The sequence below is a fragment of the Equus asinus genome, chromosome 20 (assembly GCF_041296235.1).
Source record: "Equus asinus isolate D_3611 breed Donkey chromosome 20, EquAss-T2T_v2, whole genome shotgun sequence".
NCBI classification, from domain to species: Eukaryota; Metazoa; Chordata; class Mammalia; order Perissodactyla; family Equidae; genus Equus; species Equus asinus.
The window spans coordinates 23,606,073-23,745,254 of record NC_091809.1 but is presented as its reverse complement, the minus strand read 5'-3'; the positions used below and the strand labels follow the sequence as shown (position 1 = coordinate 23,745,254).

Below are 139,182 nucleotides of genomic sequence, written 5' to 3'. Positions count from 1 at the left end.
GCAAAATTTTCTCCTTTTTAGAAATAATTTGTGATGCTGCTCTTTCATATTTGTCCTGAGTTTTGGAAGTCTCTTCTCAGCCGGCTGAGTCCCTGGTTCTTTCCAGAAGACATACTCAGTGTGCAGTGTAGGGTGTATGTTTCCTAAATACACAAATCTACTCCTATTTGCCTTTCATCTCATGCTCCACTTTGTCGAGTGTCCTCTGATTTGATCTTATCACAATGTGCCAACCAAGATAGTTATTTGGAAAGTAAGTAAGAGGTTTGTTTTGATGGCTCACTGGGCCTCATATACAGGTGACATGTCTGTGCTAGGACCCTCCAGGTGTTCGGGGACATTAGGAAGCCTCTCTGAGTGACAGTCTCATTTTAGGAGCTGAGGGCGCAGTGTAGTGGACAGGCAGCAGCCAGAGGTCCCCCTGATTGTCTCCTGGCACCTCAGGAACTTCTTTTATTACAGCCGCCTCATGCGCTGGAACATGCGCAGTTGGCAGCCAAGTCTTGTCAGCTCACCACTCATAAGGTCTCGCCTCAGTTCCATGTGCAGGGACTGAGAAAATAGCGTCCCAACGTTTCCAACAGACCCACCCAGCGCTTGTTACCCCTCAGCAGCAGGTACTGGGGGTGGGGTTCCCGGTGTTGCATCCTGTTCTTCCTGGGCAGCCCTGTCAGTGGAGCTGAGTGACAAGGTGCCAGGTGTTCTCGGGGCGGTGGTCTGGGGGGGGAGTCTCCCCCAACATGATCTGGGGGAGCTGAGGGTGGATTGTTCTTGGTTCAAGTGCCAGACTCTCATGTTTCTTACAAAACTCCATAGATTTTCTTGAGTAAATGTTCTTCATTTGGAGTTTGCCTTTGGGACCATTTCCAGTGGCTTGAAATGCTTGTTATTAAGTAATTTTCACCAGTTTTATTGAGGAGTAGGACAGCAGAGCTTCTGTCATGGTCACGCCACCCTAATGCACTGAGGATGAAGCCCATTCCAGGAAATAATCACCAGTTTACAGTAGGAAGGAAGCAGAAGCTCTAACATCACTTGTGAACAAAATTGAGAGAGACATTTGTATGCTTAGCAAAAAGGCATCGAACACTTCATAAAAATTACTGTTTGGAGGATTATACAACAAGAAATGGCTTCCCACCTAAAATGAATCACTCATTTGGCATATATTTATGAAAAATAAAGTCCTGTGTTAGAGTTTCTCAGGGAAACAACCAATGTGATCGGTGATGTGCATGTGAGCTTCTGCATATATGTCTGTTTTCTTTTTATTTAAGAAAGTGACTCGGGGCAGCCCCAGGGCTGAGCAGTTAAGCTCTCATGCTCCGCTTCACCAGCCCAGGGTTTCGCTGCTTCAGATCCTGGACGTGGACATGGCACCACTCATCATGCCGTGCTGAGGTGGCATCCCCCATCAGTGGAGAACCCACAACTAAAATATACAAGTATGTACAGGGGGCTTTGGGGAGAAAAAGGAAAAATTAAATCTTTTTTTTTTAAATTTTTATTTTTTTTCCTTTTTCTCCCCAAAGCCTCCCAGTACATAGTTGCATATTTTTCATTGTGGGTCCTTCTAGTTGTGGCATGTGGGATGCCACCTCAGCATGGATCAACGAGCAGTGCCATGCCCGTGCCCAGGATTCGAACCAACGAAACACTGGGCCGCCTGCAGTGGAGCGCGCGAACCCAAACACTCGGCCACCGGGCCAGCCCCAGGAAAAATAAAATCTTAAAAAAAAAAAGAAAGTGACTCATGTGGTTATGGAGACAGGGTCAAGTTAAAAATCTGCAGTCTGGCTGAGCCGGCTGGAAACCCAGGGGAAGAACTGTAGTTCAAGTCCCAGGCCGTCGAGGGGCAGAGTTTCTACTTGTTCAGGGCAAGTCTGTCTTTTCTTTTAGTTATGCTTTTTGGTGAGGAAGATGGGCCCTGAGCTAACATCTCTTGCCAATCTTCCTGGTTTTTTCGTCCCCAAAGTCTCAGTACATAGTAGTATATCTAGTTGTAAGTCATTCTAGTTCTTCTGTGTGGGACGCTGCCACAGCATGGCCTGATGAGTGGTGTGTAGGTCCGTGCCCAGAATCCAAACCGATGAACCCTGGACTGCCAAAGCACAATGTGCGACCTTAACCTCTCAGCCATGGGGCCACCCACAAAGTCTGTCTTTGTTCTATAAAGAACTTCAATAGAGGGGCTGGCCCGGGGTCACAGCAGTTAAGTTCGCACGTTTGCTTCTTGGCGGCCCGGGGTTCGCAGGTTCGGATCCCGGGTGGGGACATGGCACCTCTTGGCACGTCATGCTGTGGTGGGCGTCCCGCGTATAAAGTAGAGGAAGATGGGCACAGATGTGAGCTCAGAGCCAGGCTTCCTCAGCAAAAAGAGGATTGGCAGCAGATGTTAGCTCAGGGTCAATCTTCCTCACAAAAACAAAGCAAAACAGGGAATTAGTTGGCTGGCAGGAGGCTTGCAGGGCTCAGAAGAAATATCACCCCATGACTTTAGAAAATAGTTCTGGGGCTGGCCCCGTGGCCGAGTGGTTAAGTTCCTGCACTTTGCTTTGGCGGCCCAGGGTTTCGCCACTTCGGATCCTGGGCAGGGACATGGCACCGCTCATCAGGCCACATTGAGGCGGCGTCCCAGATGCCACAACTAGAAGGACCCACAACTAAAATATACAACTGTGTACTTGGGGGATTTGGGGAGAAAAAGCAGAAAAACAAATAAAAAAGAAGATTGGCAACAGTTGTGAGCTCAGGTGACAATCTTTAGAAACAAAAAGAAGAAAATATTTCTGTAAAGGAGCCACACTTTTATTGAATTGATTCTTAGAGCAATTTAAGTGCCTCAGGACATTGGTGAAAACAAGAGAGAAATCAGCCCACAGTTAATGGAGTTTACCCACTGGCTGTGGTTCCTGAAGGAGAAAGAGGGCCCTCCCAATATCACTGGCCCAGGAGGGCAGGTTTTCCCCAAGCCATGTCCCCTTCTAGGAGCTGTGTCAGAAGTTCCCCTCTGTTGGGGACATAGACTGAAATCCAGCCAGTCACTGAACAAATAAATAAGCCAATTCCAGTAAAACCCCCCAGATGGAAGGGGACCAGTTTCTGGAGTTACTACAGTACATTACCTAAAATGTCTGATTTGCAACAAAATTACAAGACATGCAAACATACTGGGCAGAAAAACAGTAGTTGACAAAATCACGGATCTGTTACAAGGAAACCGCAGTCAAATTAACTGCTGACATCTCAGCAGGAAAAAAGGAGGTCAGAAGGCAGAGGAATAACGTTTTCAAAGTGCACAGGGAAAAAAACCTTTCAACCAGCATTCCTATATTTATCAGAAGTACCTTGTAAAAAGGAAGGTAAAATAAGGAAAATCCCAGATCAAAAAAACTGAGAGGTTATGTTGAGAGCCAACTTGCATGCAAGAATTACTGGAGGAGCTCTTCAGGCTGAAAGCAAGTGACCCCAGGAGGTAATTCAAATCATTATAAAAAACTAAAACACCAGTATAAGTGATTATGTAAGTATGAAAGACAGAATCAGTACCTTTTTCCTCCTTTCTTCGCTTAACTGATAACAAAGGACTTGTATAAAATGCTATGTATGTAAAGTGCTGTTGGGACTGTACTTCGTAGAAAGGTTCTCTATGTGTAATATGTTTGCCATTAAATGCAGAAATGACATGATGGGAGCAGAGCTGTATTGAGCTAAGAAATGACTACAGAGGGTAAAGAAATGTGTGACAATGTATTATTGAGATATATCATTAATGGATATAATCTGCATAAAAATACCACAAAAATGGCAAAAGAGGATAGAGCAATGTCTGAGTAATGTTTCCATGTATCACTGGAATCAAGGGAGCATAAAGCTGAAGCTCATTCTTATAAATTAAGAAGTATATGTTATGGGCCTGCCCGGTGGTGCAGCGGTTAAGTTCGCACATTCCACTTTGGTGGCCCCGGGGTCGCCGGTTCGGATCCCGGATGTGGGTATGGCAGTGCTTGGCAAGCCATGCTGTGGCAGGCGCCCCACATATAAAGGAGAGGCAGATGGGCACGGATGTTAGCTCAGAGCCAGTCTTCCTCAGCAAAAAAAAAAATTGAAAACACTCTTTGGAACCCTTGTGTGCTGTTGCTGGGAAGATAAAATCATATTCAGGTTCTGAAAAACAACATGGCATTTCCTCAAAAAAGTACAAATTGAGTTACCATCTGATCAACCAGTTCTGTTTCTGGGTAAGTACCCAAAAGACGTGAAAGTAGAGACTCAAACACATATATGTCCACTATGTCCCCTCATGTTCACATTAGCATTATCTACAATAGCCAAAAAGTAAAAGTGACCCAAGTGTCCTTCAACAGTTGAATGGATCAAAATTCTGCCAGTGGCTTTTAATAGCTCCACTGTCCAGATAGTGCCCATGATTTTCCCTAAAGACTAATGCCTAGGCATCATGGGGTCAACTTTGAAAATAAAAACAACTATTTTGAATTACTATCTGGGAATTTCAGAGTCTGACAGCCCTGCTCACAACCAGAATCTGGACGTTGAGTATGTAATGGCCAGTGCCCAAAGGTCAAGATATTGGTGACCATTTGGACAGGGGTGGTGACTTGTAAGCATTTATGCCGTTGATCCCACTTTAGAGGGTTTGAATTCCCCAGCCAGAATCCATACCTTGTGACATTTACATACTTGTATTAAAAATATATAAGCATCTGTTATAACCTAATAATAAAAAGTCAAATAACTCAATTTAAAAATGACAAAGTTGTGCATACATATTTTTCCAAGAGAGATAGACAAATGGCCAAGAGCATATGAAAAACTACTGGACATTATTAGTCATCAAGGAAATGCAAATCAAGACCTCAGTGAGATACCACTTCACAATCACTAGGATGGCTAGAATCAAAAAATCAGACAATATCAGATCTCGTCAATATGCACAGTGAAATTTCAACCCTCATAGATGGGTGGTTCAAATATGAAATGGTGCAGCCATTCTGGAAAACAGCCTGAGAGTTCCTTAAAAAATTAAACCTTAGAATCACCATACGATGCATCAATTCCTTTCCTAAGTATGTGCCCAAGGAAAATGAAAACACATGTTGGAACAAAACTTGTACATGAGTTTTATTGTAATGTTATTTCTAGTAGCCAAAAGATGGAAACAGTCCAAATATCCATGAATGGATCCGTGGATAAACAAGTTTTATCCATCCCCTGGAATATTATTTGGCCATGATAATGAATGACGTATTTATACAGGGTCCAACACGGATGTACCTTGAAAACCTTATGCTAAGTTACTGAAGCCAGTGCCAAAGTCACTGTCAGCACACACATTGAATTCTTCCATTCCTAGGAAATAGGGAGATCTATAGAGACAGAACGTAGACGAACGGTTGTCTAGGGCTGGGAATTGCGGAAGGAAAAGGAGAAGATTGGGAATGACTGCTAAAGGGCAGAAGAGTTTCTTTTGGAGGTGAGAAAAATATCAAAAATTGACTGTGGTGGGCCAGCCCTCATGGCCTAGTGCTTAAAGTTTGGCACAGTCTGTTTTGGTGACCTGAGTTCGGTTCCTGGGTGTGGAAGCGCACCCCTCGTCTGTCAGTAGTCGTGCTGTGGAGGATCATAAGAATCATATGGTGGGTCTATTTCAGTTTTTTGAGGAACCTCCATCCTGTTTTCCATAGTGGCTGCACCACTTTACATTCCACCACCAACAGTCCACAGGGTTCCCTTCACATCCACACTACCATTTATTATTTCACACTTGTAGAGCTTTATTATTTTCTACTGATGTTTTGCAGTTTTCAGAGAATTTGTTTACTACTTACTTTCTTAAACTTATTCCTATTTTATTCTTCTTGATGCTACTATACGTAGATTTCTTCTGTTAATTTCATTGTCAGATTGTTCATTGCAATGTATAAAATACAATTTATTTTTATGTACTGACCTTGTATCATACAAATTTGCTGTACTCCATTATCGGTTCTAATAGATTTTTTAGTGGGTTCCTTAGAGTTTTCTATTTACAAGATAAGACATGTGCAAGTGAAGATAGTTTTACATCTTCCTACTGAGGCTGGATGGTTTTTATTTCCGTTTCTTGCAAAACTGTTCTGGCTAAATTGCCAGTACATTGTCAACTAGAAGTGGAAGGGCAGACATTCTTGTTTTGTTCCCCATTTTTTGGTGAAAATAATCAGCCTTTGCCCTTTAAATATAACATTAGCTGTGGGTGTCCCATACTTGCTCATCATCAGGCTCAGGAAATTTCCTTCAAATTCTGGTTTCCCGAGTGTTGCTCTTGTGAAACGATGTCTAATATTGTCACATATTTCCTCTGAGTCTATTGAGATGATCAGGCCATTTCTGCTTTTCACTCTATTAATGTGACGTGTTACGTTAATGGATTTTGAGCGGTTAACCCGACCCTGCATCCCCAGAATGAATTCCACTTGTTCATGGTGTATAAACCTTTTAAGTTGTTGCTGGATTAGGTACTAGGATTAGTTGAGGTTTTTCTGGATCCATATTCACAAAGGAAATAGGTCTGTAGATTTTTGGGATCCTTTTGTCTGATTTTAGTATCATGATAACACTGGCCTCAAAATGAGTTGGAAGTGTTGTGTTGATTCTGTTTTGGGGGAGACTTTGTGAAGAGTCCCTGTTAAGCCTTGATTGGATGTTTTGGAGGATTCTGCTGTGAAAATCTCTGGGCCTGGGCTTTTCTTTATGGGTAGTTTTTTGCCTACTAATTCAACCACTTGTTCTAATTCTACTCAGATTTCCATTTTGGGTCACTTTGGGTAGCTTGTGTTTTTCTAGGAATTTGTGCATTTCATCTAAGTAATCTAATTTGCATGCAATTATTAATTCCTTTCTAATGCTTTTGATTTCTGTAATCCCAGTAGTGATATCCCCTCCTTCATTCTGCTTCTAGGGATCTGAGTCTGCTCTCCTTTTCCCTAGGTCAGTCCAGCTATCATCTGCTAGTTTTCTATTATTAATTCTGCTGGTCTTGTCATAAAACCCACATTGGTTTTCATTGATTTTCTTTATGGGTATTCTATTCTCTGTTTGCTTAATTTCTTTTTTTTTAAAGATTTTATTTTTTTTCCTTTTTCTCCCCAAAGCCCCCCAGTACATAGTTGTATATTCTTCATTGTGGGTCCTCCTAGTTGTGGCATGTGGGACGCCGCCTCAGCGTGGTTTGATGAGCAGTGCCATGTCCCCGCCCAGGATTCGAACCAACAAAACACTGGGCCCCCTGCAGTGGAGCATGTGAATTTAACCTCTCAGCCACAGGGCCAGCCCATTAATTTCTGTTCTATGTTTTATTTCCTTTTCTTAATACATTTGGTTTGCTTTCTCATCCTTTTGGATTTGAATTAGGTGAAAGGTTTGGTCATTAATTTGGGATGTTTCTTCTTTGTTAGTTTAGGCATTTGTGGGTATAATTTTTATCCAAGTAGTGTTTTCAACATAGCCCATAAAAATTTGTTATATTGTCTCCTTTTTTTCATTCATTAAAAATGTTTTCTAATTCCCTTCTTGACTTCTTTGACCCATTGGTTATTTAGGAGTGCCGTGTTTAATTGGCTCAAATTTGTTTTTTTCCCTAAATTTTCCCAAGATATTGATTTCTATTTTCATTCCATTGTTGTCAGACATCTTAGTTTGCATTTTAAAATTTAAATTTCCTAGCATTTAAAATTTATGAAGTTTTTTAATGGCTGGTACAATTACCAGCCCAAGCTCTTTAAATTCATGACAGTCTAAACTCACTCTCCAGAGTTTTGTAACAGCAAACATGCAAATTAAAGAAGAAGGGGGTAAAAAATGCCCCCATGTATCTCAGGTTTTTGAGGATAGACCTTATCTCTTCCATTCCTCCACAGATAAGGTGTTACTTCCGGGCTACTGTCTTTGTTGGGGAACAGACCAAGAAGCACGCAGTTGGCCTTTCTCACCAGAATATGCCTCACTAAAAGGGTTAGGAAATCCACATATGTATTTTGCACATAAATAAGTACAACTATTTGCATTTTATATCTTGGGCCTACTGAGCTAATCTATAACTTTATTAAGCATTTAATAATTTATAATTTTATAAGGTTTATGACTGGTCTTTGAACATCTTTATTGGAATATTTATATTTTGTTTTTGATTATTAAGACCTATTTCAACTGCTAATAATATGATCTTTCTCTCTATATTATTATTGAAAACATTTTCCCAGCTGGTGTTTCTACATATATATTTTTTAAAAATCTTTTTTTTTAACAAGTATTTTTTTAAAAGATCTCATTTTTCCTTTTTCTCCCCAAAGCACCCACTACTTAGTTGTGTATCTTTTAGTTGTGGGTCCTTCTAGTTGTGGCATGTGAGATGCCGCCTCAGCATAGCTTGATGAGAGGTGCCATGACTGAGCCCAGGATTCGAACTGGGGAAACCCTGGGCTGCCAAAGCAGAGGGCGCGAACTCGACCACTCGGCCACGGGGCCGGCCCCCCTCTATTGTCTTTTATTATTAGCAATGATATGTTTACATTTTTTAGTTTTTCAAATCTATTCAAATTTCATCTGCATTTTTCTTGGAATATCATGACTTCCACTGCTTAAGTATACAGAAATACTTTCTCATGTTTACTTTCAGTGTTTTCATTTTATATTTTTACTGTTTAACTCTTTACCCCATATAGAATTGTTCTGCGTGAAGGAGACAGGAGAGTTCTAGACTGCCGGGATTCACCGTCTCTTTTGTTCCATCCTTGTGTCTGTTGGTAGAGCATCAGGGGCTCATCTGCCCAGTCCACAGTTTCTCAACGTTGACACTACTTCGATGTTGACAAGAGAGTACTCTGTCGAGGGGACTGTTCTGTGAATCGCAGGGTCCCTAGATGTCTGGGGCAGTGTTCCCCAACTGCCACAGTCATAACAGCCCGAAATGCCTCCAGATGCAGCCAAATGTTCCCTGAGAGGCAAAATCACCCTTCTGACAACCAACTGGTCAGTTCTCATGGTGGCAACAGAACATTAAATTATGACAACTCATTAATTTGTGGAATTAGTGCATCTGGTGAAACTTGTTCTTCATCCTTCATTATTCACAGTAGATTCCTGGATACCCTTAGGACTTATTTTCAGAGATATACTTTAGGATTATTGTATTTTGAGACAGAAAAACAGATCCTAATGCAAATTTGAATGGAACTGTCTTTTAAAATATTGGTGGGGGTGTAGAGGGACCTGTATCTAGGACTTGAGGAGACCTCCATGCACCACAGTTGATTATGTTTCCATGGAGGGGATGCGTCTGTCACCTCACCAGGACATAGGCTTGTGTGCACATAGCTCTCATTTAGCATTGGCCCTAAACCTCCACATTTCATATATATGAAGCAGGACATGTGATTTTTATTAAATCCTCTGTGTTGTTATATATTATGTGTGTATTTACACAATGTTCAGCAAATTGATTCCATCATCAGTTGTAGTAATTTTATCTTGTCAAATAAACAGTGCTCTCATCTCCAATAACAGTATTTGCTTCTTCCATCTTATTCATCAGATGGATCACTGTGTTTTCTGATGTGAAGTTACAGAGGAAAGCGATCATAAGCACTAGGAGTGGGAAGAAACGTGTTTGGTTCTTGTTTGGATTGGCTCCTCCTTTCGATGGGCTGCCTCTCACACAGCAGTTCCTCTTCATGCTCTGCTCCCAAACATCTTCTATGAGCACTAGGCTGGCCTGGTTCTCATTGTGCCTGGGGGGTGACCACAGGATTTTAGCACGAAAAGGTCACTAGAAATACTGTGGCACCCTCTTCAGATTTCAACCAGGGGCAAGGACAGTCGGTTCCATAGTGGGGATTTGAATAAGGCCTGCGGGGAAGAACAGAGTTATTTGTGATTCACACAGAGGAATCAGTCCTAGTCAACGAACCATTTGTCCTAATTTCATAATAAGAGGTGAAGTGTGCTTGGTGGCAAAGCTTGGTCTGAGTCAGGCAGCCTGGTGATGAATCCGAGCCCCCTCCTGACTGCCTGTGTAAAGTCACAGCCGTCACTCAGCTCCCCTAACTCTCTGTTTCCTCTCTTATCAAACAGGATCATATTAATGCTTCCCTGTTAGAAGTCTGTGCAGATGAAAAGCAACGAGCCAGTCCCCCTAAGGTGCTGAGTGCCGTGCCTCACACTCAGTAAGCCTCCCCAACGTGCCCTATTATTAGTGTCAGCACTCCTGTTAGTATTCTCACTGTCATTGTCATCATCATCTTGATAACTACTTAGAAAGCAGAACTTCTCTCCATGGAATTAACATTTTACACTGCAGATGACCCACTGGTTCCTTGACATGTGAGGTTGCAACTGGCCTGTGAGACTATGGAGAACTGATGCATTTAGCAGAGTCCTGTGATGACTATTCTGATTTCCTCTATGGATAGTTACTATCCCATATTTTGAAATCTTCACTATATAAATGCTGTGACAATTAGTTTTTGGTAATTCATGTCTTCCTCACCACATAGAACAATTTGGTTACTCCTTCTTCCCACTGCTACCTCCAACACCATGCCAATATTTCAGCCAGACCATGAAGAAAAAAGTGTTTTCAAAGTGGAGACATCTGTCTTCAGGTCGTGCCGTTTAAAGGTACTTCATCATTCCCAGCACAAAGAGAATCAGTTGTGCTCTCATTGTCATTCAGGAACAAGATCGTGTTGGATGGCCACCTCGGGAGTTCTCCAGGTGACATCTGAAACTGGCTCCCATGCATGGGGGGCAAAGAGAGAGCAAAGAGAGAAGCAGCTCACTCCAGATTGGCAGATGGCCGTTTGAATAAGCAAGGGAACATATAGATGAGCTTGTGTTAGGCGAGGCAAAATGAGCAGATGTCTGCACCTGCCCACCAGAATCTTCAAAGTTTCTATAGAGGCTTTGACGGGGCTCAGTAATATCTAACGTCCAGATGATCTCAACAGCACATTCTTCTCTCCAGGCTGCGTCATTGAAATGTCTCAGGAACATTGGGAGGAGTGTAGATTCCAAGGACAGGGGAGTAAGAAGCCTCTGACTTACTGAGTCCATCTGGAGTGTCAACAAGTGGTCACATCCTCTCAGTGACCTCCTCCGACAGAGCAGCTTCTGGAATCTTGGGCAGTTCATTCCACTGGGGCCATTTTTCAAGGCCATGGGAAAAACATTTCTCCATACCTACAAAGAACTCCCTGTGCTGCTTCAGTGGAGCTCTTTGTTTGCTGAGAAGACCACCTTGTGGTCATGGGCTTCCCTCAGTGCAGCTGGATGCACCAGCGCTCTAAGTACATTTTGCCCTCATGTTTGCCATGATGGAGACTAACAGGAAGAACGTGCAATTACCAAACACAGCCTTCAGGTATCACATCTCTCGTGCTGAGCACAGTGAGTAAAGGACCTTTGAGAGCACCTTGAGGTGACCTCAAGACAGAGCCAGGCTGTCCTTAATTTTACCTGTGAGAAGCAGAACAGTTTATGGGTTCATGAGTGCGGGAAGCACATCCTAAGTTTCTGTGCAGATGGGGCCACTACTGGAGCTGTGCAATTCCCACACTGCGATGAAAGTATGGTGGGGAGGGCAGTGATGAAATGTAGTTTCCTCAGCACCATGTTTCTGACAGTCTGAGAGCGGAGCCAGACTCATGCATCTTCCCAGGTGAATGCCCATTCTTAGGATGGTGTGTCATTTGCTTGAGGTAGAGATGAGGAGTTGGGAGTTAAAACAAACAACAGAGGCATTCCTGAATTAAGAAATCAGAGTGGTTTCCTGGAAGCTTCCTTCTACATTATCATTTTCTAGATAGTTCATAAAGGGAAGATGAGTAACATAAGATGATGGAAATATCTTCTGCATCTCTCAGTGCTTGATGCTGAATATCCACAGAAGTTCTCTTCCTACATTGGATGGTGACTGATCGATGATGCTACTGCCCAGATATGCTCCCCTTTGTATGGTAAACACTGGAGGCAAACTGGGCCCTGCTTTTCTCTCTTCATTGAGATCACTGTGGTTCTTAGGCCCGGCCCCTCAGCATTCTTCCAGGAATGCTTCTCTGTCTCTGAGTGTGGTGGAGTTATGGTTACACTTTTGGTGGACTTGAGAGGGCTGTTTGTCTCAGATGACATCAAAGGTGAGCACTTCCTCAGGGAATTGGAAGAGGAAATGAGCAGAGATGGTATCTGTGCAGACTAAATGGAAAGTATGCCTGTCCACGTGTCCCCAACACTGCTGGAGTGAACGGCACTGTGTAGTATCATAATGGAATGATCATTTTGATGAAACCCAGTTTTCCGATGTCTCATTATATTTGGATTAAATGGTGTAACCACAAGGAACAGGTGGGTCATGGCCACAGAGAGTGATTTAACCATTGGTAAGAAAGAGTCTCTGCTTACATTTTTCATAAGATACAAATATTTTAATGTTAGAAACATTTTCTAAGTGTAACTATTCTGAACACCCAGAAGTGAGTTTTCTTCTAAAATGATGTTGTTTTTTTCTCCCACTGCGCTTATTCTGAATCTGACTGAAGCATTGGAAGGATGCCCACCTACTGCATCCTTGGTACTGTAACTGAACTCAATGGGTTCACCTCTTAGTCAGAGCAGAGCTGAAAACACAAGCAAAGCAGAAGTAAGTGAAGAAAGTTTTATTTCTTGCAGAAGCAATGGGGCACACCAGGGCTCTCTGCCAAAGCAGAGTCTCCCCCAACAAGGATTTGAGGGGTCCTTTTATTGTGAGATCATAGTACAGTTCATGGAAGAGGCAGGACATCACGTTCCTTTAAGTCTCATTGGTAGAAGGGACACATGCTACTACATACAAAGTATGATCCAGAAATGGCTCCCTGGTCCCTCCCAGAGGAGGAGAATTGAAAACATTAATGAGTTAATAATGGGGAAAGTTCACTTCAGAGCAGATCGAGGCGGATAGAAGTGGCTTCGGCCAGCTTGCTTGTGGGAACCCTCTGTGTTCAGGCTCTTCCTGTAACTTTCCATCTGCAGACACCCAACAGACAAAGTTAGTTTTTAACACATCCTCTGTACCCCTTTCTTGGCCTAGTTCTCTGCTGATCCCATCTGTGTGTTTACCTATTTGGCAAAACTATGTCAGACTCCAGTTGGCAACAAACAACAAAATGGAGAGAGACTAATCATTGCATATAGTGAGGGGACCTCCAGTTGTGTGTGTTTGTAAAGAAGGATCACAGTCCCACGAGTCCCCTCCCAGCACTACCTTTCAATGCAAATGTCCCCGCAGAGGACGAATTCTGTCTGGCATTCTGCTCAGACACCTCAACTCAAGGGCTGTCACTTGGACTCAAGAGGGCGAGTCTTTTGTACTGTCCAATCAGAGGCGGCACCGGGGCTGGTGGGTGGGGCAAAGCTCCCCGTCCGCCCGGAAGTTCCTGCTCCGGCCGCGTTGAGGATCCCGTCTCCCTCGGTTAAGGGCTCCTCGTGGCTCAGCCCCCTGTGTTGTCGAGTTGTGACCTGTAGCGAGTGCAGTGTCCTAGGAAGGTCTCGGGGGACCCGGCAGCCTTAGAAATGGTGAGAGTTCAGTCCCGGAGGTAGGACGCGGGAGGAGGGGCTGGTGGGAAGCGGCGGGGCGGGCCCGGCCTCCCGCGGTCCCCTCCAGGGTCTGCGGCTCCGAGTCCGCGGTGGCGCCGCTCGGCCCTCAGGCCCCTCCGGCCGCAGCGTTGGGGCGGGGCCGGCAGCCGGGCCCCGGGCGTCCTGTGGTCCCTGCGCGCGGCGACTTGGGCCGGAGCGTCTCTGGGCCGCTGTGCGCACGCAGCCCCGCGTGTCCCAGACGGTGCGGGGCCCGCGGGAGGGTCCCCAGGACAGTCGGGTCTCGGTCTCCGGGGTCCGTGTGCGGAGGGGCTGTGGGGTTCCGAGGGCCTGTTTTCTGCCCAGGGGTCAACCGTTTTCTTCTCAATTTTCCGTACGTTTGAGGAGCAGAGTGTCAAATCCCTGACCCTGTCCCGCGCGTCCAGGTCTTCCCAGGGCTGGGAACAAATGCCTGAATTTCCAGTGTCTCGCCGAATTCCCAAATGCCAACTTCCTGCCTTCGATTCACAGCATTATCATCAAGTATTTGTCCTTGTTGGAATTGAAACAGATTGAATGTTTTAATTGCTTATCGTTTTCTCACAGTTGGTGGATTCCTGTTTTAGAAAGATTTGTGTGTGTGGATATTTTCCGTGAGTGAAAAGCAGCCTCTCATCGCCTGAAACTACGTTGCATGAAATCCTCGTGCGTCTCCCCAGTATCTTCCTGGGCACAGACATCCTTTGTGAAGTCCTCTGGGGGCAGGTTCCTCTTCAGAAAATACCCTGGATGATCTGTCCTGTCAGCACTGTCCCCACCTGCGTTAGCCACCTTTGGAAAAGTTTATTCACTTTATTTTAGTCTCAGTTTTTCAATGAGTAAAAATTTATTTAATCAACACGAAACACAATGTACAGGATTTCCAGAGAGGCACAAAAGTGGTGAATTTCAGAAAAACTAAAGCATTCCAGTTTTATGTGGCCTGTGCTCAATTCTTGTTTTCCTTTTTTCCTCCCATCGTGGGTTGTAATCTTCTGAGATCTGTTCTTTTATTTTGGGTGAGTTCAAATGGATTTGCACAGCTTAGACTTGCAGACCTGAATTGTTCAGGTAGGATTCGTAGTTTATAATATTTCCTGTCTCGGAAATAATCTGATATTATCATTGTTTTTTCAGAATGCAGTATATTCTTGTGTGGTTTCTTGTTGATTTAGCAAATTGCTATACTATTTTCTTCCCTCGTTTCCACCTAAAGACTGGTTTGAGTGTGTTCGCTGGATGACACAAACACTGTGTTTGTGTATTTAATATATGAGTGATGGTCCAAAAAACTCCATTGGGGGCAGAGGCCTGAGGGCAGTGAGTCTAAGCTAAGGCCCCCCTGGGCCTGCAGAGGGAAGGCCTTGAAGGCCCAGTTGCTCTTCCTGGGGAGCCTCCCCCTGCAGGTGTCCTACTACTCACACCCCGATGGAAGGAGCCTTTATCCTGAGAGGAGCTGCAGAGCCTTGGAGAGCCGGGGGTGCACGTGCTCATGGGGTGGGGAGTGATGCCCTTCTGAGGTTGTAACTGTGTTTCCCTTGGGCCTGTTTCTATACATAATTGGAGTTTTGCATGCACAGTGTGGGTGCACGCAGGGAGTAATTTGTTTACACTGAGAAAGTCTGTGAGAGTCAGGAGCTCTGTGTCCTGGATTAGGACCCATTAATCTGGGGGTCCATTTGGGTCAGAACCTTAAACTGGATCCAGCTGAGTTTCCTCACTGTGAGAAAGGAGCCTGAGAGAGAGAGCATGTGCACTGTTCCCTGGGGAGAGGAGGGTGTGTGGGGCTCCCAGAGCTCTTCCTGTGGCTGCTCAGGTGCCCTCCCCTCCTTCTTCAGGGACTGACCCCCTCCAGGGCTCTGTCTCCACCAGGAGAGTCAGGAACGTGGGACCTCTGACTGGCTTTCCTTCTGTCCTGTGGGAAGCAGGCTGCTCATCTGAGCTGGTTCCAGCATTTGTGTTTCTTCCTTTTGGATTCCTTTATCGGTGGACTAGTGCAGCCCTTTGGCTCTCGTTTCCCTTGGAACTTTGGGCCCTGGGACTGTAAGTTGATTGAGGAATTTGATGTGAGGAAAGCAAGAAAATTTTTTCAACTTTAGGTTGGTTCTTTTCTATGTGCATGTCTCTAGAGAACATAGAAATTTAAAAGGCTAAAGCAATTGAAATTCTGTTTTATTCCATGTGAGGAAAACTTCTGAAATGTTATGTAAATCTTTGAAAATCTAAAACAGTTAAGGGTGTAAACTCAAACCATGATTGCCGTATAATAGGCCGTTATTCTTGAAAATAGGCGAGTGTGAGCTATAGAGGAAGCACAAACTGGGATGCCACAGGTCCTTTTACTTAGAGATTTCAAAATTTAATATTGTATGGTTTACACTTTCTCAAAGTTAGTCTTTAAAGGAATTAAATCTTAGCGTCCTATGTACACGAGTTAAAATTAAAGGATATAAATTTGTTTATTTAAAATATATCTGCAAGAGAGCAAAAATATAACCTATCCTGGTCCCCTCCAGCCCTGTTACTCTGGTCACCCCAGATACACAGTTTTTATCATTTTTGAGCCCCTGTTAGTGTTTGTTTATATAAAACAGTCGAGAATGCATATTTTTCTTACCCACTTTGTCCTTGTAGTGAGCAGTCAGACTCCACATTTTTGGGTGACTGCTCACAGCTTAAGCCCCACCCACCCTCCTCCGCTCATGCACTCACCTGGACAAGCTGAGGGAGAAGCCTGGGTGTTCTCTTCTCTGGAGCAGTCAGAAGATTCCCACCAAGCCAGCCCCTGCCTGTGTGCAGAGCTCTTGCCCCGGCCCCACCCCCAGGCCCAGTGAACCCCCAGGCCAGGCTCCACTCCTTGCTTTCTGAGCCCTGTGAGAGCTGCTGGAGAGGCTGGCCCTGCCCTCCCCTCAGACCTATGTGATGTGAGTCCTAAGCCTTGTCCTACCCTCTGTGTGTGTGCCACCCTGGCCTGAGTCTCACCAAGGGAACCAGCCCTCTGCAGGTGACCATAATAGTTGGCTCCCTGAGGCGCATGTGCAGACATGACCCCAGCTGTGGGTTTGTCTTCTCTTGCTCTGACTTTGCTGCCCTGCTCTGCTGCCTGGTGGCGACATGGGCTGTTGTCTCCTGCTTGCTGGGGACAGTCTTGTGCCACAAGAACAGCTTTATTTCCTGCTTCCTAATGTTTGTCCCTTTTATTTCCTTTTTGTGTCTAATTGCCTTAACTCAGAATTCCAGTACAGCTTGACTTGGAGTGTTGGGAGGGGACATCCTTGTCTTCTTGATCTTACCAGACAGCATCTAGTTCTTTGAGTGTGGTCCACTATGATTAAACGAGAGTCCAGTAGATGTGGAGGTCGGTGTGGGCAGAGGGGAAGCATTCCTAGTCTGATGTTTTGCTCTCATTCTCTAGTGAGCCTGTGTCCCTGGGCTTGACCTTCTGTGGTATTCTAAGGGCGATATTTGTTGTTTGTCCTCAGTTTCTAGTAAAAACCTCTTGATGCCCTTGGATTTCTTGAGTGAGAAGGTGATAGAGTGTCTTTTGTTTTAATGAGACAACTCTTGGCCAGCTCCTTGGTGGCTTCAGATTGGGGGTTGGACACCAGAAACACCAAGCCTTGATTAGATTCTTGGAACTTGCAGCCCCAGCTCCCAGCGTCTGTGGAGAGCAGAGGGGCTGGAGACTGAGCTAATCACCAATGGGCAATGATTGAATAAATTGTGCCTGTGTAATGAAACCTGCATCGGAAACCTTACAGACAGAATTCAGAGAGTTTCTGGCTGGTGACCACATCAGGTGCTGGGAGGGTGGAGTGTCCAGAGAGGATGTGGAACCTGGCCGTCCCCTCCACCTCCACTCCTCTCAGCCATGTTCACATTTCCAGGAGATGTTATGGACTCCGGGGTAAAATGTGGCAGCTTTTGTCCATCAAACAACAATGGAAATGCAAGCTTGTTCCCTGTTGTTTCTAGTAATTTGTGTTTTCTTAGCAGTGTAGGGATTATGTGATTTGATAATTATTAGTATCTCATTTGATTCCCTGCCCGCAGCCTCCCCTCATGATGCAAATGAAGGAAGTTTGGCCCGTGGTCTCACTCAAATTCAGATACCTCACAACAGTGGAATCTCTTCATTTGAAGGCATAGTGTTGCCCTTCTCCTGGGCAATGTCAAAATTTTCAAACTCACAGAATACCACAAATTTTGTATAGTTAATGCAATTTTACAAATATGGCATCAGTTTCCAAACAGGACTCATAATGCAAAATGGTATCCACTTGTGTGACGTTCTGGACGAGGGAAATGCATAGGAACCTGATACAGATAAATTTTTAAGGATGACAGGTTCAGTACAATGGGCAGCATGAGCCTGTTCCTCTGGGGTGAAGGAGCGTCCTCCATCCTGATGGTGGTGTAACTGTACATTCAGGAAAACTCACCACTGCTCTTTGTATGTGAATATACTGAAAACAATTAATAGAAAACAACAGAGATGTTCACATGCTAGGAGAACGTGAAACTCTCCTGAACTTTGCTACGTGTGCAACACTTCCTTCCACCACCTTGGGTTCCTTCTTTGGAAGGAGTGGAAGGACTGGGAAGAAGGACATGCGCCACTATGGACTGTTGCTGGTACCCAGTCTGAATTAGAAAACTCCCTCTAGGGCTACACCTGCCCTTGTGTCATTCACATAACTGATGAGAAAGTGATGGGGCTCCCGGCCTCCATCTTTCAGTTGACACCAGGTTTCCTGGGTCATAGCCTGGCAATGCGGTGGCGTGAAACGTAAAGCTGTGCCTGACAAATCTCCACGTGGGATCTGCCTGGGCGCATCCCGGTCCAACGGTTCGGCATCGACATGTCTTCCCAGAGCAGGTCTTGAGGCCCTTTCCACCTCTGAAGTTTCCCATTTGAAGCCCAATCGGTGCCTCCTTGCTGGGAAACGTGTTTCAATGCAACATGTGTCCCACTCTGGAAGTTTTCTGTTGTGTTGACCTTAAAGTTGAAGAAGTCAGTGGTTTTACCAGGGAAATGTGTTTATTTGGTACTAGCAGAGGAAATAGAATTCCGGACCTGCAAATTATGGTGAGCCATAGGCCGGGAGGGAGAAGAGAACAAAGGAGCTTGCTTTCATAGAGGACAGGAGGGAGCTGGGAGGGGCTGTTCCCAACAGAAGTCCCTTGAAGGAGGAGGAGAGATCAGGGTACTGACAGTGGCTGAGTGTGGTGGCTTCTCATTGGCTGGGCTGTTGCTGGGCAAGGAGAAATTCTTCCTCCCTCTTGCTGAGGTCTGTAAAGTAAGGGGTTTCCTGTTGGGGAATGGGGGGGACACTTCTTTGGGGTCTGCAATGCATGGCGAGTATTAATGGGTGTTAACCCTTCAGGTCTCCTGACTCCATTTTTTATTTATTTATTTTTTTTGAGGGAAATTAGCCCTGAGCTGACATCCACTGCAGTCTTCCTATTTTTGCTAAGGAAGGCTGGCCCTGAGCTAACATCCGTACCCATCTCCCTCTACTTTATATGTGGGATGTCTGCCACAGCATGGCTTGCCAAGCAGTGCATAGGTCTGCAGAAAGGATCTGAACCAGTGAACCCCGGGCCTCCAAAGTGGAGTGTGTGAACTTAACCGCTACACCACCAGGCTGGCTCCTTTCTGATTCCATTGTAAGTGGGATTTCCCATGTTTATTTTCACATTTGTAATTCTACGTTGACTGTGAGGTGAGGCAATGGCAGAACCCAGAGCCCATGTCCTGAGGCACAGGCCCCCGGAACACAGTACTCCCTGCTGTCACATACACATCACCTCTGCACCAACAAGCACAGTTTCACAATAGTCTTGTTGACACCAATATTGTTAACGATTTGTCTTTCCTTGTCCTAGCTCTGGGAGTTTCCCAGTTGCCCGGCTGTACCTAAAGCACTCTCCTGAGATCTCTGGCACATTCCACCCTGCGGTTTCAGTGGCTCATGTGCTGAGCCCACCAGCTCACCTCAGAACCCGCCTCCAGAGTGAGTTTGGAGCCCACCCACCAAGGGCAGTGCTTACTTTTTCTGGATCAGGACTCACCCTGCAGAATTGGAGACCTGAGGCCTGTGGGAAATGGCGATCTCAGCCAGACCTCCACAGTCGTGGGTCCCCTCTGTTCATGTTGGTCCCAGAATGCAACTGCCACCATGCCAACGGAAGAGGTGGGAAATTGTGGGGATTTCTGCTTTTCTGAATTGCAGAGGTGCAGGGGACATCCCCCCTTTGTCAGAGGCCACACCCACAGCTTCTTGAAGGGAAGAGGCAGAAAAGAGCCAAGCCACATACCCGCATGCTCTTGCAACAACTTGCAGTACTTTTCTGGGTCCTTCAGGTGATGTCTCTGTGGCTGGGTGACCTGGGTTCTGAGGTCCAGAGGTGTCCACCTGTCCCTCATGGAATGTTCCAGGGTGAGGCAGTCATAAAGGCCTTGGTGAGGATGGCTCATGCGATTGACCCACAAGAGGTCTGCACACATGTGAGACTTCAGGCACTGACAGATCCCAGATCACAGAGACTGAAGTGGAGGGCACGGACCTTTGTTGTCCACACTGAGCTTCCACTGGGAAAGCAAAGTGAGGAAGGGGCACATGGTGAGGGTCGTGTTTCTGGAAGTGATCACAGCAGCATGAGGGGCTGGGACACGGTGATCACTGCAGCCATCGTGGGCCCTGACTCTCCCTCTTCAGGGCCTGAGCTGTGGGTGTGTGGGCCATAATCTCTGAGGGTTGGTGACTTTGTGTGTCTCGTGTGGGTGTGTGCACATGTGTGTCCAGTGAGGAAGCCTTTGTTGACTTTATCTGTCTGTCTGCAGGGCTATGTCTTTGAAATATGTTGTGGTCTTTTAGTCATATCCTTGCCTAATTGTTCTGGTGGCACCTTTCTCACCACGTTGGGTAGAGCTGGTGAGAGCAGACGTCTCTGTCTTCTCTCTGATCTGAGAGAGAAAGCCTGCAGTCCTTCACCATCAAGAGTGATGTCAGCTGTGGGTTCTTGGCTGATGCTTCTTTTCAGGGTGAGGGAGTTGACTGAGGGAGGTTCTCCTAGTTTCCTGAGTGTTTTCCTTGAAGGGCTGTTGAACTTGGTCTCATGCTTGTTTTTATCTGTTGAGATGATCCTATAGTTTTTGACGTTGCTTCCATTAATGGTTTTTTTTTTAACGATTTATTTTTATTTTTATTTTTTTCCTTTTTCTCCCCAAAGCCCCCCAGTAGATAGTTGTATATTCTTCATTGTGGGTCCTTCTAGTTGTGGCATGTGGGACGCCGCCTCAGCATGGAAGATTAGCCCTGAGCTAACTGCTGCCAATCCTCCTCTTTTTGCTGAAGAAGGCTGGCCCTGAGCGAACATCCGTACCCATCTTCCTCTACTTTATACGTGGGACACCTACCACAGCATGGCTTGACAAGCGGTGACATGTCCGCACCTGGGATCCAAACTTGTGAAACCCGGGCCAACGAAGCACAAGGTGCACACTAACTGCTGCACCACCAGGCCGGCCCTGGAATAGTATAGACTCTTTTTTTTGGGAGTTCGTAACAGTTTACAGCAAGGTGAGATTTCAGTTGTACGTGATTTCTTTTTATTTATTTATTTTTTTCCTTTCTTTCCCCAAAACCCCCCAGTACATAGTTGTATATTCTTCGTTGTGGGTCCTTCTAGTTGTGGCATGTGGAACGCTGCCTCAGCGTGGTTTGATGAACAGTGCCATGTCGGCGCCCAGGATTTGAACCAATGAAACACTGGGCCGCCTGCAGCAGAGCGGGTGAACTTAACCACTCGGCCACGGGGCCAGCCCCTATTAATGGATTCTTATGTTAATTCATTTTCAGAGGCAAAACCATTTCTTTCCTGGGTTAAATTCCACATGGTCATGGTTTTAGGTCCTTTGAAATATTGCTGGAATCAGTGTAATAGTGTTTTGGTAGGCTTTTTTCATCTATATTAAAAGAAGTATCTGTATACTGTAGTATAATGTAGTATCGTATAAACTTTTCTAAGGCTGCATATAGTTTGTATCTGTGTGTGTATATGTGTATATATAGGGAGAATGTAGTGTGTATGTATTTCCACAAGTGGTATATTCAGTATGTTATCTGTATATAGTATAGGTGGCATATAGTATATTGTTATACATAATCAGTATTATATATAAGTAGAATATATTCCATATAACTGACATATATAGTAATTTCTGTCATGTATAGTATAGCAATATAATTTTTCAGAATACTATTACAGTCTTATCAGTCTGTAGCATAGTGGGTCTCAATACCATGTCTGTCCAGAGAATTATTCAAATAAGCCATCCTTATCCTCCCGTGGGAGCATGGGGGCACCTCATTGTGTTGAGGCTCCAAAGCCACCCCCCCGACCCCTGGTTGTTTTCTCTGCTTCTGATTTCAAGTGAGGTGTGAGTGTGTGTCTCAGAAATAACAACTAATTTCTCAGCCGGAGGGTTGAGGTGAGGCTCCATGGTTTGATGTTCAGTCTGTGCAGAGACCCGTGTGACCTTCTTTTGTATTTGTGGAACTATGGGAAAGATTATCACACAGTCTTTCTTCCAAAGGGTTGCCTCGAATAACGAGTTGATGTTGTTGTGACCAGGCAGCTCGACCATTGGCACTGAGCAAAAAGCCTGTAAAACTGTGAAGATGAGGCAGACTGTTGGCATCTTCTAGCCTGATTGCCTGGAGTTTGACCCTGCTGAGCACTGGGTCCCCTCTTTGATCAGGGATGGCCTGGTTAGGGACAGCAGCAGCAGCTCTGCAGTGTTCTCCATCACGTGTGCTGGTGGCACACCACATTGACATGACCTAGGTGCGGGATGTATTAGACATGAACAAGAAAGCAAAGCACATTTCACCATGTAAGCCACTTGACTTTTGCACATCAAAGGGGAGAGAAAATAGGTACTGTAATTGCTTCTTTTGCATAAATACTGAAAAGACTTAGAAGAAATGAATTCCATTATGTGTACATGGGCATGGGGAAATGAGATGCCAGTCCCAGAAGACATGCTGGACGTCAGCCTTCAGACACACTTTGAGATCTCAGGCTGAATTTTTGAAACTTGATACTCAAAAGAAACAATTCATGATAAACAGAGTGCATGAACCATTTTATTTTTCATACTCTTGAATAACAGAAATTGACAGTAAATTTTAAAGGTCTCATTGGCTTTATTGAGCCTTATGTGAGGTGAGCAGCATCCCATCCAGCAAGAGAGGAGCTCGAAATGGTAGAGAAAAGGGAAACCTTGTAAAGGCAGGAAAACGAAGTCGTAAACATCAAATAGGAATATTTTAGGCCAGGTTACCTGCTTTTGGGGATAGAAGGGTCTTACTAGATTCCTGGGAAAGGCTGAAGCTTCAGTTAGGTGAGGGATTTGGCCCTGGTTGGGTGATGTTGGGAGTAGCAAGATGACTCCATCGTGGGCTCGTGGTTTTCTTTTTTACAATTTCCCTTCGTTGCTCAGACTCGCAGCTTAACTGAGCTATGTGATCAAATTTAAGGCATTTGTGTCCCTCTCAGCTAGTGCTGTGACATTCTCCCAGGTTTTTCTCTTCCCTTGGGTCATAGCCAGAGGTCATGGTGTTTTTGCTTAACCCCTGTGACCCGCATGTTTACAGCCTTTACCCTGTGAAAGGCTGCAGGTTCACAATCTGTAGGGTGGTCATCTCTGGTCTTTTCTGAAGTTCCAGTGCAGGGAGAGCACCGCTCGGTGGTTAGCAGCTGCAAACACGCACTTGACACGTCTGAGAGAACACAGTGCACCGGGGAGTTAATGATGATTCCAGTAGGCAGGGGAGCTCTGAACATCGGCGATGAGCTTTGGGGCCATGGTCCCCAAGACCAAACCAATCACAATCAGTAAATCAAAGAAAGACCCCGTGGAAGGAGTCACCTTCTAATAAAGCTGTTTACTTGCTCAGTGATCCTGTGTCTTTGAGTTTCACCTTCCCCAGAAGTGTTCATTCAGGAGCAGCAGCTGGTACCAGGTGGCCACAGCACAGACACCTGCCTGCTCAGCTAAGAGAGAATCAAGGGCTGTCTTGGTGCCAAGGCCAACTGTGGCCAGAGAGTCTAAGGATCTTTGTTGGGCAGCTCTTGTCTTAGCAATGGGTTTGCAATGTCTTCAAGAGCTGAGGAGAGGTTTTCTGATCATATTCTCATTTACCTTTCCTCCTAACCAGGGAGGTATGGCCCTGTGAAAGGAAGCGACTCGGAAGTCCTGAGTGCCTCCTGGTAGGTCCTTGCGGACTCAGTGATGTAAATTCAGGGGCGTCAACTAGTGGGACTTCTTCCTTGTGAAAGTTAGGGGCGCAGTTAGGTAATGTAAGAGGCATTGCCCAGTTATGCACTGCCATCCAGCAGATTCTGACATGTGCTACAACTGATCTATACACTTCCAAAATGGTGGAAATGTACGTTTCATGATATCTGTATATTACCACAATTTAAAGTAAAAGTTTAAGGCAACAGAGTGAAAACAAAACCCACAGAATGGAAGAAAATGTTGGAAACCATGTATCTCATAAGGAACTGGTACGAAAAATTTCTAAATACGTCTTGAAACTTAGTTTTAAAAAGTCAAATAACTCTATTTACATGTGTCAAAGGATCTGAGTATGTTCTTTTCTAAAGAAGATGGACACATGGTCAAGAGCATATGAAAATATGCTGGACATTGTTAGTCACCAAGGAAATGCAAATGAGAACCCCAGTTAGATAAGGCTTCACAACCACTAGGATAGCCACAATCCAGAAGGAAGATGATAAGTTTTCTTGGGGATATATTTAGAAATTTGAACTCTCATACATGGGTGGTAAGAACACAACATGGTGTAGTTAATGTGGGAAAAGATCTGGGATTCCTCAAATATACAACCTAAAATTACCATATGATCCATCATTGCCAACTCTAGGTACCTACCTGTGTGTGTGTGTGTGTGTGTTTGTGTGGTGAGAACACTTAAGCCACTGACTTAGCAAATTTCAGGTCTACAAATTGTATGTGCATATCAAATCATCATGGGTTTATCTTTAAATATAGACAATTTTATTCGTCACTTATATCTCAGTAAAGCTGGGGGCAGTGGAAGAGTTTCTAGATGCATCCCACATTTACATGAGGATTTATTGTTTTCCTTATGACATTGAAAATAGGAATCAATTGCCTTAGGCATAGTGGTTAACATTTGGGAGGTCTCTAGGGACTTGGGTAAAAACTGATCTAAAATAAATTTCCTCCTAGTGTAAAATGTACAGCTGAGACTTTAAAGACCACGTGTCACACCCTGTGGTTAGACTGTTACCAGAGAAAGATGCGGTTCTCCCAACCGATGCACATAAAAAGCCAATTATTCCCGCATCAGCCTTTGGGGAAAGAAAACAGGTTATCCTCCATCAGTCTGTGAGGAGACAGGAGGCACATGCTGTCAGATCTGCATTGCCGATTCAGGATTTGGGGAAAGTTTCACAGGTTAGGGGAACAGGCTGGCCTGTGGAAATGCTGCCAGGCCAGGTGTGCATTGGAGGCATTTAGCATTTATGGTAGGTTTGAAACATGACGAGGTTTTAAGCAGTTAGGGCAAGGTGTGGATGGGTTTCAACAGCAGATCTGCCTGCACGATGGACCCCTCATCTCTGATGAGAGTGTGACTTTCCAGTCCTGGTCGTGTCCCCCTCCTTTAGTTCCATGGGGAGGACAGTGGTGGGTTCTGGTGTCATTTCAGGTCAAGATATCTTCTGCATGTGCTCTGGCGTCATGCTTTGTAGTTTTCTGAAAACCAGCTCTTGATCACTGCATTGATAAGAGATGGGTTGTTTCACGCTGGTCCTGGTGGCCCATAGTTACAAGACTGAAGAGTCCCTGTACCCCAGGTAGGGCTGTGGCATTCCAACTTCGCACCAGAGCCAAGCGCTCTGGGATTCTTTATCTTAAGCACCAAATGAGTGGGGATGGGGAAGGCGTGGGTGGAGGGTTCCACTAGCAAGAGTCAAAGATTAAACTGGAGCCTGGCTCTTTGTGACAAATGGTGAGGCCCTATTTAAATGTCTCCAATTCTATACAAGGGGCATAATTCCATGATTGGCCTTGAAGCCTTACCCCAAGCCCTTGACCCTAAAGCCCATAAGACCCTCTTGTTTCAGTGTGGCCTGGCCGGGGCCACCCTGTGGTGTAGCCTTATTGCTCCCTTTGGAAACTCAGTCAGGAATTCTCTGTGCACACCTGTGCCCCTGTGTTCATAAAGAGCTGGGTGAAGAGAGTAGAGGCAGCCCCAAGGCAGGAAAAAGTTGTGTGTAAATGCAAATGTGCCAGTGAGCCAGGTTCCAGCCAGCAGCCTAGGCGGGTTCCTTGGAGCCATGCAGCCTGCCCCGCACTGTCACTCATCCATGAGAGGGTGGGGCCTTCCTGACTGTCCAATCAGGGGAGCCCCTGGGGCATGTGGGTGGGGTGATGCAGTGTATCTATCCACTTGGAGCTCCTTTCTTGTTCCTGTCATGCTTGGGGTAGATTGTCACGTGCCTTGAATGGTCCCTGGTGGCTCTGCCACCCTGTCTGTCTTCCTGTGAGCTGCACTGGCCATAGGAGCCACGAGAAGGACTCAGGGAGACCGAGGAGACCCAGAAATGATGAGTGTGCTGCCCTGGGGTGAGGAGACGGGGAGGAGGGACTGGTTGGCACTGGCCACAGCAGGACCCAGCCTCCCTGTGGACACTTCTGGAGTCTGGGGCCCCGAGTCTGCAGGTGACAGGGCTTACATCTCAACTGGGGGTGTTTCGAGCCTCAATTTGGATGTAGTCACTTTCTGAGTGTGTTTTCCTTCTGAACTGTAGGCAAACAGGCAGTTCCTGTGAGCTGATTCATTTATCCTTGTTCCTGTCCTTGGATTCCTGTATAACTTGAAGATTGCAGCCCTTTGATTCGAGTTTCGTTCACACCTGGGGTTTTAAAATGTCAGTTGACAGAGATGATGTGAGTCAGGTGAGAAAATTGTAGAAGCAAATAGAATTTTTGTTCCATTGAGGCTCGAGAACCTCCAGATGTGAGATGGGTTTACTTAAGTTCTCAGGTGCTTGTTCCAATTTTAGGTCAGTTTTTGTGTGTCCGTGTCCCTTGAAGACATGTTAAAGTTTATACAACCACAACTAGAGGGACCCACAACTAGAATATACAACTACGTACTTGGGGGATTTGGGGAGAAAAAAAGCGAAAAAGAAAATTATTGGCAACAGTTGTCAGCTCAGGTGCCAATCTAAAAAAAAAAGACGTGTATGCAGCAGGAACATGGAAGGACATAGAGGGAGTCATGCTAAGCAAAATAAACCAGTCTGAGAAAGACAAACACTAGATGATTTCACTCACATGAGGAATATAAACAAGTACTGGGACAAAGAAAACAGTTCAGTGGTTACCAGGGGAATGGGGGGTGGGGGGGCACTGGGGGTGAAAGGGAGAACTTATGTGGTGACACTCAAGAAATGATGTACAACTGAGATCTCACATTGATGTAAACTGTTATGAACTCAAAAAAAAAAAAAAAGTGTATACTTTCCAGGTCTGGCCCAGTGGCGCAGCGGTTCACTCGTTCTGTTTCTCGGCGGCCCGGGTTCGCCAGTTCGGATCCCCAGTGCAGACATGGCACCGCTTCTGTAGCCATGCTGTGGCAGGCATCCTACATATTAAGTAGAGGAAGATGGGCATGGATGTTAGCTCAGGGCCAGTCTTCCTCAGCAAAAATGAGGAGGATTGGCTCACATGTTAGCTCAGGGCTAATCTTCCTTCAAAAAAAAAAAGTCTATACTATTCCTCAATGTTGCCGGCAGCCTCAAAGGGCAAGGAATGACAGGTACCACCCAGGGTATTTGGTTGTTTAAGTAATCAGAGGTTATTGATAAAGGGAAACAGAACGAGGAGCGGGGATACAGGGAAACAACAAAGCGGTACTCACATCATCCACACCACAGTCAGCTGGGAAGTCCTGACAGTTTGCACGGTGGGCGGGATGCCGATTGTCCGGGTCTGAGGCAAAGTGTCCTTTCCTCAGTGACACTCCCAATCGTTCTGTGCCTGGGACTCCCTTTATCCTAGAGTTTCTCTGGGTTCCAACTCGGGTTTCAGACATTTGGATACTTTGAGTCATTTCTTCTTGTTTCCACGGATGGGGTGCTTCTCTCTTTTTTGTTCCCACGGATGGGATGTTTCTAAAGTCCCATCAGGTGCCTGTCGGGGTGGGCAGCCCAGACAAGGAACATGGTGCAGGACATATACTTTGTAGCTTGTGCCTTAGAGTTAGGGCCGAAGTGGCCATCTTTGGCCCCGAGCCCAGACACATTCCTTCATGTAGGGCCCAGGCCCAGTGTCCTTGGAAGGCGGGGAGGTCCGTGAACTCTGTAAACCCTGGCAGATGAATTCCTACTTTAATGGAGGTGAAGGAAAAGCCCTTGAATTTCTGTTTCCATTGATAGGAGGAAACAGGTCAAAGCTTATGTAAATGTTTGGAATTCCTAGTTCATCACAAGGCTTAATTGTACACTCCAATGTGTTATAATATGCTACTCGTTCCTGAAAATATCCCCAGTGTGACATATAGTGGAGGGACAAACGATAATGCCCTTGTCCTTTTACTTAGAAAGGGTTTTGTTGGGCTGGCCCTGTGGCTGAGTGGTTCAGTTAATACGCTCCGCTTTGGCAGCCCAGGGTTTTGCTGGTTGGGATCCTGGGTGAGGACATGGCACTGCTCCTCAGGCCACACTGAGGCGATGTCCCACACGCCACAACTAGAAGGACCCACAACTAAAATATACAACTATGTACTGGGGGAACTTGGGGAGAAAAAGCAGAAAAAAGAGAAGATTGCCAACCGTTGTTAGCTCAGGTGGCAATCTTTAAAAAAAGGTTTGTAATTTTTTTTAATGTTTATGGTTTAGTGTTTTTTAAATTTTTAAAAATTTATTTTTCCATATATATGTTTGTTTATTTTTTTCTGTGTACATCATAATATATTTTGCATTCTGTGTAGATTACATCATGTTCACCCCCCAAAGACTAATTATAATCCATCACCACACATGTGCCCAGTCACTCCCCTCACCCCCTACCCCACAACCACCAATCCAATCTCTGTTGCCGGGTGTGTGTTGTTTTCGTCTTCTCCTTATGAGTGAGATCATATGGCACTTGACCCTGCCCCTCTGACTGCCACCCTGAAGGTCCATCCCTGTTGTCCCTTCATTTCTCATGGCAGAGCAGCACTCCACTGAGTACACACACCACATCTTCCTTATCCTTTTGTCCCTCGAAGGGCATCTAGGTCACCTCCAAGTCCCGGCCACCGTGAATAATGCAGCAGTGAACACAGGGGTGCAGGTATCTTGATGCATTTGTCTTTTCAAGTTCCCAGGATAAACACCCAGCAGTGGACCAGCTGGCTCACCTGGTACATCCATACAGGAAATCCATACTGCTTTCCACAGTGGCTGCACAGCCTGCACCCCCACCAGCAGTGTACGAGGGTTATTAGTGTTTAAAGGATTAAACCTGGGAGTGGTTTCTCTGTAGACAAGTTAAAATTAAATTAATTTTAAATATCAAAAGTTAATTAAAAATAATGATCAATAGGAAAATAAGGAGTATAAACATTTTTCTCCTTATTTTCAATAAATAATGAATGAGAAGGTTAAAACTTTCCTAAGACTGGGGGTGGCCTGGCAGTGTGGTGGTTGGGTGCACAGACTCTGCTTCAGCAGCCCGGGGTTCACAGGTTGAGATCCCGGGTGTTGACGTCCACAGCACTCATCAAGCCGTGCTGTGGCAGCATCCCACATACAAAATACAAGAAAGATGGGCACAGATGTTAGCTCAGGGACAGTCTTCCTCATGAAAAAAAGAATTCCTGAGAGCAAAGTGACTTAAGGAGACTCCCTGCCTGCACGTCCTGCCCCACTCCTCTACTCTGACTCCAGCCTCCCTACATGACCAGTTTTGATCACTGCTTCACCATCCTGTTAGTGTTTCTTTATAGAAAAAGAAGCCAGTGTGACTGCCTATTTTTCTCACCCGTGTTTGTTCTTGTAACGAGTGGCCAGGGTTTGATGCTGATGATGTTTGATGACTGAACACTTAAGCCTTGCCCTCCCTTTTCCCCTGGGCCTTCTTACCTGGACAGGCTGATGAGAAAGCCTGGAGGCTCCTGCACTGTGGGCTGCTGCTTGCTGGGCAGCTCCTCCTGGGCCCTGTGCTGCCCTGTGTTGCACTGTTGACCCCACCAAGCCTGGTTGTAACTGCAGAGGACTCCAGGTTGTCAGTTTTGGGAATTCCTGTCCTCTGAGAGCAGGAGTCTGGGAATCAGGCCCTCCTTAATGTGATCTTCTGTCAGTGTCTTGGGTGGCATCTGTGTGTGTGTTGAGAGTGAAGGTGAGACTGAGGCTGGAGTCACCTTGACATTAGGGGGAGTCTGCGGTTATGAGGATGATTATACCCTGTCACTGAGCTGAGCCCATCCGATGGTCACTCCTTCAAGAGCAATTATTTCAGAGAGAAAGAAGGGACAGGAAAGTGCAGGCAGTAGGAAGCAAGATTCCAGAGGGCTCCCCAGGGCCCCAAAGTCACTCTGCCACTGCAACAGAGAGTCTATTGCAACAAAGACCCTGACCTTCTGGGTTATAGTGACAACACCCCAGTCTGACTTTGTCAGAGCAAAGGGATTGGTTCCAACCAACTTAAGCCCAGGCACTTGAACTCTATAAAGCAACCAGTTGTCTTGCCCCTTTGTGGGAAAAGAACTCTGGAAATCTCTTGACTCAGAGATCCCCAAAACAGAAGTCAGAGTCACACTTGTATGTACACTAATAGGTCTACAACACCAGGACACTCGTCATCCACCTTGGGGTTCTGCCACTCCTGATAGTGACCATGGCACTTCTCAGAGGATCCAGTGTTGTCCTCCCCAGCAAGGCATCCGATGGAAGTTTCCCCTCCCCTGTGGGTCTCAGGCTCCTAGAGCACAGACTGGCTTCCTGAGATCAGTTGAAGTCATGGCACAACTAGAAGGACCTACGACTAGAATATACAACCATGTATTGGGGGCTTTTGGGAGAAGAAGAAGAAAAGATGGGCAACAGATATTGGCTCAAGACCAATCTTGAAAAAAAAAAAACTTGAAGTCAGTTGAATGAGAACTGTCTTGTTTCAGTAAAAAAGGGCTGAATTGTAGCGAGTCTGTCTTCATGATTTTGTAAAAAAGACAGCGGTTTTAAGTTTACAGAAAAATTGATTAGAATTTAGAATTTCTGCATAACCCTTCTCTCTGCATCCACACAGTTTGCACTCTTTCACATTTGCTATCACTGTGGCACACTTCTTAGAATTTCCAAGCCCATGTGGATGCATTACAGTGCACGGTGCACATTAGCACTGACTCTGTGTGTTACACACTGTGTGGGGTTTGGCAAATGTGTACTGACGTGTCCCCATCATTTCTGTATCATGGAGTGTACTTTCGCTTCCCTGAAACTCCTCTGTGCTCCACCTGTTGATTCATCCCTCCCTTCAACCTCCAAATCCTTGACAAGTAAAGATCTTTCTACTGGCTCATACTTTTGTCTTTTCCAGAATGTCACGTACTTGGAATCATACACTACATAGCCTTGTCACATTGGCTTCTTTACTTAGTAATAGACTTCTAAGGTGCCTCGATGTGTTTTCATGGCTTGATACCTCACTTCTTTTTATCATTGGACGGTGTTTCATTGTTTGGATGCACCACTGCTTGACTGTTTGATACTTAAAGGACATCTTGTTGAAAATTCTAACTCTTGCCAATTATGAATAAAGTGCTTATAAACATTCTTATGGGCTGGCTCGGTGGTACAGCGGTTAAGTGTTTATGTTGTGCCTCTTGGCGGCCCAGGGTTCGCTGGTTCAGATCCTGGGTGCGGACATGGCACCACTTGGCAAGTCATGCTGTGGCAGGCGTCCCACGTATAAAGTAGAAGAAGATGGGCATGGATGTTAGCTCAGGGCCAGTCTTCCTCAGCAAAAAGAGGAGGAGCTCAGGGCTAGTCTTCCTCAAAAAAACAAACAAAAGAAGCACATTTTTATGTAGGTTTTGTGCAAACATAAGGTTTCGGCTCATTTGGGAAAATTACACGGATCGTGATTGCTGGCTCTTACTCTATGTAGTGACAGTGTATTTTATTCTGAAAGGAGGTTCCTGTCTTCCAGTGTGGGTTTTCCCAATCCCGTTTCCACCCGTGATGAACTAGGATTCTCTGTGGCTTTCCATCTTCACCGATATTTGCTGTTTTTAATATGTTGACTTTTAACCCATTTAGTAAGTGTTTAGTGATCCCCATTGTTGTTTTCTTTGCAATTTCCTAATGACATTTGATGTGGAGCATGTTTCATTTTGCTTATTTCCCGTCTAGATCTCTTCTTCAGTGAGCTGTCTGCAGATCTTTGGCCCGTTGTTTAATTGCTTGTTTTTCCTCTATTAAGGTTTAAGAATTCTTTGCATATTTCAGATAGCCGTCATTTATCCAACAGTATTTTACAGAGGTTTTCTCTTACTCTGAATTGTGTTGCTCTTCTCTTTACACCATCTTTCTCAGAGGAGGAATTTTTCGTTTTAATTATGTAAAATTTCTCATTTTCTGAACCTTGCCTTTTGGTTTTCTATGTGAAAATTCATCAATAGACACAAGGTCATCCAGATTTTCTTCTGTGTTCTCTTGTAGGAGTTTATTCCTTTGGCATTTTACATTCAGATGTGTGACGTGTTTTGACTTAATTTTCATGAAAAGTGTAAGGCCTATGTCTGTGTTTGTTTTGTGCGTGTGTATTTGCACGTGGGTATCCATTATTTCACCCACTGTTTTTTAAAATACCTTCTTTTTCATTTGAATCTCCTTCCCTTCTTTGTGAAAGCTCAGTTGACTCTATTCGTGTCGGTCTAGAAGGACAGCAGTCGACTCACACATCCTGCAAACTTGCTGTGCTCTCATTAGTCCCAGGAGTCGTTTCTGCCATTGTGAGTTCTTCCAGTTGTTGCATAGAGACAGTCATATCATATGGAACAAGCACCATGAATTTAGCTACAGGATTTGTGAAGATGTTCTTTCTCAAGAAGTGGAGGTTCCCCTCTATTACTAGTTTATCATAAATGGATGTTGCATTTTCTCAATTCTTAGTTTATATTCCTTCCCCCTCCTTTCCTTTTTGGTATTAGTTATTTCTGTCTTCCCTCTTCTCTTTGTTATCTTGACTAGATATTTACCATTTTTTTGGTCTTGAGAAACAAGCAGCTTTTTTCTTCTTATTTTCTCCATTGATTTCCCACAATGACGTTCATTTCGTTTCTTATTTTATTATTTCTTTTACTGTGCTTGCTGTGGGTTTAACTTGCTCTTCTTTTTATGCTTTGCTAAGGTACATGCTTGCATTAGTGATTAGCGATCATTGATTTTTCCAGTGTATTTGTTTGATGGCATAAATTTCCCCCTGGATATTGCTTTCGCTACATCCAAGAACCTTTGCTGTGTTGTGTTTTCAGCTTTTTAACTCAAAATAAGTTTTCATTTTTCTTGAGACTTGTAGTTTGATACTCTGTAGTTTAGAAGTGTATTTTTTGGGTCACCACACATGAGAGGGTTTTCCAGCTATTGCTGGTAAATTGACTTCTAGAAGAATGCCTGTGTGCTGTGAGAGACTATTTTGTATGATTTCTGTTCTTTCAAGTTTGTTAAGGTGTGCTTTATGTCCCAGGTTGTGGTTTGTTTTGGTGAATGTTCCATGTGAACCTGAGAAGAATGTATATTCTGCTGTTCTGTGAAGTATTCCACAGATTACAGCAAAACCCAGCTGTTTTGCAGTGCTGTTCATTGCACCTCTGTCCTTCCTCACTTCCTGCCTACTGAAATTTCTCTAAAGATTTTATTTTTTTCTTTTTTCTCCCCAAAGCCCCCCGGTACATAGTTGTATATTCTTAGTTGTGGGTCCTTCTAGTTGTGGCATGTGGGACACCGCCTCAGTGTGGTTTGATGAGCAGTGCCATGTCCGCGCCCTGGATTCGAACCAACGAAACACTGGGCCGCCTGCAGCGGAGCGCGCAAACTTAACCTCTCAGCCACAGGGCCAGCCCACTGCCTACTGAAATGTCTAATTCCCGATGAGGGGGTGTTGACTTCTACAGCTATGGTACTGGATTTGTCTCTTTCTCCTGAATTCGGTCAGTTCCTCCCTGAAGGTGTGTTGCCCCTCTGTTGTTAGGCAGGTACACATGCAGCGTTGCTGTGCCTTCTCAGAGAATAGGCCCCTTTATCAGTACCTACTGCCCCTCTATCTCTGCATTTTCCTCAGTTTGAAATCTGCATTGTCTATGATGTCTATTCCTCTGGCAGCTTCCTTTGGAGTGTCTTGGCATGGTCTGTTTTTCTCCATCCCTTTACCCTTCATTTGTTGTGACTTTATACTTAGAGTGGGTTTCTTGCAGACAATATATAATGGTCTATTTTTGGTTGTTCTTTTTAAAGATTGGTGCCGGAGGTAACATCTGTTGCCAATCGTGTTTTTTTTTTTTTTCCTTTCTAGATTGCCACCTGAGCTAACAACTGTTGCCAGTCTTTTTTTGTTTGTTTTTCTGCTTTTTCTCCCCAAATGCCCCCGGTATATAGTTGTATTTTTTAGTTGTGGGTGCTTCTAGTTGTGGTACGTGAGATGCCGCTTCAACATGGCCTGATGAGCGGTGCCATGTCCGCGCCCAGGAACCGAGCCCTGGGCTGCTGAAACAGAGTGCATGAACTTAACCACTTGGCCACGGGGCAGTCCCCCATAATGGTATTTTCCCAAATCTATAACTGTGTCTTTCAGTTACAATGACACCATTGATGATTAAAGTGGTTATTGATTCAGTTGTATTAATATTTATGAAAATTTTTACTTTCTCCATTTTTACCCTTGTTTGTTTTTGTCTTTTTGCCACCTTCTCTGGCTAAAATTGAGCATTTACTGTAATTCTTTTTTTATCCTCTCTTATCATATCTGTTACGCATTTTTAAAAAGAAACATTTTAGTGGTTGCCCTTGAATTTTCATCATACATTTACAACTAACCCCCCCCCCGCCAAGTAACACTGTGCCACTTCACCGTGTGCAAGTACCTCTTAACACACTGTCCCCAATTTTCCTTTCCCTGTGTCTTGTCACATTGCTGTCATTTATTTCACTTCTCCGTAAGCTTCTCATCACCAACTGCATTGTTGCTGACATTAGTTTAAACAAAGTATCATCTGTGGTATTAATTATAAGAAACAAAAGATACTTCCCCTCCTTTTTTCTTCTTCTAATCCCCTACCTTTATCATTTACATTCTTTCTGATAAACATTTGAACAACTTCATTCAACGTATGTGTACTCGGGACAAAGTTCCTCATTTTGTCTCAGAAAGTCCTTATTTCTTCTTTGTACTGAAGGATAATTTTGCTTGACTGAATTCTAGGAAAGTGGCTTTTATTTTCAACACTTTAAGTCTTTCAGTCTCCTCTGCTCTTGCTGCATGGTTTTTGAGAAGTGGTCCGGTTTAATTCAAATCTTTGTTTCTTTCTGTCGAAGGTGTGTTTCTTCTCTGGCACTTTTCAGCACATTCTCTGTCTGTGATTTTTCTCTAGTTTCAGTGTGATACCCTTGGGTGTGCACTTTTGTACTTATCGTGTTTGGTGTTCTGTGAGCTTCCTGGATGAACAGTGTTGTGGGGACCTGGAAATGGCCACCCCAAGATATGTCTCTTTGGCATCAGGATTATTTGAGGCTGATTGCTTTTGATAAAGTGGGACAGGGAAGGAGGAATGGAACTTGCCCTTCCTTAGGACACATTTACATTTGTAAGGTAAATCTCTATCTGTAAAGGTGCCTCCCTCTCTGTACCAGGAAGAAGAAAGGAGATGACCTTCTCTCTAGAAACTCTTAATCAATACCAAAGGCAAGGACTTAAATCTGCATTTTATTGTGCTTGTCTGGAACCTCCTGTAACTAACTTCCCTCCCCCTCCCAATGGTGGCATTTCTTAAGGATTAAGCATCTTTCCTTAGGCTAGGAACTGATTGCTGCACTCGCCTGTGACCACCCAGCTCCAGACAATCACCTTGCCTCCTGCTACGCCCACTAAGACAGCAGACCACTGCCTGCTGTGTCCATCAAGGGCTGTGCCGACAGGGCAATCTTGTGACTCTTGTGGGAGGGACATTTCAATCACATGTGAAACACCCCGTTTGGGGGGTATATAACCACTCTGTGCACCCCACTTCTTTGGTGCCCTTTCTTCCTTTGGGAAGAAAGGCCCCGGGCCATGGTTCCTCATAAAGCTTTGTTTAATTTTCTCTTGCTATTCTGTCTCATGTGAATTTAATTCGTTCTCTGGCCAGACGAACCCACATTTGGGAAGAGGAAATGTCTTCCTCCCCTACAGTGTGCTGTCTGTCATTAATTTTACAGTATTTTGGTCATTACTACTTCACGTTTTCCTCTGTCTCTCTCTGCCTCTCTTTTCCTTCAGGTTTTCCCATTATGTGGGTTTTAAACCTTCCCTTAAAGAGGCTGTCCTAGGCTTCATGGAAATTGTGTTCTGTCTTTTTTGTTGTTTTTGCTCTTGCATTAGACTATGGTGAAAGAGATTTTTTTTTTTTTTTTTTTAGTATAGGCCTTATTAAGAACAGAACACGTGGGGCATATTTCAAAATGCCATCTCTTTTTTTGTCTTTCCCAGTTTGGATACTCTGGGTTGTCCTGTGACCTCAAGTCTCTCCTGGATCTAAGAAGGGTTGTTCATTTCAAGTTTGTTCATTTTCTTCTTGTGAGATCAACAACGACAGCTTCTAAGCTCCTTAGGCACAGGATCAGAAGTCAGCAGGGCATCATCCACAGTGGCTGGTCAGGAAATGCTTCCTCTTGAAGTTGGACAAAGGAAATTTTATGTTGTTTTGCAGGAAACCACTGTTAAATACTTCATGTATTTTATAATCATGGGCAAATTTAACATCAAACCATTGTGGACTTCAAGGAACTCCCTTGCAATCTGCAGCTCTCTTTTTTTACTTTTTTAAGATTGACACCTGAGCTAACAACTGTTGCCGATCTTTTTTTTTTCTCCCTGCTTTTTCTCCCCCAATCCCCCCAGTACATAGTTGTATATTGTAGTTTTGAGTGCCTCTGGTTTTGCTATGTGGGCCGCTGCCTCAGCATTGCCTAACAAGCAGTGCCATGTCTAAAGTGGAGTGTGCATAACCACTAGACCACGGGGCCAGCCCAAATCTGCAGCTCGTAACCTACCCCTCAAGGGGAGCGAAGCTCAGGGTACACTGTTAGCATTTGACTACAAAGAGCTCTTATGGCACATTATTCTCTCAGAGTGTGTTCTAAAAATGGTGACAAGTAGCTTTGAGGCCCATGAGTATAGGGATATTCTGGTCTAAATTTTCATGGCTGCTTCTTTGTGCCTGAGTTCTCAGTTCATAATAATTCCAGCCCCATCCAATCATACAGCATGAGAAAGGTAGAACTGAGTCCATGATCAATATTTCACAAGTTAAAAGCAGTGTTTCAGCACAAGAGGATTTCCATTCAGCCAGCTAGATCTGGTTACCTGTAATGGCCTGGAGTAGTTTAGGACAGTGTGGGCAGCTTGGCTTGGTCAAGATGTGATTTTCACAGGCCTCCTGGACTCTCAGTTTGGTGATGGGACCAGACCAAAAAGCTACCAGTTGTTCACTATGTTTCTATTCACTGAAACATCCCGTAGATTTCACCTGCCTCATGGAGTGCCATAACCGGTGGGTAATATGGAAGAAGATGAAAGAACTTAATAGTTGTTTCATTTTATACCATTTCTGTCATTTCCCAGCCTGTTCTGGAACTTGTCATTAGAGAGAAATAGGATGTAATGTCATCACAGTAAAACTGTGTAAATATTTCCATGAGGTCATAATATTGTTATATTGATGGGCAAGTGTGTACAGTAAAAAGCAAGTTTGTGATGATAACAACATAGAATGAATGTTTGGAGATAATAGAATCCCATGTGACCTTCCTAGAATTGGGGTATAGATCCCCAGTGCTGTCAGGCTCATGTATCCTACTCTACACACATTTGTGGTGTTTCAGGACTCAGTGGCCATTGAGGACGTGGCTGTGAACTTCACCCCAGAGGAGTGGGCTTTACTGGATCCTTCACAGAGGAGACTCTACAGAGATGTGATGTGGGAAACCTTCAGGATCCTGGCCTCAGTAGGTAAGAGCGAGGAAAGTCCTTCACTGCATCAATGAGAGAAGAAGTGCTGCTTGCCCATCAAGAGTGTTCTAAGGGACTGGCCTGGCGACATGGCAGTTAAGTTCGCACATTGTGCTTTCGTTGCCCAGGATTCAGATCTCATGTGCAGACCTGGCACCACTTGGCAAGCCATGCTGTGGCAGGCGTCCCACTAACAAAGTAGAGGGAGATTGGTACGGATTTTAGCTCAGGGGCAGTCTTCCTCAGCAAAAAGAGAAGTATTGGTGGCAGATGTTAGCCCAGAGCTAATCTTCCTCAAAAAAAAAAAAAGAGTGTTGTAAGATGTAAAAGGTGGAAAGGGGAGGTTGTTAGTAAATAAAGTAGAAATGGCCATAGATTATCAAATACTTAGAATGCACAAACTTTTCTTCAATTTCTAATATTTGGAATAAACTTTCTTTGTCTGTATTTTAGGAATAACGTGGGAAGATCATGATATTAAAGATCAGTGCAAAGACCAGGGGAGAAAACTACGGTGAGTGGTGCAATAGAAATCTCTATCTTATGTGAGAATCCTTCTATGTTAAGAAATTTCTTTAAAAAAAGCAAACAAATAACACTTGCTTCAAATTTAGGCATTCTTACAAAATTTTCACCAAGTATACTTTCTGAAATGTGATGTAGAGGTTCACTTTTTGCAGAATATTTCACTTAGAAATAGTATTAGTGAACCCTGTCTATGAATATCACTGTTTGTATAATAACAAGGGGGAAGTCTTCTTGCGAAAAACTCAGTATATTTAATTGCAGAGAATTCACAGGGAAGAAAACATAAACGTTTCCTATAAATCAAAATAAACATAAGAAATATGAAATCATTCATAAAGAAATCACTAACAATGTGCTTCTCATTTGTACAGAAAGCATATGGTAGTGAGACTCTGTGAAAGTGAAGAGGGTAGTCAGTGTGGAGAAAACGTCAGCCTTCTTCCAAATCTCAGTCTGAACAAGAAAACTACAGGAGCTAAACCATGGGGATGCAGTGCATGTGGAAGAGTCTTCACGCATCATTCATTGCTGAAAATGCTCATTAGATGTCACACTGAACATAAAACATATGACTATCAAAAATATGGAGAGAAGCCATATAAATGTAAGGAATGTGGGAAAGCCTTCACTTATCTCACTTTACTTCAACCATATGAAAGAACTCATACTGGAGAGAAACCCTATGAATGTAAACAATGCAGTAAAGCATTCACTTATTCCAATTCTCTTCAAAGACATCAAAGAATTCATACGGGAGAGAAACCCTATGAATGTAAACAATGCAGTAAAGCATTCACTTCTTCCAGTTATCTTCGAGTCCATGAAAGAACTCACACTGGAGGGAACCCCTACGAATGTAAACAATGTGGTAAAGCCTTCACTTCTTCCAGTTATCTTCAAATACATGGAAGAATTCATACTGGAGAGAAACCATACGAATGCAAGAAGTGCAGTAAAGCATTCACTTCTTCCAGTTCTCTACGAGTCCATGAAAGAACTCACACTGGAGAGAAACCGTTTGAATGTAAAATATGTGGTAAGGCGTTCAGTTGTAGCAGTCATCTTTCAACACATAAAAGAACTCATACTGAAAGGAAACCCTATGAATGTAAAAAATGTGGTAAAGCTTTCAGTTCTTCCAGTTCTTTTCAAATACATGGAAGAGTTCACACCGGAGAGAAACCATATGAATGTAAGAAATGCAGTAAAGCATTCATTTCTTCCACTTATCTTCGAGTTCATGAAAGAACTCACACTGGAGAGAAACCCTTTGCATGTAAAATATGTGGTAAAACCTTCAGTTATCCCGCTTCTCTTTCAAAACATGAAAGAAGTCACACAGGAGTGAAACCCTATGAATGTAAAAAATGCGGTAAAGCATTCACTTCTTCCAGTTATCTTCAAATACATGAAAGAACCCACACTGGACAGAAGCCCTTTAAATGTAAAATATGTGGTAAAGCCTTCATTTCTACCAATCATCTCTCAACACATGAAAGAATTCACACTGGAGGGAAACCCTACGAATGTGAAAAATGTGGTAAAGCATTCACGTCTTCCAGTTATCTTTCAAAACATATAAGAACGCACACTGGAGAGAAAATGTATGAATGTAAAAATATGCAATAAAGTCTTTAATGCTTCCCGTTCTCTTCGAGTCCATGAAAGAAGTCACAGTGGGGAGAAAGACTCATGAATGTGTGGAAAGTGAGACAGGCTTTATTGCTCATACAACCTTTTGAGGATATGTAGAAATGCACACGAGAGGAAAAAGCAGATATAAACAATTTGGGAAAGACTTTTGTCATCCCAGTTCTTCTTAAAGGCATGAAAGGACTCATTTGACAAAAACATGTTGAATGTAAATAGCATGAGAAAGACATCAGTTGGTCTACATCCTTCTATGTCAAACTCCCACCAAAAAGAAATGTAAATGTAAGTCATATGAGGAAGCTTCATGGAAATTTGTATATGAGCTTCTAAAAACTGTCAGCATGACAGTGTTGTTATAAACGTAATAAATATGTTGTATTGATCAAGCCTCTATCTTAAAGTGCAGCATTGGACTGTGGATTTCTATTAATTACTTCAGAAATGAATATTGAGGTGAGATGATTCTGCTGGTCATCTTTCATAAATAGTACATAACATTCATAGGTAGTGCTTTTCTCTTGAATCAGTTAATTATATTTTATCTTTAGTTTTTTCATAATGTTTTAATTGTTCTGTGTTAGGGGGCCATTGAAAAATGACAGTTTGTATTTGTCATGATTTTGTCACTTGCCTTGTATTTACAGTTCCTGCATGTGCCTAATTCATTGTACATATTGTACATTTTTTTACAGACACCTCCTTTTGGGGGTGGTGGGTAGAGGAGCCTGTTTTTATTTTCTGTACTATTAAACAGGTGGAAAAAAATTTATGTTTGGCGAGTTCATCCAAGAATGTACTTCCTGTGAATTCTTATTTTCCTATTTGGTCCTTTGCAGTTTGTCCTTCCTTCTGAACGGTATTTGGTGAATGGACTTTGAATTAAGTAGAGGCCTGTGGCAGGGCAACAAAATCTAGAGCTGGACACATCACCCCTGTACTGCAATATGTCAGTGAGGGTAATCTGAAGAGCTAGATCTTTAAGAATCCATCCCCTTTATGTGCTGTGTTGGAATTCCCCAATGGCCTGACTTGCATGAGATCTGGAAGGCAGAAGCACACAGGGCCTTAGGCCGATTTTCAAACCACCACACAGGGAGGGAGACAGTTATGTAGGAGCTTTAAGGACACCACCTCCCATCCCTTTTTCTGGATTCTTTGCTCTTCTTGTCAACAGTATCTTGAAAACCAGCAATAACTAGTTGATTTCCATTTTGTTAGAGATGCATTTTCTACCAGTTTCACATCAAAGATCCATTCGACTTAGGGTCTTTCTGTAAGGCCTCTTGTGTCCACCACGAAGCTAGTTCAGACCTTTGTGGTGGGAGTGTTCTCTGATTGCCCTTTTCCCTAGATGATATCTGAATAAGGTCTGATGTGTATAGGAAACACCTTTGCTGTTGATAGTGCTAGTGAGCACATTTTCCTGCTTCGCCATGGCATCTCCAGTGGGGCATCAAAAGAAGAACCTGCGAGTTTGTTTCTTTGCTTCTGGTGCAGCAGCTGCCTTGACCCAGTTCTTCCATGTGAGAACAATCACCTTTCTCACGTTGGGAAGACTGTGTGTGTTTCCTGTTACTTGTAGCTTGAATGCATTCCGTTGATATGTTCTCAGTAACGTTTGAGTGTGCGTCAATAAGACTATGTCTGTCTGTTTCGGAAATGAGCACTTCTGTAGTTGTTTCATTGATGTATTTTATCAACTGTTCCAGTCCATCCCATGTTAATAAATATTATTGTGGATTTCATTTTTACAGACTATATAAATATCCATTTTTGATTATGGATTTTCAGATATACTTTGCAATGTTCTTCATTTAATCGTTATACATTTTGAGTCAGTTTTATCCTGTGCGGACCAATTCAGGGATTTCTTCATCAGGCAAACTCTATTTGTTATTCTTTTACAGTTAGAATTTTTGTCATGAAAATAATTTCTCATTCATTTTTAACCCAAAAACTAACAATCATGGTTTTTTTCCGGTGCCCTCTTCCAGTGACCTGCAGGATTGCACCTGCAGTCAGAGAGGGGTGTCAGGAAGTCTAGTAAGAATGACCACAGACCTAAAGGACCTTGACGTGTAGTGGTAACGGTGCTCAAAGGACTTCTTACAAGATTTTCACCTGTGTTTGTGGATTTGACTGCAATTCAAGGAGGCAGGTTACTTTCTGTATTGAATGACTTCAGAAGATAAACTTAGTTCCGTCTCTTGTAAACTTTTGTTTTGTGAACCGAATCATTGTTTTCTCGAAGGCAAAAACAATGTAGTGAAGGTAGGTTAATGTTTAAGAAGTTGCAGTGAGTCATTTTAGTAAGAAGAAGGAAAAGAGTCATTTATGTTTTGGACTTTTATCCTTTACCATTTTTACCTCTATGGTCACAAAATACTTTTAGTTCTGTGTTGGAAACTGTGTACTTTTAATAAACAAGCTGTCAGACCCTTTTCTCTTCAGCAGGGTAAGGCTTGGCCTTGCAGTGGATGCAGCCAGCTCCTGGTCCTGTGGAACAACTTTGCCTTTCCCACTTACAGTCAAAACACTGATGTATTTCCTATGGTGAATTAGACACTTTACTGTGAAGTACATCATTTAAGTACATAACTTCTCTTCTTAGCATCCTACATAATACTTTCAATATCTTCTTTAGACTCAGCTGAGGCCTTTCAGTTTAGGTAAATTGTGAGACAATGCAAACCCAGCCAGGGAAATAGGACCACTGTGCCACTCTGAAGCCTTTCCTTTTCTGAGACTGTGCTCTTGCTGGTACCATCAGCGTCCCTCACAAGCCATGCAGTGTGGAGTCAGTGTACACTCTGTAGCAGAGCTGAGACAGTGGGATCTGGATACAGAGCATGAGACAGACAAGTCCTGGCAGTGTTGGTGCCCCCATGTTTGTGGAAAAGCAGAAGTGATGGACGCAGTGAAGCTTTGTTTTATAGAATAGAAGAAAGGCCTTTGAAGAAAAGTACAAAATAGCATGAGATAATAGGCTGAGGTGTGTTTATATCTTTTCCATGAGTGTAGGAGTGAGCGAGGATGTCATTATTATTATTATCTGGGACTTGAGACTTCCTATTGATCTAAGCCACAGATATTTGTATTGTCTTTTGTTTTTAATGTCATTTGAGAGGATTTTTATATTACCATCAAATATTTAAAATGTTATCATTTTTGGCATTTTCATTTTGCTGCTCTACAGACTGGAGTGTGCAACATGCACCCCAGCAAACCATGGAGTTCCTCCCACTTAGAGAGACAGTTGCCTTCACCTGCCCTGTTCTAGCTCATCCTGAGTGAGTTCTATGAGTAGAGTGACATCTCTGTGAGTCCACTGTGACCTCCCCATGGAAACAGCACAAAGATCTCTGGGTGGTTAGAGACAACCATCCAAGGAATAATTGACGTGAGCTGGAGAGAGAGAGTGTAATATTTAGTAATATCATAATTCAGTATCAGAGGAGAAATGGGAAATTTTCACCATCTTTTCATCACAGGAGTGGCTGGAAGTCTTCACTTTCAATGATCCAGGAAGCCCTGGAGCCCAGGTAGCTGATCACAGGTTTCATTTCCGTATGCTTAGATGTCCAGGACATGGTGTGGAAAATTGGGGAAGAGCAATAACAGCTCCAAGGTGTAAACAACAAAGGGAACGGGATGTTTTCCTTTTCTTTTTAAGCATGAACTTAGGAACTGGAGGGGTTTCATTCAAATGGACATCAGAGGATTGTTCCTTTGAGGTGATGGATGTTTTTCATCTTTTGATGGCAGTATTCCTAACATTTGTGAAAACTCATGAGAGCACTTAAAGTATTTTATCTATGTGTTATATATAATTATTAGACAATGAATAGTATAGAATTTTTGCATCTATGTTCATCAGCGATATTGGCCTGTAGTTCTGCTTTTTCGTGCTGTCCTTGTCAGGCTTTGGTATCAGCGTGATGTTGGACTTGTAGAGTGTGTTAGGAAGTGTTCCAGCGTCCCCAAATTTTTGGAATACCTTCAAAACGATAGGTATTAACTCTTGTCTGAAAGTTTGGTAGAATTCCCCAGGGAAGCTGTCTGGTCCTGGGGTTTTGTTCTTTGGGAGGCTTTTGATGGCTGTTTGAATCTGTTTCATTGTGATTGGTCTGTTCAAATTGTCTGCTGCTTCTTGAGTGAGCTTTGGGTGATTGTAGGAGTCCAAGAATTTATCCATTTCCTCTAGGTTATCCAGTTTGCTGGCATATAGTTTTTTGTAGTATTGTCTTATATGCCATTGTATTTCTGCGGAGTCTGTTGTTATTACTCCTGTTCCATTTCTGATTTTGTTTATTTGTGCTTTCTCTGTTTTTTTCTTTGTAAGTCTGGCTAGGGGTTTGGCAATTTTATTTATCTTCTCAAAGAACCAGCTCTTTGTTTCATTGATACTTTCTACTGCGTTTTTTGTTTCAATAGCATTTATTTCTGCTCTGATTTTTACTATTTCTCTCCTTCTGCTGACTTTGGGCTTTGTCTTGTTTGTTAAGATGTGCCTGAATTGCAATGAATTTTCCTCTTAATACAGTTTTTGCTGTATCCCATATGAGATGGTATGGCATGTTATCATTTTCATTTGTCTCCAGGTATTTTTTGATTTCTTATTTAATTTCTTCAAGGATCCATTGCTTGTTCGATAGCATATTGTTTAGTCTCCATATCCTTGTGCCTTTCTCAGCTTTTTTCTTGTAATTAATTTCTAGCTTTATAGCACTATGATCTGAGAAGATGCTTGTTATTACTTCAAGTTTTTTAAATTTGTAGAGGCTTGCCTTGTTTCCCAACATATGGTCTATCCTTGAGAATGTTCCATGCGCACTTGAGAAGAATGTGTATTCTGCTGTTTTTGGATGGAGTGTTCTATATATGTCTATTAAGTCCAACTGTTTTAGCTTTTCATTTAGCTCCACTGTTTCTTTGTTGATTTTCTGTCTGGATGATCTGTCCATTGATATGCGTGGGGTGTTGAGGTCCCCTACTATTATTGTGTTATTTTTGATATCTTCTTTTAGGTTTGTTAACAGTTGCTTTATGAAATTTGGTGCTCCTGTGTTGGGTGTATACATATTTATAAGCGTTATGTCTTCTTGATGAAGTGTCCCTTTGATCACTATATATTGTCCCTCTGTGTCTGTTTTTACCTGTCTTATTTTGAAATCCGCTTTGTCTGAAATAAGAATCGCAACACTTGCTTCTTTTTTTGCTTGCTAGCAGCTTGAAGTATTGTCCTCCACCCCTTCACTCTGAGCCTGTGTTTGTCCTTGGGGCTGAGGTGTGTTTCCTGGAGGCAATAAATTGTTGGATCTTGTTCTTTAATCCGTTTTGCCACTCTGTCTTTTTATTGGAGAGTTCAATCCGTTTACATTGAGAGTGATTATTGATGCATGTGGACTTAATGCTGTCAATCTGTCACTCATTATCTTGTTTTCCTGTGTTTCTTTTCCTGTGTTCTTTAGCCTACGCATTGACTACTGCAATTTCTTATGTGGGGTTTCTTAGATTTTTCCTTATTTATGTTTTGTGGCTCTATTCTGTTTTTTAGTTTAGTGGCCACCCCGAAGTTTGTATTTAGAATCTTGTGCATAATATAGTCTATTCTCTGGTGGTCTCTTACTTACTTGGCTTAGACTGATTTAGTCCCTTTGCTCTTCCCCTCATAAATTATTATTTTCATTTCTTATTCCAACTCGTGTTATGAGTTTGTAGTTAGAGTGATAAGATCGTCTTTGCTTTGGTAGTTTCCTTACCTTTCTCCTAATGCTATAGTTCAATATGTGCTATCTTGTTCTGGTTCTATTTATCTGTCTCCCTACTCTGTGGTTTGTGACCCCTTTCTCCCTTTTTTCTTTTTTCAGGTATGACAGGCTTCTTCAGGATTTCTTGTAGTGGAGGACTTTTGGTTACAAATTCCCTTAACTTTTGTTTGTCTGGAAAACATTTAATTTCTCCCTCATATCTGAAGGAAATTCATGCTGGATAGAGTATTCTTGGCTGAAGATTTTTATCTTTTAAAGCTTTGAATATGTCACTCCATTCTCTCCTAGCTTGTAGGGTTTCTGTAGAGAAATCCACTGAAAGTCTGATAGGAGCTCCTTTGTAGGTTATTCTCTTCATCTTACTTCCCTGAGTATTCTTTCTTTGTCTTTCATTTTTGCTATTTGTACTACTATGTGCCTTGCAGTAGGTCTTTTTACATTGATAGATCTAGGAGATCTGAAAGCCTCCTCTACACACATTTCTCCGTCAATCCCTAGATTTGGGAATTTCTCTTCTATAATTTCATTAAGCACACTTTCTGCTCCATTTCCCTTTTCCACGTTCTCGGGAATTCCAATGATCCTTAAATTTTTTCTCCTCATTGAATCCACTCTCTCTTGGAGATTTTCCTCAATTTTTAAAATTCTTAGTTCTCTTTCTTCCTCTGTCTGGAGCCATTCAGCCTGTCTATCTTCAATTATGTTAATATGCTCTTCTATGGTGTCTACATGGGCCTTCAGGGAATCCACATTCCGTTTTATCTGTTCCATTGTGTTTTTCATCTCTAGTAATTCTGTCTGATTCTTCTTTATAATTTCAGTCTCTTTTGTGAAGTAACACCTGAACTTATTGGCTTGTTCCTCTATCTTTCTCTCTACCTCACTGAGTTTTTTGATTATATCTACTCTGAACTCATTTTCACTTAGTTTACCTAATTCCAAGTCCTCAGGACTTAATTCTATGTTTTTATTGTTTTCCTTCTGGTCTGGGGCTTTTATAAATTGATGGATGGTAGATTAGCGTTTTTTTCACATGGTGGTAGAATTCAGTGGCAGTTGCAGCCTGTCGCCCCTAGATGGGGATAGAGAGCCACACGTTCTGAGCTCTCCGCCTTCAGACAAGATGGCGGTGCCCAGTGTGCTTTGCCAGGAGGGAGGGGCTACTTTTCTCGCACACTGATCTGGATTCAGATCAGTTCTGTTCTCTGGTCTCCCGAGGCCCTCGGTTGATGGGGTCCCCATGCATGGAAGCTTTCCCATGTCAGCGGTTTCTACTAAACCAGTAGCAGGAGTCCTGGATGATCCCCCAGTCGCACGGCCCCTCCCCTGCTCCTTCCCAGACCACACAGCAGCAATCGCAGACTCTAGGGGAGGGAGCGACGTTCTCTCCTACCCATTCCAACTCCTCTGAGTCCAGCAGCAAGTTTTCTGTCCTCCGCCTTCTTGGTATTGTAGGTCTCTAATGTGTTGGCATTAGATTTATTATCTCAAAGTCAGTTTTTCCACTCCTTTGTTGTATTTTGGAGGGGAGAGAGTCCCGGGTCAGCTCACCCTGCCATTTTGCTCCCCCCCCTCCAGCCGGGGCCAGCCCCTTTATATGTGTTTCATGGTTGAAGAAACTCTGTACTGGGTGCAGCAGGTCTGCCTTTGAGGCTGTCCTGCTCAGGGACAATTAGAAGTTGAACCAGAATTAGGATCTCAGTGTCTCGTTTGGTTTGCTTGTTTTGCAATTGCAACCACTTTTTTATTGTGATTTTAAAAACCCCATGTAATGTAAAATGTACCATCTTAACCATTTTTAAGCATACACTTCAGTAGTAAGTATATTCACGTTGTTGCGAAACAGATCTACAAAACTTTTTCAGCTTGCAGATCTGAAACTGTATAGCCATTAAATAACTTCCGTTTCCCTCGCCCCCAGCCCCTAGTAACCACCATTCTACTTTGTCTCTATGAATTTGACTGCTGTAGATAGCGCATGTCAGTGGAATCATACAGTATTTGTCTTTTTGCTGTTTGTTTTTCAACTAAATTGCTTCGTGTGAGAGACTTTCCTCCATGCAGGAATGAACTCAGCTGAGAACTAAGGAAAAACCCTAACTGACAGTTTTCCCTCTGGGTCTCCTGGGCCTGTTTCTGTGGTCCTAGGTTCTACTCATAACCCAAAGAAACCCAATATTCCATTAAAACATCTTCTGGGCCATTGTGTCTGCTGCCTGAAAGTGCTGTCGTAGACGTGGTGATGGGGACAGACAAGTCCTAGAAGTAAAACATCGTCTGACTGTTACTCTCTGCATGTTCCCATTTAGAGGGCCCCCAACTTACCTGTGAGGAATGCCCAGGAACGTCTTACCAGGGCTTCTTAGCCTAACAATTCAAGGTGGTTTGTGACTTGGGTGCAGAAAAATTACGTTTATTTCACTAACCATTCACTAAAATTTAGCATTCCCTATGAGTGTAAATGTAGGCAACAAACCACAGCAGGGTTAGCAAACCCATGGCCTCACCACTCGTGGAAGCACAGGCGCCATGATAGCTGTCGCTGGAAATATCGTTCGTATTCATAAATCCTTCAAAATTACAGTAATTGTTAGGCCCACTGCCACATCTTATTTAAAATGTCAATAAGAAGCACACCTATTGCCATATCGTATAACTTTTTAAATGATGCCTGTGTTCCAGTCATTGTTTTCCTTTGTAATCCTGGGTGTTTTATTTTCCCTGTTTGAAAACGTTTATCTGAGAGTCCACAGGCTTTCCCTGACTGCCACCGGCTCCGTGGCACAGAGAAGGCTAGGAACCCTGAGAGCCGATGCTAGAGGTTGGAAGGCAAGTTGATCTCTCATTGAGTGTTTCATTTTTGCCTCTGTGAGTTTTCCTGCCTCTACTTTTTCTCCCTGCCCTGGTCTGTCTTCCCCCGACTCCAGGGTGATCTGCCTCCCTTCCCTTCTCAGAGTCCCAGCAACTCTCCCTGTGTGATGTCAAGAGCTGAGCAATCTGCCTCCTGCTGTATGTCTAGCATCTTTATTTTATTTTTCTTTTTATTTAATTTTTTGACACTCTCAACCTAGAATTTTGTAAACAGAGCTATCCAATAGAAATTTAATATGGGCCACATATGTAATTTAAAATTTTCCAGTAGTCACATAAAAAGGTAAAAAGAAATAGAAGTTAATTTTAATATTTTATTTACCCAATACTATCCAAAATAGTACCAACATGTAATCACTCTTGAGAATTGACACACTTTACACTCTTTTCATACTAAGCCTTTGAAATCCCGTGTATGTTTTACATTTATAGCACATCTAATTTAGAGTAGCCCCATTTCGAGTGTGCAATAGCCACATGTGGCTGCCGGATTAGACAGCACAGCAGTGTTCCAACAGTACTGCAATCATCTGTAAGTCCCCAAAATAAAGTCCCCACGACATTATCATGCCAGTGTGCATGCTGCTCCCTCTGTCAGGAATGAACTCCTCACCACCTCCTCTCAGCTCTTGTGCTGCCTCCCCTGGGATGTTCCCTGACTCTGGGTGTGCTCTCCCTGGTGTGTGTGGTTATTACAACCGTGACTTCATGCATTTTAACAATTGGTTTACATATCTGTCTTTCTTCTCAATGTGCTGGAAGCTCCGTGAGGGGCAGGAACCAAGTCCTTCCATCTCTCAATATTCCAGTGTCCAGAGAAGGTCAGTGGCATAGTGTTAAAACATCTTCAGCCACAGTTTAAATCCATAGGACACAGATAGCTCAGCTAGAACCACAGGACTTAATCAGGGAGACCCCAGCCAAGGAGGGGTACAGGAAAGGGAGGCTGGGGTCCTAAAAATGAACGACCCTGTGTAGGAATGGACAGGCGCACGTGCAGTGAAAACTGCTGAGTGTTCCTAGTTGGTTGGGTTGTGAGCTGGGATTTTTAGGAAGACTTTTCAGGAAGTTTTACAGCCCCTCTACTGGGCCTTTTGCATTTAGTGGATCTGATTTATGTCACTTGTGACTTAATTATGCTATTGTTTAGCTGTATGAGAAAGAGAACTTTCCAGTAGCTCCTGCTCGACTGTTTACGAGTCACATGGGTTCTCTCCCAACCAAGTCAGCTGGTTGTGTGCAAAGGGACCTGGGGCAAAGGAAGGGGAGGGCGTGGTGGCCTCACTGGTTGGCGTGAGTGGGTCTGATGACGGGCATCCCTGAGCCCGGGAAGAGGCCTGTCTAGGCTGTGGAGGGCCTGATTAATTGAGCCACAGTTTACAGTGGCACGTTTCCCAAAACTTTCACATATTGATAAGGTCAGAATATTAATGTTTTTGGAAAAAGATGGCAATTTCACACGTAGGTAAGAACCAGTCAGTCTTGTCTAAGGAGTGTCGTCTGTCACTTACATTTTTATGAAGCTGTGGACTCAGCAGCCGTGGAACATGTCTGTTGACACAAAGCTAATTTTCCTCGTAAACTTTTTGCTTAGCGACGTATTTGCCTAAAGTGTGTATTCAATTTCTGATATTCCATGGCTTCCCCACCCTTTTTGAGATTTTTCATTTTGTCTGTTTTTTTATTTCTATTTTGCCAATTATTTAACATTTCAAGAGTTCCAAAAAAATCAATTTGTCCAAGGGCTCTTTAAACTACTTTCATTTTTGAAGACATATTTGCTAAATTTAGAATATCCCATTATATGTCTCATGTTTCAGTTTCTTAGTTTTGCTGTTTGGATGTTGATTTCTTTTTTAGGCTTCTATTACTGCTTTGATAGTAAGGAAAAAGACGTGTGGGATAAATATCTCACAAGTGTTTTTTTTAATTATTCATTGAGCATTAAGTAATGCTAGATTATGAAATAATCAATATAAACAATATCATATATAGCATTAGCTTGAAAAGTGTAAACTAGATTTTATGTTATAAAAGTAATAAATATAAGCAGTAAAGATAAACTTGAAAATGCAGTAAAATAAGAAGACCTACTACTATCCAGTTTCACTGCCTCAAAGATAACCAGTGTCAGGGCCAGCCCCATGGCTCAGTGGTTAAGTTCACGCCCTCCGCTTCTGCAGCCCAGGGTTTAGCCAGTTAAGATCCTGGGTGCGGACATGGTGCTGCTACTCAGGCCATGCTGGGGTGGTGTCCTACATAGCACAGCCAGAGGGACTCACAAATAGAATATACAACTATGTACTGAGGGCATTTTGGGGAGAAGGAAAAAAAAGATTGGCAACACTTGTTAGCTCAGGTGCCAATCATTAGCAAAAAAAAGAAAAAGATAACCAGAGCTAATATTTTAGTGGATATCTTCCCAGCCATTTCTCCATGGGTGAGTTTTACTTTTACATGGTTATCAAACTAGATATACATATGATATCCATATACATGTATATGACATGCATATTCTGTTCACTTAATATGACATTATAGGTGTTTTCCCATGTTATGTTTCAGTCTTTATACAAATATATTTTAATGATAATATTCAAGAGATAGAATATATTACTGCACTTTGCTTAACCATTCCCTGCTTCTTGGACACGTAATCCAGTTTGTTTACCACGTGGGTTTAACATTCTCCCCATGTTTGCCAATCGATTGTGTCTCCACCATCTTAGTTCTTGTCCTTTGCTGATCTGGGTTCTGGTGAGTTCATGCCACTCTGTAAACTTTTTATATAATGCCGGGAGCCGTGGCTACATCATTTGATCAGCTGTTTGACAGGGTCCAGCCAATTAATGCCAAGGGGTGCAGGGTCACCCCTTGGTGAAGAATAACCAGCTGGCCCCTCACATAGTTTTGAAACCTGTGCTGCTTCTAATTGCCCTTCATTCCTTTTCCTTTCTTAACCTCCAGTTTTCACTCCTTTGGGTGGCTGCTTGGGAGGCACTACCTCCTGGGAAAATTAGATATAGTAAGAGAATGTGACCACCTGCAGGTAACTTTCAAGATATTTTTCAGTTAATTAATGGAGGAGCACACAGTCCCTCTTGAGACAAGCAGAAAGGAATCCTGCCCAGATAAGATGTTGAATTAGGTTTATGGCCTCTATCTGGTTAATGTTTCCTTCTCCCTCCAGTTCTGTGTCTAAATATATATATATGAAGGAGACCTGGCATGAAATGTGGTGGTTCTTGCACACGAGGCATCCACAAGACTGGCTGGACTTTTCTGCAAACAGAATGTTCTGCCTGGTGAACTCACAAGGCCCCAGGGAAAACATTGCTTGCAAACAAGAATGTTTTACCAGCTCCTCAAAAGGAGCAAGCATGGGACCTTGGGAGTTTGAAACATTATGAAGGAACCTGTTATGAACAGATGTGTAGGGGAAAGGTCATTATTGTGGGATGCTTGCGCAGGTTTAGGTCGCTGACTCACTGCTTTGGCAAAAGGCTGGCTTTGTTTAGAGTCTATAATGATAAAGAGTTCGAGGAACTCGAGAGAAGATGACTGCACAGCAACCGGTGTTTGTGTATTCATTTCGTCAGCAACATATATATGCATCGTCCTTCTAAGTTTGCTGGTTAATTGGATGATCAAGAAGTATCTATATATTATTCTTGACCTTCTGCTTTCTGTTAAAATGTTATAGAGGTTTTCTCCTAAAAGCAATAAATAAATAATTGATGAGTAGAAGGGCTGAGGGGTGCAGTGATGCCCCTTGGTGAAGAAAGGCCGGCCGACACCCCTGATATTTTCTGAATTATATGCATGCTCTCTATCAAGGTTATGTCTATATTTATTTCTGTTTTTTATTCTTGAAGATATATAGTTTACCTTAGCTTTTCAATGCTTTACTTTACTAACAAAATGATATTTTCTCCAGCAGTGTGCTTAAGGGACTGTTAGCTCTACAATCTAAAAGACAAAGGAATGCTTTCACCCCCTAAAGGGTGCGGGAATGTAAAGATATTTAACTGCCCGCTGAGAATGCAGATAGCCCTGGGGATAAGATACCCTGGAGTCGCCTTTTGTTCCCATTAACCATCTACACTAACGGTGTAAATGATTGAGGGAGGCAGGGGTGGCTCCCCCAGGATGTAACCAGACGGACTGCTGTCCTGTCTGGATGCCTGGACCTTCTCTCTTTGATTTAACTTTACCATGAATTACAACAGATGTCTAGGTACCTATCTCTTTTAGCTTAGAGACAACAAACACTAGTTAATTGCGGAGAAGACGATCATTAACCTTATGCTCTATAGAATAGCATGCTAAAAAATATTCTTGTGCTCGTTTTCTACTTCCTTATCTCTCTGAACATATTGGTTAGAGCTATTTCTGTACTAATCCTGAAAAATATATAAACGACACTTGTGCACAGTAAAGTCGGACTTGCTAACACCAACCCAAGTCTCATGTCTTCTTCATTTTCCCTCACTGCGCCAATGCCGTCCATCCCTCAGGAACCTGGACTCAGCCGGGGCAGGACTCCGGCAATATAATAGTGATGTTAATCCTTTGTCACATTTGTGGCAACTGTTTTTCTATTGTTTGCCTTTTTAATTTTTAAAATTTATATGCAGTCAAATCTCTTCTTTCATGAACTTCTCTATCATTTCTGAGCTTAAAAAGTCCTACTCCCTTCAAAGCTTTGATATTCAAGTTTATTTTCTTGTAGTTCTTTTGCAGTTTGGTAAAGGTAGGAACTTTGTTTAAACTTTCAAATTTACCCTGTTAGCCCTTTGGTTCATTACTCATCTCTGAGCCAAGCTGTATAAATTTTTTTCCTAATATCAAAAAACAGAAAATGTAAAAATGCCTTGATTGTTGTTTCCATTATTAGAAGAGAATGATTCTTTTTCTAAACCTGACTCATCTTACTTTGATATCGCTTTTTCTCAAAACAGAAACAGAAGTGTCTTTAAATTCATTTTAAAAAGTGCTTGGGGCCGGCCCAGTGGTGTAGTGCTTAAGTTCACGTGCTGTGATTCGGCAGCGTGGAGTTTGCAGGTTTGGATCCCAGGTGTAGACCTACACACCACTCATCAAGCCATGCTGTGGCGGCATCCCACATACAAAATAGAGGAAGACTGGCAGAGGTGTTAACTCAGTGAGTCTTCCTCAAGCAAAAAGAGGAAGATTGGCAACAGATGCTAGCTTAGGGCCAATCTTCCTCACCAAATAAATAAATAAAATAAAAATTCTTGAACTACTGAAAAGTAAGAAAAATATTCCCCCACCCCACCTTCCTATCTTGTGCAAAAGGTGGGAGCAGGTACTTGTGAGCTTTAAATGCATGTGGTGGTCCTGGGTGACTTGCCTGCAGGAGCCAGTTGAGTCAGAGCAAAGCTTTGAGGACAGGGGACCATTTGCATCTTCAGGAGTGAAGTTCTTCCTTGCGGACCCATGACAAACATGGGCCACATCATCTCCACACAGACTGCTTTTCCTCAGCATCCTGCTTTAGGCTCCAGGCTCTCAGTCTTTCCCTTGGCTGAGAGGCAGTGCTGATAGAAAGCTAAGGGCAGGTGCTGCTCAGTGCCCTGCCTTTGGCCGCTTCCCTTCCTCTGCCCTTTCTTCCTGGTCATCTCACCCACTCCGTGGCTTCACTTCTCTGTTGACATGTCTGTTCAGCCCAGCCTGATAGGAGTTCCTTTGTAGGTTATTTTCTTCTGTCTTGCTGCCCTGAGTATTCTTTGTCTTTCAGTTTTGCCATTTGTACTACTATATGCTGTTCCAGCTCCTCCGAGTCCGGCAGCAGGGTCTCCATCATCTGTATTTTTGATACTGTAGGTCTCTGATGTCTTGGCATTAGGTTTATTTGCTGAAATTCAGTTGTCTTTTCTCCAGCCCTTTGTTGTAGTTTTGAGGGGGAGTGTACTGGGTCAGTTCACCCCACCATTTTGCTCTGCCTACCACTATCTTTTTTCTTAATACAGGTGTTTTTCACAACTAACTTTCCTTTACTCCTCGTTATGCTGCATCCTACAAGTTTTTTTAAATTGTCTTTTCTCATTTGTTTGTCTCAAGATATTTTGAAAATTTCATTTATCTTGCTTCAGCAACACTTATATTAAATTCCCCTTTGATCTTGTCTTTGACTCAATGGTTTGTCCAAGAATGTTACTTAATTTCCACGTTTTTGAATTTTCACAATAATTTGAGATAAACAGGCCTTTAGTGTGAGTGTTATGATTTCTTGAATAGGGGTCAGACTATGTTTTGTGTTTGCTGCAGCTGGAGGGGTCAGGGGCTTCATGGTCTGCAGTGTCCTTGCACTTATCTCCCTGGTCTGCTGGATTTCCCTAGAAACTCATTCTTAAGTAGAATCTGTGTCTTGCAGCTCTGTTTTCATCCAGTGTTTGTATCCTGTGGCCCTGCTGATATGGTGTCAGGGATTTCAAAGGCAAATTGTCCTCTCATGTGATGATGAAACCTGCAGTGTTTGGTGGTAAAGAATCCCTGGACCATGAACTTTACAACAGGATCTGAGCACTTATATTTCCTCTGCTTTTGGCAGAGAGGAGCTGAGGTGACTGCAGGTATCTATTTGAACTTTACACACTGAGTTAAGATGTGGGTACATTAGTTTTATCTGACGGATGGTCTACTTCACAGACAGCAATATGCTTTTCATGTATATCAAAAGGTTTTCCCTCATTTGCTGGATGAAGCAGGAGGCAATTTTTTCTGATTTTCAGTATGAAGACCATGTTGGGCTGCTGAAGGGAGCATTCATGAATTTGGGGGGGAGGGGCCCTAAGACTGGCCCCTCCCTAGAGTTTTTAACTCTCAAGATAATAAATACTGTGTGTCTAGCAATTCATCTGTTGTTATGTTGATGTGTTCCTAGAAAGTTGCTTGCTCCAGTCACTCCGCCTCCTGGTACATGGGAATTATCTATATTCACCTTCTCTCATTTAGGGGACATTGTTGCCATGTAAACTCAAATCTCTCATGGATCTAAGAAGAGGTGTTCCCTTTAAGAGTGCTTAGTATTTTTCCTCTGAAGATAAGAGCGATCACTCAGACATCTTTACATATCAGAACAGAAACCATTCACACACATTTGTCACTCTGTATTTTGCACAGATCAATTGAAGAGAATTGAAAGCCCAGAAAAAAACCACCCATCTATGGACAGCTAATCTTTGAGAAAGGAGCTGAGGGCCTACAATGGAGAATAGAAAGTCTCTTCAACAAATGGTGCTGGGAAAACTGGACAGCCACATATAAAAGAATGAAAATTGATGATTCGTTTCCACCATTCACAAAAATAAAATAAAAATGGATCAAAGACCTAAACCTGAGACCTCAAACCATAAGGCTTCTGGAAGAAAATGTAGGCAGTACACTTTTTGACATCAGTATTAAAAGGATCTTTTCAGACACCATGTCTTCTCAGAGAAGGGAAACAACAGAAAGAATGAACAAATGGGACATCATCAGACTAAAGAGCTTCTTCAAGGAAAAGGGAAACAGGATTGAAACAAAAAAACAACCCACTAACTGGGAAGAAGTATTTGCAAGTCATACATACGACAAAGGCTTAATATCCCTAATCTATAAAGAACTCACACAACTCAACAACAAAACATCAAACAACCTGATCAAAAAATGGGCTGGAGACATGAACAGACATTTCTCCAAATACGGATGGCCAATAGACACATGAAAAGATGCTCATCATCACTATCATGAGGGAAATGCAAATCAAAACTACACCAAGATATCACCTTACACCTGTTACAATGGCAAAAATAAACAAAAAGTGACAAATGTTGGAGAGGCTGTAGAGAAAAAGGAACCCTCATACACTGCTGGTGAGAATGCAAACTGGTGCAGCCACTATGGAAAACAGTATGGAGATTTCTCAAAAAATTAAAAATAGAAATATCGTATGTCCCATTTTACCACATTTTTTACAGTCATAGAGTTTCTCTCCTGTATGAGTTCTTTCATGTCTTGAAAAAAGACCAAAGTGAACGCTTTACTGCATTTTTTACATTCATAGGGTTTCTCTCCAGTATGAATTCTTCCATGTACTTGAAGGTAACTGGAGGAAGCAAATGCTTTACTACATTTTTCACATTCGTAGGGCTTCTATCCAGTATGACTTCTTGCATGTACTGAGAGACAACTGGTAGAAATGAAGGCTTTACCTCATATGTTACATTTAAAGGGTTTCTCTGCAGTGTGAGTTCTCTCATGTATTTGAAGAGACCTGGAGGAAGTGAATGCTTTACTGCATTTTTTACATTCATAGGGTTTCTCTCCAGTATGAATTCTTCCATGTCTTTGAAGATAATGGGACAAAGTGAATGCTTTACCGCATTTTTCACATTTGTAGGGTTTCCCTCCAGTGTGAGTTCTTTCATGTCTTTGAAGAGAACTGGAAGAAGAGAATGCTTTACTGCATTGTTTACATTCATAGGCTTTCTCTCCAGCATGAATTCCTTGATGTCTTTGAAGAGAACGGGAAGAAGTGAATGCTTTACTGCCTTTCTTACATTCATAGGGTTTCTCTCCAGTATGAGTTCTTTCATGTGGTTGAAGTAAAGTGAGATAAGTGAAGGCTTTCCCACATTCAATACATTGATATGGCTTCTCTTCATATTTTTGACAGTCATATGTTTTATGTTCAGCGTGACAGCTAATGAGCATTTTCAGCAATGAATGATGCGTGAAGACACTTCCACATGCACTGCATCCCCATGGTTTAGCTCCTGTAGTTTTCTTGTTCAGACTGAGATTTGCAAGAAGGCTGATGTTTTCTCCACGTTGACTACCCTCTTCACTTTCACAGAGTCTCCCTACCACATGCTTTCTGTACGAATGAGAAGCACATTGTTAGTGATTTCTCTATCAATGATTTTATATTTCTTATGTTTATTATGATTTATAGGAAATGTTTGTTTTCTTCCTTCTGTGAATGCTCTGAAATAAATATACTGAATTTCCTGCCATTATCCAAACAGCAATATTCATAGATACAATTCATTATTACTATTAATAAGTGAAATATATTGCAAAAAGTGAACCACTACATCACATTTCAAAAAGTGTACTTGATGAAAATCTTTGAAGAATACCTAAATGTAAAGCAAGGGCTGTTTCTTTTGTTTGCTCTTTTTAAAAAAACTGTCTTGACATACAAGGATTCTCACATGAGACAGAGCTTTCTACTGTGTCACTCACCGGAGTTTTCTCCCCAGGTTTTTGTACTGATCTTCAATATCATGACCTTCCCATGTTATTCCTGAAATGCAGACAAAGAACATTTATTCCAAATATTAGAAACTATAGAAAAATATTTAGATTCAAAGTATGTGATAATCGATGACCACTTCTACTTTACTAAAAACTTCACCTTTCCACATTCTACACCTTTGAACCCTGTTGTTCCTTTTCTATTCAAGGAAGATTAGCCCTGAGCTAACTTATGCTGCCAATCCTCCTCTTTTTGCTGAGGAAGACTGGCCCTGAGCTAACATCTGTGCCCATCTTCCTCTACTTTATATGTGGGACACCTGCCACTGCAGGGCTTGACAAGCGGTGCCATGTCAGCGCCCAGGATCTGAACCAGTGAACCCTGGGCCACCAGAGAGGAATGTGTGAATGTAACTGCAATGCCACCAGGCCAGTCCCTTAGAACTCTCTTGATGGTCAAGCAACACTTGGTCTCTCATTGATGCAGTGAAGGAATTTCCTTGTTCTTACCTACTGAGGCCAGGTGCCTGAAGGTTTCCCACATCACATCTCTGTAGAGTCTCTTCTGTGAAGGATCCAGTAAAGCCCACTCCTCTGGGGTGAAGTTCACAACCACGTCCTCAGTGGTCACTGAGTCCTGAAACACCACAAATGTGTGTCAAGTAGGATACGTGAGCCTGACAGCACTGGGGATTGGGGATCTATATGCCAATTCTAGGAAGGTCACATGGGATTCTATTATCTCCAAACATTTATTCTATGTTGTGATCATCACAAAATAGCTTTCTTCTGTACACAATCTCATCAATTTAACAATATTGTGAACACATGGAAATATTTACACAGTTTTACTGTGATGACATTACATCTGATTTCTCTCTAATAACAAGTTCCAGAACAGGTTGGGAAATGACAGAAATGCTACACAAATGAAGCAAATATCATTTGTGGACCAATGATTGTTTGTAAGAAAAGTTCTTTCATCTTCTTCCATATTACCCACCGGTTACAGCACTCCATGAAGCAGAGGGTGATATCTATGGGATGTGTCAGTGAATAGAAACATAGTGAACAACTGGAAGCTTTTTGGTCTGGTCCCCTCAGCAAACTGAGAGTCCAGGAGGCCTTTGAAATCACACTTTGACGAAACCCAGCTGCCCACACTGTCCTAACCTACTCCAGGCCATTACAGATAATTAGATGCAGCTGGCTGAATGGAAATCCTCTTGTGGTGAAACACTGCTTTTAACTTGTGTAGTATCATAGACTCGGTTCTACCTTTCTCACTCTGTATGATTTGATGGGGCTGAAATTATTATGAACTCAGAGTTCAGCCACAAGGAACAAGCCATGAAAATTTAGACCACAAGATCTCTACACTCATTGGCCTCAAAGCTACTTGTCACCATTTTTAGAACATACTCTGAGATAATAATGTGCCATAAGAGCTCTTTGTAGTCAAATGTCAACGGAGTACCCTGAGCTTTGCTCCCCTTGAGGGGTAGGTTAAGAGCTGCAGATTGGGGCTGGCTCTGTGGCCAAGGCGTTCAGTTCCCGCACTCCACTTTGGACATGGCACCGCTCATTAGGCAATGCTGAGGCAGCATCCCACGGAGCACAACCAGAGGCACTCACAACTACAATATACAACTATGTACTGGGGGGTTGGGGTAAAAAAGCAGGGGGAAAAAAAGAAAAAGAAGAAGATCGGCAATAGTTGTTAGCTCAGGTGCCCATCTCTAAAGAACAGAAAAAGTAGACAGCTGCAGATTGCACAGGAGCTCCTTGAAGTCCACAATGGTTTGATGCTAAATTTGCCCATGATTATAAATTTGACAGTGGTTTCCTCCAAAAGAACATAAAATTTCCTTTCTCCAACATCAAGAGGAACTGGTTCCCAAACACTCACTCTGGATGATGCCCTGCCAACTTCTGATGCTGCGCCTAAGGAGCTTAGAAGCTGTCATTCTTGATCTCACAAGAAGAAAATGAACAAACTTGAGATAAACAACCCTTCTTAGATCCAGGAGAGCCTTGAGGTCACAGGACAAACGAGAGTGTCCAAACGTGGTAAAGAGAAAAAAAAAGATGGCATTTTGCAATATGTCCCACATGTTCTGTTCTTCATAAGGCCTATACTAAAGAAAAGAAATCTATTTCCCCAGAGTCTAATGCAAGGGCAAAAATCACAGGAAACACAGAACCCAATTTCCATGAAGCCTAGGACAGCCTCTATAAGAGAAGGTTTAAAATCCACATAATGGGAAAACCTGAAGGAAAAGAGAGGCAGAGCGAGACAGAAGAAAACATGAAATAGTAATGACCAAAATATGGTAAAATTAATGACAGCCAGAACACTGTCTATCCAGAAAGCTCAGGGAACACTACAATAAAGTACAAAGTGCACACCCAAGGGTATCACACTGAAACTAGAGACACATCACAGACAGAGAATGTACTGAAAAATGCCAGAGAAGAAACACAACTTTGACAGAAAGACACAAAGATTGGAGTTAAATCAGACTTCTCAAAAACCATGCAACAGCAACAGAGGAGACCGAAAGATTTAGAGTGTTGAAAATAAAACCCACTTTCCTAGAATTCGGTCAAGGAAAATTACCCTTCAGTACAAGGAAGAAATACGGACTTTCTGAGACAAAATTTGATGAAATTCATCCCGAGTACACATACTTTGAAGGAAACCGTTCAAAAGTGTACAAGAAAGAATGTAAATGATAAAGGTAGGGGATTAGAGGAAGAAAAAATGATGGGAAGTATCTTTCATGTTTCTTATAATTAACACAACAGATGACACTTTGTTTAAACTAATGTCAGGAAGAATGTATTTGGTAATGAGAAGCTTCTGGACAAGAGAAATAAATGACAGCAATGTGAGAAGACACAAGGAAAGGAAAATTGGGGACAGTGTGTTAAGAGGTACTTGCACACAGTGAAGTGGCACAGTGTAACTTGGCAGAGGGGTGGCTTAGTTGTAAATGTATGCTGAAACTTTAAGGGGAACCACTAGAATGTGTTTTTTAAAAAGTGTGTAACAGATATGCTAACGGGGAAAAAAAGAATTACAGTAAATGCTCAATTTTAGCCAGAGGAGGTAGCAAAAAGACAAGAACAAACAAAAGTAAAAATGGGGAAAGTAAAAATTTGAGAAAATATTAATCTAACTGAATCAATAAACACTTTAATCATCAGTGGTCTCATTACACCTGAAAGACACAGTAATAGATTTTAAAAAATACCATCATAGGGGCAGCCCTGAGGCTAAGTGGTTAAGTTCGTGTGCTCTGCTTTGGTGGTCCAGGGCTCGGATCCTGGGCACGGACATGGCACCACTCATCAGGCCATGTTGAGGCGGCATCTCACATGCCACAACTAAAAGATATAACTATATACTGTGGGGATTTGGGGAGAAAAAGAAAAAAAAGAGACTGGCAAGAGTTGTTAGCTCATGTGCCAATCTAGACAGGAAAAAAAAGAACGATTGGCAACAGATGTTACCTCAGACGCCAATCTTTAACAAAAAAAACAGACCATTATATGTTGTCTACAATAAACCCACCCTTAAGTATAAAGTCACAGACAGATGCAGGGTAAAGGGACGGAGAAAAACAGACCATGCCAACACGAATCCAAAGGAAGCTGCCAGAGGAACAGACATCACAGACAATGCAGATTTCAAACTGAGGAAGATGCAGAGATAGAGGGGCAGCAGGTACGGATAAAGGGGCCTATTCTCTGAGAAGGCACAGCAACACTGCCTGTGTACCTGCCTAACAACAGAGGGGCAACACACCTCAGGGAGGAACTGATCAAATGCAGGAGAGACAGACAGATCCAGTACCACAGCTGTAGAAGTCAACATCCCCTCATCAGGAATTAGACATTTCAGTAGGCAGGAAGTGAGGAATGACAGAGGTGAAATGAACGGCACTGCGAAACTGCTGGGTTTCCTTGTAATCTGCGGAATGCTTCACAGAACAGCAGAATATACATTCTTCTCAGGTTCATATGGAACATTCACCAAAACAAACCACATTCTGGGACATAAAGCACACCTTAACAAATTTGAAAGAACAGAAATCATACAAAATAGGCTCCCATACCACATAGGCATTCCTCTGGAAGGCGATACCAGCAATAGTCGGAAAACCCCCTCATATGTGGTGATTCAACAATACACTTCAAATAATGCAGAATATCAAACTAGAAGTCTCAAGAAAAATGAAAATTTATTTTGAACTAAAAGAATGAAAACACAAGATAGCAAAGGTTCTTGGATGTAGCGAAAGGAGTATATAGGGGGAAATTCGTGCCGTGAAACAAATACACTGGAAAATTCAAGGATCTCTAATCACCAACACAAGCATGCACCTTAGCAAACAATAAAAAGAGCAAGTTAAACCCAAAGCAAAAATAATAAGTCAGAAAGGAAATGAATGTCATTGTGGGAAATCAATGGACAAAATGAAAAGAAAAAAGCTGCTTGTCAGAAAGGAACATAAACTAAGAATTGAGAAAATGCAACATCCATTTATGATAAACTAGTAATAGAGGGGAACTTCCACTTCTTGAGAAAGAACATCTTCACAAATCCTGTAGCTAAATTCATGGTGCTTGTTCCATATGATATGACCGTCTCTACACAACTGGAAGAACTCACAATGACAGAAACGACTCCTGGGATTAATGAGAGCACAGCAAGTTTGCAGGATGTGTGAGTCGACTGCTTTCCTTCTAGACCCACACGAATAGAGTCAACTGAGCTTTGACAAAGAAGGAAAGGACATTCAAATGAAAAAGAAGGTATTTTAAAAAACAGTGGTACAGGGGCTGGCCCCGTGGCAGAGTGGTTAAGTTTGCATGCTCGCTGCAGGCGGCCCAGTGTTTCATTGGTTCGAGTCCTGGGCGCAGACATGGCACTGCTCATCAAACCACGCAGAGGCAGCGTCCCACATGCCACAACTGGAAGGACCCACAACGAAGAATATACAACTATGTACTGGGGGGCTTTGGGGTGAAAAAGGAAAAAATAAAATCTTTAAAAAAAAAAACAGTGGTACAAATAATGGATACCCACGTGCAAATACACACAGACAAAACAAATATAGTCATAGGGCTGACGCTTTTCAGGAAAATTAAGTCAAAACACATCACAAGTCTGAATGTAAAATGCCAAAGGAATAAACTCCTACAAGAGAACGTAGAAGAAAATCTGGATGACCTTGTTTTCATTGATGAATTTTCACACTGAAAACCAAAGGCAAGGTCCACAAAAGACAACACCAGAAATTTTACTTAATTAAAAGGAAAGACTCCTCCTCTGAGCAAGATGGGGTAAAGGGAAGATCAACATAATTCAGAGTCAGAGAAAATGTCTGTAAAACACCGTTGGATAAATGACTGTTATGTGAAATATGCAAAGAATTCTTAAATTTTGATAGAGCAAAAAAATGCAATTAAAAATGGGCAAAAGATCTGCAGACAGCTCACTGAAGAAGAGATCTAGATGGGAAATAAGCAAAATGAAACATGCTCCACATCAAATGTCATTAGGAAATTGCAAAGAAAACAACAATGGGGATCACTAAACACTTACTAAATGGGTAAAAGTCAAAATATTCAGAACAGCAAATATCGGTGAAGATGGAAAACCACAGGGAATCCTAGTTCATCGTGGGTGGAAACGGGATTGGGAACACCCACACTGGAAGACAGGAACCTTCTTTCAGAATAAAATACACTGTCACTACATAGAGTAAGAGTCAGCAATCACGCTCCACAGTATTTTCCCATATGAGCTGAAACCTTATGTTCGCACAAAACCTAAATAAGAATGTGTTTCTTTTGTTTGCTTGGTTTTTTTGAGGAAGATTAGCCCTGAGCTAACTACTGCCAATCCTCCTCTTTTTGTTCAGGACGACTGGCTCTGAGCTAACATCCGTGCCCATCTTCCTCTACTTTATATGTGGGACGCCTGCCACAGCATGGCTTGTCAAGCAGTGCCATGTCGACACCTGGGATCTGAACCGGCAAACCCCGGCCTGCTGAGAAGCAGAACATACACACTGAATCACTGTGCCACTGGGCCAGCCCATAAGATGTTTACAAGGACTTTATTCATAATAGGCAAGAGTTAATATTTTGAACAAGATGTCCTTCAAGTTTCGAAGAGTCAATCAATGGTGCATGTAAACAATGAAACCCTGTCCAATGATTAAAAAGAAGTGAGGTATCAAACCACGAAAACACATGGAGAAACCTTAAAACTTATTCCTAAGTGAAGAAGCCAATGTGACAAAGGGTTTGCAGTGTATGATTCCTAGCACATGACATTCTGGAAACAAGAAATGTACGAGACACTAGAAACATCTTTACTTGTGAAGGGTTTGGAGGTTGCAGGGAGGGATAAGTCAACAGGTGGAGCACAGGGGAGCTTCAGGGAAGCGAAACTACACTCCATGATACAGAAATGATGGGTCCACGTCAGTACACATCTGCCAAAACCCACACAGTGTGTAACATACAGAGTCAGTGCTAATGTGCACCGTGCACTGTAATGCATCCATATCGACTTGGAAATTGTAAGAAGTGTGCCACATTGATACCAAATGTGAAAGAGTGCAAACTGTGTGGATGCAGAGAGAAGGGTTATGTGGGAACCAAAAATTCTAATTGATTTTTCTGTAAACTTAAACCCGTTGTCTTTTGAAAAAATGATGAAGACAGACTCATGACAATTCAGCCCTTTTTTACTGAAACAGGACATCTCTCATTCAACTGACTTGAAGTTATTCTTTTTTCAAGATGGGCCCTGAGCTAACATCTGGTGCCCATCTTTTCTTCTTCTTCTCCCAAAAGCCCCCAATACATGGTTGTATATTCTAGTCGTAGGTCCTTCTAGTTGTGCCATGACTTCAACGGATCTCAGGAAGCCAGGCTGTGCTCTAGGAGCCTGAGACCCACAGGGGAGGGGAAACTTCCATCGAATGCCTTGTTGGGGAGCACAGCACTGGATCCTCTGAGAAGTGCCATGGTCACTATCAGGAGTGGCAGAACCCCAAGGTGGATGACGAGTGTCCTGGTGTTGTAGACCTATTAGTGTACATACAAGTGTGACTCTGACTTCTATTTTGGGGATCTCTGAGTCAAGAGATTTCCAGAGTTCTTGTCCCACAAAGGGGCAAGACAACTGGTTGCTTTATAGAGTTCAAGTGTCTGGGCTTAAGTTGGGTTGAACCAATCCCTTTGCTCTGACAAACTCAGACTGTGGTGTTGTCACTATAACCCAGAGGGTCAGGGTCTTTGTTGCAATAGACCCTCTGTTGCAGCGGCAGAGTGACTTAGGGGCTCTGGGGAGCCCTCTGGAATCTTGCTTCCTACTGGCTGCAATTTCCTGGCCCTTCTTTCTCTCTGAAATAATTGCTCTTCAAGGACTGACCATCGGATGGGCTCAGCTCAGTGACAGGGTATAATCATCCTCAGAACCGCAGACTCCCCCTAATGTCAAGGCGACTCCAGCCTCAGTCTCCCCTTCACTCTCAACACACACACATGTGCCACCCAAGACACTAACAGAAGATCACATTAAGGAGGGCCGAATTCCCAGACTCCTGCCCACAGAGGACAGGAATTCCCAAAACTGACAACTCAGAGTCCTCCACAGTTACAACCCAGGTTTGGTGGGGTCAACAGTGCAACACAGGGCAGCACAGCACCCAGGAGGAGCTGCCCAGCAAGCAGCCCACAGTGCAGGAGCCTCCAGGCTTTCTCATCAGCCTGTCCAGGGAAGAAGGCCCAGGGGAAAGGGAGGGCGAGGCTTAAGTGTACAGTCATCAAACATCATCAGTACCAAACCCTCCCATTCATTACAAGAACAAACTTGGGGGAAAAAATTGGCATTCGCACTGGCTTTTTTTTATATAAAGAAGCACTAGCAGGATGGTGAAGCAGTGAGCAAAACTGGTCATTTAGGGAGGCTGGAGTCAGAGCAGAGGAGTGGGGCAGGACCCCAGGCAGGGAGTCTCCTTCAGGCAGTTTCCTCTCAGGAATTTTTTAAACCTTCCCACGCACTATTTAAAACAAGGGGAGACACGGGCTGGCCCAGTGGTACAGTGGTTAAGGGCACGTGCTCTGCTTCGGAGGCCTGGGCTTCACCAGTTTGGATCCTGGTCAAGGACCTACGCACCTCTTACAAAGACAGGCTGAGGCAGGCGTCCCACATATAAAACAGAGGAAGATGAGCATGGATCTCATCTCGGGGCACACCTTACTCAAAAACATAAAATAAAATAAGGAGAGATTTACATACGCCATATTTTCCTACGTTTGATCACTATTTTTAAATAACTTTAACATTTCTACATAGGAAACCATTCCAAGATTTAATCCTTTAAACACTAATGGACATAAAACTGTAAAACATAAAAAATTTACCAATCTCTTTCTAACAAAAAAGACAAGGGGCATTTTGTTTTGTGCCTCCACTATATTTACCCAGGAATAAGACTGACCTAAACATGCAAAATGCACCTGAGAACTGAAATACACCCGTCTCACATCTTCAGGTTCTCTTGTCTAAATGGAAAAAATTTGTTTCCACAAATTTTTGCCTTAGTCACAGCATACCTCTGAAATTACATTTTCAAACCCCAATGGAAATGGAAACTAGAATCAGAGGATTGCAATCTTCAACTGATAAAGGAATCCGAGGACAGAAACAGGAATATTCCACTCAGCTCATAGAAGCAGCCTGCTGGCCTGCAGTTCACAAGGATCCCACACCACACTCAGAGAGGGACCATATTCCCACACTTGAGGTGTAGACTCTCCCAATGGAGACAGATCACCTGGAGAGGGCCAGTCCCTGGTGAAGGAGGGTGGGGACCCTTGAGCAGCCACAGGAATGGACTCTGGGTGCCCCACACACGCTCCGTCTCCTGTGAGCATGGAGGCACTGCCTCACCCAGGCTCCCATTCTCACAAGTGAGGAAACCTCAGCTGGATTCAGTTTAAGCTTCTGACCCACATGAACTCCAAATTCATGATCCCTTTGTCCACAGGACAGAACACCTGACCTTCACAGACTTCCTCACTGTGCACAGATTACACTCTCAGTGCACCTAAGTGTCAATGCAAAACTCAAACGATGTCTAAAATGTCCAGACACAACCACAACATCAGAAAGGGTGTCACTCCCAACCCCATGGGCATGCGCACCCCCACCTTTCCAGGGCTCTGCAGCTCCTCTCAGGATAAAGGCTCCTTCTATGGGGGTGTGAGCAGTAGGACACCTGTGCAGAAGGCGCCCCAGGAAGGACAACTGGGTCTGCAAGGTCTTCCCTCTGCAGGCTCAAGGGGGCCTTAGCTTGGGCCTTGGACTGGGGGCCTCTGCTCCCCACTGGAGATGCTCTGGAACATCATTGTTATTTTAAATCACACAAACCCAGTGTTGGAATAATCCAGCAATATCACTTAAACGCAGTCCTACCACAGAAAATAAGGGAAAATATTATACGGTATTTCTACCACTTCAACTACAAAAGCACAAATGTCTATTCCTTTAAGAAAAAATGTGAGTTACTACTGTTACTGAGCAAGGGCTCGCCACCTGATGCACACAGAAGCTGAGACCATGGCACACCAGGCTTTGAAAGAAGGAACAGTTGACTGTGCCATCGATTGGCCAGGAGACAGGAGGACAGGCTCTCAACTCCGTCTCCCTCATCCAGAGCATGGGCTGAGGCTTAAGGGAGCAGGGAGGCCGGCTGGGATGCAAAGACCTGGCAGGGTGAGGTCTGACTGGCAGATCAAAACTTTCTATTCCGCACAGGCTCCTGGCTGGCCACCTCCTGTCACAAAGATGTTAAGTTGTTAAGATGGGGTTAGTGATGGGAGGTTACCACGAAAAGCACAGTGAACAAGGGTCAAGTTGTCATGCAGATTTAATCCCAATGACAAAGAGTTTCTAGAGATCTAGAGTCATCCTGCCCTTCCTGGCACACAGACAGAGGCACCCTTACAAAGGGACGTTTCTCTTAGAATGTAAATTTCCCTTACAAAAGGGTAACTTCTACTAGGTTTTCAGAGCTTTGCCTGTGGCTGTTGTTTCGTAATAATCATCAGCTCAAAATAGCCCTTATGCCAAAGATGCATCATTTGGGATGACAAGTCTGTTCCTGGGTCTGTGGTGACATTATTTCCATGACAAGAAATCACACTTGAACACTTGTAGTTTGCATGTCTCACCCCTGGAATCTCCTTTGGAAGCATGCAAAAGTAAGGAACACACCTCAGAAACTAACGACAGACACTCAAGGGAAGAGAGAGTGAAACAAGAATTCTTAACAAATGGAATGTAACAAAGGAATAGTACATTTTTTCTCAAATTCAGCTCTTTGTTGCTTGTCTGGAACTATTTTATAGTGTCTTTCAAGCTCTACTGACTAGATATATTTACCCTTCTTGCAAAACGGACACTTAAATAAGTGAATAATTAGGGCTGGCCCTGTGGCCCAGTGGTTAAGTTGGCGCGCTCCCCTGCAGGTGGCCCAGTGTTTCGTTGCTTCGAATCCTGGGCGCGGACATGGCACTGCTCATCAAACCATGCTGAGGCAGTGTCACACATGCCACAACTGGAGGAACCCACGACGAAGAATATACAACTATGTACTGGGGGGTTTGGGGAGAAAAAGGAAAAAAATAAAATCTTAAAAATAAATAAATAAATAAAGAATCCCAGAGCGCTTGGCTCTGGTGTGAAGTTGGAATCCCACAGCCCTACCCTGGGAACAGGGGCTGTTCAGTCTTGTAACCCTGGGCCACCAGGAGCAGTGTGAAATGACCCATCTCTTATCAACACAGTGATCAAGAGCTGGTTTTCAGAAAACTACAAAGCATGATGCCAGAGCACGTGCAAAAGAAATCCTGACCTGAAATGACACCAGAACCCACCACTGTCCTCCCCACGGAACTAAAGGAGGGGGACACGACCAGGACTTGAAAGTCACATTCTCATCAGAGGTGAGGGGTCCATCGTGCAGGAAGACCTGCTGTTGAAACCCATCCACACCTTGCCCTAACTGCTTAAGACTTCCTCATATGTTTCAAACCTACCATAAATGCTAAATGCCTCCAATGCACACCTGCCCCGGCAGCATTTCCACAGGCCAGCCTGTTCCCCCAACCTCTGAAACTTTCCCCAAATCCTGAATCGGGAAGACAGATCCTGCAGCATGTGCCTCCTGTCTCCTCACAGATTGACTGAGCCATAACCTGTTTATAAAACATAACCTGTTTATAGAAATTAGCTTTTTATGTGCATCGGTTGGGAGAACCACATCTTTGTCTGGTAACAGTCTAACCACAGGGTGTAACATGTGGTCTTTAAAGTCTCGGCTGTACATTTTACACTAGGAGTAAATTTATTTTAGATCAGTTTTAACCCAAGTCCCTAGAGACCTAGCAAATATTAACCACTGTGCCTAGGGGATTGATTCCTATTTTCACTGTCATAAGGAAAACAATAAATCCTCAAATGTGGGATGCCTCTAGAAACTCTTCCACTGCCCCCAGCTTTACTGAGATATAACTGACTAATAAAATTCTCTATATTTAAAGATAAAACCACGATGATTTGATATACACATAGAATTTGTAGACCTGAAATTTGCTAAGTCAGTGACTTAAGTGTTCTCACCACACAAACACACACACACACACACAGGTACCTAGAGTTGGCAATGATGGATCATATGGTAATTTTAGGTTGTATATTTCAGGAATCCCAGACCTCTTCTCACATTAACTACACCATTTTGTATTCTCACCACCCACATATGAGAGTTCAAGTTTCTTAGTATATCCAAAAAAAAACTTATTATCTTCCTTCTCGATTCTGGCTATCCTAGTGGTTGTGAAGCCTTATCTAACTGGGGTTCTCATTTGCATTTCCTTGATGACTAACAATGTCCAGCATATTTTCATATGCTCTTGACCACGTGTCTATCTCCTTTGAAAAGAACATACTGAGATCCTTTGACACATTTAAATAGAGTTATTTGACTTTTTAAAACTAAGTTTGAGGAGGTATTAAGATGTTTTCTGTACCAGTTCCTTATGAGATACATGGTTTCCAACATTTTCTTCCATTATGTGGGTTTTGTTTTCACTCTGTTGCCTTAAAACTTTTACTTTAAATTGTGGTAATACACAGATACCATGAAACGCACATTTCCACCATTTTGGAAGTGTACAGATCAGTTGTAGCACATGTCAGAATCTGCTGGATGGCAGTGCATAACCGGGTAATGCCTCTTACATTATGTAACTGCGCCCCTAACTTTCACAAGGAAGACGTCTCACTGGTTACGCCCCTGAATTTACGTCACTGAGTCCGCAAGGACCTACCAGGAGGCACTCAGGGCTTCTGAGTCACTTCCTTTCACAGGGCCATACCTCCCTGGTTAGGAGGAAAGGTAAATGAGAACATGATCAGAAAACCTCTGCTTAGCTCTTGAAGACATTGCAAACCCATTGCTAAGACAAGAGCTGCCCAACAAAGATCCTTAGACTCTCTGGCCACAGTTGGCCTTGGCACCAGGACAGCCCTTGATTCTCTCTTAGCTGAGCAGGGAGGCGTCTGTGCTGTGGCCACCACCACCTGCTGCTCCTGAATGAACACTTCTGGGGAAGGTGAAACTCAATGACACAGGATCACTAAGCAAGCAAATAGCTTCATTAAAAGGTGACTCCTTCCATGGGGTCTTTCTTTGACTTGCTGATTGTGATTGGTTTGGTCTTGGGGACCATGGCTACAAAGTGCACCCCAGAAGTTCAGAGCTCCCCTGCCTACTGGAATCAGCATAAACTCCCCAGTGCACTGTGTTCTCTCAAACGCGTCAAGTGCGTGTTTGCAGCTGCTAACCACCCAACAGTGCTCTCCCTGCACTGGAACCTCAGAAAAGACCAGAGATGACCACCCTACAGGTTGTGAACCTGCAGCCTTTCACAGGGTAAAGGCTGTAAACCTGCGGGTCACAGGGGTTAAGCAAAAACACCATGACCTCTGGCTATGACCCAAGGGAAGAGCAAAACCTGAGAGAATGTCACAGCAGCTGAGAGGGACATGAGTGCCTTAAATTTGATCACATCTCTGTTAAGCTGCGAGTCTAATCAACGAGGGGAAATTGTAAAAAGGAAAACCATGAGCCCACGATGGAGTCATCTTGCTACTCCCACATTACCCAACCAGGGCCAAATCCCTCACCTAAGCGAAGCTTCAGCCTTTCCCATGGATCTAATAAGACCCTTCTATCCCCCAAAGAAGGAAACCTGGCCTAAAATATTCCTATTTGATGTTTACGACTTCGTTTTCCTGCCTTTACAAGGTTTCCCTTTTCTCTACCATTTCGAGCTCCTCTCTCTTGCTGGATGGGATGCTGCTCACCTCACGTAATGCTCAATAAAGCCAATGAGACCTTTAAAATTTACTGTCAATTTCTGTTATTCAAGATTATTAAAAATATGGGGCCCACCCAGCAGTTAAGTTGGCACGTTCCGCTTCTCAGCAGCCCGGGGTTCGCCGGTTCGGATCCCGGTGTGTACGTGGCACCGCTTGGCACGCCATACTGTGGTGGTGGTCACGCGTATAAAGTAGAGGAAGATGGGGACGGATGTGAGCTCAGGGCCAGGCTTCCTCAGCAAAAGAGACGAGGACCGGCAGTAGTTAGCTCAGGGCTAATCTTCCTCAAAGAAAAAAAGAAACTATGAGAACCTCCCTCAGTAAACTCCCTCAACCTGAAATACAACATCAATGAAGAACCCACAGCTGACATCATTCTTGATGGTGACAGGCTGCGGGCTTTCTCTCTCAGATCAGAGAGAAGACAGAGATGTCTGCTCTCACCAGCTCTACTCACCATGGTGAGAAAGGTGCTACACATTTCAAAGACATACGCCTGCAGACAGACAGACAAAGTCAACAAAGGCTTCCTCACTGGACACACACATGCACAACCCACACAAGACACACAAAGTCACCAACCCTCAGAGATGATGGCCCAGAGACCCACAGCTCAGGCCCTGAAGAGGGAGAGTCAGGGCCCACGATGGCTGCAGTGATCACCGTGTTCCAGCCCCTCACGCTGCTATGATCACTTCCAGAAACACACGCCTCACGACGTGTCCATTCCTCCCTTTGCTTTCCCAGTGGAAGCTCAGTGTGGACAACAAAGGTCCGAGCATCATCGCCCAGCTGCCATGCCCTTCACTTCAGTCTCTGTGACCTCAGATCCATCAATGCCTGAAGTCTCACCTGTGTGCAGACCTCCTGTGGGTCAATCCCATGAGCCATCCTCACCAAGGCCTTTATGACTGCCCCACCCTGGAACATTCCATGATGGAGAGGTGGACACCTGTGAACCTCAGAGCCCATGTCACCCAGCCACAGAGACATCAGCTTAGGGACCCAGAAAAGTACTGCAAGTTCTTACAAGAGCATGCGGGTATGTGGCTTGTCTCATTTCTGCCTCCTCCCTTCAAGAAACTGTGGGTGTGGCCTCTGACAAATGAGGGGAAAGCAGAAATCCCCACAATTTCCCACCTCTTCCATTGGCATGTTGGCAGTTGCATTCTGGGACCCACATCAAGAGAGGGGACCCCGTGACTGTGGAGGGTCTGGCTGAGATCGCCATTTCCCACAGGCCTCAGGCCTCCAACTCTGCACGGTGAGTCTTGATCCAGAAAAAGTACGCACTGGCCTTGATGGGTGGTCTCCAAACTCACTCTAGAGGCAGGTTCTGAGGTGAGCCAGAGGGGTCAGCACATGAGCCATTGAAAGCACAGGGTGGGCTCTGCCAGAGATCTCAGGAAAGTGATTTAGGTACAGCCGGGCACCTGGGGTACTCCCAGAGCTAGGAAAAGGCAAGACAAATCTTTGACAATATTGCTGTTATAAGACTATTGTGGAACTGTGCTTGTTGGCGCAGAGGTGCTGTGTATGTGAAAGTGGGGAGTACTGTGTTCCAGGGGGTTGTGCTTCATGACATGGGCTCTGGGTTCTGCCATTGCCTTACCTCATAGTCTATGTAGAATTACAAATGTGAAAATAAATATGGGAAATCCCATTTACAACGGAGTCAGGAAGGGGCCAGTGTGGGGGAATATCGGTTAAGTTCACACAGTCCACTTTGGAGGCCTGGGGTTCACCGGTTCAGATCCTGGCTGCAGACCTATGCACCGCTTGGCAAGCCATGCTGTGCCAGGCATCCCACATATAAAGTAGAGGAAGATGGGTACGGATGTTAGCTCAGGGCCAGCCTTCCTTAGCAAAAAGAGGAACACTGGTGTGGACGTCAGGTGAGGGCTAATTTTCCTCAGAAAAAAAATAAAAAAATGGAGTCAGGAGACCTGAAGGGTTAACACCCATGCATTGGTACTCGCCATACATTGCAGACCCCAAGGAAGCATCCCTCCCATTCCCCAACAGGAAACCCCTTACTTTACAGACCTCAGCAAGGAGGAGGAAGAATTTCTCCTTGCCCAGCAACAGCCCAGCCAATGAGAAGCCACCACACTCAGCCACTGTCAGTACCCTGATCTCTCCTCCTCCTTCAAGGGACTTCTGTTGGGAACAGCCCCTCCCAGCTCCCTCCTGTCCTCTATGAAACCAAGCTCCTTTGTACTCTTCTCCCTCCCGGCCTATGGCTCACCATGATTTGCAGGTCCTGAATTCTATTTCCTCTGCTAGTACCAAATAAACACATTTCCCTGGTAAAACAACTGACTTTTTCAATTTTAAGGCCAACACAACAGAAAATTTCCAGAGTGGGACACGTGTTGCATTTAAACACATTTCCCAGCAAGGAGGCACCAATTTGGCTTCAAATGGGAAACTTAAGAGCTGGAAATGCCCTCAAGACCTGCTCTGGGAAGACATGATGTCGATACCTAGCGGTTAGACGACGATGTGCCCAGGCAGATCCATGTGGAGATGTGTCAGGCACAGCTTTACGTTTCACATCACTGCATTCCCAGGGTATGACCCAGGGAAACTGGTGTCAACTCAAAGATAGAGGCCGGGAGCCCTGTCACTTTCTCACCAGCTATGTGAATGACATGAAGGCAGGTGTAGGCCTAGAGGGAGTTTTCTAATGCAGACTGGGTACCAGGTACAGTCCATAGTGGCCTATTCCCTTCTTCCCAGTCCTTCCCTTTCTTCTTAAGAAGGAACCCAAGGTGGTGGAAGGATGTGCTGCACACATACCAAAGTTCAGGAGAGTTTCACGTTCTCCTAGCATGTGAACATCTGTGTTGTTTTCTATTAATTGTTTTCAGTATATTCACATACAAAGAGCGGTTGTCAGTTTTCCTGAATGCACAGTTACACCACCATCAGGATGGAGGACACTCCTTCACCCCAGAGGAACACGCTCATGCTGCCCATTGTACTGAACCTGTCATCCTTAAAACTTGATCTGTTTCAGGTTCCTATGCATATCCCTTGTCCAGAATGTCACACAAGTGGATACCATTTTGCCTCCTGAGTCCTGTTTGGAAACTGATGCCATATTTGTAATCGTGCATTAATTATACAAAATTGGCAGTGTTCTGTGAGTTTGAAATTTTTGACATTGCCCCGGAGAAGGACACACATTATGCCTTCAAACAAAGAGATTCCACTGTTATGTGGTATGTGAATTTGAGTGAGACCACCGGCCTAACTTCTTTCATTTGCATGATGAGGGGAAGAATGGGGGCAGGGAATCAAATCAGATACCAATAATTATCAAATCACATAATCTCTACACTGTTAAGAAAACACAAATTAGCACAAACAAAAGGGGACAAGCTTGCATTTCCATTGTTGTTTGATGGAACAAAAGCTGCCACATTTTACCCCAGCGTCCATAACATCTCCTGGAAATGTGAACATGGCTGAGAGGAGTGGAGGCGGAGGGGGCGGCAGAGATTCCACATCCTCTCTGACACTCCACCCTCCCAGCACCTGATGTGTTCACCAGCACAGAAACCCTCTGAATTCTGTCTGTAAGGGTTCCGATGGAGGTTTCATTTCACGGGCACAATTTATTCAATCATTGCCCGTTGGTATTGACTCAGTCTCCAGCCCCTCTCCTCTCCACAGATGCTGGGAGCTGGGGCTGCAATTTCCAAGGATCTAATCAAGGCTTGGTGTTTCTGGTGTCCAAGTCCCAATCTGAAGCCACCTAGGAGCTGGCCAAGAGTTGTCTCATTAAAACAAAAGACACTCCATCACCCTTCTCACTCAAGAAATCCAAGGGCATCAAGAGGTTTTTACTAGGAACTGAGGACAAACACCAAATATCTCCCTTACAATACCACAGAAGGTCAAGCCCAGGGACACAGGCTCACTAAAGAATGAGAGCAAAAATCCCACTAGGAATGCTTCCCCTCTGCCCACACCAACCTCCACATCTACTGGACTCTCGTTTAATCATGGTGGACCACACTCAAAGAACTAGATGCTGTCTGGTAACATTAAGAAGACAAGGATGTCCCCTCCCAACACTCCAAGTCAAGCTGTACTGGAATTCTGAGTTAAGGCAATTAGACACAAAAAGGAAATAAAAGGGACAAACATTAGGAAGTAGGAAATAAAGCTGTGCCTGTGTCACAAGACTGTCCCCAGCAAGCAGGAGCCCACAGCACATGTCGCCACCAGGCAGCATAGAAGGGGAGCAAAGTCAGAGTGAGAGAAGACAGACCCACGTGTGGGGTTATGTCTGGACATGCGGCTCAGGGCGCCAACTATTATGGTCACCTGCAGAAGGGTGGTTCCCTTGTTGAGACTCAGGCCAGGGTGGCACACACACAGAGGGTAGGACAAGGCTTAGGCCTCACATCATAGAGGTCTGAGGGGAGGGCTGGGCTGGCCTCTGAAGCTGCTCTCACAGGGCTCAGAAAGCAAGGAATGGAGCCTGGCCTGAGGGTTCACTGGGCCTGGGGGTGGGGCCGGGGCAAGAGCTCTGCACCCAGGCAGGGGCTGGTGTGGTGGGGATCTCCTGCCCACTCTAGAGGAGAGAACACCCAGGCTTCTCCTCAGCTTGTCCAGGTGGGGGCACAAGGGGAAGAGGGTGGGTGGGGCTTAAGCTGTGAGCAGTCACCAAAAATGTGGAGTCTGACTGCTCACTACAAGGACAAATGTGGGTAAGAAAAATCTGCATTCTCGATGGATTTATACAAAGAAACACTAACAAGGGCTCAGAAATGATCAAAACTGTGTATTTGGGGTGACCAGAGTAACAGGGATGGAGGGGACCAGGATAGGTTGTATCTTTGCTATCTTACAGATTTATTTCAAATAAAGAAATTTATATTCTTTAATTTTAACTCTTGTACATAGGACACCATTCTAAGATTCAATTCCTTTAAAGACTAACTTTTAGAAAAGCGTAAATCATACAAAAATAAATTTTGAAATCTCTAACTAAAAGGACCTGTGGCATCCTAGTTTATCCATCCTCTATAGCTCACACTCGGCTACTTTCAAGAATAACAGCCTATTATAAGGCAATCAGGGTTTGAGTTTAAAGCCTTAACTGTACTAGATTTTCAAAGATTTACATAAGCTTTCAGAAGTTTTCCTCACATCGATTATAACACAATTTCAATTGCTTTAGCCTTTTAAATTCCTGTGTTCTCTAGAGACACCCACATAGAAAAAACTGACCTGAAAATGAAAAAATTTTCTTGCTTTCCTCACATCAAATTCCTCAATCAACTTACAGTCTCAGGGCCCAAACTGCCAAGGGAAACGAGAGCCAGAGGGCTGCACTAGTCCACCGATAAAGGAATCCAAAGGGAAGAAACATAAACACTGGAACCAGCTCACATGAGCAGCCTGCTTCCCACAGGACAGAAGGAAAGCCAAGGTCAGAAGGTTCCGAGTTCCTGACTCTCCTGGTGGAGACAGAGCCCTGGAGGGGGTCAGTCCCTGGAGAAGGAGGGGAGGGCACCTGAGCAGCCACAGGAAGGAGCTCTGGGAGCCCCACACACCCTCCTCTCCCCAGGGAACAGTGCACATGCTCCCTCTCTCAGGCTCCCATTCTCACAGTGAGGAAACTCAGCTGGATCCAGTTTAAGGTTCAGACTCAAATGGACCCACAGATTAATGGGCTCTAATCCAGGACACAGAGCTCCTGACTCTCACAGACTTTCTCAGTGTAAACAAATTACTCTGAGTGCACCTACACTGTGCATGCAAAACTCCAATTATGTCTAGAAACAAGCCCAAGGGAGCCACAACCACAACCTCAGACAGGGCATCACTCCCCACCCCATGAGCACGTGCACACCCAGCTTTCCAGGGCTCTGCAGCTCCTCTCAGGATAAAGGCTCCTTCCACGGGGTGTGAGCAGTAGGACTGCTGCAGGGGGAGGTTCCCCAGGAAGAACAGCTGGGCCTTCAAGGCCTTCCCTCTGCAGGATCAAGGGGGCCTTAGCTTAGACTCACTGCCCTCAGGCCTCTGTCCCCACTGGAGTTTTTTTTGGACCACCACTGATATTTTAAATGATACAAACCCAGTGTTTGAACCATCCAGCGAACACACTCAAGCTAGTCTTTATGTGGAAACGAGGGAAGAAAATGGTATAGCAATTTGCTAAGTCAACAAGAAGCCCCTCAAGAAAGTAATGCATTCTGGAAAAACAATGATATTATCATATTATTTCCCAGACAGGAAATATTTATAAACTATGAATCCTACCTGAACACTTCAGGTCAGCAAGTCTAAGCTGTGGAAATACATTTTATCTCACCCAAAATAAGAGAACAGACCTCAGAATATTACGACCCACGATGGGAGGAAAAAAGGGAAACAAGAATTGAGTGCAGGCCATGTAAAACTGGAATACTTTAGTTTTTCTGAAATTCACCTGTTTCGTGCCTCTTTGGAAATCCTGTACATCGCGTACATCGTGTTGATTAAATAAACTTTTGTTCATTGAAAAACCGAGACTAAAAAAGTGAATAAACCTTTCAAAAGGTGACGAATGCAGGTGGGGACAGTGCTGACAGGACAGATCATCCCGGGTATTTTCTGAAGAGGAACCGGCCCCCAGAGGACTTCCCACAGGATGTCGGCGCCCAGGAAGATTGTGGGGAGACGCACGAGGATTTCATGCAACGTAGTTCCAGGCGGTGAGAGGCCGCTTTTCACTCACGGAAAATATCCACACACACAAATCTTTTTGAAACAGGAATCCACTGACTGTGAGAAAATGATAAGCAATTAAAATGTTCAATCTGTTTCAATTCCAACAAGGACAAATACTTGATGATAATGCTGTGAATCCAAGGCAGGAAGTTGGCATTTGGGAATTCGGCCAGACCCTGGAAATTCAGGAATTTGTTCCCAGCCCTGCGAAGAACTGGATGCGCGGGACAGGGTCAGGGATTTGAGACTCTGCTCCTCAAACGTACGGAAAATTGAGAAGAAAACGGGTACCCTCTGGGGAGAAAGGAGGCCCGGGGACCCCAGACACCGCAGCCCCTACGAGCACGGAGCCCGGAGACCGAGGCCCGATCCTCCTGCGGGCCCTCCCGCGGGCCCCGCACCGTCTGGGACACGCGGGGCTGCGTGCGCACAGCGGCTCAGAGACGCTCCGGCCCCAGTCGCCGCGCGCAGGGACCACAGGACGCCCGGGGCCCGGCTGCCGGCCCCGCCCCCACGCTGGGGCGGGAGGGGCCTGAGGGCCGAGCGGCGCCACCGCGGACTCGGGGCCGCAGACCCTGGAGGGGACCGCGGGAGGCCGGGCCCGCCCCGCCGCTTCCCACCAGCCCCTCCTCCCGCGTCCTACCTCCGGGGCTGAACTCTCACCATTTCTAGGGCTCCTGTGTCCCCTGAGTCCTTCCTATGACACTTCGGTCGGTACAGGTCACAACTCGACACAACAAACGTCAGAGACAAGCGGAGACTTTAATGGCATAAGACGGGAGCCCCAGCGCGACTGCAGCATCAGCGAATTGCTGGGGGTCGCAGAGCTTCGCCCCACCCACCTGTCCCGGCGCCGCCTCTGATTGGACCATTCAAAAGACTCGCCCTCTTGAGTCTGAGTGACAGCCCCTGTGTTTAGGTGTCCGAGCAGAATGCCAGACAGAATTCGTCCTCTGCAGGGCTATTTGCATTGAAAGGTAGTGCTGGGACAGGACTCCTGGGACTGTGATCCTTCTTTACAAACACACAACTGAAGGTCACCTCACCATATGCAATCATTACTCTCCATTTTGATATTTGTTCCCAACTGCAGTCTGACATAGTTTTGCCAAATAGGTACACAGACAGATACGGTGCCAGGGAACTAGGCCAAGAAAGGGGTACAGAGGATCTGATCGAAACTAACATTGTCTGTTGAGTGTCTGCAGATGGAAAGTTACAGGAAGAGCCTAACCCCAGAAGGTTCCCACAAGCAGGCTGGCCGAAGCCACTTCTATCCGCCTCGATCTGCTCTGAAGTGAACTTTCCCCGTTATCAACTCATTAATATTTTCAATTCTCCTCCTCTGGGAGGGACCAGGGAGCCATTGCTGGATCATACTATGTATGTACTAGCTCATGTCCCTTCTACCAATGAGACTTAAAGGAACGTGACTGTTAGGCAATAAACCCTGCTCTCCTGCTTCTTCCTTAACTGAATATTCATGAACTGTACTATGACCTCAAGAAAAGGACCCCTTGACCTCAAATTCTTGTTTGGCGAGACACTACTTTGGGAGAGATCCCTGGTGTTCTCCATTGCTTCTGTAAGAAATAAACCTTTCTTCATCTACTTCTGCTTTGGTTGTATTTTCAGCTCTGCTCTAACCAAGAGGTGAACCCATTGACTTCAGTTACCAGGCTGCCTTACTCAGACCAAGACTTGCCACCAAGCACACTTCACCTCTTATTATGAAATTAGGACAAATGGTTCATTGACTAGGACTCATTCCTCTGTGTGAATCACAAATAACTCTGTTCTTCCCCACAGGCCTTATTCAAATCCCCACTATGGAACCGATTGCCCTTGCCCTTGCTTGAAATCTGAAGAGAGTGCCACAAAATTTCTAGTCACCTTTTGGTGCTAAAATCCCGTGGTCATTCTCAGCCACAATGACAACCAGGCCAGCCTAGTACTCAGAAGATGTTTGAGAGCACAGCATGAAGGGGAACTGCTGTGTAAGAGGCATCCCACTGAAAGGAGGAGCCAATCCAAACAAGAACCAAACATGTTTCTTCTCACTCCTAGTGTTTATCATCACTTTCCTCTATAACTTCACGTCAGAAAACACAGTGATCCATCTGATGAATAAGATGGAAGAAGCAAATATTGTTATTGGAGATGAGAGCACTGTTTATTTGACAAGCTAAAGATAAAATAAGTGGAAAATTACTACAACTGATGAAGGAGTCCATTTGCTGAACGTTGTGTAAATACACACATAACATATAACAACACAAAGGATTTAATTACAATCACATGTCGTGCAACGTATATATGAAATGTGCAGGTTTAGGGCCAACGCCATGTGTGAGAGCTACGTGCAGACAAGTCTATGTCCTGGTGAGCTGACAGACGCATCTCCTCCATGGAAACATAATCAACGTTGGTGCATGGAGGACTCCTCAAGTCAAAGATGCAGCTCCCTCTACACACACCAACATTTTAAAACACAGTTCCACTCGAATTTGCATCAGGATCTGTTTTTCTGTCTCAAAATACAGTAATCCTAAAGTATATCTCTGAAAATAACTCCAAAGGGTGTTCAGGGGAATATTGCTAATAAAGAAGGAAGAAGAACAAGTTTCACCAGATGCACCAATTCCACAAATTAATGAGTTGTCATAATTTAATGGTCTGTTGCCACCATAAGAACTGACCACTTGGTTGTCAGAGGGGTGATTTTGCCTCTCAGGGAACATTTGGCTGCATCTGGAGGCATTTCGGGCTGTTATGACGGTGGCAGGTTGGGAGCACTGCTACAGACATCTAGGGACCCTGCGATTCACAGAACAGTCCCCTTGACAGAGTACTCTCTGGTCAACATCGAAGTAGTGTCAACGTTGAGAAACTGTGGACTGGACAGATGAGCCCCTGATGCTCTACAAGCAGACACAAGGATGGAACAAAAGAGACCGTGAATCCTGGCAGTCTATAACTCTCCTGTCTCCTTCACACAGAACAATTCTATATGGGGTAAAGAGTAAAACAGTAAGAATATAAAATGAAAACACTGAAAGTAAACATGAGAAAGTATTTCTGTATACTTAAGCAGTGGAAGTCATGACATTCCAAGAAAAATGTAGGTGAGATTTGAATAGATTTGGAAATCCAAAAAATGTGAATATATCATTGCTAATAATAAAGATACAGAGCAGGGCTGGCCCTGTGGCTGAGTGGTGAAGTTCACACACTCTGCTTTGGTGGCCCAGGGTTTCGCAAGTTCAAATTCCTGGGTGCAGATGCGGCACAACTCATGAAGCCATGCTGAGGTGGCATCCCACATGCCACAACTAGAAGGACCCACAACTAAAAATATGCCACTATGTACTGGGGGGCTATGGGAGAAAAAGGAAAAATAAAATCTTTAAAAAAGACCTCATAAATTTTAAATGCTAGGAAATTTAAATTTTAAAATACAAACTAAGATCTCTGAACATAATGGAATGAAAATAGGAATCAATATCTTTGGAAAATTTGGGGAAACATGCAAATATGAGGGAATTAAAGAAGACACTCCTAAATAAACAATGGGTCAAAGAACTCAGTAAGGAAATTAGAAAACATTTTTAACCAATGAAAAACAAGGACACAATTTAACAAATGTTATGGGATACATTAAAAACACTATATAGATAAAAATTATACCCACAAATGCCTAAACTAACAAAGAAAAATGCCAAATCAATGACCAAACCTTATACCTGACTCAAATTCAAAAGGATCCTACTTGAAAAGGATGAGAAACCAAACCAAATATATTAAGAAAAGGAAAGAAAAATTAGAGAAGAAATTAAGAAAACAGGGAACAGAAAACCCATAAAGAAAATTAATGAAACCCCAACAGGACTGACTATAGAAAACTAGCAGACAATAGCTGGATTGACCTAGAGAAAAGGAGAGCAGACTCAGATCCCCAGAAGCAGAATGAAAGAGGGGATATCACTACTGAGATTACAGAAATCAAAAGCATTAGAAACGAATTAACAGTTGCATGCAAATTCGATTACTTAGATGAAATGCACAAATTCCTAGAAAAACACAAGCTACCAAAAGTGACCCAGAAAGAAAATCTGATTAGAATTAGAACAAGTGGTTGAATAAGTAAGCAAAAAACTACCCATAAAGACAAGCCCAGGCCCAGAGGGTGTCACAGCAGAATCCTCCAATACCTCCAATCAAGGCTTAACAGGGCCTCTTCACAAAGTCTCCCCCAAAACAGAATCAACACAACACTTCCAACTCATTTTCGGGCCAGTGTTACCGTGATAACAAAATCAGACAAAAGTATCCCAAAAAACTACAGACCTATTTCCTTTGTGAATATGGATCCAGAAAAACCTCAACTAATCCTAGTACCTAATCCAGCAACAACTTAAAAGGTTTATACACCATGAACAAGTGGAATTCATTCTGGGGATGCAGGGTCGGGTTAACCGCTCAAAATCTATTAACGTAACACGTCACATTAATAGAGTGAAAAGCAGAAGTGGCCTGATCATCTCAATAGACTCAGAGGAAATACTTGACAATATTAGACATCGTTTCACAAGAGCAACACTCAGGAAACCAGAATTTGAAGGAAATTTCCTGAGCCTGATGATGAGCAAGTATGGGACACCCACAGCTAATGTTATATTTAAAGGGCAAAGGCTGATTATTTTCTCCCAAAGATGAGGAAGAAAACAAGAATGTCTGCCCTTCCTCTTCTAGTTGACAATGTACTGGCAATTAGCCAGAACAGCTTTGCAACAGAAGGAAATAAAAACCATCCAGGCTCGGTGGGAAGATGTAAAACTATCTTCACTTGCATATGTCTTATCTTGTAAATAGAAAACTCTAAGGAACCCACTAAAAAATCTATTAGAACCGATAATTGAGTACAGCAAATTTGTATGAAACAAGATCACTATATACAAATAAATTGTATTTTATACACTGCAATGAACAAGCTGACAATGAAATTAACAGAAGAAATCTACGTATAGTAGCATCAAGAAGAATAAAATAGGAATAAATTTAATAAATTAAGTAGTAAACAAATTCTCTGAAAACTGCAAAACATCAATAGAAAATAATAAAGCTCTACAAGCGTGAAATAACAAACGGTGGTGAGGATGTGAAGGGAACCCTGTGTACTATTGGGGGAATGTAAAGTGGTGCAGCCACTATGGAAAACAGGATGGAGGTTCCCCAAAAAACTAAAATACACCCACCATATGATTCTTATGATCCTCCACAGCACGGCTACTGACAGACGAGGGGTGCGCTTCCACACCCAGGAACGGAACCCAGGTTGCCAAAGCAGACTCTGCTAAACTGCAAGCACTAGGCCATGAGGGCTGGCCCACCACAGTCAATTTTTGACATTTTTCTCACCTCAAAAAGAAACTCTTCTGCCCTTTAGCAGTCAATCCCAATCTTCTCCTCTTCCTTCCACAATTCCCAGCCCTAGACAACCGTTCGTCTATGTTCTGTCTCTATAGATCTCCCTATTTCCTAGGAATGGAATAATTCAATGTGTGTACTGACATTGACTTTGGCACTGGCTTCAGTAACTTAGCATAAGGTTTTCAAGGTACATCCGTGTTGGACCCTGTATAAATACGTCATTCATTATCATGGCCAAATAAAATTTCAGGGGATGGATAAAACTTGTTTATCCACGGATCCATTCCTGGATATTTGGACTGTTTCCACCTTTTGGCTACTAAAAATAACATTACCATAAAACTCATGTACAAGTTTTGTTTCAACATGTGTTTTCATTTTCCTTGGGCACATAATTAGGAAAGGAATTGATGCATCGTATGGTGATTCTAAGGTTTAATTTTTGAGGAACTCGCAGGCTGTTTTCCAGAGTGGCCGCACCATTTCATATTTGAACCACCCATGTATGAGGGTTGAAATTTCACTGTGTATATTGATGAGATCTGATATTGTCTCCTTTTTTCATTCTAGCCATCCTAGTGATTGTGAAGCGGTATCTCACTGAGGTCTTGATTTGCATTTCTTTGATGACTAATGATGTCCAGCAGTTTTTAATATGCTCTTGGCCATTTGTCTATCTCTCTTGGAAAAATATGTATGCACAACTTTGTCATTTTTAAATTGCGTTATTTGACTTTTTATTATTAGGTTATAAGAGATGCTTATATATTTCTAATACAAGTATGTAAATGTCAAAAGTTATGGATGCTAGCTGGGGAATTCAAACCCTCTAAAATGGGATCAACGGCATAAATGCTTACAAGTCACCACCCCTGTCCAAATGGTCACCAATATCCTGACCTTTGGGCACTGGCCATTACAAACTCAATGTCCAGTTTCTGGGTGTGAACAGGGTTGTCAGACTCTGAAATTCCCAGATAGTAACTCAAACTAGTTGTCTTTCTCTTCAAAGTTGACCCCATGATGCCTAGGCATTAGTTTTTAGGGAAAATCATGGGCACTATCTGGACAGTGGAGCTATTAAAAGCCACTGGCAGAATTTTGATCCGTTCAACTGTTGAAGGACACTTGGGTCACTTTTACTTTTTGGCTATTGTAGATAATGCTAATGTGAACATGAGGGGACATGTTGGACATAAATGTGTTTGAGTCTGTACTTTCAATTCTTTTGGGTACTTACCCAGAAATAGAACTGGTTGATCAGATACTAAGTAAATTTGTACTTTTTATTTTTTTTATTTTATTTTTTTATTTTTTAAAGATTTTATTTTTCCCTTTTTTCCCCAAAGCCCCCCCGGTACATAGTTGTGTATTCTTCGTTGTTCTTCGTTGTGGGTTCTTCTAGTTGTGGCATGTGGGACGCTGCCTCAGCATGGTCTGATGAGCAGTGCCATGTCCGCGCCCAGGATTCGAACTAATGAAACACTGGGCCGCCTACAGCGGAGCACGCGAACTTAACCACTCGGCCACGGGGCCAGCCCTCAATTTGTACTTTTTGAGGAATTGCCATGTTGTTTTTCAGAACCTGAATATGATTTTATATTCCCAGCAACAGCGCACAAGAGTTCCAGAGTGTTTTCACTTTTTTTTTTTTTTTTGCTGAGGAAGACTGGCTCTGAGCTAACATCCGTGCCCATCTGCCTCTCCTTTATATGTGGGACGCCTGCCACAGCATGGCTTGTCAAGCAGTGCCATGCCCACATCCAGGACCTGAACCGGTGACCCCGGGCCAATGAAGTGGAATGTGCGAACTTAACCGCTGCACCACCGGGCCGGCCCATAACATATACTTCATAATTTATAAGAATGAGCTTCAGCTTTATGCTCCCTTGATTCCAGTGATACATGGAAACATTAATCAGACATAGCTCTATCCCCTTTTGCCATTTTTGTGGTATTTTTATGCAGATTATATCCATTAATGATATATCTCAATAATACATGGTCACACATTTCCTTGCCCTCTGTAGTTATTTTCTTAGCTCAATACAGTTTTGCTCCCATCGTGTCATTTCTGCATTTAATGGCAAACATATTACACATAGAGAACCTTTCTACGTAGTACAGTCCCAACAGCACTTTACATACATAGTATTTTATACAAGTCCTTTGTTATCAGTTGAGTGAAGAAAGGAGGAAATAGGTACTGATTCTGTCTTTCATACTTACATAATCACTTATACTGGTGTTTTAGTTTTTTATAATGATTTGAATTACCTCCTGGGGTCACTTGCTTTCAGCCTGAAGAGCTCCTCCAATAATTCTTGCATGCAAGTTGGCTCCCAATATAACCTCTCAGTTTTTTTGATCTGGGATTTTCCTTATTTTACCTTCCTTTTTACAAGGTACTTCTGATAAATATAGGAATGCTGGTTGAGAGGTTTTTTTTCCTGTGCACTTTGAATACGTTATTCCTCTGCCTTCTGACATCCTTTTTTTTCTGCTTAGATGTCAGCAGTTAATTTGACTGCGGTTTCCTTGTAACAGATCCGTGATTTTGTCAACTACTGTTTTTCTGCCCAGTATGTTTGCATGTCTTGTAATTTTGTTGCAAATCAGACATTTTAGGTAATGTACTGTAGTAACTCCAGAAACTGGTCCTCTTCCTTCTGGGGGGTTTTACTGGAATTGGCTTATTTATTTGTTCAGTGACTGGCTGGATTTCAGTCTATGTCCCCAACAGAGGGGAACTTCTGACACAGCTCCTAGAAGGGGACATGGCTTGGGGAAAACCTGCCCTCCTGGGCCAGTGATATTGGGAGGGCCCTCTTTCTCCTTCAGGAACCACAGCCAGTGGGTAAACTCCATTAACTGTGGGCTGATTTCTCTCTTGTTTTCACCAATGTCCTGAGGCACTTAAATTGCTCTAAGAATCAATTCAATAAAAGTGTGGCTCCTTTACAGAAATATTTTCTTCTTTTTGTTTCTAAAGATTGTCACCTGAGCTCACAACTGTTGCCAATCTTCTTTTTTATTTGTTTTTCTGCTTTTTCTCCCCAAATCCCCCAAGTACACAGTTGTATATTTTAGTTGTGGGTCCTTCTAGTTGTGGCATCTGGGACGCCACCTCAATGTGGCCTGATGAGCAGCGTCATGTCCCTGCCCAGGATCCGAAGTGGCGAAACCCTGGGCCGCCAAAGCAAAGTGCAGGAAGTTAACCACTCGGCCACGGGGCCAGCCCCAGAACTATTTTCTAAAGTCATGGGGTGATATTTCTTCTGAGCCCTGCAAGCCTCCTGCCAGCCAACTAATTCCCTGTTTTGTTTTGTTTTTGTGAGGAAGATTAAACCAGAGCTAACATCTGCTGCCAATCCTCTTTTTGCTGAGGAAGCCTGGCTCTGAGCTCACATCTGTGCCCATCTTCCTCTACTTCATACGCGGGACGCCCACCACAGCATGGCGTGCCAAGAGGTGCCATGTCCCCACCCGGGATCCGAACCTGCGAACCCCGGGCCGCCAAGAAGCAAATGTGCAAACTTAACTGCTGTGACCCCGGGCCAGCCCCTCTATTGAAGTTCTTTATAGAACAAAGACAGACTTTGGGGGTGGACCCTGGCTGAGAGGTTAAGGTCGCACATTGTGCTTTGGCAGTCCAGGGTTCATCGGTTTGGATCCTGGGCACGGACCGACACATCACTCATCAGGCCGTGCTGTGGCAGCGTCCCACACAGAAGAACTAGAATGACTTACAACTAGATATACAACTATGTACTGAGACTTTGGGGAGGAAAAAAAACAGGAAGATTGGCAAGAGATGTTAGCTCAGGGCCCATCTTCCTCACCAAAAAGCATGACTAAAAGAAAAGACAGACTTGCCCTGAACAAGTAGAAACTCTGCCCCTCGACGGCCTGGGACTTGAACTACAGTTCTTCCCCTGGGTTTCCAGCCGGCTCAGCCAGACTGCAGATTTTTAACTTGACCTTGTCTCCATAACCACATGAGTCACTTTCTGTTTTTTTTTAAAGATTTTATTTTTCCTGGGGCTGGCCTGGTGGCCGAGTGGTTAAGTTCGCATGCTCCGTTGCAGGCGGCACAGTGTTTCATTGGTTCAAATCCTGGGCGCGGACATAGCACTGCTCTGCGAACCACGCTGAGGCGGCATCCCACATGCCACAAGTAGAAGGAACCACAACAAAGAGTATACAACTATGTACCAGGAGGCTTTGGGGAGAAAAAGGAAAAAAAGAAAATCTTTAAAGAAAAAAGAAAAGATTTCATTTTTCCTTTTTCTCCCCAAAGCCCCCTGGACATACTTGTATATTTTAGTTGTGGGTCCTTCTAGTTGTGGCATGTGGGATGCCACCTCAGCATAGAATGATGAGTGGTGCCATGTCCACGTCCAGGATCCAAACTGGGAAAACCCTGGGCTGGCAAAGCGGAGTGCAAGAACTTAATCGCTTGGCCCAGGGGCTACCCTGAGTCACTTTCTTAAATAAAAAGAAAACAGACATATACGCATGAGCACACATGCGCATAACAGATCATATTGGTTGTTTCTCTGAGAAACTCTAACACCAGACTTTATTTCTCATAAGTATATGCCAAATGAGTGATTCATTTTAAGTGGGAAGCCATTTCTCACTGTATAATCCTCCAAACAGTGACTGTTATGAAGTATTCCATGCCTTTTTGCAAAGCATACAAATGTCTCTATTTTGTTCTCAAGTGATGTTAGAGCTTCTGCATCCTTCCTACTTGAAACTGGTGAGTATTTCCTGGAATGGGCTTCATCCTAAATGCATTAGGGTGGCGTGACCATGACAGTAACTCAGCTGTCCTACTCCTCAATAAAACTGGTGAAAATTACATAATAGCAAACATTTCAAGCCACTGGAAATGGTCCCAAAGGCAAACAGCAAGTGAAGAACATTTACTCAAGAAAATCTATGAAGTTTTGTAAGAAACATGAGAGTCTGGTCCTTGAACCAAGAACAATCCACCCTCAGCTCCCCCAGCCCATGTTGGGGGAGACTCCCTCCCAGACCACCGCCCCAGAGCACCTGGCACCTTGTCACTCAGCTCCACTGACAGGGCTGCCCAGGAAGAACAGGATGCAACACCGGGAACCCCACCCCCAGTACCTGCTGCTGAGGGTTAACAAGCGCTGGGTGGGACTGTTGGAAACGTTGGGACGCTATTGTCTCAGGCCCTGCACGTGGAACTGAGGCGAGACCTTGGGAGTGGTGAGCTGACAAGACTTGGCTGCCAACTGCCCATGTTCCAGCGCATGAGGTGGCTGTAATATAAGAAGTTCCTGAGGTGCCAGGAGACAATCAGGAGGACCTCTGGCTGCTGCCTGTCCACTGCACTGTGCCCTCAGCTCCTAAAATGAGACTGTCACTCAGAGAGGCTTCCTACTGTCCCCAAACACCAGGAGGGTCCTAGCACAGAGATTTTGCCTGTAGATGAGGTCAAGAGAGCCATCAACGCGAACCTCTTACTTACTTTCCAAATAACTATCTTGGTTGGCACATTGTGATAAGATCAAATCAGAGGACACTCGACAAAGTGGAGCATGAGATGAAAGGCAAATAGGAGTGGATTTGCGTATTTAGGGAACGTACACCCTACACTGCACACTGAGTATGTTTTCTGGAAAGAACCAGGGACTTAGACTGCTGGGAGGAGGCTTCCAAAACTCAGGACAAATATGAAAGAGCAGCATCAGAAATTATTTCTAAAAGGAGAAAATTTTGCAGGATGAATTAGTCAAGCAAGTTATGCTCCCAGGACATTGGTGACGTCAATTAATAAAAGGCATGAACTGCAGGAGAAGCAACAGGTTTATTTGGTGCCCTGGGAATTGCCATTTGGGAGGCACAGATTTGAGTCGAAGCTCAAATTTGAGTAGAAACTGAAGAGGACAAAGCAGGCAGCAGGAAGTTATAAAGGCAAGCCCACCAGTTTCCATAAGGCGTCTGGAATAATTAATGACCAGTGCTGGCAGGGAGGGAGTGGACACGCCAGTAGGTGAATGATCCTTAAGTTGTTCCTAAGCAGCGTGTTCATTTCTGGAAGAGAAATTGTTCCAGGATGTGGCTTGTGTGGTCAGGTGAAGTTCAAAGGTTCGGTCCCCACCTGCCTGTGCACCTGCATAAGCCTCGCTTAACGGCCTCCCAGCTCCATTTTTGAAGTCTTGACATATCTTACTGCATTTCAGTATCCTCATCTACGTTTCTTCCTTTTGATTGAGACATTTTGCCAGAAAGCATCATGGCTCTCATCTTTGTGGTCGTATGTTTAGGAGTCTCCCTGTTTGCCCAGAAGGCTCATTCTAGGGAAGTCAGGTCTCATTTGGGGGGAAACTGAGGGCTCTCATGGGAGTAACTTAATCAATGGTATAGACCACATTACAGCAGGAAGTAGGGTGGCCAGGTAATGAGGTTTAGGCATCATGTTCTAGTCCGCAGATGTCGATAACGGTCTTGTTGTCAATGTTCCTCACTGGATAGGTCTTTTGAATAGTCTCAAGTCTCTGAGCAACCATGACCTTGATGTTTTGGGAAGCCATGCGACACTGAGAAGTATTCGCCATGAGCAGTTAAAAAATGACAAAAGGAGAGGAAATTATGATTATAATAAACAAAAGAATTTGTAGCCTAGACCCAAGGATAGCCCCCAGCCCAGAAGGAAGCCACCTAAGAATGTCAGGAAAGTTGAAATTCAACCAGCGTGGAGTAAAATCAGAGTGGCCCTTCAGAGATTTAGCGAGTTGAACAAGCTTCAGTGCCTCTAATTCAACAGGTTGAGAATTATTCATGCAGGTGCAACGGGAGGTGTCGGCAGGAGCACAGACTCCTCCTTGGGCAGCAAGGAGAGAGTCCAGGGCTGTCCTCCTGTCCAGGACCGCTCAAGCTGGAGCACCTGAAGGCTCTGTGCTGCTCTTATTGATTTGCAGTAGAGGGAGCAGCTGCACTGACAGTTCTGGTAAGATTCCTCATCATCAGGTCCAGTTGGAATGGAATGTGCCAACTTCCAGCCAAGAGAAGAGTCCCCTAAGGAAATAACATCCAATATGTCCTGAATAAGCAGCAGGAAGGTCACAGCCTTGACTGAGACCACAAGTATTATCCTTGGATTCAGGGGGACCTTCATCAGGATGGTCCTCTGTGATGGAGAGGGCCCTTTGCTTTTGGGTTTTCTGGGTGGAATCAGTTTGTCGAGAGATCACTTTAAGTCTAGTCAAAGCAGTGGTTAATCGGCCTAGGAGACAGGTACCACCCATTTGCCAGCTCTGTAGCCAGGCATATGCCTATGGTTTTCTACCATATCTACCTATCAAAATACATCCTGAAGGGGCAAAGAACACAAGACAAGGGTCAAACATTCAAGGGTTCATTTACACACAAAGAAGGTAGCACCATTGTGAGCCAACGATCTGTCTTGTTTGTGCGTATGGGAAAAGAATCATTCTCTAAACTGTCTACAACATCATCAGTCCGCTGGAAGAAGGCCCTGCAGAGAGGAGTTGCACATTATCATTGATTAATCAGGAGTAACCACAGCCTCTGTGATGACATTTGTGGTAGAGCCACATGTACATATGTGGGACTTCGTGGATGGGCATGGGTGGAGCATTTTTAGAGGCACTTGAGCATTCCCTGAAAGGAGTTAGAGAAATGCAGGGACAATCTTCCTGTTTAAGGAAAAAAGTTGTACTATGTAGGGGAAACTAAAGGCTGGGTTGTCCACACCCAGGATCCAAACCAGTGAAACCCTGGGCTGCTGGAACAGAGCACACGAACTTAGCCACCCAGCCTCGGGGCCAGCCCCCAGGAGACATTTTTAATTTAAGATCTCCAGTGGGTGGAGATGTGCAGTCAGGTGAAGGTGCCTTTATAACATGAGAAACATGAATCCAAGAGTCAATACCCTGTAGTTACCTGCACAAGGATTGGTCGACAGTACCTGGTATGGCCCTTTGCTTCACGCTTGTAGGACATTCTTGTGAAGTTGTCTTCAGGAAACAAAGTCTCCTGGCCGAAGCCTCTGGTGACATCCATCTTTCTCTCCCAGGAGCGCCCTGGGAAATGATTGCTCTGCTAGGGAAGTACTATCCTTAAGAGCCTTCTGAGGTCCTTGCAGTAGGTCAGAATGGTTCCTGTAATGTGGACAAGCTCGTACAGTCCTTGATCTAATCTCATAGGTCATCCTGCAGTGATTTCAAATGGGGAAAGCTTGTGCTTCCAAAAGCTGTAGATCTAAGGTTCCGTAATACCAAGGGCAACGCTTTCAGCCATGGGAGAGGAAAAGATTCTAGGAGTTTGGCCCATTCAGTTTTTAGGATCCCATTAGTTCTTTCACTGAGACCAGAGAATTGCAGACGATAGGCACAATGAAAACGCTGTACAACGGGCCAGATTTTACATATGGATCGCAGAGTTTGACCTGTAAAATGAGGTCCTTGATTGCTGTGAGACTCTGAGGGGACACTGCAGGTAGGTATAATGTTTTCTAGGAGAATTTTACCCACAGTGTGACCTGGTGCCCTGCAGCATGGGAATGCTTCAGTCCAGTGGAAAACACGCAGACCATTCCTAAAGCATATTCACACCCTGGAGAGGCTGATGGTCGGATGAAGTCCAACTGCCATGTTTGAAGGGCCCAGAAGGTCAAGGAAATGGCCCATGGCACTGTGGATGGGCTCTCCAGGGTCCTGTTTGGGACATATGTGGATCTTTGATAAACCCTTGAAGCCAATTTGTGTATTGGTTCCCTAATATTGTTTTCCCCAAAGCACCATCTTATCAGTATCCCAAGGGATTAAATCATGAACAAAGCTTAGAATAGATTCCTGGAGGTGATCAGAAAGGACAGGATGGCCACTAGGACCAGACCACAAATTTTTCTTCCCTGGAAACGTGCAACCTTGTTCTGTTGATTTCCTCTTTTCCTGCCTAGTAGCCAAATGAAGGGCTTCCACGGATTTGTTTTTTAAATATCTGACGGGCCTACGAAGTCTACTTGCCATCAGCTGTACAGACCTCTTCCCCATCCTGGAAGGTGTGTCCATTGATGATATTACCAGTGACTTGCTTTTTCACATCAGGTTCACTGGTCCATCACTGGGTTAACCATGGCAGAGGAGGGAAATCACTTGAATTTGGCCTAGACTCTTAAGTTAGAGGTCTGTAAGTGGTTTCACATTATGTGGGACCATAAGGTCAAGGTTAATACCATCTGGTCTGAGGCATTGATATTTGTCTCAGAAATTTAAGTCAATTTATCACCCTGAGCAATAAAAATCAGCCTCTGCAGACTGAGGTTTCATATGGGTAGAGTAAGGAGTGGCCAGATTTGTAGTTGGATATCTGTGAGGCAAGACATTCCCAGAATTCTTTAAGACATAGAGGGCAACCTTGGATAAGGAATTGGTGCTACTGGTGGGACGAACAGCTAGATCATGGGTAATGGCCCAGGATCTGTAAAAATGTACAGACAGGTTGGATTCTGGGCCAAGAAAGTGGGTACTGCTAACATGACTGCTGTTTGATCACTGTGATGCTTCAATCCATTCTCTGATCAAGGATGGCCTGTCTGATGTAGTGACAGAAGGCAGCATCTCTGCAGTGGACTCTGCTGGGTGTGGTGGTGCACACTGTCCATCAAGTTTATGAACACCCTGGTCACCCATGTGCTCCTAAGTGACTCTCCAAGTGGCCAGTGTGTCTAAAATGGAAATGATCTCTTCAGAATTGATTCCATCAGAGAACGGAACACTCCTGACTGCTCATGGGATATTCCAGAGGAGTACTGTTTGCCTCTATGCTGTAAATACCCAACTCTTCAATAAGGAGCCTTTTGACTAGAAACCCTGGGGGGTCCTGCATTCAGGACCCAAGGCAAAATGGGAAGCTGGCTTGGAGCATCATCCACTGAGGCCCTCGAAGGGACTCCATTTACATAAAGACTCTGTCAGTTGCCAGTAGTACCTTCTCTAATTGTGTACAGCACCCTGTGAAGAGATTAGTTCTGGTACAAGAATGCCTTGGGTAATTTATGTGCACCATGGGGGTTTAGAGACCCTTGGATGCTCAATGAGAGGCTGCTAAGGCATCTTTGAGAAGGACTGTGGGGAGGGGGACACTAATGGAATGCTATTTCAAACAGTCCAGAGCTTTTGTTTCCCAAATCAATGTAAGTCAATCTCTAGCTGTCATGTGAATTAGTAAGCAAGCAGATCTGACAAATTTGAGAAGGCTGTGTCACTGTGGCTGACAGAATGTGCTCATGGCATGGTTTCTACCACTGCTTCTGCCACCCTCTCAGCTCACAGGCCCCTCCTGTTGCCTCAGAGAAAATGTACAGAGTGCGACATGTGTGGATTTCTAAAGATTTTTCCAAGTGAGCAGGCACAGAGTAGGCTTGAGTGGGGAAATGAAGAGCTGGAAATGGTCTACGGATGGCAGTGAGATCTGATGATGCTGCACGTGAATAAGGGTGTCCCAGGCAGCTTCTGCTTCGGATACACGTTTATGTTTTACACCATGGTATTTCCAAAGACCTGTCAATGAACCTGATTTACACTCAAAGACAGAGTCTGGGAGGCCTTTCGCATCACTCCTGTTAGGAGTATGAGCTGAGGGCAGGTGCAACCCTAGGGGTCGTTTTCTCAATGAAGACAGGGTTGCAAAACAGGCCTGTTGAGGACTGAGTCCTTGTTGTCAGTCCTGCAACCTTCCTAAGAAGGACCCCACAGTGGTAGAAAGATCTGAACAGAGTAAAATGCAGGTTCAGGAGACCATCACACTCTTCTATCACGTGAAAGCAATTGTACTATTCATTTTCTAGTAACTATACATAATACATATGTAAAGATACATAAAATACTTCAGGTGGTCTCATGAGTTTTCACAAATGTATAGGAATACTGCCACCAAAAGATGAAAAACAACCCATCACCTCAAAAGAACAATCCCGTGGTGTCCATTGGAATGAAACCCCTCCAATTCATAAGTTTACACTAAAAAAAGGGAAAACATTCCATTCCCCTTGCTGTTTTAAACCTTGAAGCTGTTACTGCTTCTCCCCAAGTTTCCACATCATGTGCTGCACATCTAAGCATATGGAAAGGAAACCTGTGATCAGCTACCTGGGCTCCACACTGCATGGCTTGTGAGGGACGCTGAAATGGTACCAGCAAGAGCACAGTCTCGGAGAAGGAAAGGCTTCAGAGTGGCACAGTGGACCTATTTACCCGGCTGGGTTTGCATTGTCTCACAATATCCGTAAACTCAAAGGCCTCAGCTGAGTCTAAAGGACATATTGAAAATGCTATGTAGGATACCAAGAAGAGAATTTATCTATTTAAATGAGGTACTTCATAGTAAATAGTGTCCAATACACCATAGGAAATACATTGGTGTTTTGACTGTAAGTAGGAAAGGCAAAGCTGTTCCAGAGGACCAGGAGTGGGCTGCATCCAGTGCAAGGCCAAGTCTTACCCTGTTGAAGTGAAAAGGGTCCGACAGCTTGGTCATTAAAAGTACACAGTTTCCAAGACAAAACTAACAGTATTTTGTGATCATAGAGGTAAAAATGATAAAGGATAAAAGCCCAAATCCTAAAAATGACTCTTTTCCTTGTTCTTACTAAAATGACTGACTGCAACCTCTTAAAATTTAACTTTCCTTCAATCCATTGTTTTTGCCTTCGAGAAAACAATGATTTGGTTCACAAAGCAAAAAATTTACAAAAGATACAATTAAGTTGACCCTCTCACATCACTGAAGACAGACAATAACATGCCTCCTTGAATAGCAGTCCAACCCACAAACACAGGCCAAAATCTTGTAAAAAGTCCTTTGAGCACCATTACCACTACACCTCAAGGTCCTTTAGGTCTGTGGTCATTCTTACTAGACTTCCCGACACCCCTGCAGGCTCAATCCTGCAGGTCACTGGAAGAGGGCTCTGAAAAAAGCCCTGATGGTTAACTTTTTGCTTAAAAATGAACAATGAATTATTTTCATGACAATAACTGTAACTGTCAAAGAATAAGAAATAGTTTGCCTGGAGAAGAAATCACTGAATTGGTCTCCACAGGATAAAATTGACTTAAACCATACAATGATTAAATGAAGAACACTGTAAAGTATATCTGAAAATCCATGATCAAAAATGGATATTAATAGTCTGTAACAATGAAATCCACACTAATATTTATTAACATAGGATGGACTGGAACAGTTCATAAAATACATCAATGAAACAACTACAGAAGTGCTCATTTCCCAAACAGACGGACATAGTCTTATTGACGTACACTCAAATGTTACGGAGAACACATCGACGGAATGCATTCAAGCTACAAGTAACAGGAAACACACACAGTCTTGCCAACGTGAGAAAGGTGATTGTTCTCACACGGAAGAACTGGGTCTAGGCAGCCACTGCACCAGAAGCAAAGAAACAAACTCGCAGGTGCTTCTTTTTATGTCCCGTTGGAGATGCCACAGTGAAGCAGGAAAATGTGCTCACTAGCACTATCAACAGCAAAGGTGTTTCCTATACACATCAGACCTTATTCAGATATCATCTAGAGAAAAGGAGAATCAGAGAACACTCCCACCACAAAGGTCTGAATTAGCTTCCTGGTGGACACAAGAGGCCTTATAGAAAGACCCTAACTCGAATGGATCTTTGATGTGAAACTGGTGGAAAATGCATCTCTAACAAAATGGAAATCAACTAGTTATTGCTGGTTTTCAAGATACTCTTGACAAGAAGGGCAAAGAATCCAGAAATAGTGATGGAAGGTGTTGTCTGTGAAGCTCCTATGGAACTGTCTCCCTCCCTGTGTGGTGGCTCGAAAATCTGCCTAAGGCCTTGTGTGCTTCTGCATTCCAAATCTCATGCAAGTGAGGCCATTGGGGAATTCCAACAAGGAGCCAGCAATGGGGTGGATTCTTAAAGATCTAGCTCTTCAGATTACCCTCACTGACATGATGCAGTACAGGGGTGATGTGTCCAGCTCTAGATTTTGTTGCCCTGCCACAGGCCTCTACTTAATTCAAAGTCTATTCACCAAATGCCAGTCAGAAGGAAGGACGAACCGCAAAGCCCCAAATAGGAAAATAAGAATCCACAGGAAGTACATTCTTGGATAAACTTGTCACACATAAATTTTTCCCAACTGTTTAATAGTACAGAAAATAAAAACAGGCTCCTCCACCCACCACCCCCAAAAAGGAGCTTTCTCTGAAACATGTACAATATGTACAATGGATGAGGCACGTGCAGGAACTGTAATACAAGGCCAGTAAGAAAATCACAACAAATACAAACCGCCACTTTTCAATAGCCCCCTAACACAGAACAATTAAAACATTATTAAAAAAAACTAAAGATAAAATATTATTAACTGATAAAAGGAAAAGCACTACCTATGAATCTTATTTACTATTTATGAAGGATGACTAGCAGAATCATCTCACCTCAATATTCATTTCTGAAGTAATTAATAGAAATCCAGTCCAATGTGGCACTTTAAGAAAGGCTTGATAGGTACAATCTATTTATTTTATAACAACTCTTTCATGTTGAACGTTTTCCACAACCTCATAGACAAATTAATTTCCATGAAGCTTTCTCACATGACTTACATATACATTTCTTTTTGCTGGGCATTTGACATAGAAGGACGTAGGCCAATTGAAGTCTTTCTCATGCTGTTTACATTCAAGACGTTTTTATCAAGTGAGTCCTTTCATGCCTTCAGGAAGAACTGGGATGACAAAAGTCTTTCCCAAATTGTTTATGTCTACATGGTTTATCCTCTCCTGTGCATTTGTGCATATCCTCAAAAGTTTGCATGAGAAGTAAAGCCTGTCTCACTTTCCTGACATTCATGAGGCTTTCTCCCCACTGTGACTTCTTTCATGGACCCGAAGAGAACTGGAAGCAGTGAAGACTTTATTGCATATTTTACATTCACAGGGTTTCTCTGCAGTGTGAGTTCTTTCATGTATTTGAAGATAACTGGAAGAAGTGAATGCTTTACCGCATTTTTTACATTCAAATGGTTTCTCTCCAGTGTGAGTTCTTTCATGTTTTGAAAGAGAAGCGCGATAACTGAAGGCTTTACCACATATTTTACATTCAAAGGGTTTCTCTCCAGTGTGACTTCTTTCATGTATTTTAAGAGAACTGGAACAAGTGAATGTTTTACCACATTTTTGACATTTGTAGGGTTTCTCTCCAGTGTGAGTTCTTCCATGTCTTTGAAGATAACTGGAACAAGTGAATGCTTTACCGCATTTTTCACATTTGTAGGCTTTCTCTCCAGTGTGAGTTCTTTCATGTCTTTGATAATAACTAGAAAAAGTGAATGATATATTGCATTTTTTACATTCATAGGGTTTCTCTCCAGTATGAATTCTTCCATGTCTTTGAAGATAACGGGACAAAGTGAATGCTTTACCACATTTTTCACATTTGTAGGGTTTCCCTCCAGTGTGAGTTCTTTCATGTCTTTGAAGAGAACCGGAAGAAGAGAATGCTTTACTGCATTTCTTACATTCATAGGGTTTTTTGCCAGTATGGATTCTTTCATGTCTTTGAAGATAATTGGAACAAGTGAATGCTTTACTGCATTTCTTACATTCATAGGGTTTCTCTCCAGTATGAATTCGTCTATGTATTTGAAGATAACTGGAACAAGTGAATGCTTTACTGCATTTCTTACATTCATAGGGTTTCTCTCCAGTATGCATTCTTTCATGTATTTGAAGATAACTGGAATAAGTGAATGCTTTACTGCATTGTTCACATTTATAGCGTTTCTCTCCAGTATGAATTCTTTCATGGACTCGAAGAGAACTGGAATAAGTGAATGCTTTACTGCATTTTTCACATTTATAGGGTTTCTCTCCAGTATGAATTCTTTCATGGACTCGAAGAGAACTGGAATAAGTGAATGCTTTATTGCATTGTTTACATTCATAGGGTTTCTCTCCAGTATGAGTTCTTGCATGTGGTTGAAGTAAAGTGAGATAAGTGAAGGCTTTCCCACATTCCTTACATTTATATGGCTTCTCTCCATATGTTTGATAGTCATATGTTTTATGTTCAGTGTGACATCTAATGTGCGTTTTCTGCAATGAATGATGCGTGAAGACTCTTCCACATGCACTGCATCCCCATGGTTTAGCTCTTGTAGTTTTCTTGTTCAGACTGAGATTTGCAAGAAGGCTAATGTTTTCTCCACACTGACTACCCTCTTCACTGTCACAGAGTCTCCCTACCATATGCTTTCTGTACAAATGAGAAGCACATTGTTAGTGATTTCTCTATTGATGATTTTATATTTCTTATGTTTATTATGATTGATAGGGAATGTTTACATTTTCTTCCTTCTGTGAATTCTCTGAAATTAAATATACTGAATGTTCTGCAGGAGGACTTCCCCCTTGCTATTTTCCAAACGGTGATATTCATAGACAGGGTTCACTAATACTATTTCTAAGTGAAATATTTTGCAAAAAGTGAACCTGTACATCACATTTCAGAAAGCATACTTGGTGAAAATTTCTAAGAATAGCTAAACTGGAAGCAAAACAAAGCAATTGCTTTGTTTGCTCTTTAAAAAAACAATTTCTTAACATACAAGGATTCTCACATGAGACAGAGCTTTCTATTGTGTGACTCACCTTACTTTTCTCCCCTGTTCTCTGCACTGATCTTTAATATCATCATCTTCCCATGTTATTCCTGAAATGCAGACAAAGAACGTTTATTCCAAATATTAGACATTAAAGAAAAATTAGTAGATTCTAAGTATCTGATAATCTATGGCCATTTGTACTTTATATAGGAGCAACCTCCCCTTTCCACCTTCTATGTAACACTGTTTTTTCTTTTTGAGGAAGATCAGCCCTGAGCTAACATCTGCCATCAATCCTTCTCTTTTTGCTGAGTAAGACTGGCCCTGAGCTAACATCTGAGCGCGTCCTCCTCTACTTTGTAAGTGGAACACCTACCACAGCACGGTTTGCCAAGCAGTGCTATGTCTGCACCTGGGATCTGAACTGGCAAACCCTGGGCTGCTGAAGTGGAATGTGAGAACTTAACCACCATGCCACCAGGACAATCTCCTAGAACACTCTTGATGGGCAAGCAGCACTTGTTCTCTCATTGATGCAGTGAAGGAATGTCCTCGTTCTTACCTACTGAGGCCAGGTGCCTGAAGGTTTCCCACATCACATCTCTGTAGAGTCTCTTCTGTGAAGGATCCAGTAAAGCCCACTCCTCTGGGGTGAAGTTCACAGTCACGTCCTCAATGGCCACTGAGTCCTGAAAAACCGCAAATGTGTGTCGAGTAGGATACACGAGCCTGACAGCACTGGGGATCTATACACCAATTCTAGGAAGGTTACATGGGATTCCATTATCTTCAAACATTCATTCTATGTTGTGATCATCACAAACTTGCTTTTTTCTGTACAGAATGCTAATGCTCATCAATTTGACAATATTACAAACACATGGAAATATTTACACACTTTTACTGTGATGACATTACATCCTATTTCTAATAACAAGTTCCAGAACGTGTTGGGAAATGACAGAAATGCTAGACAAATAAAACAAATATTATCGTTTGTGGACCAATGATTCTTCGTAAGAGAAGTTCTTTCATCTTCCTCCATATTACCCACCGGTTACAGCACTCCATGAGGCAGAGGATGAAATCTACGTGATGTTTCAGTGAATAAAAACATAGTGAACAACTGGAAGCTTTTTGTTCTGGTCCCATCACCAAACTGAGAGAACAGGAGGCCTGTGAAAATCACACTTTGACCAAGCCCAGCTGCCCACACTGTCCTAAACTACTCCAGGCCATTACAGGTAATCAGATGCAGCTGGCTGAATGGAAATCCTCTTGTCATGAAACACTGCTTTTAACTTGTGTAGTATCTATCATAGACTCAGTTCTACCTTTCTCACTGTGGATGATTTGATGGGGCTGGAATTATTATGAACTGAGAGCTCAGGCACAAGGAAGAAGCCATGAAAACATACACCAGAAGATCACTATACTTATGGGCCTCAGAGCCACTTCTCACCATTTTTAGAACACACTCTGATAATAATGTGCCATAAGAGCTCATTCTGGTCACGTGTTAACAGTGTACCCTGAGCTTTGCTCCCCTTGAGGGGTAGGTTAAGAGCTGCAGATTGGGGCTGGCCCCCGTGGCCGAGTGGTTCAGTTTGTGCACTCCACCTCACACACGGCACCACACCTTAGGTGATGCTGAGGAAGCATCCAGCATAGCACAACCAGAGGCACTCACAACTACAATATACAACTATGTACTGGAGGGTTGGGGCAAAAAAGCAGGGAAAAAAAGAAGAAGATTGGCAACAGTTGTTAGCTCAGGTGCCCATCTTTAAAGAACACAAAAAATAGAGAGCTGCAGATTGCACAAGAGCTCCTTGAAGTCCACAATGGTTTGATGCTAAATTTGCCCATGATTATAAAATACATGAAGGATTTAACAGTGATTTCCTCCAAAACAATATAAAATTTCCTTTCTCCAACTTCAAGAGGAAGTGTTTCCCAACCAGCCACTCTAGATGGCCAGCCGACTTCTGATCCTGCGCCTAAGGAGCTTAGAAGTTGTCATTCTTGATCTCAAAGAAGAAAATGAACAAACTTGAGATGAACAACCTTTCTTAGATCCAAAGGAGCCTTGAAGTCATAGGGTAAACAGACGTCTCTGAACTTGGGAAAAATTTTTAAAAACGACATTTTGAAATATGCCCCACATGTTCTGTTCCTAATAAGGCCTGTAGTAAAAAAAAAAAAAAAAAAAAAAGAAAAAATCTATTTCCACAGAGTCCAATGCAAGGGCAAAAATAATAAAAAAAGAACCCAATTTCCATCAAGCCTAGGACAGCCTCTTTAAGGGGAGGTTGAAAATCCAGATAATGGAACACCTGAAGGAAAAGAAAGGCAGAGAGAGACAGAGGAAAACGTGAAGCAGTAATGACCAAAATACTGTAAAATTAATGACAGACAGCACACTGTCCATCCATGAAGCTCACGGAACACTAAACACAATAAAGTACCAAAGTGCACACCCAAGGGTATCACACTGAAACTAGAGAAAAATCATAGGCAGAGAATGTACTGAAGAATGCAAGAGAAGAAACACACCTTCGACAGAAAGAAACAAAGATTTGAGTTAAACTGGACATTTTCTCAAAAACCATGCAACAAGAACAGCAGAGACTGAGAGATTTAAAGTGCTGAAAATGAAACCCACTTTCCTAGAATTCGGTCAGGCAAAATTATCCTTCAGTACAAGGAAGAAATAAGGACTTTCTGAGACAAAATTTGAGGAAATTTGTCCCGAGTACACATACTTGGAATGAAATCGTTAGAAAGTTTACAAGAAATAATGCAAATGATAAAGGTAGGAGATCAGAAGATGAAAAATGAGGGGTCATATCTTTTTTGTTTCTTATAATTAACACAACACATGACATTTTGTTTAAACTAATGTCAGCAACAATGTATTTGGTAATGAGAAGCTTACGGAGAAGTGAAATATATGACAGCAGTGACAAGACACAGGGAAAGGAAATTGGGGACAGTGTGTTAAGAGGCACTTGCACACAGTGAAGTGGTACAGTGTCACCTGGCAGAGGGGGGTGTTAGTTGTAAATGTATGCAGAAACCTCAAGGGCAACCATGAAAATGTATTTTTTAAAAAGTGTGTAACTGATATGCTGAGAGAGGGGAAAAAAAGAACTACAGTAAATGCTCAAATTTAGCCAGAGAAGGTAGCAAAAAGACAAAAACAAGGGTAAAAATGGAGAAAGTAAAAATTTTTGGAAATATTAATCCAACTGAATCAATAACCACTTTAATCATCAACGGTGTCATTGTAACTGAAAGACACAGTAAGAGATTTCAAAATCTACCATTATGGGGGACGGCCACGTGGCTGAGTGGTTAACTTCATGCACTCTGCTTCGGTGGCCCAGGGTTCGGATCCTGGGCGCGGACACGGCACTGCACATCAGTCCATGTTGAGGCAGAGTCCCAGGTACAACTACAAGGACCACAACTAAAATATACAACTGCATACTGGAGGGATTTGGGGAGAAAAAGCAGGAAAAATAAAAAGAAAAGATTGGCAACATTTGTTAGCTCAGGTGCCAATCTTTAAAAGCAAAACAACCAAAACCATTATATGTTGTCTACAAGAAACCCACTCTAAGTATAAAGTCAGAGACAGATGAGGGTAAAGGGACAGAGAAAAACAGACCATGCCAACACGAATCCAAAGGAAGCGGCCAGAGGAATAGACATCATAGACAATACGGATTTAAAACTGAGGAAGATGCAGAGATAGAGGGGCAGTAGGTACTGATAAAGGGGTCTATTCTCTGAGAAGGCACAGCAACGCTGCCTGTGTACCTGCCTAACAACAGAGGGGCAACATACCTCAGGGAGGAACTGACCGAATGCAGGAGAGATAGACAAATCCAGTACCATAGCTGTAGAAGTCAACACCCCCTCATCAGGAATTAGACATTTCAGTAGGCAGGAAGTGAGGAAGGACAGACGTGCAATGAACAGCACTGCGAAACTGCTGGGTTTCACTGTAATCTGCGGAATACTTCACAGAACAGCAGAATATACATTCTTCTCAGGTTCACATGGAGCATTCACCAAAACAAACCACACCCTGGGACATAAAGCACACCTTAACAAACTTGAAAGAACAGAAACCATACAAAATAGGCTCTCACACCACATAGGCATTCCTCTAGGAGGCAATACCAGCAAAAGTTGAAAACTCCATCATACGTGGTGATTCAAAAATACATTTCTAAATACTACAGAGTAGCAAACTACAAGTCTCAAGAAAAAGGAAAATTTATTTTGAGTTAAAAAAATGAAAACACAACACAGCAAATGTTCTTGGATGTAGCGAAAGCAGTATCCAGGGGGAAATTTATGCCATCAAACAAATACACTGGAAAAATCAAAGATCACTAATCACTAATACAAGAATGTACCTTAGCAAAGAATAAAAAGAAGAGCAAGTTAAACCCAAACCAAGCACAATAAAAGAAATGATAAGAGTTAGAGGGGCCGGCCAAGTGGCGCAGTGGTTAAGTTTGCATGTTATGCTTCCCGGTGGCCCAGGGTTCACTGGTTGGGATCCCGGGTGCCATGCTGTGGTAGGCGTCCCATGCACAAAGTAGAGGACGATTGGCACAGATGTCAGCTCAGGACCAGTGTTCCTCAGCAAAAAGAGGAGGATTGGCAGTAGTTAGCTCAGTGCTCATCTTCCTCAAAGAAAAAAAAATTAGTAAGGAAATGAACGTCATTGTGGGAAATCAGTGGAGAAAGTTAAAAGAAAAAAGCTGTTTGTTTCACAAGACCAATAAAATTGAGAAATATCTAGTCAAGATAACAAAGAGAAGAGGGAAGACAGAAATTACTAATATCAGAAAGGAAAGGAGGGGAAATGAATATAAAATAAGATTTGAGACAATGCAACATCCATTTATGATAAACTAGTAATAGAGGGGAACCTCCACTTCTTGAGAAAGAACATCTTCACAAATCCTGTAGCTAAATTCATGGTGCTTGTTCCATATGATATGACCGTCTCTATTCAACAACTCGAAGAACTCACAATGACAGAAACGACTCCTGGGATTAATGAGAGCACAGCAAGCTTGTAGGATGTGTGAGTCCACTGCTTTCCTTCTAGAACCACACGAATAGAGTCAACTGAGCTCTGACAAAGAAGGAAAGGAGATTCCAATGAAAAAGAAGGCATTTTAAACCAACAGTGGGAGAAATGATGGATATCCACTCGCAAATACACACACACAAAACATGTGTAGACACAGACCTCACAGTTTTCATGAAAATTAAGTCAAAACACATCACAAACCTAAATGTAAATTGCCAAAAGAATAAACTCCTCCAAGAGAACACAGAAGAAAATCTGGATGACCTTGTGTCTGCTGATGAATTTTCATACAGAAAACCAAAAGGCAAGGTCCATAAAAGAAAACCAGAAATTTTACTTAATTAAAACGAAAAACTACTCCTCTGAGAAAGACGGTGTAAAGAGAAGATCAACATAATTCACAGAAAGAGAAAATCTCTGTAAAACACTGTTGGATAAATGACGGCTATCTGAAATATGCAAAGAACTCTTAAACCTTAATAGAGGAAAAACATGCAATTAAAAAATGGGCAAAAGATCTGCAGACAGCTCACTGAAGGAGAGATCACTGCAGACGGCTCACTGTAGACCTATTAGTGTACATACATACAAGTGTGACTCTGAGTTCTATTTGGGGTATCTCTGAGTCAAGAGATTTCCAGAGTTCTAGATGGCAAATAAGCAAAATGAAACATGCTCCTCATCAAATGTCATTAGGAAACTGCACAAGAACAATGGGGTATCACTAAACACTTATTAAATGGGTAAAAGTCAAAATATTCAGAACAGCATATATCGGTGAAGATGCAAAGCCACAGGGAATCCTAGTTCATCGCGGGTGGAAACAGGATTTGGAACACCCACTCTGGAAGACAGGAACCTCCTTTCAGAATAAAATACACTGTCACTACATAGAGTAAGAGTCAGCAATCACGCTCCGTGGTATTTTTCCAAATAAGCTGAAACCTTATGTTCACACAAAACCTACATAAGAATGTGTTTTGTGGGTTAGTTTGTTTCTTTGTTTTCAGGAAGATTAGCCCTGAGCTAAGAAATGCTAATCCTCCTCTTTTTGCTGAGGAAGACTGGCCCTGAGCTAACATCCCTCCCCATCTTCCTCTACTTAAAGCTATGTAGCGTATGATCCCAAGTATATGACATTCCGGAAAAGACAAAAGTATGAGCCAGTAGAAGGATCTTTATTTGTGAAGGATTTGGAGGTTGGAGGGAGGTATGAGTCAATAGGTGGAGCACAGGGGAGTTTCAGGAAAGTGAAACTACACTCCATGATACAGAAATGATGGGTCCACATCAGTACACATTTGCGAAAACCCACACAGTGTGTAACACAGAGTTAATGCTAATGTGCACCGTGCACTGTAATGCGTCCACATGGGCCTGGAAATTGTAAGAAGTGTGCCACAGTGATACCAAATGTGAAAAAGAGTGCAAACTGTGTGGATGCAGAGAGAAGGGTTATGTGGAAACTGTCAATTCTAATCAATTTTTCTGTAAACTTAAAACCTCTCTTTTTAGAAAATGATGAAGACAGACTCATGACAATTCACCCCTTTTTTACTGAAACAAGACAGCTCTTACTCAACTGACTTCAACTTATTCTTTTTTCAAGATTGGCCCTGAGCTAACATCTGTTGCCAATCTGCTTTTCTTCTTCTTCTTCTTCTTCTCCCAAAAGCCCCCAATACATGGTTGTATATTCTAGTCGTAGGTCCTTCTAGTTGTGCCATGACTTCAACTGATCTCAGGAAGCCAGTCTGTGCTCTAGGAGCCTGAGACCCACAGGGGAGGGGAAACTTCCATCGGATGCCTTGCTGGGGAGGACAACACTGGATCCTCTGAGAAGTGCCATGGTCACTATCAGTAGTGGCAGAACACCAAGGTGGATGACGAGTGTCCTGGTGTTGTAGACTTATTAGTGTACATACAAGTGTGACTCTGACTTCTGTTTTGGGGATCTCTGAGTCAAGAGGTTTCCAGAGTTCTTTTCCCACAAAGGGGCAAGACAACTGGTTGCTTTATAGAGTTCAAGTGCCTGGGCTTAAGTTGGGTCGAACCAATCCCTTTGCTCTGACAAAGTCAGACTGGGGTGTTGTCACTATAACCCAGCGGGTCGGGATCTTTGTTACATCAGACTCTCTGTTGCAGCGGCAGAGTGACTTAGGGGCCCCGGGGAGCCCTCTGGAATCTTGCTTCCTACTGGCTGCAATTTCCTGGCCCTTCTTTCTCTCTGAAATAATTGCTCTTCAAGGACTGACCATCGGATGGGCTCAGCTCAGTGACAGGGTATAATCATTCTCATAACCGCAGACTCCCCCTAATGTCAAGGCGACTCCAGCCTCAGTCTCCCCTTCACTCTCAACACACAAACACATGCCACCCAAGACACTGACAGAAGATCACATTAAGGAGGGCCTGATTCCCAGACTCCTGCTCTCAGAGGACAAGAATTCTCAAAACTGCCAACCTGAAGTTCTCCACAGTAACAACCCACACTTGGTGGGGTCAACAGTGCAACACAGGGCAGCACAGGGCCCAGGAGGAGCTGCCCAGCAAGCAGCAGCCCACAGTGCAGGAGCCTCCAGGCTTTCTCATCAGCCTGTCCAGGGAAGAAGGCCCAGGGGAAAGGGAGGGCGAGGCTTAAGTGTTCAGTCATCAAACATCATCAGCATCAAACCCTCCCATTCATTACAAGAACAAACTTGGGGGACAAAAATAGGTATTCGCCCTGGCTTGTTTTTATACAAAGAAACACTAACAGCATGGTGAAGCAGTGAGCAAAACTGGTCATGTAGGGAGGCTGGAGTCAGAGCAGAGGAGTGGGACAGGACTGCAGGCAGGGAGTCACCTTCAGGCAGTTTCCTCTCTTATGAATTTTTTAAGCCTTCCCACACACTATTTATCTAAAATAAGAGGAGACACAGGCTGGCCCAGTGCTACAGTGCTCTGCTTCAGAGGCCTGGGCTTCACCAGTTTGGATCCTGGTCATGGACGTACACATCTCTTACCACGCCAGGCTGAGGCAGGCATCCCACATATAAAATACAGGAAGATGGGCACAGATCCTACCTCAGGGCGCATCTTGCTCAAAAACATAAAATAACATAAGGAGAGATCTATATACGCCATATTTTCCTATGTTTGATCACCATTTTTAAATAACTTTTAGTTTTAACATTTCTACATAGGAAACCATTCCAAGATTTAATCCTTTAAACACTAATAGACATACAACTGTAAACCATAAGAAATTTGCCAATCTCTTTCTAACAAAAAAGACAAGGGGGATTTTTGTTTCTGCCTCCACTATATTTACCCCGGGAATATTTTTAGGAAGGAGTAGCATATTATAATACCTTAGAGGTTTGCAATGAAGCCCTGAGTGAACTAGGAATTCCAAGATTTACACAAGCTTCCACCTGGTTCCTCAGATCAATGAAAATAGAAATTCAACTGCCTTTTCCCTACACCTATTAAAACAGAATTCAGGGCTGGCCAGGTGGCATAGTGCTTACGTTCACTTTGCTCTGCTTCGGTGCCCTGGGATTCGTATGTTTGGATCCCAGGTGTGGCCCTACCACTGTTCATCAAGCCATGCTCTGACAGCATCCCACATAAAATGGAGGTAGATGGGCACAGACGGTAGCTGAGCAACAACGTTCCTCTCACACACACACACAAACAAGAAAATAAATGTAATTCATTTGCCTTAGGAATATTACACCCTTTTAAATGTCACAGTTCTCTAGGAACAAGGACACACAGAACTGACCTAAACATGGAAAACGCACCTGAGAACTGAAATACACCCATCTCACATCTGGAGGTTCTCTTGTCTAAATGGAAATAAATTGTTTCCACAAATTTCTTGCCTTGCTCACACCGTATCTCTGAAATTACATTTTTAAACCTCAAGTGCAAACAGAGACTAGAATCAGAGGATTGTAATCTTCAACTGATCAAGGAACCCGAGGTCATAAACAGGAATATTCCAATCAGCTCATAGAAGCAGCCTGCTGGCCGGCAGTTCAGAAGGAAACCCACACTCAGAAAGGGACGATATTCCCAGACTTGAGGAGTACACTCACCCAGTGGAGACAGATCCCCTGGAGAGGGTCAGTCCATGGAGAAGGAGGGTGGGAAGCCCTGAGCAGCCACAGGAATGAACTCTGGGAGCCCCACACACCCTCCCTCTCCTGTGAGCATGGAGGCACTGCCTCCCCCAGGCTCCCATCTTCACAAGTGAGGAAACTTTCAGCCAGATTCAGTTTAAGCTTCTGACCCACATGACCTCCAAATTCATGAATCTTATGTACACAGGATGGAACACCTGACCTTCAGAGACACTCTCATTGTGCACAGATTACACTCTCAGTGCACGTACAGTGTGGGTGCAAAGCGCAAACGATGTCTAAAATGTCCAGCCCTAAGGAACCACAACGACAACCTCAGAAAGGGCATCACTCCCCACCCTATGAGCACGTGTACCCCCAGCTGTCCAGGGCTCTGCAGCTCCTCTCAGGATAAAGGCTCCTTCCATGGGGGTGTGAGCAGTAGGACACCTGCGGGGGAGGCCCCCCAGGAAGGACAACTGGGCCTTCAAGGCCTTACCTCTGCAGGCTCAAGGGGCCTTAGCTTGGGTCTTGGACTGGGGGACTCTGCTCCCCACTGGAGATGCTCTGGAACATCACTGTTATTTTAAATCACACAAACCCAGTGTTGGAATAATCCAGCAATATCACTTAAACGCAGTCCTACCACAGAAAATAAGGGAAAATATTATACGGTATTTCTACCACTTCAACTACAAAAGCACAAATGTCTATTCCTTTAAGAAAAAATGTGAGTTGCTACTTTTACTGAGCGAGGGCTCACCACCTGATGCACACAGAAGCTGAGACCACAGCACACCAGGCTTTGAAAGAAGAAACAGTTGAAGGTGCCATCGAGTGGCCAGGAGACAGGACAGGCTCTCAACTCCGTCTCCCTCATCCAAAGCGTGGGCTGAGGCTTAAGGGAGCAGGGAGGGCCGGCTGGGATGCAAAGACCTGGCAGGGTGAGGCCTGACTGGCAGATCAAAACTTTCTCTTCTGCACAGGCTCCTGGCTGGCGGCCTCCTATGACAAAGAGTTCTAACGTCCTGTTGTTAAGATGGGGTTAGCGATGTGAGGTCAGCAGGAAAAGCACAGTGAACAAGGGGCAAGTTGTCCTGCAGATTTAACTCCTTGCCTTCTCCACTGGTAAGAGTTTCCAGAGATTTAGAGTCATCCTGCCCTTCCTGGCACACAGAGGGAGGCACCCTTACAAAGGGACATTTCTCTTAGAATGTAAATTTCCCTTACAAAAGGGTAACTTCTACTAGGTTTTCAGAGCTTTGCCTGTGGCTGCTGATTTTTAATAATCATCTGCTCAAAATAGGTCTCATTCCAAAGACACATGAATCCAGCTGACAACTCCATTCCTGGTCCTGTGGTACTGCTGGGTGTTTATCCCGGGAACTTGAAAAGACAAATGCATCAAGATACCTGCACCCCATGTTCACTGCTGCATTATTCACTGTGGCCGGGACTTTGAGGTGACCTAGATGCCCATCGAGGGACGAACGGATAAGGAAGACGTGGTATGTGTACACAGTGGAGTGCTGCTCTGCCATGAGAAATGAAGGGACAACATGGATGTACCTTCAGGGTGGGAGTTAGAGGGGCAGGGTCAAGTGCCATATGATCTCACTCACAAGGAGAAGACGAAAACAACAAACACACACATGGCAACAGAGATTGGATTGGTGGTTGCTGGGTAGGGGGTGAGGGGAGTGACTGGGCACACGTGTGGTGATGGATTATAATTAGTCTTTGGGGGGTGAACATGATGTAATCCACACAGAATGCAAAATATATTACGATATACACAGGAAAAAATAAACTGAAATATATATGGAAAAATAAATTTGAAACAATTTTAAAAACACTAATAAAACCATAAACATTAGAAAAAATTACAAAACTCCCCCTTTTTTATTTTAACGATTGCCACCTAGGCTAAGAACTGTTGCCAATTGTGTCTTTTTTCTGCTCTTTCTCCCCAAGTATGCCCAGTACATAGTTGTTTATTTTCAGTTGTGGGTCCATCTAGTTGTGGCATGTGGGATGCCACCTCAGCATGGCATGATGAGCGGTGCCATGTCCTCATCCAGGATCTGAACCTGCAAAACCCTGGGCCGCAGAAGCAGAGCACGTGAACTCAACCACTCGGCCACGGGGCCAGCCCCACAAAACTCTTTCTACGTAAAAGGACAAGGGCATTATCGTTTGTCCCTCAACTATATGTCACACTGGGGATATTTTCAGGAACGAGTAGCGTATTATAACACATTGGGGTGTACAATTAAGCCCTGTGATGAACTAGGAATTCCAAAGATTTACATAAGCTTTGACCTGTTTCCTCCTATCAATGAAAATAGAAATTCAAGGGCTTTTCCTTCACCTCCATTAAAGTAGGAATTCATCTGCCAGGCTTTACAGAGTTCACGGACCTCCCCACCTTCCAAGGACACTGGGCCTGGGCCCTACACGAACAAATGTGGCTGGGCTCGGGGCCAAAGGTGGCCACTTCAGCCCTGACTCTAAGGCACAAGTTATAAAGAATATGTCATGCGCCATGTTCCTTGTCTTGGCTGGTCTCTCCGATGGGCACCTGATGGGACTTTAGAAACATCCCATCCATGGGAACAAGAAGAAATGACTCAAAATATCCAAATGTCTGAAACCGGAGTCGGAACCCAGAGAAACCCAGGCAGAGAATGATTGGGAGTCTCAGCGAGAAAGGACACTTTGCCTCAGACCCGGACAGTTGGCATCCCACCCGCTGGACAAACTGTCGGGACTTCCCGGCTAACTGTCGTGTGGATGGTGTGAGTATCGGTTTGTTGTTCCCCTGTATCCTTGCTCCTCATCCCCTTTCCCTTTATCAATAAACTCTGATTGCTTAAACAACCAAGTAGCCTGGGTACTGCCCGTCATTCCTTGCCCTTTGCGGCTGCAGGCAACACTGAGGAATAGTATAGACTGTTTTTTTTAAGGAAGATTAGCCCTGAGCTAACTGCTGCCAATCCTCCTCTTTTTGCTGAAGAAGGCTGGCCCTGAGCGAACATCCGTGCCCATCTTCCTCTACTTTATACGTGGGACGCCTACCACAGCATGGCTTGACAAGCAGTGACATGTCCGCACCCAACATCCGAACTTGTGAACCCCGGGCTGCCGAAGCACAAGGTGCGCACTTAACCGCTGCGCCACCAGGCCGGCCCTGGATTAGTATAGACTTTTTTGGGGGGAGTTCATAACAGTTTACAGCAAGGTGAGATTTCAGTTGTACATGATTTCTTGACTGTCACCACATAAGTGCTCCCTTTTGCCCCCAGTGCCTCCCCTACCCCCCTCCCCTGGTAACCACTGAACTGTTTTCTTTGTCTCAGTACACGTTTATATTCCACATGTGAGTGAAATCATCTGGTGTTTGTCTTTCTCAGACTGCCTTCTTTCGCTCTGCATGACTCCCTCCAGGTCCTTCCATGTTCCTGCTGTAGACACTTTTAAATGTCTTCGAGGGACACGGACACACAAAAACTGACCTAAAACTGGAACAAGCACCTGAGAACTTAAGTAAACCCATCTCACATCTGGAGGTTCTCGAGCCTCAAGGGAACAAAAATTCTATTCGCCTCTTCAATTTTCTCACCTTACTCAGATCATCTCTATGAACTGACATTTTAAAACCCCAGGTGTGAAAGGAAACCAGAATCAGAGGGCTGCAATCTTCACCTTCTACAGGAATCCAAGGACAGAAACAAGAATAAATGAATCAGCTCACAGGAACTGCCTGTTTGCCTACAGTTCAGAAGGAAAACACACTCAGAAAGTGACTACATCCCAAATTGAGGGTCGAAACACTCCCAGTTGAGATGTAAGCCCTGTCACCTGCAGACTCGGGGCCCCAGACTCCAGAAGTGTCCACAGGGAGGCTGGGTCCTGCTGTGGCCAGTGCCAACCAGTCCCTCCTCCCCGTCTCCTCACCCCAGGGCAGCACACTCATCATTTCTGGGTCTCCTCGGTCTCCCTGAGTCCTTCTCATGGCTCCTATGGCCAGCGCAGCTCACAGCAGGACAGACAGGGTGGCAGAGCCACCAGGGACCATTCAAGGCACGTGACAATCTACCCCAAGCACGATAGGAACAAGAAAGAAGCTCCAAGTGGATACACTGCATCACCCCACCCACCTGCCCCAGGGGCTCCCCTGATTGGACAGTCAGGAAGGCCCCACCCTCTCATGGATGAGTGACAGTGTGGGGGAGGCTGCATGGCTCCAAGGAACCCGCCTAGGCTGCTGGCTGGAGCCTGACTCACTGGCACATTTGCATTTACACACAACTTTTTCCTGCCGTGGGGCCGCCTCTACTCTCTTCATCCAGCTCTTTATGAACACAGGGGCACAGGTGTGCACAGAGAATTCCTGACTGAGTTTCCAAAGGGAGCAATAAGGCTAACCCACGGGGGTGGCCCAGGCCAGGCCACAGTGAAACAAGAGGGTTTTATGTGCTTTAGGGGTCAAGGGCTTGGGGTAATGCTTCAAGGCCAATCATGGAATTATGCCCCTGGTATAGAATCGGAGACATTTAAATAGGACTTCACCATTTGTCACAAAGAGCCAGGCTCCAGTTTAATCTTTGAATCTTGCTAGTGGAGCCCTCCACGCACACCTTCCCCATCCCCACTCATTTGGTGCTTAAGATAAGGAATCCCAGAGCACTTGGCTCTGGTGCGCAGTTGGAATCCCACAGCCCTACCCTAGGTACAGGGACTCTTCAGTCTTGTAACTCTGGGCCACTTGGACCAGTGTGAAATGACCCATCTCTTATCAACACAGTGATCAAGAGCTGGTTTTCAGAAAACTACAAAGCATGACGCCAGAGCACGTGCAGAAGAAATCTTGACCTGAAATGACACCAGAACCCACCACTGTCCTCCCCATGGAACTAAAGGAGGGGGACACGACCAGGACTGGAAAGTCACACCCTCATCAGAGGTGAGGGGTCCATCGTGCAGGAAGATCTGCTGTTGAAACCCATCCACACCTTGCCCTAACTGCTTAAAACCTCGTCATGTTTCAAACCTACCATAAATGCTAAATGCCTCCAATGCACACCTGCCCCGGCAGCATTTCCACAGGCCAGCCTGTTCCCTCAACCTCTGAAATTTTCCCCAAATCCTGAATAGGCAATGCAGATCTGACAGCATGTGCCTCCTGTCTCCTCACAGACTGATGGAGGATAACCTGTTTTCTTGCCCAAAAGGCGGATGCGGGAATAATTGGCTTTTTATGTGCATCGGTTGGGAGAACCGCATCTTTCTCTGGTAACAGTCTAACCACAGGGTGTGACACACGGTCATTAAAGTCAGGTGTACATTTTACACTAGGAGGAAATTTACTTTAGATCAGTCTTTTACCCAACTCCCTAGAGACCTCCCAAATGTTAACCACTATGCCTAAGGGAATTGATTCCTATTTTCACTGTCATAAGGAAAACAATAAATCCTCATGTAAATGTGGGATGCATCTAGAAACTCTTCCACTGCCCCCAGCTTTACTGAGATATAACTCACTAATAAAATTGTCTATATTTAAAGATAAAATCATGATGATTTGATATACAATTTGTAGACCTGAAATTTGCTAAGTCAGAGGCTTCAGTGTTCTCAACACACACACATGTAGGTACCCAGAGTTGGCAATGATGGATCATATGGTAATTTTAGGTTGTATATTTGAGGAATCCCAGACCTTTTCCCACATTAACTACACCATGTTGTATTCTTACCACCCATGTATGAAAGCTCACATTTCTAAATATATCCCCAAGAAAATTTGTTATCATCTTCCTTCTGGATTGTGGCTATCCTAGTGGTTGTGAAGCCTTATCTAACTGGGGTTCTCATTTACATTTCCTTGATGACTAACAATGTCCAGCATATTTTCATATGCTCTCGACCACGTGTCCATCTTCTTTGGAAAAGAACATACTGAGATCCTTTGACACATTTAAATAGAGTTATTTGACTTTTTAAAACTAAGTTTCAAGACGTATTTAGATGTTTTTCGTACCAGTGCCTTATGAGATACATGGTTTCCAACATTTTCTTCCATTCTGTGGGTTTTGTTTTCACTCTGTTGCCTTAAAACTTTTACTTTAAATTGTGGTAATATACAGATACCATGAAACGTATATTTCCACCATTTTGGAAGTGTATAGATCAGTTGTAGCACATGTCAGAATCTGCTGGATGGCAGTGCATAACCGGGCAATGCCTCTTACATTATGTAACTGCGCCCCTAACTTTCACAAGGAAGACGTCCCACTGGTTGACGCCCCTGAATTTACATCACTGAGTCAGCAAGGACCTAGCAGAAGGCACTCAGGACTTCCGAGTCACTTCCTTTCACAGGGCCATCCCTCCCTCATTAGGAGGAAAGGTAAATGAGAACATGATCAGAAAACCTCTCCTCAGCTCTTGAAGACATTGCAAACCCATTGCTAAGACAAGAGCTGCCCAACAAAGATCCTTAGACTCTCTGGCCACAGTTGGCCTTGGCACCAGGACAGCCCTTGGTTCTCTCTTAGCTGAGCAGGGAGGCATCTGTGCTGTGGCCACCACCACCTGCTGCTCCTGAATGAACACTTGTGGGGAAGGTGAAACTCAAAGACACAGGATCACTGAGCAAGCAAACAGCTTAATTAGAAGGTGACTCCTTCCACGGGGTCTTTCTTTGATTTACTGATTGTGATTGGTTTGGTCTTGGGGACCATGGCTCCAAAGCACACCGCCGATGTTCAGAGCTCCCCTGCCTACTGGAATCAGCATGGACTCCCCGGCGCACTGTGTTCTCTCTGACGGGTGAAGCGCATGTTTGCAGCTGCTAACCATCGAGCGGTGCTCTCCCTGCACTGGAACCTCAGAAAAGACCAGAGATGACCACCCTACAGATTGCGAACCTGCAGCCTTTCACAGGATAAAGGCTGTAAACCTGCGGGTCACAGGGGTTAAGCAAAAACACCATGACCTCTGGCTATGACCCAAGGGAAGAGCAAAACCTGAGAGAATGTCACAGCAGTAGCTGAGAGGGGCACGAGTGCCTTAAATTTGATCACATCTCTGTTAAGCTGCGAGTCTAATCAACGAGGGGAAATTGTAAAAAGGAAAACCACGAGCCCACGAGGGAGTCATCTTGCTACTCCCACATCACCCAACCAGGGCCAAATCCCTCACCTAAGCGAAGCTTCAGCCTTTCCCAGGGATCTAATAAGACCCTCCTATCCCAAAAAGAAGGTAACCTGGCCTAAAATATTCCGATTTTATGTTTACGACTTCGTTTTCTTGATTTTACATGGTTTCCCTTTTCTGTACCGTTTCGAGCTCCTCTCTCTTGCTGGATGGGATGCTGCTCACCTCACAAAATGCTCAATAAAGCCAATGAGACCTTTAAAATTTACTGTCAATTTCTGTTATTCAAGAGTATGAAAAATAAAATGGTTCATGCACTCTGTTTTTCATGGATTGTTTCTTTTGAGTATCAGGTTTCAAAAATTCAGCCTGAGACCTCAAAGTGTGTCTGAAGGCTGACATCCAGCATGTCTTCTGGGACTGGCATCTCATTTCCCCATGCCATGTACACATAATGGAATTCATTTCTTCTAAGTCTTTTCAGTATTTATGCAAAAGATGCAATTACAGTACTTATTTTCTCTCCCCTTTGATGTGAAAAAGTCAAGTGGCTTACATGGTGAAATGTGCTTTGCTTTTTTGTTCATGTCTAATACATCCCGCACCTAGGTCATGTCAATGTGGTGTGCCACCAGCACACGTGATGGAGAACACTGCAGAGCTGCTGCTGCTGTCCCTAACCAGGCCGTCCCTGATCAAAGAGGGGACCCAGTGCTCAGCGGGCTCAGTCAAACTCCAGGCAATCAGGCTAGAAGATGCCAACAGTCTGCCTCATCTTCACAGTTTTACAGGCTTTTTGTCAGTGCCAATGGTCGAGCTGCCTGGTCACAACAACATCAACTCGTTATTCGAGGCAACCCTTTGGAAGAAAGACTGTGTGATAATCTTTCATAGTTCCTCAAATACAAAAGAAGGTCACACGGGTCTCTGGACGGACTGAACATCAAACCATGGAGCCTCACCTCAACCCTCCGGCTGAGAAATTAGTTGTTATTTCTGAGACACACACTCACACCTCACTTGAAATCAGAGGCAGAGAAAACAACCAGGGGTCGGGGGGGCGGGTTTGGAGGCTCAACTCAATGAGGTGCCCCCATGCTCCCAGGGGAGGATAAGGATGGCTTATTTGAATAATTCCCTGGACAGACATGGTAATGAGACCCACTATGCTACAGACTGATAAGACTGTAATAGTATTCTGAGAAAGTATATTGCTATACTATACACGATAAAAACTATTCTATGCTAGTTATATGGAATATATTCTACTTATATATAATAGATACTGATTATGTATAACAATATACTATATGCCACCTATACTATATACAGATAATGTACTGAATATACCACTTGTGGAAATACATACACACTGTATTCTACATTCTCCCTATATATACACACATACACACACAGATACACACTATATGCAGCCTTAGAAAAGTTTATACAATACTACATTATACTACAGTATACAGATACTTCTTTTAATATAGATGAAAAAAGCCTACCAAAACACTAATACATTGATTCCAGCAATATTTCAAAGGACCTAAAACCATGACCATGTAGAATTTAACCAAGGAAAGAAATGGTTTTGCCTCTGAAAACGAATTAACACAAAAAAACCATTAATGGGGGCTGGCCCCGTGGCCGAGTGGTTAAGTTCGCGCCCTCCACTGCAGGCGGCCCAGTGTTTCGTTGGTTCGAATCCTGGGCGCGGACATGGCACTGCTCATCAAACCACGCTGAGGCAGCGTTCCACATGTCACAACTAGAAGGACCCACAACGAAGAATATACAACTATGTACAGGGGAGCTTTGGGGAGAAAAAGGAAAAAAGAAATAAAAAGAAATCAGGTACAACTGAAATCTCATCTTGCTGTAAACTGTTACGAAGTCCAAAAAAAAAAAGTCTACACTATTCCAGGGCCGGCCTGGTGGCGCAGCAGTTAAGTGCGCACCTTGTGATTTGGCGGCCCGGGGTTCACAAGTTCGGATCCCGGGTGCGGAGATGTCACCGCTTGTCAAGCCATGCTGTGGTAGGCGTCCCACTTATAAAGTAGAGGAAGATGGGTACGGATGTTCGCTCAGGGCCAGCCTTCTTCAGCAAAAAGAGGAGGATTGGCAGCAGTTAGCTCAGGGCTAATCTTCCATGCTGAGGCGGTGTCCCACATGCCACAACTAGGACCCACAACGAAGAATATACAACTATGTACTGGGGGGCTTTGGGGAGAAAAAGTAAAAAAAAATAAAAACAATCGTTAAAAAGAAAAAAAAGAAACCATTAATGGAATCAACGTCAAAAACTATAGGATCATCTCAACAGATACAAACAAGCCTGAGACCAAGTTCAACAGCCCTTCGAGGAAAACACTCAGGAAACTAGGAGAACCTCCCTCAGTAAACTCCCTCACCCTGAAATAAAGCATCAGTGAAGAACCCACAGCTGATGTCACTCTTGATGGTGAAGGACTGCGGGCTTTCTCTCTCAGATCAGAGAGAAGACAGAGACGTCTGCTCTCACCAGCTCTACCCACCGTGGTGAGAAAGGTGCCACCAGAACAATTAGGCAAGGATATGACTAAAACACCACAACATATTTCAAAGACATACGCCTGCAGACAGACAGATAAAGTCAACAAAGGCTTCCTCACTGGACACACACGTGCACACACCCACACGAGACACACAAAGTCACCAACCCTCAGAGATAATGGCCCACACACCCACAGCTCAGGCCCTGAAGAGGGAGAGTCAGGGCCCACGATGGCTGCAGTGATCACTGTGTCCCAGCCCCTCACGCTGCTGTGATCACTTCCAGAAACACGACCCTCACCATGTGCCCCTTCCTCACTTTGCTTTCCCAGTGGAAGCTCAGTGTGGACAACAAAGGTCCGTGCCCTCCACTTCAGTCTCTGTGATCTGGGATCTGTCAATGCCTGAAGTCTTACCTGTGTGCAGACCTCTTGTGGGTCAATCGCATGAGCCATGCTCACCAAGGCCTTAATGACTGCCCCACACTGGAACACCCCATGAGGGACAGGTGGACATCTCTGGACCTCAGAACCCAGGTCACCCAGCCACAGAGACATCACCTGAAGGACCCAGAAAAGTACTGCAAGTTGTTGCAAGAGCATGCGGGTATGTGGCTTGGCTCTTTTCTGCCTCTTCCCTTCAAGAAGCTGTGGGTGTGGCCTCTGACAAAGGGGGGATGTCCCCTGCACCTGTGCAATTCAGAAAAGCAGAAATCCCCACAATTTCCCACCTCTTCCGTTGGCATGGGGCAGTTGCATTCTGGGACCCACTTAAACACAGGGGACCCATGAGTGTGGAGGTCTGGCTGAGATCGCCATTTCCCACAGGCCTCAGGGCTCCAACTCTGCAGGGTGAGTCCTGATCCAGAAAAAGTAAGCACTGCCCTTGGTGGGTGGGCTCCAAACTCACTCTGGAGGCGGGTTCTGAGGTGAGCCGGTGGGGTCAGCACATGAGCCACTGAAACCGCAGGGTGGAATGCGCCAGAGATCTAAGGAGAGTGATTTAGGTACAGCCGGGCACCTGGGGTACTCCCAGAGCTAGGACAAGGCAAGACAAATCTTTGACAATATTGGTATCATCAAGACTATTGTGAAACTGTGCTTGTTGGTGCAGAGGTGATGTGTATGTGACAGCAGGGAGTACTGTGTTCCGGGGGCCTGTGCCTCATGACATGGGCTCTGGGTTCTGCCAGTGACTTACCTCACAGTCAATGTAGAATTACAAATGTGAAAATAAATATGGGAAATCTCATTTACAATGGAGCCAGGAAGGGGCCAGCCTGGTGGTGTAGCGGTTAAGTTCACACACTCCACTTTGGAGGCCTGGGGTTCACCGGTTCAGATCCTGGCTGCAGACCTATGCACTGCTTGGCAAGCCATGCTGTGGTAGGCATCCCACATATAAAGTAGAGGAAGATGGGTATGGATGTTAGCTCAGGGCCAGCCTTCCTCAGCAAAAAGAGGAAGACTGGAGTGGATGTCAGCTTAGGGCTAATTTTCCTCAAAAAAAATAAATATAAAATGGAGTCAGGAGACCTGAAGGGTTAACACCCACACATTAGTACTCGCCATACATTGCAGACCCCAAAGAAGTGTCACCCCCCATTCCCCAACAGGAAACCCCTTACTTTACAGACCTCAGCAAGAGGAAGGAAGAAAATTTCTCCTCGCCCAGCAACAGCCCAGCCAATGAGAAACCACCACACTCAGCCACTGTCAGTACCCTGATCTCTCCTCCTCCAAGGGACTTCTGTTGGGAACAGCCCCTCCCAGCTCCCTCCTGTCCTCTGTGAAACCAAGCTCCTTTGTTCTCTTCTCCCTCCCTGCCTATGGCTCGCCATAATTTGCAGGTCCTGAATTCTATTTCCTCTGCTAGTACCAAATAAACACATTTCCCTGGTAAAACCACTGACTTCTTCAATTTTAAGGTCAACACAACAGACAACTTCCAGAGTGGGACACATGTTGCATTGAAACATGTTTCCCAGCAAGGAGGCACCAATTGGGCTTCAAATGGGAAAGGTAAGAGCCAGAGACGGTCTCAAGACCTGCTCTGGGAAGACATGATGTCGATGCCCAAGGGTTAGACGAGGATGCCCCCAGGCAAATCCCACGTGGAGATGTCTCAGGTGCAGCTTTACGTTTCACGCCACCACATTCCCAGTGTATGACCCAGGAAACTTGGTGTCAACTGAAAGATGGAGGCCGGGAGCCCCATCACTTTCTCACCAGTTATGTGAATGACACAAGGGCAGGTGTAGCCCTAGAGGGAGTTTTCTAATTCAGACTGGGTGCCAGGAACAGTCCATAGTGGCCTATGTCCTTCTTCCCAGTCCTTCCACTCCTTCCGAAGAAGGAACCCAAGGTGGTGGAAGGAAGTGTTGCACACGTAGCAAAGTTCACGAGAGTTTCACATTCTCCTAGCACGTGAACATCTCTGTTGTTTTCTATTAATTGTTTTCAGTATATTCACATACAAAGAGCAGTGGTGAGGGGCTGGCCGCGAGGCCGAGTGGTTAAGTTCGTGCGCTCCGCTGCAGGCAGCCCAGTGTTTGTTGGTTCGAATCCTGGGCACGGACATGGCACTGCTCATCAGACCACGCTGAGGCAGCGTCCCACATGCCACAACTAGAAGAACCCACAACGAAGAATACACAACTATGTACCAGGGGGCTATGGGGAGAAAAAGGAAATAATAAAATCTTTAAAAAAAAAAAAGAGCAGTGGTGAGTTTTCCTGAATGTACAGTTACACCACCATCAGGATGGAGGACACTCCTTCACCCCAGAGAAACAGGCTCATGCTGCCCATTGTACTGAACCTGTCATCCTTAAAACTTGATCTGTTTCAGGTTCCTATGCATATCCCTTGTCCAGAATGTCACACAAGTGGATACCATTTTGCCTCCTGAGTCCTGTTTGGAAACTGATGCCATATTTGTAATCGTGCATTAATTATACAAAATTGGCAGTGTTCTGTGAGTTTGAAATTTTTGACATTGCCCCGGAGAAGGACACACATTATGCCTTCAAACAAAGAGATTCCACTGTTATGTGGTATGTGAATTTGAGTGAGACCACCGGCCTAACTTCTTTCATTTGCATGATGAGGGGAAGAATGGGGGCAGGGAATCAAATCAGATACCAATAATTATCAAATCACATAATCTCTACACTGTTAAGAAAACACAAATTAGCACAAACAAAAGGGGACAAGCTTGCATTTCCATTGTTGTTTGATGGAACAAAAGCTGCCACATTTTACCCCAGCGTCCATAACATCTCCTGGAAATGTGAACATGGCTGAGAGGAGTGGAGGCGGAGGGGGCGGCAGAGATTCCACATCCTCTCTGACACTCCACCCTCCCAGCACCTGATGTGTTCACCAGCCAGAAACCCTCTGAATTCTGTCTGTATGGGTTCCGATGGAGGTTTCATTTCACGGGCACAATTTATTCAATCATTGCCCGTTGGTATTGACTCAGTCTCCAGCCCCTCTCCTCTCCACAGATGCTGGGAGCTGGGGCTGCAATTTCCAAGGATCTAATCAAGGCTTGGTGTTTCTGGTGTCCAAGTCCCAATCTGAAGCCACCTAGGAGCTGGCCAAGAGTTGTCTCATTAAAACAAAAGACACTCCATCACCCTTCTCACTCAAGAAATCCAAGGGCATCAAGAGGTTTTTACTAGGAACTGAGGACAAACACCAAATATCTCCCTTACAATACCACAGAAGGTCAAGCCCAGGGACACAGGCTCACTAAAGAATGAGAGCAAAAATCCCACTAGGAATGCTTCCCCTCTGCCCACACCAACCTCCACATCTACTGGACTCTCGTTTAATCATGGTGGACCACACTCAAAGAACTAGATGCTGTCTGGTAACATTAAGAAGACAAGGATGTCCCCTCCCAACACTCCAAGTCAAGCTGTACTGGAATTCTGAGTTAAGGCAATTAGACACAAAAAGGAAATAAAAGGGACAAACATTAGGAAGTAGGAAATAAAGCTGTGCCTGTGTCACAAGACTGTCCCCAGCAAGCAGGAGCCCACAGCACATGTCGCCACCAGGCAGCATAGAAGGGGAGCAAAGTCAGAGTGAGAGAAGACAGACCCACGTGTGGGGTTATGTCTGGACATGCGGCTCAGGGCGCCAACTATTATGGTCACCTGCAGAAGGGTGGTTCCCTTGTTGAGACTCAGGCCAGGGTGGCACACACACAGAGGGTAGGACAAGGCTTAGGCCTCACATCATAGAGGTCTGAGGGGAGGGCTGGGCTGGCCTCTGAAGCTGCTCTCACAGGGCTCAGAAAGCAAGGAATGGAGCCTGGCCTGAGGGTTCACTGGGCCTGGGGGTGGGGCCGGGGCAAGAGCTCTGCACCCAGGCAGGGGCTGGTGTGGTGGGGATCTCCTGCCCACTCTAGAGGAGAGAACACCCAGGCTTCTCCTCAGCTTGTCCAGGTGGGGGCACAAGGGGAAGAGGGTGGGTGGGGCTTAAGCTGTGAGCAGTCACCAAAAATGTGGAGTCTGACTGCTCACTACAAGGACAAATGTGGGTAAGAAAAATCTGCATTCTCGATGGATTTATACAAAGAAACACTAACAAGGGCTCAGAAATGATCAAAACTGTGTATTTGGGGTGACCAGAGTAACAGGGATGGAGGGGACCAGGATAGGTTGTATCTTTGCTATCTTACAGATTTATTTCAAATAAAGAAATTTATATTCTTTAATTTTAACTCTTGTACATAGGACACCATTCTAAGATTCAATTCCTTTAAAGACTAACTTTTAGAAAAGCGTAAATCATACAAAAATAAATTTTGAAATCTCTAACTAAAAGGACCTGTGGCATCCTAGTTTATCCATCCTCTATAGCTCACACTCGGCTACTTTCAAGAATAACAGCCTATTATAAGGCAATCAGGGTTTGAGTTTAAAGCCTTAACTGTACTAGATTTTCAAAGATTTACATAAGCTTTCAGAAGTTTTCCTCACATCGATTATAACACAATTTCAATTGCTTTAGCCTTTTAAATTCCTGTGTTCTCTAGAGACACCCACATAGAAAAAACTGACCTGAAAATGAAAAAATTTTCTTGCTTTCCTCACATCAAATTCCTCAATCAACTTACAGTCTCAGGGCCCAAACTGCCAAGGGAAACGAGAGCCAGAGGGCTGCACTAGTCCACCGATAAAGGAATCCAAAGGGAAGAAACATAAACACTGGAACCAGCTCACATGAGCAGCCTGCTTCCCACAGGACAGAAGGAAAGCCAAGGTCAGAAGGTTCCGAGTTCCTGACTCTCCTGGTGGAGACAGAGCCCTGGAGGGGGTCAGTCCCTGGAGAAGGAGGGGAGGGCACCTGAGCAGCCACAGGAAGGAGCTCTGGGAGCCCCACACACCCTCCTCTCCCCAGGGAACAGTGCACATGCTCCCTCTCTCAGGCTCCCATTCTCACAGTGAGGAAACTCAGCTGGATCCAGTTTAAGGTTCAGACTCAAATGGACCCACAGATTAATGGGCTCTAATCCAGGACACAGAGCTCCTGACTCTCACAGACTTTCTCAGTGTAAACAAATTACTCTGAGTGCACCTACACTGTGCATGCAAAACTCCAATTATGTCTAGAAACAAGCCCAAGGGAGCCACAACCACAACCTCAGACAGGGCATCACTCCCCACCCCATGAGCACGTGCACACCCAGCTTTCCAGGGCTCTGCAGCTCCTCTCAGGATAAAGGCTCCTTCCACGGGGTGTGAGCAGTAGGACTGCTGCAGGGGGAGGTTCCCCAGGAAGAACAGCTGGGCCTTCAAGGCCTTCCCTCTGCAGGATCAAGGGGGCCTTAGCTTAGACTCACTGCCCTCAGGCCTCTGTCCCCACTGGAGTTTTTTTTGGACCACCACTGATATTTTAAATGATACAAACCCAGTGTTTGAACCATCCAGCGAACACACTCAAGCTAGTCTTTATGTGGAAACGAGGGAAGAAAATGGTACAGCAATTTGCTAAGTCAACAAGAAGCCCCTCAAGAAAGTAATGCATTCTGGAAAAACAATGATATTATCATATTATTTCCCAGACAGGAAATATTTATAAACTATGAATCCTACCTGAACACTTCAGGTCAGCAAGTCTAAGCTGTGGAAATACATTTTATCTCACCCAAAATAAGAGAACAGACCTCAGAATATTACGACCCACGATGGGAGGAAAAAAGGGAAACAAGAATTGAGTGCAGGCCATGTAAAACTGGAATACTTTAGTTTTTCTGAAATTCACCTGTTTCGTGCCTCTTTGGAAATCCTGTACATCGTGTACATCGTGTTGATTAAATAAACTTTTGTTCATTGAAAAACCGAGACTAAAAAAGTGAATAAACCTTTCAAAAGGTGACGAATGCAGGTGGGGACAGTGCTGACAGGACAGATCATCCCGGGTATTTTCTGAAGAGGAACCGGCCCCCAGAGGACTTCCCACAGGATGTCGGCGCCCAGGAAGATTGTGGGGAGACGCACGAGGATTTCATGCAACGTAGTTCCAGGCGGTGAGAGGCCGCTTTTCACTCACGGAAAATATCCACACACACAAATCTTTTTGAAACAGGAATCCACTGACTGTGAGAAAATGATAAGCAATTAAAATGTTCAATCTGTTTCAATTCCAACAAGGACAAATACTTGATGATAATGCTGTGAATCCAAGGCAGGAAGTTGGCATTTGGGAATTCGGCCAGACCCTGGAAATTCAGGAATTTGTTCCCAGCCCTGCGAAGAACTGGATGCGCGGGACAGGGTCAGGGATTTGAGACTCTGCTCCTCAAACGTACGGAAAATTGAGAAGAAAACGGGTACCCTCTGGGGAGAAAGGAGGCCCGGGGACCCCAGACACCGCAGCCCCTCCGCGCACGGACCCCGGAGCCCGAGGCCCGACTGTCCTGCGGGCCCTCCCGCGGGCCCCGCACCGTCTGGGACACGCGGGGCTGCGTGCGCACAGCGGCCCAGAGACGCTCCGGCCCCAGTCGCCGCGCGCAGGGACCACAGGACGCCCGAGGCCCGGCTGCCGGCCCCGCCCCACGCTGGGGCGGGAGGGGCCTGAGGGCCGAGCGGCGCCACCGCGGACTCGGGGCCGCAGACCCTGGAGGGGACCGCGGGAGGCCGGGCCCGCCCCGCCGCTTCCCACCAGCCCCTCCTCCCGCGTCCTACCTCCGGAACTGAACTCTCACCATTTCTAAGGCTCCCGGGTCCCCCGAGACCTTCCTAGGACACTGCGGTCGCTACAGGTCGCAACTCGATACAACAGGGGGCTGAGCCACGAGGAGCCCTTAACTGAGGGAGACGTGGTCCTCAACGCGACCGCAGCAGGAACTTCCGGGCGGACGGGGAGCTTTGCCCCACCCACCAGCCCCGGTGCCGCCTCTGATTGGACAGTACAAAAGACTCGCCCTCTTGAGTCTGAGTGACAGCCCTTGAGTTGAGGTGTCTGAGCAGAATGCCAGACAGAATTCGTCCTCTGCAGGGACTTTTGCATTGAAAGGTAGTGCGGGGAGGGGACTCGTGGAACTGTGATCCTTCTTTACAAACACACACAACTGGAGGTCCCCTCACTATATGCAATGATTAGTCTCTCTCCATTTTGTTGTTTGTTGCCAACTGGAGTCTGACATAGTTTTGCCAAATAGGTAAACAGACAGATGGGATCAGCAGAGAACTAGGCCAAGAAAGGGGTACAGAGGATGTGTTAAAAACTAACTTTGTCTGTTGAGTGTCTGCAGATGGAAAGTTACAGGAAGAGCCTGAACACAGAGGGTTCCCACAAGCAACTGGCCGAAGCCACTTCTATCTGCCTCGAGCTGCTCTGAAGTGAACTTTCCCCATTATTAACTCATTAATGTTTTCAATTCTCCTCCTCTGGTAGGGACCAGGGAGCCATTTCTGGATCATACTATGTATGTAGTAGCATCTGTCCCTTCTACCAATGAGACTTAAAGGAACGTGATGTCCTGCCTCTTCCATGAACTGTACTATGATCTCACAATAAAAGGACCCCTCAAATCCTTGTTGGGGGAGACTCTGCTTTGGCAGAGAGCCCTGGTGTGCCCCATTGCTTCTGCAAGAAATAAAACTTTCTTCACTTACTTCTGCTTTGCTTGTGTTTTCAGCTCTGCTCTGACTAAGAGGTGAACCCATTGAGTTCAGTTACAGTACCAAGGATGCAGTAGGTGGGCATCCTTCCATTGCTTCAGTGAGATTCAGAATAAGCGCAGTGGGAGAAAAAAACAACATCATTTTAGAAGAAAACTCACTTCTGGGTGTTCAGAATAGTTACACTTAGAAAATGTTTCTAACATTAAAATATTTGTATCTTATGAAAAATGTAAGCAGAGACTCTTTCTTACCAATGGTTAAATCACTCTCTGTGGCCATGACCCACCTGTTCCTTGTGGTTACACCATTTACTCCAAATATAATGAGATATCGGAAAACTGGGTTTCATCAAAATGATCATTCCATTATGATACTACACAGTGCCGTCCATTCCAGCAGTTTTGGGGACACGTGGACAGGCATACTTTCCATTTAGTCTGCACAGATACCATCTCTGCTCATTTCCTCTCCCAATTCCCTGAGGAAGTGCTCACCTTTGATGTCATCTGAGACAAACAGCCCTCTCAAGTCCACCAAAAGTGTAACCATAACTCCACCACACTCAGAGACAGAGAAGCATTCCTGGAAGAATGCTGAGGGAACGGGCCTAAGAACCACAGTGATCTCAATGAAGAGAGAAAAGAAGGGCACAGTTTGCCTCCAGTGTTTACCATACAAAGGGGAGCATATCTGGGCAGTAGCATCATCGATCAGTCACCATCCAATGTAGGAAGAGAACTTCTGTGGATATTCAGCATCAAGCACTGAGAGATGCAGAAGATATTTCCATCATCTTATGTTACTCATCTTCCCTTTATGAACTATCTGGAAAATGATAGTGTAGAAGGAAGTTTCCAGGAAACCACTCTGATTTCTTAATTCAGGAATGCCTCTGTTGTTTGTTTTAACTCCCAACTCCTCATCTCTACCTCAAACAAAGGACACACCATCCTAAGAATGGGCATTCACCTGGGAAGATGCATGAGTCTGGCTCCGCTCTCAGACTGTCAGAAACATGGTGCCGAGGAAAGTACATTTCATGACTGCCCTCCCCACCATACTTTCATCGTCGTGTGGGAATTGCACAGCTCCAGTAGTGGCCCCATCTGCACAGAAACTTAGGATGTGCTTCCTGCACTCATGAATCCATAAACTGTTCTGCTTCTCACAGGTAACATTAAGGACAGCCTGGCTGTGTCTTGAGGTCACCTCAAGGTGCTCTCAAAGGTCCTTTACTCATTGTGCTCAGCACGAGAGATGTGATATCTGAAGGCTGTGTTTGGTAATTGCACGTTCTTCCTGTTAGTCTCCATCATGGCAAATATGAGGGCAAAATGTACTTAGAGCGCTGGTGCATCCAGCTGCACTGAGGGAAGCCCATGACCACAAGGTGGTCTTCTCAGCAAACAAAGAGCTCCACTGAAGCAGCACAGGGAGTTCTTTGTAGGTATGGAGAAATGTTTTTCCCATGGCCTTGAAAAATGGCCCCAGTGGAATGAACTGCCCAAGATTCCAGAAGCTGCTCTGTCGGAGGAGGTCACTGAGAGGATGTGACCACTTGTTGACACTCCAGATGGACTCAGTAAGTCAGAGGCTTCTTACTCCCCTGTCCTTGGAATCTACACTCCTCCCAATGTTCCTGAGACATTTCAATGACGCAGCCTGAAGAGAAGAATGTGCTGTTGAGATCATCTGGACGGTAGATATTACTGAGCCCCGTCAAAACCTCTATAGAAACTCTTAAGATTCTGGTGGGGAGGTGCAGACATCTGCTCAATTTGCCTCGCCTAACACAAGCTCATCTATATGTCCCCTTGCTTATTCAAACGGCCATCTGCCAATCTGGAGTGAGCTGCTTCTCTCTTTGCTCTCTCTTTGCCCCCCATGCATGGGAGCCAGTTTCAGATGTCACCTGGAGAACTCCTGAGGTGGCCATCTGTAGCCGCCCCTGACATAGGAAGGGTTAATAATCACTGGAAAAAGCTTGCCAAGAAACTGTGACCCGGAGGTGAGAAGGCTGGTTAGCCAATGACGGGTAAGACCCCCTGGGGGGGCAACCTAAGCCAGGCGGCGGCCGCCCGGGGGCACAGATGGAGAAACGATATCGATATCGGGAGCAAGAGGGACTGTTGCCTAAGAGACCTTGCCTGCTCTGAGATAAAAATATAGGAGCACAGCAACAACATGATAATATCAAGACAGAGGCCAAGGGAGGGCTCCTTGAGAAATCACTAAGAATTCTTGGCATTCGCTAATTACTTCATCCAGAACACCTGTGTATGTTTAACAGCTGTAAGCTATGTATATATTGAAACGCTGGTTATAATAAACTCAGAGTGGCCATCAGCCCTCTCCGCATCTATCCTGATGTGTACATTGGATTGCGACACCGACATATGGTGACCCCGACGTGATCCAAGATCGGCGGCATTATTGGTAACGATATGGGGGAATTTCAACCGCCTTTCGGAGGTCCGCGGTGAGAATGATGGGCCAACAATTGGCGATTCAGCAGAAATTATACTTTAAGACACTTCAGCGGCTGCTGAAGGCCATTTCAGTTTCGGTTTCTCCCGCCGAGTCACAGAGGATATTGCTGGCAATATCTCTAAGCAACCGTGACCCGGCGTCGGGAAACTCGAAATGGGGCACACTCTCCAGTGCCCCAAAAAAACAAATTTGGGGAGCTCTCAATCAGTAGGCCAGCTCTATGTGAATGATTTAGTGGCGGCCTCGTCAGGAAGTGCCTGAGTGGATCTCACGGCTTCAGAGACAGTCGTCATAGATTGTGTTGACGAAACTTTTCTTGTTCCTACCAATGTATGGGGACCTTTACAATCAGGATATTTTGGGCTATTAATGGGATGCCCTAGCTCAGCTTTGAAGGGCTTAAACATCATTCCCGGGGTAATTGATGCTGACTATCAAGGTGAAATAAAAATCATGCTCCGTTTATCTAGTTATTATGTGATAGAAGCTTTTACGAGGATAGCTCAGTTGATATTAATACCTTACTTGTCCCCTGCTCATGCCTCGATTTCAGTTTCGGTTTCTCCCACTGAGTTACAGAGGATATTGCAATATCTACACATTGCCCCTGGTTCCCTGAGAATGGCACCTTGGACATTGAGTTGTGGGAAAGGGTTGGCAAGGCACTAAAGTCTCGCTTTGAGCATGGCCTTTTAAAGGATGTACATATCTTAACGACTTGGGGAACAGTACGTATTGCACTGTTCCTTTTGTGGGATCTATCGGATGAGGAAAACTCGGCCTCTTCACCCGAGCGCCCTTCAGGCAAAGCTGAGGAGGCGCCGCCACTGCCTCCTCCGCCTTGCTCGCCGCCAAGAGACTCTTTTAAAAAGGCTGTTAGTAAGTCTCAGAAAAATTTTGAACAAACGTCCTCAGACGATGATGATTTACCATTCCCCCCTCTTTTAGAGAGGCATTTCGCCTTCAAGAACCCTGCTGTCTTACCTACTGCTCCTCCTTGTGCTCCACCCGCCCCGTATGTTGATTCCAGGCAGTACAGTGTGGTTCATAATTGTCTTCGGGAAGGATTAAATCTTGGAGATCCTGATGTTTTTTCCTGTGCCTTCCCCATGATGGTCAATCATGGGCGAAGAAAACATGAATCCCTTCTTTTTGGGGTGTTTAAGGAGCTGAAAAACAGCATTAGAGAGAATGGAGTGCAGTCACCTTTCACTGTTGGGATGATAGAGGCACTGGGAGCCAGTTATGGTATGCTACCCTGTGATTGGCTTTTGCTCGCAAAGACTCTTTTGTCGCATGCTGAATATACTCTTTTCAGGTCTGAGTATAACGAGATATCTGTATCCCGATCTATGGATAATCTATCTTTAAACCCCCCCTCTCCCAATCAGTGCCGACATGTTACAGGGGGTCGGCCAATATGCGATGCCTCAAGCACAGGCTGAGGCAAATGGAATGTTGCATAGACAATGTTCAGAGGTGGCATTAGCAGCCTGGAAGGCAACTCCTCCTTCAGGGGCAGACAAAGCCACCAATTCCTTTGTGAATGTTTGACAAGGGCCAAAGCAGCCATACATAGAATTTATTGACCATCTCCAGCAGGCAATTGAGAGACAAATAGCTCATCCTGAAGCAGCTCAAATTATCGTGTTGAAAATAGCTTTTGAAAATGCTAATGCTGATTGCCAGTCTGCTATGTCTCACCTTAAAGGGCGAACTCACACCTTAGGGGATATGCTGCCAGCGTGTCAGGAAGTAGGAATTCATAGCCATGTGGCCAAAGTAATGGCAGCAGCGTTTTCACAGCTGCCCAAAGGTGCTTTTTGATAATGCCTGTTTTAAGTGTGGAAGACCTGGACACCGTGCAAAACAATGCAAGTCCAGTCCAAAAGATATCCCTGGTAAAGGAGGGCCAGCTGATATTAAAAAGCCACCTTCTAAACCATGTCCTCAGTGCTGAAGGGGATTCCATTGGGCGAATCAATGTTGCTATAAAATTAATGTAGATGGTAATCTAATCAACCATGACTTGGCGTCAGGAAACTCGAAACGGGGCATACTCCCCAGTGCCCCGAAAAACGAAGTTTGGGGAGCTCTGCTGCCAAGAGGGGGCCCAGTGGCTCCGGATAGCCTTGCCCACTTGACCTCCCCATTGGCCTAAAAAGCAAACCTCTGCATCTGTACAAGGTGTAGGGGGGCTTATGACGCCTGAGGGAAGTGATCACGTACTCAAAGTCAGAGGACCTGAAAACAGAATTGCCTTAATTACACCCTACGTTCTTCCAACTCCATACTCCCTATGGGGGTGACAAATAAAAATGGCAAGCAATAGGATATATTGGAGTATATGAGGAAGCCATTGGATATAAACCTAATTCGGCCTGACCTTGTTTTTCCAAAAGGGCCTGACTGTGGCCATTGAGCATGCATTGTATATCTGCTTAGACATTTTGAGATAAAGGTGCAACTTCCCTCCCCCTCCCAAGGTTGGCGTCTCCTTAAAGATTAAGCATCTTTCTTTAGCCTGGGAACTGATTGCAGCGCTCACCTGTGACTGCCCAGCTCAAGGCAACAGACCTGCCAGCCTGCGGGGTTCACTGAGACAGCAGACCTGCCAGCCTGCGGGGTTCACTGAGACAGCAGACCTATCTGCCATTTCCATCAATGGCTGTGCCGACAGAGCAGCCTCCTGACTATTGTAAAAGGGACATTTCAATCATATGTGAAACATACTCTTTGAGGGTATATAATAACCACCCTGTGTACCCCCACTTCTTTGGAGTGCTCTGTTCCTTTGTGGAAAGATTCTCCTGGGTTATAATCCTCAGATTTAAGCTCAGAATAAACTCACCCAAATTTTCATTTGTAGATTGGTTATGGATTATTTTCCTCTACAGGGATGAGATTTGCTTTCTCAATGGAAAATATCTCTAAACATTAAGCCTTTTTCCTAGGGGCCGCTGATGTTATTAACATTCCTCCCATACCTATTCAAGGGAAAACTACCACGCCTGTATGGATAGATCAGTGACCCCTTCCAAAAGAAAAATTACAGGCTTTAAAGATGCTAATACAGGAGCAACTAAAATTGGGCCATATTGAACCCTCAATTAGTCCCTGGAATACCCCAGTATTTGCGATAAAAAAGAAATCTGGAAAGTGGAGATTACTCCAGGACTTAAAGGCAATTAATGCTGTCATGCAACCTATGGGGGCTTCACAGAAGGGAGTGCCAAACCCTTCTTTAATACCTGAGAATTGGCAAACTGTTGTTATTGACATTAGAGACTGTTTCTTTTCTCTACCTTTGTGCGCTGCTGATAGGGAAAAGCTCGCATTCACTGTCCCAGTTTATAACAATCAAGAGGTCCCCCAGAGATATCAGTGGAAGGTCTTGCCTCAGGGCATGAAAAACAGTCCTACCATATGCCAACAATTAGTAGGAGATGTGTTATTAACTTTTCAAAGAAAATACCCTAGTATACAACTTTACCATTATATGGATGATATTTTATTAGCAGTGCCAACTAAAAATTTTTCATTAACAGCATACCAATAATTAATTGAATTTCTAAAAGGCAAAGGCCTGCTTATGGCTCAAGATAAGGTACAGTTTACCTCCCCCTGGAAATTTCTAGGATTAATGATTGATAGATACCTGGTAAAGCCATGCATTCCCTCTATTTCCATACCCAATACTTTAACATTAGTTACATTGCACCAACTTTTAGGAAATATCAATTGGATACGTCCTTTTCTTGGCATCCCGACACATTCTCTGAGTCACTTGTTTTCCTTGCTACATGGTGACTCTTCCCCCTCTTCTACATGCACTCTTATCCCTGAGACAAAGCCAGAACTAAGCCTAGTAAACAAGGCTCTGACCTTCCAATTTTTAAATCACTTTGATCCAGAAATTCCTTTATGCCTTTATGTGATAAACACACCTAAAAGTCCTGCTGTTATCATCTTTCAAAAAGCGGGCAAGGTTATAAAATGCTTGGGGTGGATATACTTGCCCCACACACCAGCTAAGGTACTCTATACATATTTTGATGGAATAGCAGAGGTTATTCAAAGGGGACGTTTGCGGTGTTTACAATTGTGAGGCGCTGACCCTCAGACCATTTTTTTTTACCTTGCACATCTTCTCAGTTTGATCATCTCCTCAGTTATCTCTTCCCAACCTATTCCTCATGCCTTAACTGTGTTCACTGACAGCTCCGGAAAAACCAGAAAAGCCAGTATAGCTTGGTTTGCTAATAGTGACTGGCAGACCAAAGTCTCTCATGGACATTCGACTACTCAAATTGCAGAATTGGCAGCTGTGCACATTTCCTTCTGTTATTGCTTCTGTTGGCACTCTCTCAATTTCTTTTTGCATCGGCACATACAAAAAATAGAGCTAAACAAGTCATTCGTCATTGGCTTGCTATATTTGCTTTTGTGGGGTCTCCTACATGCATTAAAACTGATAACGGTCCCAAGTTCTCAGAGCAAATTTTCCACCAATTTTGTGCAAATTGGAATATTATCCATAAAACTGGCATCCCCTATAATTCTACAGGACAAACTATTATTGAGTGATGTCATAGAACGCTGAAGGCTGCTTTACAAAAAATGAAAGGGGGAAATGAGTATTATAAGAATGATCTGCAAGGTATTCTCAATCTCGCCTTATTTACTTTAAATTTTCTGAATCTAGCAGAGGATGGCACATCAGCTGCAGAAAGATATATGGGTCAAACTCAGAACCATATGGCCCAACAAAGGCCACATGACACACATCTGTTTTGACACAATATCTTGGCAAAGTGTGGATTAAAACATCCTTATACGGATATCTGGGAGGGCCCTTTTATGGTTAAATGTGGGAAGAGAGGAGCTCTTTGTGTTTTGACAGATAAAGGCATTGAGTGCATTCCATCAAAATGCACACGGCCTGCTCTGGAATAACCGAAAAATGGACAAACGGATAAGTAAATCAGTTTTTTTCTTTTTCCTCTTTTCTTCTCTAATGCATGTTGAGGTGATTTCAGAGCATGAGAATCTCACATATTGGGCCTTTATTCCTAATCCTCCTCTCTCTACTCTGGTTACTTGGTAGCTTGCCAATCCCCCTTTGTCCTCTAATGATTCTGATTGGACAGGAGGAACCGGGGTACCCCGACAACAACATACAGGCCTGCACCAAAAGGAAGAAGAACCTCTGGTGATGTATGCTAACAATTCACCTTTTTGTATGGTTTATTAAAACAAAAGCACAACATGTGTCGCCTTTCAGGAACAAATGTATTTTATTACCAACCTAAGAAAGGACAACAGGCAGCCAATATGACATACATTACTGCTATATCAACATCTTACGAAGACTAAAGTAATGTCATACAAGTTCCTTCCATCCCAATTTGCCATCCAAAAACTGATTGGTGTTACAAACATTACTCAGTACAGTGGTCCCCTTGCCGTACAGCATATCCAAGGCGGGGCAACCTCTTTGGGGCCAACGTACTGAATTAGGGACCTCATGGACATCTTTTGAGTGACGATCATACTTGGGCCTTCAACAGATCAAGTCAGAAACCTATAACATGGAGCAAACACAGCCTATCTGGACCCCTTTTACAACTATCTCACAATGAGACAGTGTGCAGCCCCCTTCACAAAGGAATATAGAGGATCGGGTTGCCTTTTATATCACGACAATTGTCCCATGGCAAGTATGGGAATGAAACTGGCAATTATTTACTAACATTGGTCAAAAATGTTTCTCATACCCTTATGATTTGTACCACCCATCCTTATGTGTTATTATGGGGAAACAGTGTCCCTGCTATCCAAGAATCTTCTGGTATGTATGTGGTTAATATTTCTCCCCCATATTGGTATTCTGATTGTTTAACACATTATAATGTAACCTCATTGAATGTGACCTATGTAATGGTGTTAAAAAGAAGAGCACATATTTGGTTACCTGTTGGTCTAAATCGGACATGGTCCGAAGAGCATGCTCTACATATCCTCCTTGAGTCCATGAGAAAATTATGCCCTAAGCGGTTTTTGGCTACGCTAATTGCGTTCATTGTGTCCGCAGTGATTATCATTGCATCAGCTGCTACAGCTACTACTGCCTTGGTTAACAGTGTTCAAACAGCCCATAAGGTGGAGTCCGTCTTGGTAAATATCACTCAAGAATTACAGACACAGGTGGATATTGATTAAGGGCTAATGTCAGGATTGTAGGCATTAGAGGCAGCAGTAGAGTGGCTGGGAGAGCAGCAAAATGCATTATATATGCGTATGAAACTAAAATGTGACTGGCAATTTACCATGCAATGTGTTACCCCCCTACTGTATAATAGCTCGCTGACATCTTGGCAAGAAATAAAAAAAATTTACAGGGGGCATTTAATACCTCCCTGGCCAATGACATCACTGGGCTACAAGCTCGGTTAGAGAGGCAGTTACAAGAAGTACATAAGGTGTACTCCCAAAAAATATTTCAAGACATTGAAAATGGGTTACACTGGCTAGAGCCCTCCAATTGGTTCTCGGGCCTCAATTTACCCATATTTGTTAATGCTGGTGTGATTTTGATATTATCCATGTTAATAGTTTATGTTTTACGTCTGCTGTGCTCCCTGAAAAAACAAAGTCAACAAGAGCAAGCATTGGTTATGATGGGCCTTCTGGCCTCAGCACAACATGATGCCTTCCTTGCTTTAAAAAACAAAAGGCGGGGAAATGTAGCCGCCCCTGACATAGGAAGGGTTAATAATCACTGGAAAATGCTTGCCAAGAAACTGTGACCCGGAGGTGAGGAGGTGAGAAGGCCGGTTAGCCAATGATGGGTAAGACCCCCTGGGGGGCAACCTAAGCCAGGCGGCGGCTGCCCGGGGGCACAGATGGAGAAACGATATCGATATCGGGAGCAAGAGGGACTGTTGCCTAAGAGACCTTGCCTGCTCTGAGATAAAAATATAGGAGCACAGCAACAACATGATAATATCAAGACAGAGGCCAAGGGAGGGCTCCTTGAGAAATCACTAAGAATTCTTGGCATTCGCTAATTACTTCATCCAGAACACCTGTGTATGTTTAACAGCTGTAAGCTATGTATATATTGAAACGCTGGTTATAATAAACTCAGAGTGGCCATCAGCCCTCTCCGCATCTATCCTGATGTGTACATTGGATTGCGACACCGACACCATCCAACAAGATCTTAGCTCTGAATGACAATGAGAGCACAACTGATTCTCTTTGTGCTTGGAATGATGAAGTACCTTTAAACGGCACGACCTCAAGACAGATGTTTCCACTTTTAAAACTGTTTTTTCTTCATGGTCTGGCTGAAATATTGGCATGGTGTTGGAGGTAGAAGTGGGAAGAAGGAGTAACCAAATTGTTCTATGTGGTGAGGAAGGCATGAATTACCAAAAACTAATTGTCACAGCATTTATATAGTGAAGATTTCAAAATATGGGATAGTAACTATCCATAGAGGAAATCAGAATAGTCATCACAGGACTCTGCTGAATGCATCAGTTCTCCATAGTCTCACAGGCCAGTTGCAACCTCACATGTCAAGGAACCAGTGGGTCATCTGCAGTGTAAAATGTTAATTCCATGGAGAGAAGTTCTGCTTTATAAGTTGTTATCAAGATGGTGATGACAATGACAGTGAGAATACTAACAGGAGTGCTGACACTAATAATAAGGCACGTTGGGGAGGCTTACTGAGTGTGAGGCACGGCACTCAGCACCTTAGGGGGACTGGCTCATTGCTTTTCATCTGCACAGACTTCTAACAGGGAAGCACCAGCATCATCCTATTTGATAAGAGAGGAAACCGAGACTTAGGGGAGCTGAGTGACGGCTGTGACTTTACACAGGCAGTCAGGAGGGGGCTCGATTCATCACCAGGCTGCCTGACTCAGACCAAGCTTTGCCACCAAGCACACTTCACCTCTTATTATGAAATTAGGACAAGTGGTTCCTTGACTAGGACTCATTCCTCTGTGTGAGTCACAAATAACTCTGTTCTTCCCCGCAGGCCTTATTCAAATCCCCACTATGGAACCGATTGTCCTTGCCCCTGGTTGAAATCTGAAGAGGGTGCCACAGTATTTCTAGTGACCTTTTCGTGCTAAAATCCTGTGGTCACCCCCCAGGTACAATGAGAACCAGGCCAGCCTAGTGCTCATAGAAGATGTTTGGGAGCAGAGCATGAAGAGGAACCTCTGTGTGAGAGGCAGCCCATTGAAAGGAGGAGCCAATCCAAACAACAACCAAACACGTTTCTTCCCACTCCTAGTGCTTATGATCGCTTTCCTCTGTAACTTCACATCAGAAAACACAGTGATCCATCTGATGAATAACATGCAAGAAGCAAATACTGTTATTGGAGATGAAAGCACTGTTTATTTGACAAGATAAAATTACTACAACTGATGATGGAATCAATTTGCTGAACATTGTGTAAATACACACATAATATATAACAACACAGAGGATTTAATAAAAATCACATGTCCTGCATCATATATATGAAATGTGGAGGTTTAGGGCCAATGCCATGTGTGAGAGCTATGTGCACACAAGCCTATGTCCTGGTGAGGTGACAGACGCATCCCCTCCATGGAAACATAATCAACTTTGGTGCATGGAGGTCTCCTCAAGTCCTAGATACAGCTCCCTCTACATCCCCACCAATATTTTAAAAGACAGTTCCATTCAAATTTGCATTAGGATCTGTTTTTCTGTCTCAAAATACAATAATCCTAAAGTATATCTCTGAAAATAAGTCCAAAGGGTATCCAGGAATATACTGTGAATAATGAAGGATGAAGAACAAGTTTCACCAGATGCACTAATTCCACAAATTAATGAGTTGTCATAATTTAATGTTCTGTTGCCACCATAAGAACTGACCAGTTGGTTGTCAGAAGGGTGATTTTGCCTCTCAGGGAACATTTGGCTGCATCTGGAGGCATTTCGGGCTGTCATGACTGTGGCAGGTGGGGAGCACTGCCACAGACATCTAGGGACCCTGCGATTCACAGAACAGTCCCCTCGACAGAGTACTCTCTTGTCAACATCGAAGTAGTGTCAACGTTGAGAAACTGTGGACTGGGCAGATGAGCCCCTGATGCTCTACCAACAGACACAAGGATGGAACAAAAGAGACGGTGAATCCCGGCAGTCTAGAACTCTCCTGTCTCCTTCACGCAGAACAATTCTATATGGGGTAAAGAGTTAAACAGTAAAAATATAAAATGAAAACACTGAAAGTAAACATGAGAAAGTATTTCTGTATACTTAAGCAGTGGAAGTCATGATATTCCAAGAAAAATGCAGATGAAATTTGAATAGATTTGAAAAACTAAAAAATGTAAACATATCATTGCTAATAATAAAAGACAATAGAGGGGGGCCGGCCCCGTGGCCGAGTGGTCGAGTTCGCGCCCTCTGCTTTGGCAGCCCAGGGTTTCGCCAGTTCGAATCCTGGGCTCAGTCATGGCACCACTCATCAAGCTATGCTGAGGCGGCATCCTACATGCCACAACTAGAAGGACCCACAACTAAAAGATACACAACTAAGTAGTGGGTGCTTTGGGGAGAAAAAGGAAAAATGAGATCTTTTAAAAACATACTTGTTAAAAAAAAAGATTTTTAAAAAATATATATGTAGAAACACCAGCTGGGAAAATGTTTTCAATAATAATATAGAGAGAAAGATCATATTATTAGCAGTTGAAATAGGTCTTAATAATCAAAAACAAAATATAAATATTCCAATAAAGATGTTCAAAGACCAGTCATAAACCTTATAAAATTATAAATTATTAAATGCTTAATATAGTTATAGATTAGCTCATTAGGCCCAAGATATAAAATGCAAATAGTTGTACTTATTTATGTGCAAAATACATATGTGGATTTCCTAACCCTTTTAGTGAGGCATATTCTGGTGAGAAAGGCCAACTGCGTGCTTCTTGGTCTGTTCCCCAACAAAGACAGTAGCCCGGAAGTAACACCTTATCTGTGGAGGAATGGAAGAGATAAGGTCTATCCTCAAAAACCTGAGATACATGGGGGCATTTTTTACCCCCTTCTTCTTTAATTTGCATGTTTGCTGTTACAAAACTCTGGAGAGTGAGTTTAGACTGTCATGAAGTTAAAGAGCTTGGGCTGGTAATTGTACCAGCCATTAAAAAACTTCATAAATTTTAAATGCTAGGAAATTTAAATTTTAAAATGCAAAC

The 139,182-nt window shown here is 44.0% G+C and overlaps 2 protein-coding genes across 4 annotated transcripts; one reads left to right on the top strand and one right to left on the bottom strand.

Annotated features, from left to right (window-relative positions):
* Positions 1 to 21,224: 21,224 nt before the first annotated feature.
* LOC106839970 (zinc finger protein 709-like) lies at positions 21,225 to 48,953 on the top strand. Its single transcript, XM_070492116.1, is given in 5 exon segments — positions 21,225 to 21,230; positions 37,837 to 37,963; positions 38,417 to 38,477; positions 38,863 to 40,111; positions 40,113 to 48,953. Coding segments are annotated over 4 exon segments (1,419 nt in total). The 5' UTR covers positions 21,225 to 21,230; positions 37,837 to 37,929; the 3' UTR covers positions 40,188 to 48,953.
* Positions 48,954 to 49,086: 133 nt separating this feature from the next.
* LOC106839995 (zinc finger protein 709-like) lies at positions 49,087 to 125,653 on the bottom strand. Of its 3 annotated transcripts, none has more exons than XM_070492111.1 (5): positions 125,503 to 125,653; positions 99,917 to 100,043; positions 99,401 to 99,461; positions 97,633 to 99,005; positions 49,087 to 57,386 (listed from the first exon to the last, which is right to left on the bottom strand). In XM_070492111.1, the coding sequence occupies exons 1-5, from the start codon at positions 125,503 to 125,505 to the stop codon at positions 57,004 to 57,006; spliced, it is 1,947 nt and encodes a 648-aa protein (XP_070348212.1). In that variant the 5' UTR covers positions 125,506 to 125,653; the 3' UTR covers positions 49,087 to 57,003. The 3 variants fall into 3 exon arrangements, 2 of the variants coding, with proteins under 2 accessions (XP_070348212.1, XP_070348211.1); XR_011496177.1 differs by lacking the exon at positions 49,087 to 57,386 and adding an exon at positions 58,560 to 58,687 and having other exon boundaries at positions 97,355 to 99,005; XM_070492110.1 differs by lacking the exons at positions 97,633 to 99,005; positions 99,401 to 99,461; positions 99,917 to 100,043; positions 125,503 to 125,653 and adding exons at positions 58,039 to 58,099; positions 58,561 to 58,687; positions 97,187 to 97,600 and having other exon boundaries at positions 49,087 to 57,667.
* Positions 125,654 to 139,182: the final 13,529 nt, after the last annotated feature.

Excerpts from the sequence above, each read along its gene's own strand:
- LOC106839995 (XM_070492111.1), bottom strand. Across the intron at positions 99,006-99,400 it reads GAACAGGGGAGAAAAGTAAG|AAAGCATATGGTAGGGAGAC; the intron begins GTGAGTCACACA and ends TCATTTGTACAG. Across the intron at positions 57,387-97,632 it reads TTCCAGTTCTCTTCGGGTCC|ATGAAAGAACTCATACTGGA; the intron begins ATGAAAGAAGTC and ends TACTTCAACCAC.